This window comes from Sarcophilus harrisii, chromosome 3, assembly GCF_902635505.1.
Source record: "Sarcophilus harrisii chromosome 3, mSarHar1.11, whole genome shotgun sequence".
In the NCBI taxonomy this organism is placed as follows: Eukaryota; Metazoa; Chordata; class Mammalia; order Dasyuromorphia; family Dasyuridae; genus Sarcophilus; species Sarcophilus harrisii.
In genome coordinates this window covers 502034454-502172748 of record NC_045428.1, presented here as the reverse complement: position 1 = coordinate 502172748, position 138295 = coordinate 502034454, and the positions used below count along the sequence as shown (strand labels likewise).

Genomic DNA, 138295 nt, shown 5'->3' with positions numbered 1-138295 from the left:
CCCACACTCCCAATCTAAGAACAACAATCTGTCTGATTTTGAATAGACCACTCCTCAGTTCTTTGCTGACTGTCAGATAACTTCTGACCTCTGATAGTCCCAGGACCAAACTCCTGAGACAATAGTGATAATCTGGAGACCATCCCCTGGCCCTGGCCCTACCTCTGGGCCATAGGATTAGTATGTCAATGATAGAAAGATGGATATAGATATCCTCTCTCTCAGCACTTTACTAATTTCTTTTTCAATTTAGCCCACTGTAATTGGTGTTACAATCACTATGAAACTTTGCTCCTTGGCTAGGAAATGGATTCAAGCCTGCAAATTCTTTTGAGACACCTTGCTACATCAGTCTATGACCCCAAACTTTTGGGGTCTCCTTTCCCAACCTCAACAATGTGACTTAAAAGAGGCACAAAATGTTGAGGTTTAGTTATGTGAAGAATTCACAATGACCATTCTCTTTGGCAAAAGGTTCGTTTATTTAGGAGAAGAGGTTATAGACAAAATGAAGAGATACAGTAGACACCAGGAATGGTAAACATGGAATAGAGCTGGGAGAACATATAGTTAGTAAAGAAAGGTTTGTGTGTGTGTGTTTTTTAAACAATTAGTAATGGAATGGAACTCATAATTAATCAGGAGAAATAATATACTCCTTGCCCTTAACAGGCTGAATATATAGAGGAGTTAGTTAGCTATAAGAAGGAAAAAGACACCATGAGGCCTGATGGGGAGAGATGGGGCAGGCAGAGGAGAGAGGAGAAGAAAGACATCACTTGGTGGCATGGGGGACAAGGAAGGGAAAGACCCCACAATGCAGAGTGCCTTAGTGGGCTATAACCTCAAAGGGATTAACCTCAAGGATTTGACATACCTTGGATTTCGGATTGGAAGACCTCTACAGAGGGTAGAACTATAAGGTTAACAGATCCCCATCAGTGCATTTTCCTGCTTGCCTTAGGGAGTAATTCCATCAATATTTTAGTTACTCAGGACCTCATCAGATAATATATAAAATACATTTTTTTTCCCCCAGAAGCAATTAGGGTTAAGTGACTGGCCCATGGGTCACACAGCCAGGAAGTGTTAAGTGTTTGAGGTCAGATTTGAACTCAGGTCTCCCTGACTTCAAGGCTGATGTTCTATCCCCTGTACCAACTAGTTGCCCCTCATAATATTTTTAAATATATAAAATACATAGTAACAAAGGAAACCAATTCTATTGAAACAGTTGCCAACATCTTTTCAGAAAACAAATTCAGAGACCCCAGATTAGGAATCTCTGCTTCTATTCATCCTAGATATATTACCTAGATATATTAGATTATTAGATATATTAGATTATTATATATTATTAATTATAATTAATAATTATATTATTATTATAGTAATAGTTTCTATTCATCCTAGATATATTACCCACCAGGGAAGTGGTGATATCACATCCAAAAAGCCTTCCAGGCCTGGGCCAAGGCCCATACCTTAAGCTTTTCAACCTTTGTGATTAGTTCTAAAACCTGAATTTGACAAAAATTCACTGATGTAAAAAGCCTGCATTCTAATGACACCCAAACCCACGTGTGCTGACAATTCTGGAAATGTCCCTGCCCCAGAAGTCCCCACTCCTCCACAATGCCAGATAATCATTTTGTCCCTGTCCCTGAATCCCTGACGCCCAAGGATTATAGATAAAGGAGATCATCCTGTGTCTAGAATCCCTTTTTCCTCCTTGGTAATTCTGGATAAATGAATACTCTCTCTCTGATATACTGTATCATGTAAATGAGGGACTCCTTTCCCTAAACCTTCACAGTGCCAGATAGATGAGATCTTTGTGTCCTAGAAACTCCTCCTGCCTTCAGAAGATGCCAAATAATCTGGCACATTAAGGTATGATGGTGAAAAAAATCTCCAAGGGAACTTCTGTCATTTCTTGGGGTTCTTTGCCCTAGGGACAGTTTAGGTAGTATTTAGTTTCTCATTTGGAAGATGAAACTCATGGGTAAAAGCTTCTCTTATTTACCACAAAAGAGGTTGGAAATAAAACTGAGTTGAGGTGAGAGGGAGGAAGACCAAAAAAAATTATGTGAAGAGAATGGGGGTGGATGTGGGTTAGGTGTTAGTATGAAGGGAAATGAAACATCTTGGGCCTTTAGGGAAGCCAGACCACAAAAGCAGCCACAGCTGTGTGAATGAATATTTGTGGTGGTTAGTTATACTGAATTAATCTTTTTTCTTTGTTGTGAGCACAGCTGCTTGGATAAGGGAAGAGGAAAGGACAACATTCATAGGACCATAGGAATCAGAGCTGAAAGGAGCCTTAGCAAATTTGCCTACTCTAATCTAGGTAGCACAGAGGAGAGAATGCGGTACTGAGTCAGGAAGACCAAAGTTCAGATACAGTCTCACACTTACTGTTGTTTGACCTGGACCAGTCATAGAATCTGCTTGCCCCAGTCTTCTCATCAGCAAAATAGGGATAATAATAGCACCTCCCTCCCTCCCAGAGTTGTGGGGATCAAATGAGATAATACTTGTAAGGAGCTTAGCACAAATTTTGTCACAAAAATAATCTACATAAATGTTAATTTATTATTATTACATTTGGAGAAATTAAAATTGCAGAGAAAGGCAGTAAATTGCCTCATCTCACTAAGAGTGATGAGGTCTTCAATGTTAGATGTGGTTAGCAGAGAAATTGATAAAAATGAATCCCTTAGGCAAACAAGAAGAAGGCTCTGATAATGGAAATCAGTTTTAGTTCCTTGGTTCCATCCTCTAAAGATAATCCAGTCAGAAATCCATTTATGTCAAGACCTTGAGGCTAAAATTCCCCTATAAAAACAACTTTTGGTCCATGACTTTGTTGCTGCCTTCCTTTGGGTCAGTCTATCTGGCATTCTGCCTTGTGGTATCTTTCCCCTTCCCCTTTCCCTTGCCCTTCCCCTTCCCCCATTCCATGTGGTAACTCTCTTAACATGTAAATAAAAGAATTTATGCAAGGTTTAAGGTTTACAAAATGGCTTTGAAAATGTTATCTCAATTGATCCTCACAACAACCCTGGGAAGTAAGTGCTATTATTTCCATTTTACAGATCAAGAAACAGGCTGAAAAATCTTAAGTGACTTGTCCAGGGTCACATGTCTGAGGCTGGAATGAACTCGGGACTTCCTAACTCTAGGTCCTGTATTCTATTTATCGTAGCATCTGGCTGCCAGGTTTTCTTGTTTTTAAATGAAAAAAATCTTAGATGGATAAAGAAGTGAATAAGCATTTATTTAAGTCCTATTGAGTGCCAAACATCGTAATAAGTGCTGGGGATATTATTATACATCCTTTGTTCTTGATGATGACTATGACAAACCAGGGCAGGCAACTGAATAGACAGTGAATGTTATTGATGAGGGGGGGACCCCAAAAACTCTAAAACTTCTTGAAGGAGAGATTCTCCTTGAATTCTGGCCTCTGTAAAAGACCCCACCCAAGGGAAACAGGAGAAGTAGCTTCATTCTGTTACTTAGGTGGGGCTAGTTGAGTCAGGAGTTGGAGATTCTAACCCCATTGAATTGGAGATTAGTTCAAGGAACACTCATTCAATTCTAAGATTCTCTATTTTAATTCCATCTCAAGTTGCACCAGCCCCCATCAAGAGCAGACCCCAGCTTGTAGCCAAGCCCTCAATTATAAAATGAGCCAACTTGGGACTCAGTCCTTGTAGAGGACCTAACATGCCAAGGAACTTCTATCTTCTTGGCATAGCAGCAACCTCTGCCTGCTGAAATGATATTCTCTTTCAGTGTTACCCTCTTTTATCTCTTTCTCATCTATTTCTCTAATAAGACTTTATACTTCCTTGTTGGGATTTCTCTGCTAGAAACTTCACTTCTCTGTCAGGACCTTGCCACCAAGGAATTCAATCTTTCTATTCATGCATAGCAAAGGCTGACTTCCCAATGCCAATAATAAACTTCTTTTACCAGACTAGCTTTTTGGATTCATAAATTCCTTTACAAAGGACCTCTGTGCCACCAGAAAAGGGGTTTCTACAACTCTCTACCCTGTGCTGAATCCTAGGGGGATGTAGGGGAACCAAATCTCTTTATTTGGTTCCCTGAACCCCGAACCTGCCACTAACCTCATCATTTAACTCCCTGGCCACCAGGAACCCTAACCTCATCATCATTTTGGTTCCCTGACCAGGAACCCCGAAATCTAAACCTTTTCATTATGAGCCTCAGAGAAAGAAGAAAAGAGTAAATGTAACTGGACCAAGTACTTTCCTTTACATTGAGGAAATGACCATTCAAAGGGAACTATCTTCCTCTGTCAGGAAGAAGCCCATCTGGCAATTATTAGATATAACAAGTCCCAGTTTATCTTGTTGGTGTAAAGTGATTGTGAGGATGGAACTCTTTTGTCTCTCCCTCAAACCTCTGCATCTTTAAGTGACCTTTGAGATATTGATTAGCAACCCATCTTTAGACAGATCTAGGACCTAGTCTGCCATGTGCATTCCATCTGGCTCCTTGATTCCCACATCTTTGAGCTCCCTGGCATTTCTTCTTCTCCTTAATCCTCCCTTCTATTGAGTTTATTTCTTTACACCTGGGAAACCTCCAAGATTATATTTCCCCCATAAAAGATCTGCATATGATGAAGAGCTTTGCTAAAGTTCTTTTCAGGATTAAGCTCACTATGAGTTATTCTCTCCCTCATAGTGTCTTCCCTTTAAGGATGGCTTTCTCCTTATTCTAGCTAACTCTGGTCAGTCTAACCTGCTTATTCCCATCTTGTGGAGTATTTCCTTTCTCCTAGTTAATTGTGAGCTCTCCTGGGGAATTTGTCTTTTTCCTTGCTAACTCTATGTTCTCTCAACTCTTTCATATTTATCATTCCAGGTATCTATTTTCCTTCTTATTTTTGTCTGTAATCTTCTCCTAAATAAACCTTCCTTTTGACAAAGAGAATGGCCAGTTTATCATATAAATCAGTCTATCGTATGTTTACTTCAAAGTAGGTATTCTTATCCCAACTATATAAGGGAGAACAGAGTGATCTTTCCGGGTATAGAGCACTGAGAGGAATGAAGAAATTTTCTTGTTTTTGGACCATTAAACAAAGTCTTAGATGGATTAAATTTTTTGTTGTTAATTTTAGGGGTGAGCTAGTGTGCATTGCAGGATTTAAAAATTTTTTCATTTGGTGGGAGCCCCAACCTATTTACAGGTTGGTGTATCTCTCTTTGGGGAAGAGAAAACTAGTTAATGTTAGAAATTAATACAGAGGACCAGAAAGACCTATGATATGGTCTGTGCTCTCTGGAAGCTCACAGGGGGACCTTTGGAATCACTTCCTAACAAGTCCTCAGGAGGCTTTTGACTGACAGGCAGTGAGCCTGGGATTGGAGATCCAGCAAGACGAAGATAAATCCCACAAATAAACATGGTATCTATCTATCTATCTATCTATCATCTATCTATCTATCTATCTATGTTCCCAAAGACTTGTTGAGAAACCCTGTTCTAGAGGATTTCTGCAGTGCCTCAAATCAATTAAAGAAAAAAATTTATGAAGAGGAGCAGTCAGTCAGGTGATAAAGTGGGTAGATGGAGCATGATCTCTGGAGTTAGGGGGACCAGAATTCAGGATCTGAATTCAAATTTGACCTTAGACTCTGACTAGCTATATGATCCTAGGCATGTCATTTAATCTAGATTGCCTCCCCCAAAACAAACAAACAAAAACTATGAAGAGATCTCAATTCAGAAAGCATTTATTAAAAGTACCTACTATATGCAAATCATTGTGACTATGCACTGGGACCAATTCTAACTTGCTCTCAATAGCCATTTGTCTATTATTCATTGTTAGAATTCCAACAGATTTGGGATGGAAAATCTCATGCATGTCCAGAGGGAGAATTATGGAAAGTGAATGAGAATGGAAGCATACTATTCACCTTATTGTGTTGTTTGCCTTTTCTTATATTTCTTTTCTCTTTTGTTCTGATTTATCTGGTATATCAGATTGCTTGCTGTCTTAGGGAGGGAGGAAGGAAGGGAGAGAGGGAGAAAAAATTTGGAATTCAAAATCTTACAAAAATTAATGTTGAAAATTACTCTACGTGTAATTGGAAGAGTAAAACACTACTAAAAAATATTCATTGTTAGGATTTAAATGTCCAAACCCAGCAATTCTTATAAATCAGAGATTGTTTATTGTTTTGCTGATTGTCTAGACTTAAGAGAGTGTTAATAACGTAGATTAAATTTTAAAATATGTTTATTCTACCCTCAACTTTCAAGCTGGTTGTTAAACATTTATCATTAAACATTTATAAAGCAATGCTCTAAAAATATTTCTTGAGCTCAGCATGAGTGCAGTAGAAGGCTTGGGGAATGAAGTCATTGTCACACTGGAGGCCTGGAGACTACAGGTCAGTATGTACTCACTCTACATTTCATTTGCAGCTCAGCTTGGTCTGAATTCTCTTCCCTGAGTACCCCATGGTGTCCCTTTAACTTTCCAGATTTTTTTTTGTTTACTGTTTTTTCTCCCATTAAATTATAAGGTCCTTCTAACATTAACTAGTTTTCTCTTCCCCAAAGAGAGAAAGGAGATTTCCTTTTTCTTTTTTGTGTGCTTTACCCTTAACACACTGGGTGGCACATAGTAGGCACTTAATAATATTTATTGAATTGAATAACAGTAATAACTACCATTTATATGGTTCAGTTGTATCCAAGTCTTGGTGACCCCATTTGGGGTTTTTATGGCAAGGATACTGGAGTGGTTTGCCCTTTGCTTCTCCACTTGTTTTAAAGATAGGGAAACTGAGGCAACAAAACTGAGGTAAATGGATGACTTCCTCAACTTGCAAGTGTTAGAGGCCAGATTTGAACTCTTGAAGATGTGGTTATTGTCCTTTCTTCTAAAAGAGAACCAAAATGACATCCCTATGTTAGGATCAAGGGTACAGTGTGTCTGATTGGGGCTGAGCCGACCAATATAACCTCAGACACAAACAGCCCCTGAGAACATTTAGGGTGAATTCTCTAACCTGCACATCTCAGGTTTCTTTGGAGCTACTTTAAGGCATGCCAGGAAGATGAATCTTCCAGGTCCAGCATTCACCACCTAGCTGCCCCTAAGAGCACTTTTAAACATCTATTGACTCATTTGAACTTTACCACACATGTGACTAAGAAGACTAAAAAGAGGAAATGAAGTAGGACATATGCTCTGTTGTGCCACAGTTCTCTTTTATTGTCCTACCTCAGTTTCCCTAAATTCATCCAGTCTCAGTTTCCCTAATTGTTCTGAGTTTCCCTAAATTTGTCCTGTCTCAGTTTCCCTAATTGTTCTGCTTCAGTTTCCCTAAATTGTTCTGCCTTAGTTTCCCTAATTGGTCCTGCCTCAGTTTTCTTAATTGTTCTGCCTCAATCCCCTTAGTTGCAAACCCACCCCATCCCCTCTGATTCATTAAGACTGGTGTAACTCAGAAGTTATAAATTGTCAATGTATAAACTCAGAAAGGGGGAGTCCAGACATTCTGAGAGCCAGACACTTTCTTACCTCCCAGTTAGTTAGAATTTGGTCCCAGTAAATCTCTCCCTTTCAAATAAAATATTAAATACTCTCTAATCTCTATCTTGCCACAGTTTCTCTGGCATTACAGCTCAAGCAGCAGGCTTTGTCCAGAGGGGAGGGAGATTAACAAAGAAGAGAGGAATGGACCCCTAGGCTGGTGTGGTGTGTAGAGAGCTGAGCTTAGAGGCAGAAGGATGTGAACTAACTTACTCCCTGTGGGACTGGACATGCCCTTCAATCTTTCTGACTTGGTCAGAATCAGAATCAGAGCCTCCTCTTGATTGATATACCTGCAGTATAGAGTTTTTGCAAGAAAAAAATGAAATAAAGTGCTTCAGAAACCTAAACCATTGTGATTGTTGATTGCTGATTTCATTCTCAAAAAGGACAAAATGATATCACTATGTTACAGTTGAATTACAGGGTGTCCGATTGTTGCTGGTCAGACCAATATGAGCTTGAAATGTTCTTCCACGGGTCATACACAAATAGATGCTGTGAATATTTGGAGTGGCTTAAAAGGACTGCCACAAACATTTTTGTGCATGTGGATCCTTTCTGTTTTTTTTTAATGATCTCTTTGGAAAACTAGGAATTCTCTAAGGTGGAAGTGAGAACTTTCCAGAGACAGGGAACCACTTGTGCAAAGACAGATAGGTGGGAGATGGAATAATATGTGCAAGGAATAACTAATGCCATGCTGGGCAGTTCTGTGTCACTGTCTCCCATATGATACAATCAATTCTAAAGTTCTTAAGAGAGATCTTGAGAATATGCTTGTATCACTTTTTCTGACTATCTTGTGAGCACTTGCCCTAGGTGAGCTCTCCATAAACTAGCCTTTTTGTCAAGCCCCTAAGAGCACTTTTAAGCTTGCCAAATTCTTTACATCTGTTGACTCATTTGAACTTTACCACACCTGTGGCTAAGACTATAAATAGAAAATTAAGTAGAACCTATGCTCAAGCAGCATTTTCTAAGGGAGAGGGGTTGGCATTCAAACAGTTGTAGTAACCCAAAGGAGTTGCTTGCCCTCTGCAGTAGAGTTGGAATGCTTGGGAGTTTAGTTTGAGAAAGAACCTCAGGGTCTGGTATTTTTTCCTGCCAGATGATCTTTGGAATCTTCCTAAAACAATTCAGATGGAAATAATTCACTTTCCTAGCACGGCGCTGGCGTACCAGTCAGATTTCTCAGGTATGCATCAATGAGATCAGACAACAGCTCTGTATTGGTAGTCTAATACGTCTCCTCTCCCATACTATGGGAGCCTCCCAAACATTGAGCTACTCCAAGAAGATGAAGCAAATCATTATACAAATTATTACTATGTGCATAGATAAATATCTAGAAATCATATTTAGAGCAGTGGGTAATAATTAAAGTAATTTCAAGAAGAGGGTTTTGAGTAGTGATGAGATATAGTTGATCATTAAAGAGAGTTACTGCAGACCAAAAAAAAAGGGGGTGTGTGTGAAAATCAAGTTGTCTTGGTGATCCAGTATTCCCAGGCTAGCTTGTCAATCATTATAGAGGGAAGTGTCACTCAAAAAGAGACATTTGTCATGTAGCCAACTCACTCCCATCTAGGATCTTTGTACCACTGCCTGCAAAGTGTCATTCTTGATACCTTGGGGAGGCACTAAGATGGTTATGGTTCAATCTCTTTTGCTGATGTGGACCTATCTGAATTGTCTTAAAGTTGCCTATAGAAGCTGGCCCCACCTTGAATTTACTGCTGATCTCCAGTGATCAGCCTGTCCAGGTGTGGCTACCTTAACCTACTTATAATAAATTTCTTTCTCTTTGTCCTTAGTTTGCCTTGTTGGTCACTGTGAAAGTCCAAACAAAGAATTTTCCTTTCAATGAGGGGATGAGGGAAAGGTTCCTGTAAGAGGTAGAACCTTTGAAGGAAGCTAAGAATTCTCTCTCCCTCTTTCATAATAATAATAACTTTTTCCCCAAGATACACGTAAAGATAGTTTAACACTGACCCTTATAGTGCACTTTTTCTAAACATATTTCTACATTTATCATGATGCAAATCAAAAGGGAAAAAAATGAGGAAAAAAATAAGCAAGTAAACAACAATTTTCAAAAAAGGTGAAAATACTATCCACATTTAGTCTCCATAGTTCTCTCTCTGGATGGCTCTCTACCTCTCAAGTCTTTTTAAATTGGCTGAATCACCTCATCGTTGAAAAGAGTCAAGTTCATCACAGTTGTTCATCACATAATCTGTGATGTGCTGTGTTCTCTTGGTTCTACTTGTGTGGGACAATAGTGTTGAGATTGGGAAGGGACCCCAAAAGATTGGGATCACAGACCAATGCTTCGAGGTGTCTCAAACGAATTTACAGGCTTGAATCCATTTCCAACTCAAGGGAGCAAAGTTTATTGTAATTGTAACACCAATTTAGGCGATCTAAATTCCAAGAGAATTTGGCAAAGAAACAAGCAAGGAGACACATTTACCTAGTTCTTCATGTTATAGATATGCTAATTTTATGGTCCAGAGGTAGAACCAAGGAATGGTCTCTGAAATTTGCTTATCACTGACCAACAGACAATGTTTATTGACAGACATACTGTTAGAACAACAGTATTCTTAGTGACCTTAGTGACTTTAGAATCTCTGACAGATTATTAGAAAAGAAGCCCCTAAGGTCAGGGGACCTTAATATTATTGCTGTCTCCCCTAGAAGCTATATTACATCAGTAGCAACCACTAAAATAATCAGAAGTCCGAGTATGAATGTAGGAAAACATTTATTTTTTCTCATGGGAGAGTGTGCAGCTTCTGACACACAAAGAATGGTTTTGGATAGAGATACACATCCAGGTTTAGGGCATTCCCTTTTTTATTCCCTAATGTGAGCTCCTTTCCACAACCTCCTGGCTTCTTTCTTCATTGTCTAGGATTTCTAAAGCACAGTTTCTAAAAAAAAATAACCTAAAAAAGTCTGAGGCTATAAAATGCTTAACAGAGTAAGAGTAGGGTGTTTCCCACTCAATTCAGTCCCTATCCCCAAGGAGCTTCCATTCTTAGAAAGGGAAGATCACAATGGAAAGTTAAGGGCAATGAAGAAAAGAATTCTTTTCAAATCTCAGGTCACCAGCCCTGATTACAAAGCCCAATCCCTGCTTCTAAGGACCTTAAATTCTTACATTCTTTTGGACAAGATAATTTTTAGCTCCCCACTGTCCTGTGGATTTCAATTTTCTAATTTAAGTTGCATTTCTCTAATTTAATTTTTAAACTGTGGAAACCAATTATCCATTTCTCACATACTCACTTCACTCAGCATCATTTCATGTAAGTCTCTCCAGGCCTTTCTGAAATCATCTTGCTCATCATTTCTTATAGAACAAACATATTTTATGACATTCATATACCATAATTTATGCAGCCATTCCCCAGCTGATGGGCATCCACTTAATTAAAAAGATATCTGGGGGCAGCTAGGTGGTGCAGTGGATAGGGAACTATCCCTGAAGTCAGAAAGACCCGAGTTCAAATCTGGTTTCAGACACTTAATATTTCCTAGCTGTGTTACCCTGGGCAAGTCACTTAAATGAACTCAATTTAATTTTAGAACTCAATTGCTTCAGGAAAAAAAATCCTTACCACCACCTTGTATGTGTGTCTTTTCCCTTTTTTGTGATCTCTTTGGAAGGCTAGGAATTCTCTGGAAGAGAATACTTTTCAGAGACAGGAGAGCCACCTGTGCAAAGTGTTGGTGAGAGGTGGAATAACATGTACAAGGAATAGCTAATGTTCTAATTAAACTGAAACGGAGTGTGTGTGAAACAAGGTGGAGAAAATCTGAAACAAAAAACTATGCAAGGGTCATTGTTGTCAAAGTATCTGTGCATATGTTTTGAAAACAAAAGGCTTTATTTAAAAAATACAAAGTAAAATCAAATATGATTGGAAAGGCAAGTGTGAGCCATACATTTTAATGACTTTAAACAGTAAGCAATATTGATGTTTTTTCCTAGAATCAAAAGGGAATCACTTAAGATTTTTGAGGAGGAGAATTATAGTCAGATTTAAATTTAGAAGTATCAATTTGGCAGCCCTTGGATGATAGATTGGAGAAGGAATTTGCTTTTATTCAAGACCAAGTGGCTCTAAGTATTGGAGCCAGGAGTCAAAACATCATAGCCCAGAATCTCAGAGTTGAAAGCATTCTTGGGCCCCTCAAATCTGCCATCTTCTAAATTCATCATTGTTTATGCTACACTTAAGCTGCCTCTCAAATTTGTGGGGGGGGGGGAATGGAGGGATTGTGGCAAGGGGGGAGACTCCACTGCTTGGAAGAACTTGGACTCCTATTCCAAGGAAGAAGGTGGATGAGTCCAATGCGGGAAAGAGAGCTTCCTTTCAGGAACCACAGAGGGTTTCTGCCCAAACACCAGTACCAGTCCAATGTCCTAGCCACTTATCTACTTATCAGCTAAAATCTAGGGACCCTAATGAGGACGAGCAAAGCAGGATAAAAATCTGCAGCCTTGGATCTCTGAGTCTCAAATCTAGGCCAGGGTTGGGGGTGGAGAGCCAAGGTGATTGTGGGGGCAGGAAATGTATTGTGCTATGTACAGTAGCTCCCTATTGTGCCCCAGGACCCTGGCACTTCATGGATGAGTCATAGCTGCCCAACCCTATTCCCCCTATGAGGCGGGAGCCGGAAGCTCTGATGGCTCAGCAGGGATAGGAGCTGATCTGGAAGTGGGGGCAGGGCTGGAAGGACTAGGCAAAAATTCACCAGGGCAACTCAGGACATGGCCAAGGAGTCTCCCTGCTGAATTCTGACACCCATTTAGAACATGCTCTTAGTGTGGTGTCTCAGATTAGGAATCGGACAAACTAAATTAAAGTCCTGATTCTGATGTGGAACAGGAACCTTTAATCAGTAACTTTAATTCATCTATCCTATCTCTATTAAAGTTACTGATTAAAGTTTCCTATTTCACATCAGTTCTAACATAGCCTCACTTTTGGAAAAGTCACTTTCTCTCTCTGGATCTCAGTTTCCTTCTCTGAAAAAATGAGGATAATTTTGATTTTTTAAAAAAAATTTTCCTGGCCAGATTCTCCCAGAAGGCTAGCATAGTAAGATCAGAGATGGGTGGAGGAGTGCTTAGGAAAGTAAGAAATACTGCAGAACAGAAGGATTATTATTATTATTATTGGGAGGAACCTGGGAACAAAGAATGTCAGATCTGGAAAGGACCTTAGAATCTGGCCTGGCAGGATAGGAAGGGCCCTTTGAAAAAAGACTATCAGAGCTGGAAGGGGCTTTAGAACATAGGGTGTCAAAGCTTATAGAAAGCTTTGTCATACATCGTACATAATAATAACAATAATATCAATTAATTTTTATATAGTGACATATCTGTGAAGACATTATTTCTAAACATTCATTTTTTCCCTGCTACTTGTCATCCTTTGTTCACAGGATTGTTGTGAGGATCAAATAAGGTCATTCATGTGAAATGTTCTGTAAATATTAGCATCGTTATGGTCCTCCATGAATGACCTTTTGCTTTTTCCTAGTAACTGGTTTGGGCTTGATAATTAAGCTGTATTTGAAAATCACTTCATTATCAGTTCAATGGGAAAAATACTGCCTATCAATGAGATAGAACACCCAAGAGCTGGATAAATTTGCCTCCTCGCTCCTGGTTCTTTGCTAAATTCTTTTAGAACTTAGTTCTCTTCAATTGACATTACAATTACAATAAACTTTGCCCCTTAACCAGAGATGAGTACAAGCCTACAAGTTCTTTTGAGGGACCTCACAACAGCATGTGACCCCAATTTTGGGGGGTCTCCTGCACCTCAACATTTGGTGGCTCATGCAGGGCCCTGGTTTGATTCCTTCCTTGTCAAGGTATGCCCCCCATTTTTCTCCCTCAATCCTATAGCTGGAACACCCCAGCAACTAGGAGAAGGCTTATCTGGATCATTTTGAGCTCCATGCTCAGCAAATTTTCCTTGGTTAGGGACACTTATACTTGGAAATTCTTGCAATTTTGGCAAAGTCCTAGGGAAAGTTTGCTTTTGAGATAGCACACCAGAAGGTATTAAGGGACCCTTTCTACTCCACTCCTCAGAGACCTGATGTATTTCAGTTGTGGAGATTGCTAACAAGATCAATATAGCCCACATCCTTCTGTTTGCTAACTGCTCTCATCTCAGATCAGATTAAGAAAAGAGAATGCTAAAGAACTGTAGGGAAACTCAAATTTTGCCTCATCTGTAGACAAAGGAGAAACACCAATAGCTATGGGGACCCCACACAACCTTGTCCAATCACTTTCCTAACACAGTTTGGGGAATGGAGGGGGGATCTGGCTCCATAGTCAGGGAATGCTGACATTCCCTGGCACCTGAAACTACCATTAAAGGGAAATTCTGGCATCAGTCACCCCAGTCTTCAACAGGTTCTATCCAGTAACTTCTGGCAGCAGCCAGCATAGCACTGTGAGGTGAGAAAGCCAGTCAGCTTCTGCATTTGGTAAGCCCACCATTCTCTGTTTCAGTTGCAGAAATGTATTTACTATGTAATTTATGACAAATTATTTTATCTCTGCCCAGTTTTATGATTTATAAAGAGAAATAATAATTGCTGTTGTAAAGATCACGATTGCAAAAGTGCTTAGCATAAAATAAATGCTATATGAATGTTAACTGCTTTATTGGATATAATTGCTTCATATTTGATAACTTTTTCAGTTTTTAGATGTGACCAACAATAATATATAATATGTGATAAATGATTTCTGTGTGTGTGTGTGTGTGTGTGTGTGTGTGTATAAAGTAATTTAGAAGCAAAGTCAATTAAATTAAGACCTCCCCAGGTTAGGAGGATAGTGCATAGAGAAAAGAGAGTTTCTCTTTCTTTCTTCTTCCCTCCTTCCTTGACTGCAACAGAGATAAAGGAATGAGAGGGAGAGAAAGCAAATATACTGACTCAATTCAGTGAAATTTGTTAGTTGACATATGAGATATGACAGTAAAAGCAATTTTGAAGGAGCTCTACTCAAAGTCCATTAAAGAGATATGTAAATTATAATCTATTTGCACTGATAGTGTTAACAGAAGATTTAAGAGTTTGGGAATTTTAGGAAAACAGAAAAGCAATTTGCTACTACTTTAAAAACTGGCAACAAACAGCCTGTTTTTGAGTTATAGAAAGTCAAACTTCTGAAGGCCCTGTCAGTAAAAAATTGGCACTTTAATCCTTTCCTTGCTCACAAAGGAGAAATGATTTGTGTGAATTGGAAAATAACCAGTCCTGAGAAATGAGCCTGTTTAGGATGTATGGTTCCTAAACAAGGAATGTGTTTACTAAGAATCTATAAGCTTGTGGGGTTTTGGATCTTGTTCTCTCACCCTGTCTTCTCACTTTATCTCTATGTCAACTGAGCTTTCAGATGCCATCATTCTCTGTTTCAGTTGCAGAAAGGTTTTGCAAGGATCAGTGTTGAAAAATTGCCCATGCATATGTTTTGTAAATAAAAAGTTTTAATTTAAAAAATGAATCATTTATTTTGACTTTGTTTTTTTAATCTTTTCTAATAGAACAATAATATTCCATAACACTCATATACCATATCTTATTCAGCCATTCTCCAGTTGATGGGCATCCATTCAATTTCCACTTTCTTGCCACTACAAAAAGGGCTGCCACAAATATTTTTGCACATGTGGGTCCCTTTCCCTCCTTTAAGATCTCTTTGGTATATAAGCCCAGTAGAAACACTGCTGGATCAAAAGGTATGTACAATTTGATAACTTTTTGAGCATAGTTCCAAATTGCTCTTTAGAATGGCTATATCAGCTCACAATTCCACCAACAATGTATCAGTGTTCCACTTTTCCCCGCATCCCCTCCAACATTCATCATTATCTTTTCCTGTCATCTTAGCCAATCTGAGAGGTATGAAATGGTACCTCAGAATTGTCTTAATTTTCATTACTTTGATCAATAGTGATTTAGAACACCTTTTCATTTGACTAGAAATAGTTTTAATTTCTTCACAGGATGAGTTTAAACATATAAAATATGTTAAACAAAATCTTCTATCATGTGGGTCCTGGTAAACTTTTAAAAATAATGTATCTAGCCTTGAGTTGCAATTAGTAGAATTTGCTATTAGAGATAAAATCTCTTGGGACTATAACTAACATTCTCTTGAGTTTTGAATTTGGATATGATTACCTAATGAATCATTAAGTCAGTAACCCAACATTTCAGAGAAATGCCATAACTTACTCCTGAACTATCATAGACGTCTTATCTGAACAAGAGGTGGACAATCTTAGTCTCTGCTCAAGGTTGGATCCTTCTGACTCAGTTTTCAGTTCTGTTTCTTTATTTCCTACCTGATTATCCCTGAGTCTGGCTATGAAGTCTAATTGTTAATTGATTGTCAAATAGGTTCACAGCATTTTTGCTCTCACCAAAGCTTTAGAATTGGATAAAGGAATGACAGTGAACATTTATTCTGACTCCAAATATGCCTTTCATGTTTTGCATGCTCATTAGGCTATGGAGAAAGTAAGGGGACTTTTGACAGCAAAAATAAATAAATAGTTCCCCCATTAAATATGCCAGGGAAATTCTACAATTATTGCAAGCTGTCCATAGACCTATAGAGGTTTCTGTTATGTTTTGTAAAGGACAACACAAGGGGGATTCACTCCAGGCGAAGGGAAACAGGCTTGCAGATTCAGCTACCTGTGCTGCTGCCTATTTGTCTCTAACAATGGCACCTTTAATTCCCCAACTTCTACACTCTCATATATTTCCCAGGAACAAGCCCTTGCTAAAGAAAGGGGGTGCACCCTTGTTCCTTCTGGGTAGTTTCAAACACCTTCAGACCAATTTTTAATCTCAGAGGCCAGCCAGTGGAAACTTCTCTTTGACCTACACCAAGTTATTCACTAGGGAAAAAAATGCTCTCCAATCTCTTGTGAAACCTATTTTCACAGGTCACAAGTTAGGAGACGCAATTAAACAGATCTATCAGGTCTGTCATGTTTGTGCCCAGGCAAATTCTGAAAGGGCTGTTAAAGCCCCCATCCTGAAGCTTATCTGGAGGAGGGGTACATACTCAGGGAAGGACTGGCATTTTACACATATGCTCCCTCTCAGGCTTCAAACGGCTTTTAGTATTTGGTGACACATTTACTAATTGGCTAAAACCCTTCTCTTGTAAGATTGAAAAGGCTCAGAAATTTTTGCTAAAGGAGATCAAACCCATTTAAAATTAATTATTATCCTTCAACAATGAGATGAACGAAATCAGTTCCATTTGTCCAATAATGAAGAGAACCAGCTACACCTAACGAAGGAATTCTGGGAAATGAGTGTGAACCACTACAGCATTTTTACTTTTTCTGTTGTTGTTTGCTTGCATTTTTGTTTTCCTTCTCAGGTTTGTTTGTTTTTTTTTCTAGATCCGATTTTTCTTGTGCAGCAAAATAACTGTTTGGATATGTTATGGTTTGGATATGTATTGGTTTACCTGCCATCTAGGGGAGAGGGTGGGGGGAAGAAGGGGAAAAATTGGAACAAAAGATTTGTCAATTGTCAATGCTATAAAATTACCCATACATATAACTTGTAAATAAAAAGCTATTAAAAAATGAAAAAAAAAGTATATTATCGACTTTATATTACTATATAAATGCCAGTTATTAATCTTATAAATCCTGTATTTTTCATGTGTCTCTTGAGAGGACACTGTGATAGCATATCTTTTTTTTTATTTTTTTTTTATTTTATTTTTTTTTATTTAATAGCCTTTTATTTACAGGATATATACATGGGTAACTTTACAGCATTAACAATTGCCAAACCTCTTGTTCCAATTTTTCACCTCTTACCCCCCACCCCCACCCCCTCCCTTAAATGGCAGGATGACCAGTAGATGTTAAATATATTAAAATATAACTTAGATACACAATAAGTATACATGACCAAAACATTATTTTGGATAGCATATCTTTTGAAAAGCATATTATTTTAAAATATTTTATTATTTGCTTCATTAAATATTTTCCAATTACATTTATAAAAAATTTTAATATTCACTTTAAACAATTTTGAATTCTAAATTCTCCTTCCCTCATTCCTATCCCTACCCCCATTCGTTGTTTGACAACATATTTTAAGGAGGACTGACTGAAACAATTTGATCTCCCACTTCTGCCTTAAAAAAGGAAAAACTCTTCAGGAATGCTTCAAGGGGAAGTGAAATTCCAAGTATATTAGGTGTAAATATCTATGAAATCATCAAAGCAAGACAATAAACTGGTTTGGCATGTGGGATACACCCTAGATTTGGAAGTGGAAAAACTGAGAGTGAATCCTGATTTTGCCACTTAAAATTGGCATGACTTTGAGCAACTTGGTGGACCAGAACTTCCTCCTTTTTTTGTTTTTGTTTTTGTTTTGGCAAGGCAAAATTGGGGTTAAATGACTTTCCCAGGGTCACACAACTAGGAAGTTTAAAAGTACAAGAGATCAGATTTGAATTCAGGTCTTGCTGACTCCAGGACCAGTGCTCTATCCACTGTACCATCTAGCTGCCTCTAACTTTCTGCTTTGTAAAATGAGTGGTTTGAACCAAATCATCTCTAAGGTCTCTTTTAGAGTGATGAAGCTGGTGAGGGTTAAAGCCAAGAATTGTACTGGGCTTCTTTGGGATGTTCTGATGTCTAATGTTCTTTCTGCATGTATAGAACGCAGCCTTTGATAGATCAGAGCTGGAAGGTGCCTTAGAATACCTAAAATCCAGGTATCTGACTCCCCAGCCATATACCCTTCCAACACATTCCTTTGTGCCAGATCTTTATCCCTTTGAGTGTAGGACAGGGAGTGACAGGTGGGATTCAGATACTGTTTCTCATATAAGAAAATTGAGCCTGCACGGATTTCTCAAGGACTCCCGGGACAAAAGCTGGAGCCAGCCTTCCTTTCTCCTTCCCTTGAGATCAATGGAAATGTCTTTGCAATCTCACAGAACCAGAGAATGTCAAAACTGAAGATTATTTTGAAGATTAACTAGTTTAAGTTTCTCATTTTGTAAAATGAGCAAACTGAGGCCCAGAGAAAAGGGATTAGTGTAGCCAATGGTAAGTGGCTCAGGCAATCCTAGAACTCAGGATTACAGATTGTCAATACAATGCCTCTTAACCATTAGAGGAGGTTCTCAGAGAAATTCTCTCTCTTCCTCCACCCATTGAGAAGACAAACAATGTGATATCAATTATACATGTGAAATTGCGCAAAATATATTTCTATATTAGCCATGTTGCAACAAAGAAAAGCAAGAAAAATTAAGTGAAAAAATTATGCTCCAATCTGCACTTGGATTATTAGTTTTCTCTCTGGAGATGGATGAAATTTTTCATCACTACTCCTTCATATTGTTTTGTATCACTGTATTGATCAGAGTGGTTAAATTTTTCACATCTGATCACTGTTAAAATCTTGCTGTTACTATATACAGTGTTGTAATTCTATTTACTTACCTTTCTATCAGCTCATATAAGTCTTCCTAGGTTTTTTTCTGAAACAATCCTTTTCATAATTTCTTATGGTATATTAATGTAATTGAATATTATTGTTCTCTAAGAAATGATGAGCAAGCAGGATGATTTTAGAAAAGCTTGGAAGGATTTACATGAACTGATGCTAAGTGAAGTGAGTAGAATCAAGAGAACATAATATACAGCAACAAGATTATATGATGATCAACTGTGATGGACTGACCCTTCAACAGTGAGGTGATTCAAGGCAATTCCAATAAACTTATGATGGAAAAAGTCATTTGCATCCAGAGACAGAACTATGGAGACCGAATGTGGATCAAAGCAAAGCATTTTCACTTTTACTGTTGTTGTTTGTTTGCTGGGGTTTTTTTCTTTCACCTTTTGATATGATTTTTCTTATGCAGCATGGAAATATATTTAGAAGAATTACACGTTTAACCTATATTGAATTGCTTGCTGTCTATGAGAGGAGGTGGGAGAGGGCAAGAGAAAAATTTGGAGCACAAGGTTTTGCAAAGGTAAATATTGAAAACCATCTTTGCATGTTTTGGAAAAATAAAAAAAAAAACTATTAAAAGAAAAAAAGAAAGAAATTCAGTTCGCAACATGGGATACCCATGATAAAACATCCACCACAAATTACAAAATTTTGCTGTTATGTGAATTAATAAGGCAAAAGATGAGTTCCCTAGTGGAACTCATAATTAACCAGAAGGGAGGAGCCATTACAGGGAAAATATTATGAGGTGGAGAGGTACCTCATAGCAGGCTTAGCCCTGGAAAGGATTCAGCAAAAATCATCATAAGCACATCTTTTATAGGAGAAATATAACCTTGTGTTTCTCAGGAGAAGAATGGAAATAAAGGCAGGAACAGGGATATATACTGTGATTTTGAGATTGCCCTGAAGATACTAATAAAGACAGTCTGGAAAAGCCTAGGTTCCCATCAAAGATATCTTAAAGGTGCTATTCAAGGAAGTCTATGTACATTATGATTGTCTTAACTATGGTAATACGACAGTTTGGGAAACTAAGTTCCCAGGATTAGTGTTTTAGCATTTCCTGACAGGGGAAAGAATAATCTGGTTTCAGAATTCACATCAGAAGGCTCTTTGACATCATGTTCCAAAGGAAACAGCATCATAATTTTTTTAGTTTATTTATTTTTAATATCCATTGTTTTATGAATTATGTTGGGAGAGAAAAATCAGAGCAAAAGGGAAAAACCATGGGAGATAAAAAAAAAACAAAACAGAAAAAAGAAGTGAACATAGTGATTCAAAATCTATTGTGATTGCTTTGGATCACTGAACTGCTGGGAAGAATCTAGCCTCTCATAGTTGATCACTGCACATTCTTGCTGTTATTGTGTACAATGGATTCCTGGTTCTGCTTGTTCTAGCTCAGGATCAGTTCATGTAAATCTTTCCAGGCCTTTCTATAATCAGCTTGTTCATCATTTTTTATAGAACAAAAATATTCCATTACTTTCATATACCACAACTTGTTCAATCATTCCCCAACTGATGGGCCATCCGATCCTGGAAACAACATTATTTTAGGAATAAAAAAAGACTTGCATTCAAATCCTGATGTCACTGCTCACTGCCTGTGGGACGTAGAGGCTTGAACTTCAATTTTTTCATTTGTAAAATGAAGGGATTTGACTAGATGACCTTTAAAGCATAGTACAGCTTCAAGTCAATCATCCTATAATCTTGGAGCATAAGATTTAGAACAAGAAGTATCTTTGGAATTCTATCTGAATACTACCTGAAACACCTCATTTAGAGATGAAACTAAGAGCCAGAGAAGTAATTTTTCCATGTCCAGAGAACAAAAAGAAGAGCCAGAATTTTGACCTGGGTCTTATGATTGCACCTCCACCCTCACCCCAAACCAGCATTACACTAAATTGTCATAGGTTAGAGTACTGAAAGGGATCTCAAAGACCATCTAGGCCAAATCTCATTTTAGAAGTCCCAGAAAGGGAAAGGGACTTCTCATATTATTGTTGTCATTTTCAAAGGACACCAATGACATCACAGGATGATGTTTTGACTGGAGAATCAATGGGATTTAAGTAAAGCAGAGTTACATAAAGTCATCAGCCTCTTCCTCTTCCAAAGCAAAAGTCAAAGTAACTAGTGGTGTTCCAGGATACAGTGGATGACCTTGATTTCTTTGAAGTTTGACCAAGCTCTAAGACCTCCATAGTGTCTTCTTCATACTATTGGAATGAATAGTTCTCATCCAGTCCTTCCACCAGGGAAGTCTTCACATGCTTGGGGTAGATGCCCTCCTAACACATCAAAGGATGAGAAGCCTGTTGGTTACCCTCAGCCTAGTTTAGCCCTTTGCCAACCAAGATGGTTTTCCTGTGTGGGTTGCTGCACTACTGCAGCCACTTGGAGCCACAGGTGAGAGTTGGGTGGTAGGACATCACCGAGTTTATCAGTGGCTGAATTGGTCCTTGAATTCATGTCTTGCTTTTTCTCCACTAGTCCTATGCACAAACATTTACTCACCCCTCTTTTGTGCAGGGCTTTAGATTTAACTATACTGTGAGAATATAGTTCTCAGGGAGCTCAAGTGAATGGGGAATCAGACAGGGACACATATAAGTAGGGGTGATCAGGAGCATGGAAATAGGGGCCACAGGGCAAAGAGGAATTGGAAGAAGGAAGACTCGAGAAGGCTGGAGGGAATGACATCAGGGATCATGTAGCATCATAGATCTAGAAGCAGAAGCATCCTTAGAGGTATTCTAGTCTAGTCTCTCATTTTATAGATAAGGAAACTGAGCCCAGAGAACTTGAGTCCCTTATCTAAGGTCCCATTAGTAATATGACAGTATTTGAATTCAGGTCCTCCAACTCTAGTCTATTCATTACAATCTCATCATGTCTTCCAGGGAAGACTGCTTAGAAAAGACATCTTTGGATCTGCACCTTAAAGAGCAGGGAAGATTTCACCAGCATTAAGTCACAGATCCAATTCCATAGTCAAAGGAACTGGAGGGCTACTTGCTTAGAGTGTTATAGGGGAGATTCTTGTTCAGACACTGGTTTGCCTAGTTCCTTGGTGGAGCTGGGAGGTGGACACAAGAGTGGATGTGCTTGGGATATAGAGAAGCTTAGAGCCCTGTAGCTGGCAGGCAGGAGATGCCCTGTATGGACTCACTTTGGAACAATCTCTCCTCCTAGCTCACCCGTTTGCTCTAGAGCCTCCTAACCAAGGCTTTGCTACCAAAGCCTTTCTTGGCCCAAATCAATGACCTGGCTGTAGGCCATGCCTGACTAGGCCTTCCTCCCTGCCCATTCAGGATACTGGACTCTCCTCTGATCCTAGAAGCCAGAGGCTCCAACAGGCAACAAAAGCTAAGAGGAAGGCTGAATCCATGGGGTGGAGTCAGTGGAGAGTGACAATGGCCTCCCAGTGTCCTGAATCCTTCCACAGAAATGAAAGGGTCATAGGAATTAGAGCAGGAAGAAAGCTTAGGGACAGTTGAGTATAAATGTCTCATTCTTAAAAAAATACCAGTCAGTCAGCAACATTTATTAAGACCTTACTCCATGCCAGGGATTATGCAAAGCTGTTAAAAATATAAAGAAAGGCAAATGACAGACTTAGCTCTTCTCAGCAATACAATGATCCAAGACAATTCCAAGGGACTTCTGATGGAAAACACTATCCAAATCCAGAAAAAGAATATGGAATCTGAAAGCAGTTTGAAGCAGACTATTTTCTTTCTTTTCTTAAATTTTTCTTTCTTATGGCTTTTCCTTTTTATTCTGTTTCTTTTTTCACAATTTAACTAATATAGAAATATGTTTATATGATTGCACATGTATAACCCATATAATATTGCTTGCTGTCTTGGGGAAAAGGGAGGAAGGAAAGGAGGAAAAAAGGAGGAAAATTTGGAGCTCAAAATTTTACATAGATGAATGTTGAAAATTATCTTTATATGTAATTGGGAAAAATGCTATTAAGTAATTAAAAAAAAAAAAAGAAAGAAAGAAAGAAAAAGAAAGGCAAAAACATGGTCTCCACGCTCAAGGAGCTCAAATTTTAATGGGAGAGGCAATATGCCGACAACTATGTATATGCAAGATGTATTTTTCCCAAGTCACACTGACAGCAAATAGCACTATGCAAAACTTGATTGTTCTCAGCTCCTTTCCAGTCTATGGTTCTGGAGTCAGCCTTCCCAAATTGGGAAAGATCTCATACTTTGGTTGGGCATATACAAAATCATTGGCTCATAGATGGTCCTCAAAGGCCATCTAGCTCAACCCCTTCATTTTACAAATTAGAAAACTGAAGCTCATTGTGGTTATGCAATTTAGGCCTAAGTTCACATAACTAGCAAGTATCAGAAACAGGATTTGAACCCAAGTCCTCTGCCTTCGTGACAAAATTAGAACTATGGGATTAGGAAAGTAGACAGATAAAAAATAAATTTTGTCCATTTTACACATGAGGTATCAGAAGCTCAAAGATTTAATGTGAATTGCTCAAGGTCAGATGATATAGGACTTGCCTAGATGGTTAAAATAGCCTCCTTTTTAGCCTCCTTTTTGGCCTCCCCATCTCCAATCTTTTCTCCTCCATTTCTTCCGTGTATGAGACAAGAATGAGCTTCCCACACTATAATTCTATTTCCTCTTTCCTTCTCCCTCCCAACTCTTGCTTAGGAACCTATTAGTTTCACTACTTCTGGAAAAGAATACAATTTCCCTATCCTGGCATTCAAGGCTTCCATAGTCAAACAACAGTCTATATAACTATCTCTTGGCTTCTAGATCCAATTTTGCTATCAATATGCTCTGTGATCTTGAGCAAAGTAATAATTTTTCTGAGCCTATGTTAGATTGTCTGTGAAGTAAAAAATTGCAAAATCTGGCTTAAAGTTTCACCAGGGTTATTAAGAGAATCCCATGAAATAATCAATGGCACAGTCTATCTGGGAAATATCATGTCATTTACAAATGCCAGAAATGCCATCTGGCTGACAACCTTAATTTTTAGTCTGGACTGAAATGGCTTTTGGGGCATGATGCACATTGGAGTGTCCGATTCTCTGGGATGGTGGATCCTGTCTTATTCTTATTGGTTTTAATCTAGAAACGTGCACAAACTACTATATCTCATTTTCTATGCTATACTGAGACAAAATGAGAGAAACAGACCTGGCTCCCATCCTTAGAGGGTTCACAGTTGGAAAAAGCAGAGGGAAAGACTATACCTGTCATTTGCTAGCTTTTTGAGTCTTTCAAAGATACTTAACTTCTGTTGCCCTTAATTTCCTCAACTATAAAATGGAAGCAATAATAGCACCTACCTGCCAAGAAAATAAGTGAAAAACAAATGAGATAATAATCAGCTCCTGAGTTGACAGAAAGGGCTTGGAATATTGATGGAATTGCTCCTTGTGGCAGGTAAAGAAGGTCACTGATGGAGATCAGTTAAACCTCATAGTGATCATGAGGCAGAGGTCATGGGCAGCTCCACCTAGCTATGTATGTCGGGTCAGAAATCTGAGTTATGCAATGAGTTGATTCAGACCAGTTCCAATAATCTTGTGATGGAGAGAACTATCTGCACCCAGAGAGAGGACTGTGGGAACTGAGTGTGAATCACAACACAGTATTTTCACTCTTTTTGTTGTGATTTGCTTGAATTTTCTTTTTTTTTTTTTAAAAAACTTTTTGATCTAATTTTTCTTGTGCAGCAAGATAATTGTATAAATATGTATGCTTATTTAGGATTTAATGTATATTTTTGCCATGTTAATACATATTGGATTACATGCCATCTAGGGGAGAGGGTAAGGGAAATGGGGAGGGGGGAATTGGAACACAAGGTTTTTCAAGGGTCGGTATTGAAAAATTATCCTTACATATGCTTTAAAAATAAAAAAAAACTTCAATTAAAAAAGAAATCTGAGTTATGTCAAATCCCTGAGGTTAAATAAATCTGTCCATGGTTCATGCCATGAATTAAGTCTTCCAGGGCACTCTGCCTTGTGGTGTCTTCCTTTTCCCCCCTCTCCCATGCCACATGGTGTCCCTCCTCTTATCTCTCACCATGTCTCTATTGTTTCTCCTTCTTATAGCTAACGGACTCTTTCTAGGTGCTAAACTCCTTTGTAGATTTAGCCTGCCAGCTAAGAGCATACTCCAATCTCATGGGATGTTCTCTTTCTCTTGGTTAATTTTAAGTTCCACTAGGGAACTTGTCTTTTCCATCATTGTTAAAATCTCTTTCCTTGCTATCTATATTCTCTCCCAACTTTATTTCATATTTACCAATGCAATTGTTTCTCTTCATTTTGTCTGCAAGACTGGATTAAAAACCAGAATCCTACAATATGTTGTTTACAAGAAACACATTTAAAGCATAGTGATACATACAGGGTAAAGGTAAAAGGCTGGAGTAAAATCTGAAAAGCAGGGGGTAGCAATCCTGATCTCAGATTACGCAAAAGCAAAAACAGATCTAATTAAAAGAGATAAGGAAGGAAATTATATCTTGCTAAAAGGTACCATAGATAATGAAGCAATATCAATACTAAACATAAATGCACCAAGTGGTGTAGCATCTAACTTCCTAAAGCATAAGTTAAGAGAGCTGCAAGAAGAAAAAGACTTCAAAACTATACTAGTGGGGGACCTTAACCTTGCTCTCTCAGAACTAGATAAATTGAGCCAAAAAATAAATAAGAAAGAAATTAAGGAGGTAAATAGAATTTTATAAAAGTTAGATATGATAGATCTTTGGAGAAAATCACTTTGTCTGCAACCTTTTCTTCTAAATAAACCTGCCTTTTGCCAAAGAGAATGACCATTGTTAATTCTTCACAATACTGAACTCCAACATTTGATGCCTCTCAACATTTGGTGCTAAACTTCAAATCTATCATTTGGAACTAGAAATTACTCTCCTAAAAATATCAATAATATTTGTCAAGTACTCAGCACAGTGCCTGGCACATAGTAAGTGCTGTATAAATATTAGCTATTGTTATTAGTATTATTACATATCATATCTCCCAATAGAATGTAAGCTATTTGAGGATCATTTATTTTTTGCCCTTGTATTTCTAGTGTCCAGCACAATAGCTTGAAAGTAAAAAGCACTTAATACATATTTGTTAGAGTGATCAGAATAGGAAGAAGTAGACAAAGATTTCAAAAAACAGGTCACAGATCTATCATGGAGGCATGATAGAGTAGTAATGAGAAAATTCAATTCCCCAGAGATCTGCTAGAGCCCTATATTTCTAATGAAAGTAGTGCATTTGATAAAGCCTTGAAGGGCCTTAACATTAATTTTGTTCCTCAAAGGATGGAGGTACCAATGAGGGAATTTTCAATTCTAGAACTGATTCTGATTAACCAAGAGGGACTTATTGTCAGAGAAAAAATTATGGGAACTTAGGAAGGAAGTAAAGACTTCATCTTAGAATCTATGATGTAAAAGAGAAAAAAAACCTAAGATGGCCTAGCTTGTAGCCTGGATTTGGCAGGAGCTGATTTTCAAGCATTCAAAGTAAGATGAAGTAGGGTCTCATGACCCAAGACTCTAACAAAAGTGGATCCAAGAGGGAATGGAAGCGCTCAAGAATGAAATTATAGGGAGACAAACACAAATTATTCTGATGAAGGACAAAAGAGGCATTTATCTAGAAATTGATGCAGAAAAGCAGGGGCCTCTCCTGCCAACTGGGATTTTTAAAAAGCCATGCATAGAAAGTGGAAGAAAAAGCAAATAATGGAGGATGAGTGCAAAAGAATGCTATGGTTGTCTCAGACTAGAGGACCTGTCCATCATAGGTCTCTATGACCTATGAAATATGCTTCTAACAGACTGTCCTTGTTTAAGAACTTAACATACCCCTACTCATGGATATCTGCCCTCCTACTTTCTGGAATTGCTCCTTCCTTATGCTTGCATTTCCCAGCTAGTCCTGTTAAACTAAGCCTTGACTAGCTTGTGGAGACTGGTATTTTTCTCCCAAGGGTTTCAAAATTGGAGGGTGTAAATAGCACCTAACTTCAATACCTAATTAAGGGATGTATAATGGAGAGGATTGGGGAGCTGAAGTTAAGAAGACGAGTTCAAAACTTCTTTCAATCTCTGTAAAATGTCATCTGTAAAATGAGAGTAATCATAATTCCTACTCACTGGATTGTGAGTATTAAATAAAATGATATGTAAAGCACACTGAAAACATGAAGATGCTATATAAATGCAAGTTATTATATTTATAACAGGAACTTATCAGGTATCTGCACCCTCTTAACACAGCCCTATCTTGTGCTCTCCTTCTAGCAGCAGCCTCATGGTGTTTCTATTCTGTAACTCTTTCTGTAACATAGTTGAGTAAAAACTACATAAAATATGTACTCAATCATCTTCCTGCGTCGCCATCCCTTGAACAGTGAGTTCCCAAGACCAGAGAAATATCCCTAAAAAGCCACAGACAACATACAATTGTGACAATGCCCAAACTGCCATCACTTTTGAGTACTATAAAATTGTCTGAAATTACACAGTTCAGTATGTTTAGGAATCTGGGGGTCTTCTCCAACGTGGATAAAGATACATATTTCTCTTGGGCATCTTTCTTTACAAAGTTGATCATCTAGGTTGCACGTCTCAATTCTCCATTCTAAGTGAAATAGTTGACATTGACATGGGTGAAAAAGTGGAAAGGACTTTGGCCAGTTTGTATGATAATCTTGCAGGAAAAGTGTCAGGAACTATAAAATTCAGAACAAGCTAAGGCTGGTAATGATGCTACAGACAATAAAATGAACCCTTTACACTATTTTGGGAAAAAGAGAAAGATTAGAGAAGAAATAAGAAAGCCCCTCAGTGTGAGTATGGTAATAATGGATAATGGAAAAAAGGTAGAACTACTCAATTCGTTATTTGGCTTTTTTTTCTCTGTGAAGAAAAATGAACTTCAGACTGGATAGAATAGAATGAAAATGTTCAACAGGGAATTGAAATACAAGGCAGTTGAGAAGATGGTAATAGGATTCCTAACTGTCCTTAATGAGGTTTTAGCTACCAGGTCTATACTAATAATATCCCTAGGACCAAAAGAATTAGCACATGGGTTTGGTGAGTCACTATCTTTGGAAATCTTTGAAATCTTTGAAAAACTGTGAAGAATTAGGAATGATGCCTCAGGACTGAAAGAAGATAAATGTTGTTCCCTCCATCAGAAAAGGAAAGAGGGAAGAATCTACAAACTACAGGGCAAGGAGCTTAATTCCTAAGGAAATTCTAAAAAGCTCTTAATTCTCTAGACTTCTGATTCTCTCATGATCCAGCAGTCTTCTCACCTAGCAAGGTCCCTCTGCATTGGGGCTCTACTCTCACATTGGTTAGTGCCTCCATTTTAAGTCAAAGGCCCAAGTGCTTGTTTACTATTTCATTCCTTTCTTGCCTCTAAGCCCATATCTCCTGCCTCCCCCTTTCTTAGCTTCCTTTTATGTGCCCCTTTTCCTCTATTAGCATGTAAGCTCCTAGAGGGCAGGGACTGTCCTTTCTGCATTTATTTGCATTTCCAGAATTCAGCACACAGCCAGGTATATACTAAGTACTTAATAAATGCTTGTTGACATTATCTAGAAATAGGTTAGTAAACACTCAGAAAGTGAGGCAGAGATCATTTAAAGCAGGAACCGGTTGTTCCAGTCCACTCCCATTTCCTTTTTGATAGAGTTATCAATATTATAGGTTGGGGAACTTTATAGACATAATATACCAGGATCTCAGTTAACTTTGGTAAAGTCGTTCATGCTATTTTTGTAAAAAAAAAAAAAAAAAAAAAAAAAAAGATTGAGAATGGTTTAGAATGTTGCTTCTTAACTTATGGTTTGCAATCTATGTGGGGTCTCACAACTGAATGTGGGGAGTATGACATTATGATGTTATCAGTAAATGTTTGATTTGCTAGATAGGTCACATAGAATTTTCTTGGTCAAAAAGTGGTCTTCAATGGAAAGAATTTAAGAAGCCCTAGTAGCTGATAAAATACTCAAAAACAGCAGTTAGCAAGGAAAGGGGTTTTTGACAATTAACTAGGGGAAAGATAAGTTCCCTAGTGGAACTCACAATTAATCAGGAGGAAGGTGCCATTAAAGGGAAAACACCAGGAGGTGGGAGTCAACATAAGAGAAATAATCTTGAAGTTACCTGAGGTTTTTCTTCCTCTTTTCCCAGCCCCTGGGCAGGCAAGCCAAAGAAAGTGTTCCCAGGAATGATTCATATCTGGAAAACCATTAGACTCTCAGAGGGAAACTCCTTCTTCTGGCAGTGGGTCACTTCCAAGTCTTCTGGGAGGAAACAGGCCTGATAGGTGTGTGTGTGTGTGTGTGTCTTGGCACAGAGTTCAGGGATGGGCATTCCTGGCAGAAAATGGCAGGAGGGAAAGTTGTGAGGAGCTCACAGCCCTACTGATGAGATACAGCTCTAGGACAAATGTGGGAGACAGAGAGTCACAGAATTGGAAGGCTAGTTAGATATCCTATCTACCTCAACCTTTCATTTTATAGATGGAGGAACTAAGGCTGTTGCCTGGGTACTTTTGTAAGATTTAGTTCAAAGCAATCTTAGATTTGGAAGAAAAATCAGAAAAAAAAATCTAATTCAACTATTAACTAAACCAAGAATCCCTTATATGACAATTTCAATTGGGGATCACACAGGGTCTACCTCATTAGCCCCTGGATCAGTTCCTTCTTACATAGAGTTGAAATCTGCCTCCCTTCAACTTCTTCCCATTGCCCCTACATCTTCTTTTATCTAGTAGGGCATGTCTACTTTGCATGGCTGTCCTTGGAATACTTCGAGTAATCCTGCTTTCTTTCCCTCCCCCTTGATGTCTTCTCTTCTTCGGAATCATTATATCCAATCTCCATGTGGATGGGCCCAAGGCTCTTTGCCATTTTGGTTGCCTCTTTCTGGGTCCTCTCCAATTTGTCACTGTCCTTTTAAAATGTAGCTCTTAAAATGAGACCCAATGACTTAAGTGTCAGCCCTTGATTTGTCAAATAATGCTCTGAAACTTACAATGACTTTCTTTCTCCTCCCTCTTCCTCTACCTTCCCTTCTTCCTCTGTGTCACTATCTCTCTGTTTCTCCTCTGTCTGCCTGTCTGTCTAGCTTTCTCTATAGAATATTTATAGCTTCTATTTCTCCTTTTATTCATTGCCACTTCCATTTTAATCTACTCTACAAATATGTATTAAGTTATTTTTTATAATGCCAGAGCTCTCTCTCCATTCCCCATACTTATTCCATCTTTCTCCATCTCTGCAACTACCTGTCTATTACTTTCATCTCCTGGCTATTTTTTTCAATAGCTATTTTTCGTTTCTTTGTTTCTTTCTTTCTTTCTCTGAGGCAATTGGGGTTAAGTGACTTGTCCAGGGTCATGCAGCCAGGAAGTGTTAATGGTCTAAGGCCAGATTTCAACTCAGATTCTCCTGACTTCAGGGCTGGTGCTCTAACCACTATACCACTTAGCTGCCCCTATTTTTTCTTTCCCACAAACTCTTCCAGCCCTGGCATAAAATGTTGGACTCACTGCCAAGAAAAGATAGGTTCACATCTTGCCTCGGGTACTTACTATATGAGTCTCGGTAAATCACTGTTTCCTCGTGTGTAAAATGGCGATAATAATAAGTCATACTTCATGGGGTTTTTGTGAGGATAATATGAGATAATATGTGCGAATAACTGCAAAATCTTAAAAATGCTATCTTCATCGTCATTATAGTACTCCTTACTCCTAGGGATCAAGATGGGGGACTGCTTTGTAGGATTTGTTTTTTAGCTAGTTTTATGACCTATAAGAGGTGAAAAACAAAACCAAAAAACTGCCCCCCAAACAAAAAAAAACACAGAATAATCTTTTTTTTTTTTTTTTTTTTTTTAATATATACAAAGAATATATCCACACCCAAGCTTTCCCTGAAATCAGGAAACGGTTTCACCATTTCTGAGGAATCCTCTCTGGGTTTTCCCACCAAACCTCTTATCTTGACTGGAGAGTTTTGGATACTTCAGATATGAATGTTTCAAAATAACTGCCAGGAAACTTGGCCGTATCATGTGACCTCAGACACTTACTAGCTGCCAGAACCTAGATGAATGATTTTGCCTCAGTTTCCTTATCTGTAAAATGGAGTTTATTATAGCATCTGCCTAGCTAGGTTGTTATAAGGATCAAATGAGACAATATTTATAAAGTTCTTAACACAGTGCCTGGTTCATAGTTGTTTGTCCTTCGGTCTAGAAGAGGAACATGAGAATGGGAAAGTGATATCATGACTTGCAAGTGAACTGAATTTAAGTGGTCACCAGCCTCACCCATTCCTCTGGCAGCATCTGGGGTCCAGTGGCAAGATACAAATCAGCACGACTGAAACTGACCCCAAATATAGTGGGATACCTTGGTCTTTTTATACTAAGGCTTTTCCCAGGTTTCAATTTGTCTGAGGTAATGTCCATTTGGTGATTAAGGCTGGGTAAAAAATGAGGCAAAAAAAGTTTCATAGTAAATGATTAATAAATGCTAATTGGCCAACTGACTGATGGGAGGTGATCACAGAAAGAAGTTATTTAATTAATATTGAGGATAATTGTAAAAGGTTTGCTCTGAAAGATAAAATTTTAAGCTCAGTTGTATTGGAAAAGGAACAGTTTAGATAGTGCAGTGGATAGAGTGTTGGAGCTTGGAATTAGGAAGACCTGAGTTCAAATGATTGTGTGATCCTGGGGAAGCCATTTAGCCCCTTTTTAGCCTCAGTTTCTTTATCTGTAAAATGATGTGGAAAAAGAAATGTCAAACCACTCCAAGTATCTTTGCCAAGAAAATCTTGAAAATGGTTATGAGAGTCAGACATGACTGAAATGATTGAACAACAATAAAAGTGGTAGTAATTATCCCCTTTGCTGAATTTCAGGGTGTGGATGCAAGGAACAGCAAGAAAGCAGAGTCACTAAATTGTAGGGTGTATGGAGAGGTAGAAAGAGGCCATGCTGGGACCACTTTAAAAACAACCGTCAGAGTTGGAAGGGTCCTTCACCATCATCCCAGCAAATGCCCTCATTTTACTGAGAAAAGAGCCCTAGAGAGGAAGATCCTTAATCAGAGTGCACATGGGTCAGAGCCAGGGCTGGGACATTGCCCAGCTCTCCTTATTTCCATCCCTCAAGTCTCCTAACTACACTGTGTCCTCTCCTTTGGGCACTCAGGGCCAACATGGGGAAGAGCCAGGCATTTCATTGGGAATTTGGCAACAGAACCCAAAGTGGCTGCCTGCAGAAACCCTAGTAGCCTAAAGCGAGAGTGAGGAGCCTGACCCCATTATGGCAGAGGATGTCAGCCCCACCTGGAGCACAGCCCCAAACGCCTAACCCTGAGCAGGGTCTCCAGGCTCCAAGGGAAAATGTTCTTTCTCCTTCCTGACTGACCAGAGCCTGCTAGCATCTCAGAACTGATAGGGAGCTTAGGGGAATTCTGGTCCTCCTTCCCTCCCATAGTTAAGAATCTCTTTTTCACTCTCCCCCCAGGAACTTATTTTTCTCAACTCACCCACCTCCAGTGAGGTGAAGATTTTCTCTCTGTCTCTGTCTCTTTTTCTCCATCTGTCTCTGTATCTCTTTCTTTCACTCTTTCTCTGTCTGTCTCACCCTTTGTCTGTCTTTCTGTCTCTGTCTTTATCTCTTTATAATTCTGTCTCCCTCTGTCTGTCTGTCTCTGCCTCTCTGAGCAAGCTGTTCCACTGTGGAACGGTCCTAACTGTTAAGATCTTTTTTACATTAAACTCTCTACACCCTCTCTCTTGGCAACCTCATCAGCTTCATAGGTTCAATGATCATATCTATGCAGGATGACTGCAAGATCCCCAGGCTACCTTCTGGGCTACAGGCCCACATTATCACTGTTTTATCAGACATTGCAAACCAGATGTCCTGTAGGTATCTCAAACTTAATATACTCAGAGCAGAATTAATTCATTGCTCTTCAGTTTATACCCACCCCTATTCCAGACTTTCCTATATTTCCAAACTAATTCTATTTCTGTTGAGGGCATGATTATTCTACACAAGTTTGCAATCTCAGAGTCATCCCTGATCCCTTGCTTTCACTCCGTCACATACTCAGTTGCCAAGTCCTATCAATTCTACCTCCAAATCAACTTTCAAATCTGTTCTTCCTTATCTGCAGTCCATGGGGACATCACCTGAGATCAGGCCATCATCGTGTCATCCCTGGATTATTTCAATTTATATTTTTGAATAGGGTAAAACTTTGTTTTAAAACATAAAAACTATTCTTAGCTTCAGATAAGATTTAACCCAATAATTTGCCAATACCGTGATCTAAGATTCTAATATTCAATTCTAAACATGTATCGAGCGTCTCCTATGTGCTTGGCATTGTGCTAGCTATTGGAGATAGAAACCAACAGTCCCTGCCCTCAAAAATCTTATAGCCTCCTTGGGAGGGAAGTTACATGTGTGTTCATATATATGTGTATGTATGTATTTATATTTATATAATATATATGTTGTTTCCTTCCCAAGCAGACTACAGTATACAAATAGTATAGAATAATATGTGTGTGTGTATGTGTAAGTATATGTGTATAGTATATAAACATACAAACATGTGTATGTGAATTAGTTTTATCCTGTCAATGAACAAACATTGATTAATCACTTAACAACTGTCAGATACTATGCTAAGCACTGGGATACAAGGAAAGGCAAAAACATAGTCCCTGCCTCGAGCCCCAACTGGTAAACATTGCCTGACTCACATAGGTTAAAGGAGGTTCCCTCTATCATCAGTGAAATCACAAGTGCAGAAAAAAAAAATTTTTTTAATTGAAAATTATCTCTCTTATCTACTTCACCTGGCTGTAGTGAGAAAAGTGCTCTATACATTTTGAAGAACTGCAGAAAAAGGAGCTGTTATTACATATAAAGTCTTTTGATTTCATGTTGTTGTATTGGTCCCCAAGAACAAAGTTAGAAGGGATGGATGAACATTTCTAACAAACAGATATCAGGTGAAAAGAGGAAAACCAACCAATCCAAACACTTGTTAGCAGTTCCGGAGGGTCACCTTGGGGAGGGGCTTGCCTTGGTGAGTGGCGAGCTAGGAAACTGGAGACTCCAATGTCTCACTGGATATGACCTGTCAGTAATGTTGGGGAGGGGATTGATTCCCTTCTCTAGGTATAAGTTGGCCTGGCGTCCCTCTGCAGCCCCTCTCCCTTCTGGGGTTCTGGGATTCTCAGAGGTTACACAGCTCAAGAGTCTGGGTATGGAGGAGGGAGGGAAGGATTGACTGCTCTTGGATCTTTGTCTGCATTTGATGAACAATGGCCCTGGAATCCCCAGACAACAACTTGTCTGTACTTCCCTGGCCTCCACCAGGCTCCCGGAGGCTTCTGGGACAAGAGGCCAGGGCACAGAGACACTCTTGTCTTCCTCTTCCCTCCCCTGTCTCTCCAACGAACCCCTCCCCCCACGTGTTTGACCTGGAATCGGGAGCCAGTGGAGGAGGCTTGACCCAGTGTCCACTTACAGCAGTGTTGGGCAGCAGTCCATAGGGACTAGCTTCTTTACAAATAGGAAGACTTCAGTACATTTACACAAAGCTGTAATCTTCCTTACTGAGTTCTAGGAGTCAGGCAAGACAGTAAATAATCTTTATCCCCATTTTACAGATGGGGAAATTGAGGCCAAGTGAAGTTAATAACTTGCCCACAGTGAGTTATCACTAAGAGTTCCAACTGCACCCCATCTCCAAATTACTCCTAGTATCGGATTGATAATCCTATTTTTAGTGTAAATATTTATTTCTAGGCACATCAAGGATTACATAATTGATCCTAGTAAAGAACAGATGTCCCCTGCCGATTGAGCCACAGTTCCACATTGAATCTGACCTTGAGACAGGTCCGAGACTTACCACTGTCTCCCCATGACATCCTCACTGAGTGAGGGAGAGTAGCTGGCTTTATTTAGCTCCTCCCCTCTGCTGACAGTGTACTACAGAGGACAAGTCCTTCAGCACTGGGTCAGGAGTACCATCTTCCCCCAATGAGGGTCTGGGAACCTTTGTAAAGGGCTGGAGCATTGGGACTTATAATAGTAGCAAGACTTATAACAATTTCCTCCACAGGTTTTCTTTTAGCCTCTGCTCGGATGGCTTTGGTGGGGAAATTCACTCTTAAGGGAGCAACCCAATCTATCCAGTTGATTCTAATCCTAACCCTACCTCTACCAAATGTTTAGCTATCACTTTATTTTATCTACTGGATATGTAAATGATTCTAATGATTTAGTTTGTTCATTTTTTAAAATGGTTAATTAAAAAATGTGTTTTAAATTTTAAAAAATTCAATAGGATTTCAATTCAAGTCTTCTCAAATAAGTGGCACAGTGGATAGAGCACTGAGCCTGAAATAAGGAGACCTGAATTCCAATCCTGCCTGAGTCACTTACTAGCTAGGTGACCCTGGATGTGTCACTCAAACTCTGCCCAGTCTCCTAATTTGTAAAGTGGGAATGATAGCCCTATCTTCCAGAGTTGGTATGAGGATAAAATGAAATATTTGTAAAGTGCTTTATAAACTTTAAAATGCTACCTAAGTGTTAGCTATTATTATCATTACGTGTGATTACATTGCATTGCACATGTAGAAATGTGCACGTATACATTGTATGTATACATGTGGATGTGCATATAAACATATAAATGTGTTTTGTGTCTGTATGTATGGTATTATGACAAACAAACAGAAGGTGAAAACCTAGAATTGTAGAGTCTATCACAACAGGGTCAATTATAAAAATAAAGATAGAGAGAAAAATAAGGATAGAGATAAAGATAAAGATGCTGATGAGGGAGATTTTTAGCCTGTGTCTATTGGCACTTGACCAGAAATGGGGGACCATCATGCCCTAGGTAGTGCCAGCAGGCCAACAGGAACGGGGTACATTCCTGAGACAGGCAGCCGTGGGAAAAGAAGTCCAATCCCTGTGGATTCTGCTCTTTTACCCTTGCCCAGGAGGGTGGCACTAAGTTGGCACCAACTTCAAAATGCCTGAAGCCTCCTTGGAGTTTGGGGCCTGAGAGGGGCCCTCAGGGGATGATGTCAGTCTTTCTTACTTGCTGTGAGGACCCTGACTCCTTCCTGCTCTCTGAATTCCAGACCTTTGACAGTTACTCAAAAGGGCCTTGAAGTCCTCTGGAAGGGAGGGGGAAAATTGGCAGCTTCAGGCTGGAGGCTGGGAATGAAATCACCCAGCCCACAGGATCAGCTCTGAGATGCTAAATCTTTCTATTTCCATTGACATAACATCTGAGAATCTCAGAATCGAAGATGCCCTACAATCATAGACTCTGAGACATAAAGGATCTTAGAATCATAGTCATGGAATCTCAGATTGACAATATGAGAATCTTAGAATCACAAGTGAAGATTTTTTAATGAGGCATTTCAGGTCCTACATAAATCTAGTTCCAATTCACCTTCCCAGATAAACTTCACATTACCCAATATTCAATTTTAAAAAAGACATTTATTTTTTCCCACTTAATAGTATTCTATTTTTTCAATTACATGTAAAGATAGTTTTTAGCATTTATTTTTGAAAAATTTTGAGTTCCAATTTTTTTCTCCTTCCTTGCCTTCCCTCCACCCCCAAGGGAGTAAGCAACCTGATATAGATTGTACGTGTACAATAATTTTAAACATATTTTGTTGCAATCTTTATAAACTGTTAAGCCATTGGAGTTGATTTGATCTTAGAAAGAGATATTTTGGGCCAGAACTTGAAACAAAGTACTAAGTACAACTGATGGAAATGATGTTTGTGTTCATACCTTTAGAGAGCTCATAAGTATCTAAATACTCAATGGAGTTCACACGTTTGGGAGAATTCAGGGCTGGCTTAGTGTGAATTCACACCTCCCTTTACATTCACACCTCCCTTGAAGTTCTTAGGACCAGAGAGCACTCTGGGAGATAACCCATAATCCCTGCCTCAAGAAGGAATTAACCTTTGGGAGATGATATATATGGAGGAAGCTCTTAGAGCTAGGGGGTCGGAGGCAGAGACTCTAGATCTCTGGAAGAAAGCCTACAAGCCCTATCTTCGAGGCAAGAGATTCATTGCATCTTCTACCTTGGTGCTGGCTGGAGGCTGAAGAAAGCAGAGGCAGAAGCCAAGGACAAAGCTGCAAGATCTCTTGGAACAAGGCAGAGAGATAGGCCTCAACTAACCGGGCTAATTTGGAAGGAGAAATAAATGTTTGCATTTTTACCAGTTGGCTGCGATTTTGGAGTAATTATTTATTTCAACTGAGTCTGCCTCCAGAAAACCACCACAATATTTCTATCTTAGTCATTCAGCAACACTTATTAAACACCTATTATAACCCCTGCATTATGCAACATATTAAAAATATAAAGAAAGAGAAAAGAGCCGATCTTGAAAGTTATATTCTATGGCGAGGTAGGATACAAAATGTATACAGCTAAGTAAGGAATAAATTCATATAAGTGAGAAAAGGTCCACTTGAAAATGTAGTGGAAAGTGACAAAGAAAGTTTAATGGGAAAAGAAGCCCCTGTGCTGGGCCTTGAAAAGAAATAAATATTCTAAAAGGCCAAGAGGAAGGACTTCATTTCAGCCCGGGTAATCCTTTTTACAGTATATAAAGGCAGTGATAGAATGTCAACTTCAAGGCATCTAGAAGGCCAATATGATTGGAATATAAGAAACTAACTTGAAGTTAAAGTAGGTAGAAGCTAGGTGGTGGGGGTCCTGAAGTGCCAGATGGAGAGTTTGTATTTTATCTCAGAAGTGATAGAGAGCTCTGTAAGTTTGTAGCGCTAGTGATATGATCATACTTATGCCTTGGGAAAATAGTTGTGGGAGTTGTGCAAAGGATACATTGAAGAAAGGAGGAAGAAAGGAGGGCCTGGAGTCAAGGAGACCAACACATTCTTTCCTTCCTTCCTTCCTTCCTTCCTTCTTTCCTTCCTTCCTTCCTTCCTTCCTTCCTTCCTTCCTTCCTTCCTTCCTTCCTTCCTTCCTTTCTTTTTTTTTTTGATAAAAGCTTTTTATTCTTTTTATTTTCAAAACACATGTAAAGAGTTCTAAAATTCACCCTTGCAAAACCCTGAGTTCCAGATTCCTCTCCCTCCCATCCTCCTCCTCCCTCCTCTAGACAGCAAACAATCCAATATAAGTTAAACATGTGCAATTCTTCTGTCATATTTCCACATTTATCATGCTGCACAAGAAAAATCAGATGAAAAAGAAAAAAACTAGAAAGAAAAATAAAGGAAGCAAACAACAACAAAAAAGGTGAAAATATTATGTTATGATCAATGTATTCAGTCCTCATAATCCTCTCTCTGGATGCAACTGACTCTCTTCATCACAAGTCTATTGGAATTTACCTGAATCATCTCATTTTGAAAAGAACCATATCCATTAGAGTTGATCATCACACAGTCTTCTTATTGCTATGTACAGTATTCTCTTGGTTCTACTCATTTTATTTAGCATCAGTTCATGTAAGTCTCTCCAGGCCTTTTTGAAATCATCCTGCTGATCATTTCTTACAGAACAATAATATTCCATTACATTCATACACCATAACTTATTCAGCTATTCTTCAATTGATGGGTACCCACTCAGCTTACAGTTTCTTGTCACTACAAAAAGGGTTGCTACAAATATTTTTGCACATGTGGATCCTTCTCCTTTTTGTGAAATACAGACTCAGTAGACACACTGTTGGGTCAAAGGTATTCACAGATTTATAGCCCTTTGGGCATTGTCCCAAATTGCTCTTCAGAATGGTTGGATCAGTTCACAACTCCACCAACAATGTATTAATGTCCTAATTAAGAAGGTTGTTTCAATAGTCTAGATAAACAAACGCCTCAGCTAAGGAGGATGGTTGGTGATACCTCTGAAAAAGGAAAAATGGGGCTGTATGTGAGGATAGATGTATATGTGCAGGTAGTTTTTTTCAAAGTTTCATTCCTCTTGTAGAAGGTTTTTCCCTGATTCTCCTCCTGACTCCAGGTTGTTATTGCTTTTCTTGCCCCTGAAATTATTTTGACCCCATCAGAATATAAACTTGTTGAGGGAAGGCCAGTGTTTTTGCCTTTCTTTTTATCTCTATGCTTAGCATAGTGCCTGGCATCTAGTAAATGCTTAATCAATGTTTGTTGACTGATAGGATTGACTATATATATATATATATATATACACACACACACACACACACACACACTTATACACATATACATGTATATTATAGATAGCAGTCTATAATCTAGTTGGGAGGGAAACAATATGCATACACACACCACACATATATAAAATTATGTGTATGTGTGCATGTGTATGTACATATACATTCTGTTTCTTTCCCAAGTAGACTATAAGATCCTTGAGGGCATGGGCTTTTTAGTTTATGTCTTTGTTTTTTCAACAGCTAGTGTGGTACCTGGCACATAGCAGATGTTTAATACGTGTTGGTAGAATTGAGCATTAGATTTCTCGATCATGGCATTAGCAACCAAACATCATCCCAACCTACTTTTGTATTACCTGAAGCTAAGAATAGTTTTTGCATTTAAAATAAAGCTTTACTGGATTCAGAAATATAAAAAATTTTTTTTTGATTTCATGAAAAACATAAAAATCAGGTTGGGCTAGAATAGATTTTTACCCTTGTAATAGATCATAGAGTTTTAGAGATAGAAGGGGCCTAATCAGAAGTTGTCTAAAACTTTATCCAATCTAAAGACTCCCAATAATGTTTTAATGCTCTCCACTGTTCCCCAAGGAAGACCACTAGCCAAGCTAACCAAGATACTTCATTTCAGCCACTGACCTTGAGGAAAACCACTTTCCTTCTTTGGGGCTCAATTTTTTGATCAGTTGGATGGGACAACTGACCCTGCCTTCCTCCCTTCCTCTCAGAGTTGTTTTGACATTCCAGTGAGATAATAGCCATGCATCAAAGGACTCTGAATACCCCACAAACAATAATTATCTTACTATTGCTTTAGTCCTTTACAGAAAACCTAATAGAATCGGGATTTTTCCTAGAGGTCTTCTGTTGACAAAGAAACATCTAGCCTCTATACTTGAAGACCTCCATCGTTTGGGGAGCTCATTACCTCTTGAGGTACACTATTTCATTTTGTCTCTAATTATAGGAATGTTAATCTACTGAACCCTAAATCTGCCTTCTTGTCATTTCCTTCTATTCTTCCCTGTCCCAGGATTTCTTGCCAAATGCTTGAAGACAGGAATCATGTTCCTCTGGAGTGTTTTCAGATTCACAGAATCCCAGAGCTGTCAGCAGTAATGTAGCCTAATATATAACTGAACAGGAATCGTTGTCTTCAAAGTTTTGAAGGGATGTCACATGGAAGAGAGATAAGGTTTGTTCTGCTTGGCCCTGGGAAGGCAGAACTGGGAGGAACCAGAGGAAGTGGAGGAAGAACATTCCTGATGAGTGACCATCCAGGCTTTGCTTGGAGCTCTCCAGAGATGAGAATTTTATGACAAACTTACATTTTTAAGAGATTGCTCAAATTAACCAGACGTTTTTCTTTCCATTGAGTTAAAATCTTTTCCTCTATCACTTCCTCCTCACTCTGCCTTCTAGTGTTAGGTATAAGTTTATTATTACCTCTTCCATATGACAGCCCTTCAACTCTTTAAAGACAATGACGCTATTCCCCAAATGACATCTTTCTAGCCTTAGCACTCCTTGTTTCTTTAGCAGATCCTCCTAAAAGGTAGTGTATGTATTGGATAAAATGGTGTCCTTGGAGCCAGGAAGACTTCAAACACATATTTGCTGTGTGATCTTGAGCAAGTCACTTCACTTCTATGAACCTCAGTTTCCTCCTCTGCAAAATGAAGTGATTGCATTCAATGATCTTTGATGTCTCTTCCAGCTCTAAGTCTATAATCCTATGATGGTTTTCAGTCCAATAAACCTCTTCTGAACACTCTTCAATTTGTTTTTGTCCCTCCTATAATGTGGTGTCAGGGACTGAACAAAGTCCTACTATTCTCTGCCCTCTTAAAACATATCTGTAACTATCACCTTCCACACTATTATACTTACCAGCTGTGTGACACTGTGTAGACATTGAGAAAATCACTTCACTGTTCTCTGCCTCAGTTTTCTCAAATGAAAAATGGGACTAATAATAGACCCTAATTCTCAGTTGGTCTTGAAGGCAAAAGAGATAGCAGTTTAAAGCCCTCTGCTAACTTTCAAATATTATAAAACCACCAGTTTTGATGATGAGGATAAGGATATTAGTTTTGTTGTCTTCAACATCATATTATAGCATCTCATCAAATTTGCATCCACTAAAACATTGAGATCTTCTTCAGACAAACTACTGTCCAGATTTTTTTTTTGGGGGGGGGAGAGTACATTTATCTGTTTCATCTTGTTAGATTCTGCCCATCATCATCAACTTTATGGATTCTAGTTTCTCCTCCATGGCTAAAATTCTAACACTTTTCCCATGACCCAAGGAAAAGACTCATGATTTTCTTTCTTACTCTTTTCTTGGGATTCCTCTCTCTTCCTCCATATATCCTACAGGGAAGTCTAGGGCAGTTACAGAGTATAGTACAGGGCTGAGGGGGTGGCGGGGAGCGGGGAGGCATTCTTTGAGTAAACCAAAGGCTATAGTCTTCCATTACTAGACTGATATCTTTCCCAAGCTCTCTCAGCTGCTATCATAAAATCATCATATTTAGAGTTAAAAGGGACTGTGGATATTTTTCAGTTCAATCCCTTGATTTTCAGAGCATAAAACCAAAGCCTAGCATAGGGAAGGGACTTTTCCAATGTCATCAAATCACTGAGTAAGAGAATGGAGATTTAAAGCCAAGATCTCTGACTCCAAATCTAGAATACTTCCCATATTGCTTTTGTCTCTGAGCCTCTTCTCTTTTCCTGGCTCTTGTTATAACCATTCTTTCCCCGCCAAACCCAGGTTAAATTGCATCTCTCACCTCACATCACTGGAAATAGAAAGTCCTTTTTAGTTTGTTCATCCCCATTAACTTCAGGTGATAAAGCCTCTATTTAAAAACTCTACCTTGTAGGCATCCACTGGACTCTGCCTGTAGAAATTACCTCTCTAGCTCCTTTGTGTCTAGGCAGACACAAAGCTGCCTCAGGTCTCTTAAATTAAATAGGTAGGGTCATTTGGAGACAGAGAAACCATCAAAGTTTGAATAAGTTGGATAGATTCTAAAGATTCTAAGAGAGCAAAGAGACCTGGATGACTTGGAGAAGTCAAGCAAATCTTCCTAGAAGAAATGAGCTCTGAAGAATGACTAAAATAGTAGTTTAAATCTATAGTGTGTATGTTAACATACACACTATGTTATTTTCTCTTTGAACCAATTATAATGAGAATAAGATTCACTCACTCACCCTTTCTCTTTTCCCCCTTCACTGTAAAAGCTTTTTCTTGCTTTTATGGTAGATAATTTACACTATTCCACATCTCCATTTCCCTTTCTCTTTCACTCCTTCATTTTATTTTTCAGGTATTATCCCTTCATATTCAACTCATCCCCATGTCTCCTGAGTACCTACTCCTTTTAACTGCTCTAATAATGAGAAAGTTTCTATAAGTTACAAGCATCATTCTTCTCTGTGGGAATGTAAACAGATTAACCTTATTAAATACCTTATGATTTCCCTTTCTTGATTACCTCTCTTATGTGTCTCCTTAGATCTGTATTTAAAAGTCATATTTTCTATTCAGCTCTGGTCTTCTCATCACAAATGCTTGAAAGAACTTTATTTCATTGAATGATCACCTTTCCCCCTGAAGGATTACACTCAGTTTTGCTGGGTAGGTGGTTCCTGGTTATAATCCTAGGTCTTTGTTCTCCAGAATATCATAGTCCTCTGATTCTTTAATGTAGAAGCTGCTAAATCTTGTATTATCCTGACTGGCTTCACTATATCTGAATTGTTTCTTTCTGGATGCTTGTGATAATTTCTTCTTGACCTGGGAATTTCAGAATTTGGCTATAATATTTCTGGGAATTTTCATTTTAGGATCTCTTTCAGGAGGTCATCAAAGGAGTCTTTCAATTTCTATTTTACCCTCTGGTTCTAGAATATCAGGACAGTTTTCCTTGATAATTTCTTGAAAGATGGTGTCTAAGCTTTGGTGTCTACGGGCTGAGAGGTCTGGAAATTGCTGCTGCCGCCACTGATTCAGAGTTCCCAAGGCCTGCTCCTGCTGACTTTTTAAGTTGTCATCATCTTGAAAATTATTTTGCTTCATCTTTTTGTGGGTTGTGATGCTCTAAAATTTGTTTAAAATTATTATTTAAAGTTATTATTAAATTTAAAATTATTAAAATTAAAATTTGAAAAATTATTTAAAAATAATTAAAACTATTAAAATAATTATTAATTAAAATTAAATTTGGAGGGGTTTGGGGAAAAGTTTGGGTGAGTCCCTGCCTTTACTCTGCCATCTTGCAACAGTACTAATTATTTCTCTATAAACTCTAAGAATCATAAAATTCAGAAGAGGGAAATATCAGTTTCGGCTCAGCCCTCAATGTATCTAGAAAGGAAGTTACTCAAGAATGACTTCAACCTTTAGGAATCTTTCCTTCCTAGATCCAGGACTGGAAGATGGAGCAGGTGAAGGGATTTCAAAATAGGAGAAATTTGCAGGGGTTGGAGAAGCTAGGTTCCACAGAATCACAAAACTGGAAAGTACCAAAGTGGGTACTTTCATCTATACCTCTAATAAGTGATTGATATTTACACGATGCTTCAAAGTTTGCAAAGCTTTTACATGATCTTATTTGAGTCTCACAAGTCTGTGAAGTAGGTATCTTCCTTTTCCAGTGGATTAGGTAAACAGGTTAAGTGATTCCACTAAAGTCACACAGTCAAATCTGAGGTGGAATTTGAATTCAAGGGCTCTATCCCCTGAGCAATCTAACTTCCAGGTATATATCTGTATCCTCATCTGAGGAATCCAAGACTTACAGAAGCTGTTCCTTTCTTTTGGTCACTCATCTAGAGAGTGTCAGAATCAGTATTGGAACCCAGATTTTGATTCCTGGTTTTAAGCCTCTACAACATTCTGGTAATATTTTTCTCTTTGCCATATCTCTATCCATCTTCGACTTCAACACCACAAGTATGGGGAACTCAGCACCCAAAACTCAGCTCATTAGCTTGGAGTTGGTAAACTCATAGCATTCTTGCCAGCTCTAAATCTGTGACCTTCCTAATATTCTTTTGAAAGATTCATTGTAGCCCAGACTTTCTCTTTATTGAGTCAAAATCCGCCTCTGTGATTTATTCGCTGTATTTTCAATTCTGCCCTCGGTAGCTGAAAAAATCTTATCTTTCCTGTCCCTGACATATCTTCAGATACTTAGATACAAGTATCAGTTCCTCCCAGGCATCATCCATCATCTTATAAATCTTCTTCCTGAGCTATCAAGTCCTTCACTGATTCACTTATACTTGGATCTGCACTCCTGTCCCCAAGCCTCAAAATATAACAGTCCCATTTGTCAAGTGGCTCTCCTAAAGCCTTTTGCACTGAACTAAATTCCCCCTCTGGGACCCTCTCCCTCCATATCAGCACATCACAGAAAACCCCTCTCTATAAAACTCAGTTTTTGCTCTCTCCTTCAATCAATCAATCAACAAGAAATTATTAAACGCTCACTAGGATTTCCTCCAAATGTTAGTGGTCACTCGATTCTTCTTTCTATTACCTTAATTTTTTTATTTACTTGTCTGCTTAGGTGTTAGTTCTCCTTGAAGTCATCGACTTCATTTTGTTTTTAATTAATTACGTGGAATAGAGTGGAATGGAGTTGGGTTGAAAAGGCTGGAGGGGAGCAGAGTGAAAATTAAGAAAAGAAAAGGCTGTTGGAGATAGGAATCTGGACTGGGGAGAGGTTATGGGTGGGGGTCTTTCCTCGTGTACTTACGTCCTTACTTTCCCTCCCAAGGGCGGGACAGAGGAAGAGCCGGGCCCTAGGACCGACGGACAGAGGGGGCGCCCTGAGCTGCGGGATCCCGGGCGGGCTGGGCCAGGTCAGGGGCGGGGCTGGGGCTGAGACCAGCGCGCGGGACCCAAGACTGAGCCTGGGAGCAGGAAGCTGCCGGGGCGGCTACAGGAGCAGCTGAAGCCGCAGTAGCTGCAGTAGCAGAGAAAGGAGGGACGCGAGAAAAACTCAAAGCAGGCTCCGTGCGGGGTGAGCTGGAGATCCTGGGGCAAGTGACCAGTCTCCTGGGATAAAAGAAGGAGAGGCTGGGTGTGCGTGGGCTTGCGCGCGCGCCTGTGTGTGTGTTCCCGACCAACTTTGTTAGTGTGTTTGTGTGTGCGACCGTGTCAATGTATTGGTGAAATGTGATTATTTGTAATTGCGATTGTGCGTTCACCAATGTCTGTGTGTGATTGTGTCTCGTGGGGAGTCTGTGCGACTTTCCAAGTGCGTCTGCAGTTTTATCTGCATGTGAATGAGTGGGTTTGGAAGATGGTTGTGTGAAGTGATTGTAGCTCATTTTGTGAGTGTGTTGTGTGAGCGTGTTCGTTTGTGTCCGTGCGGTTATATTTGTGTGACTGTCATTGTCACTTTGTGGTTGTTTTCTCTTCCTTCCCTTCGTCCCCAAGAATCCATCTGTAAAGGGTGTGTAAATTGTGTGCGTTTGGGCTGTGCTATCCCAGTCTGCATGGGTTTGGCCTATTTCAGAGAGAGAGAAAATAACTTGGGGGTAGGGGTGGCGGTGGGGGGCGAGAGGGTAGGTACTAGCGCTCCCTGGACTGGGGGGCAGATATATTGAGTGGACGGGCCCTGAAGACTGATCTACTCCCGGTATCTGGGCTCCCTTGACTACCTCCACTTCACGTGCGCCCAGTGTTTGGTGCGGGCTGTTTTGTGGGGCAAGAAGGTAGGGTCGGGCTTCCTTACTCCCGGTCTCTGCCCTTCCAGCCCCTCCCCACAGCGAGTTTAGTCCTGCCCTACCCCCCAAGGGAATTTAAGTTCATATCACACACATTATGCACATGTGTCCACATGCCCCCCTTGGGACACTACAGACATGATCGTTCAGCTCAGAGGAAAGGACTCCTGTAACAGGAATTAGGAGATCAGGGTGCGAGTGAGTTCTGATACCTATGGAGCCATGTGGCCTTAGCAAGTCTCTTTGCCTTCTGGGGCCCTCCTCCCGAAGCGGGGGAAGGAATAATGTTTTATATGTCTGGTGGTACCACAGCAGGTGTCTGCATAAATATTTCAGGAATTGGCTAGAGACACACAAACTCTGCATTATATAATCATAGGTTTTAGAGCAGCTAGGGACTCTAGAACTTATATAGTTAGAGAGAAACTGAGGCACAATCGAGGAGATATATCAGCCAGCACCAGGTCTTCTGCCACTTTTCCAATTATTTTCTCTAAGTTCCCTACATATCCCCAGAGTCTTTGGGTGCTTTGAGTGGAGAGACCCAGAACGGAGGAGAATTAAAACCTTTCTATCCTTCCTCTGGTTGCTGGGGACCCTCTGATCCTCATAAGGGTCCTCAAACTATGGCCCCGTGGGCCGGATGCGGCAGCTGAGGACGTTTATCCCCCTCACCCAGGGCTATAAAGTTTCTTTATTTAAAGGCCCACAAAACAAAGTTTTTGTTTTTACTATAGTCTGGCCCTCCAACAGTCTGAGGGACAGTGAACTGGCCCCCTATTTAAAAGTTTAAGGACCTCTGCTAGGGATTGGCCTATGTCAGTTTCCCTGTAAGTCAATTCCAGAGCTAGCAAACAGGTAGCATCCACCAGGTCTCTCTGTTCAAGAAATTATCTGTTGTCTTGGTTTATTAGTTGTTTATGTTTAGACATTAACCGTTTTGGAATTAACCAATATTAAAAATTTGTTATTTTTGCATAAGCTGCTTTTAAATATTTCCCTCTTTAAATTATTTGCTTGTTTTGAATTATTCATTATTTTAGGTTATTTGTTACTTTTTTTCTTTGTATCTTTATTATCTAGTATAGGGCCTGACATACAGTGGGAATTTAATAAATGTTTGTTGAATGGAATAAAATTACTCATTTTTTTTATTTTTATTGCTTTTTGATTCTTTGCTCTTTTGAATTATCCAATGATTCTTGGTTTTAGATTAATGATTGTTTTTTTCTAATTTTTTTTTTGCTTTGGATTATCTGATGTTTGAGATTATGCTTTCTTGTATATTTGGATTTTAAATTTTTTCCTGCTCTTTGGGAATTATTGCTTTTGGAATCCCCTACTTAGATATTATTTGGGTTGGGGAGGGGTTCATCTATTGTCTTTAGGTCACTGACTTTTATTGCCCAAATGCTAGAGGAAACTCTAAGGCAGGTGGGTGCACCTTGTGGACCCTCATTAGCTGCTTCAGAAGGGAAAAAAGGCAGGGAGGAAAAGGAGTCCTTTCTTGTAAGACCCTGTAAGTATCCTCTGAGTATGGTAGGCCCTGGAGGAGGAGTGGAACTTGTAATGAGCCTGTGTCCTGGGAGTTGAAGATGTTTGGAAGTTTAGGAAGTGAGGGTAGGGAATACTACCGTTGGGTAAAGCAGACTCTTGTTCACTTCCAATAGACATGTATAGACTGGCTGCCTCCCAAGGAGCCAGCCCAGGGATGTACTGTGGGGGAGGAAAAGGCCCTGCCTTGTCAGAGCTCCCTCTGATGGGAAAGATTGGACTACTTACTGGATTTGTGGAGGGCAAAGCATGTAGCACTTTAAATCCAAAGGCCTGGGTTTAAATATTGCCTGTGGTTCTTAATAACTGTGATCATAGCTGATTTACTTAAATATCCTGAGCCTCAGTTCCCTCACATGTGAAATGAGGATACCATTAATGTCCGACTTAACAGTTTCTGTGAAGCTTAAATTAGTTGAAGTAATTTAAATGAGGGGAAGTGATTTAAATGTAGTGATATGATAAGATAAAGTGCTTAGCAAGCAGTAAGGGCTGTAGGAATGTCACTTATTGTCCAATCTTTGTTCTGCTTCTGAGGCTGTGTGGCATTCAGTCCCTTTTCTTCTCTGGCTCATAGCTTTCCCACTGGTAGGTTTGAAGGTGGGGGTAAAATGGAGCAGGTAGGTGGCACAGTGGATGGAGTGTTGGGCTTGGAGTCAGGAAATCTTACACTTAACTCTTTGCCTCAGTTTCCCCATCTGTTAAATGAACTGGAGAAGGAAATGACAAATCAGTGCATTTATCAAGAAAACTCCAAATGAGATCACAAAGGACCAAACATAACTAAAATGACTGAAAAACATCCATTCAAAGAGCTTGGAAGACATGGGATCCAAGTTCTCTTCCAGTTCTGACATTCTAAATTAATTCTAAAATTAATCAATGAACAAGTATTTATGAAGCATCTACCATGTTCCAGCCTATGTGCTGGGCATAAAAGGGCAAAAATGAAATGGCCCTGCCCTCAGAGAATTTCTGCAAAGAGTGTCCCAAAAGTCTCAGTGGCATTTTAAAATTTAGTTTAAAACATCAGAGATTTTGGGAGCACTGTATCAATAAATATAAAATATGTGCAGAGTTTCCAGAAAATAAAATGTTACTGAGATTTTGGGAACATTGTATCAATAAATACAAAAATATGTGCAGAGTTTCTAGAAGTAACTAACTGATAATAAGAAGCCTCTAAAAAGTGGATCTTGACAAGAAGAGGTAGAAAAGTAAGCAAATCACTTCTGGATGGACCTCAATTTCCTCATCTGTAAACTGAGGAGATTGGATTAAGTGGGATCTCTCTGAACTTCAGCAGTAGGAGACTATGATCCATGCCTGGATCTTGTCTTTGCACTCTGCAAAGAACAAGGGGAGATTTCTATAGGCTGGAGTGGTCAGGGAGAGCTTCCTGGAAGAGACAGCATTTGAACAGCAGCCTCATAAAGTAATGAGTTTCCCATCACTGGAGATCTTCAAGTGAAGGTCAGATGACCTTGTAGCAGAAAACCCAGAGATGGAATTCTTTTCTAGGTGTGGGTTAGATTAGATGTCCTCCAATACTCCTTCTGGTTCTGAGATTCTAGAATCCTGATATGTGGGAAAGAAAGGTTGAAGGTGGAGAAGACAGAGAGGGAAATTGGTGAAGAAGCTCTAAGGAGAAAGGGTACTCTAGAAGGGAAGCATGGCCAGGAAGTGCAGGAAGTTTGCCCAGCAGGTGGGCTGGAGATGAGGAGATCTCTGCAGGTTAGATAGGTTATCCAGAAGCAGGTGTCAGGGATGGGGTAGGGGTGTGTGAGGTTGAGGTTGGAAGTGCCAGAAGAGCTTTGGGGTAGGTGGCTTGGAGCCATGAGCTGGGTATGGGGAAAGCTGGGACAGGAAGAACTGGCACTTCTGAATAAGAAATCTGTAAGTATAGTAGAACGTTCTGGGCTGGGAGCCCTCAGTTCTACTCCTCTGCTACTTCCCAGCTGTGTGACCTTGAGAAAATCAGATCTCCAGGAACCTTAGTGTCTTTATCTATAAAGTCAAAGTAACAAACACCATTTTGCCTGGAATGTTGTGGGGAAATCACCTTAAAAACAACATAGAAATGGGAGATTTTTCTATCCCCAGAATCTCATAGCCAGGAGAGAATCTTGGATAAATCACTATGTTCTGGATTTAGATTACTCATCTGCCAAATGGATTGGACTAGATGATTTAAGGAAGATTAAGCCCTTTCAAGTTTGACATCTATGATTCTATGGTCCTATAACCTCAGATAGCAAATTGTCCAATCTCTTTGCCTTCTACAGCCTCTCCAACAATTAGCAAGTTGATAAACAGGGCACTGGGCTAGGCCCTGGGAATACAAGTACAAAGGATCAAACCATTTCTGCTCATAAGAAGCTTACACTGTAATGGAGAAGACCACAAGTTCATAGGAAAACTTTTATTTTTTTTTTTATCTCTGTGGATATGTCTCTTCCATTTATTTACATACATCTATATCTTAATGCATACACAAGTATATATTTATTTTTCAGTTCAGTCTATTTTTCAGTTGTGTCCAACTTTTCATGACCCTTTTTGGGATTTTCTTGGCAGAGATACTGGAATAATTTGCCATTTCCTTCTCCATCTCATTTTACAGATGAGGAAACTGAGGCAAATAAGGTTAAGTGATTTGCCCAGAGTCACACAGCTGTTGTCTGAGACTGGATTAGAGCTAAGGAAGAGGAGGAGTCTTTCTGGTTTCAGACCCAAGGATTTTTCCATTGCTGTACTAACTATATGTGTGTGCATGTATGCATATATGCATGATAGGGATATCTGTATCCATGTATATATGCATAGGTGTGTATGTATGTATATATGCACATAGATTCTTTAGGGATTTGACTGTTTTCCTTTTATTTTTGTATTTTCAATATCTAGCAAGATACCTACCGTATAGTAGATTCTTGAAAAAATACTTGATGTGTTACAAGTGTCATTCCCATTTTATTGGGAAGAACATTGAGATTAGACTATTAGGGAAAATTTACTTCTCTAATGGCACACAACCACTAGCATCAGACAGAATTTGAATTTAGAGCTTTTGCCTCCAAATCTAGATATATTCTGCTCCACAACAGCTCCTACCATATCGGATCCTGCTTCAGGTGCAGGTTAGACTATGTCCTCTGAAGTTTTTTCTTCTGGGAGAGTTTAGAATTAGCTGTGATTTTTTTTTTTTTTTTTTTTTTTTTTTTTGCTAGGGGTTGGAGTGGGAGGATAGGGTGAGATGGGAGCTTTAACTGCCATTTTTGGATTGTAATTATAATAATATTACTACTCTGCAGTGCAGTGGAAAGAATGATGCATCTTGAAGTCTCAGGACACAGGAGTTAGCAAACCTGGACTCAGATTCTTATATTGCTACTTACTACTTATATAGAATTCATTTTCTTATTTTTTTTCTCATTTTTTTAAGTTAACCTCAACCTCCCAAGTCCTGGGTTCCTATGGCTTAGGCCTGGGGATTACCCCCAAATAGTATATCTTGAGCTCATTGCATCCATGGTTACTCTAGGGAATTTCTGAATATAATTTATTTCTGAATCTCCACAAATGCGGAAAAAAACATACTGTACGTGGAGTTACCTTCAGGTAACTAATACATTTATTGGATACAACCTTTTTGTTTTCACTGGACAGAAAATGAAGACAAAAGACTTATGTGAACCAATAAAGTTTTCATAATAGCTCATCACCAATCAGTACAGTTCCTCTACTTTGGGAGAGGGAATCTTAAAGTCATCCAGACTTAGTACCACTCCAAGGATTTCACTCTCCTTTGTAGGGAACTGACCTTGGGAGTGCCAGATAAAAAGTATCCCAAGTAGCATCCCAGCCTTCTGATTAGTCCCTTTTTCACCCTAATGAATCCCTCTGAAAGTCTGAATATGATTGTCTCTGCTACAAGGAATCCGTTAATATCTTTTAGAAAGGTCATTCTCTCCATCCCCTCACCTCCTAATTCTCATGCTCCCAGGATCTCTCTAGAAGAAAAACAAAAGTAGGGGGAAGAATGAAAGATATAAAAATGGTTTGTCCACCCTGTTTACTAGGTAGAGCAACACAAAATGCTGCTGATTCTTCTCACAGCAGTCTGTCCTCCCAGATTTGTTGACATTTTTCAGCATGTCTGACTCTGTTATCCCATTTTAGGTTTTCATGGCAAAGATACTAGAGTGATTCATCATTTCCTTCTCCAGATAATTTTACAGATGAGGAAACTCAAACAAATAGGGTTAAGTGATTTGCCTAGAGTCACATAGCTAGTAAATATTTGAGGCAGGATTTGAACTTAGGTCCTTCTTACTCCAAGCCCTGCAATAATATGTCACATAACTGTTTATGTCCTCCCAGAGGTCCAGGCCAAAATAATTTATCTGGGGACATCCCCATCTACTGAGACTTAAGATATTATTTTTGTCCTTTCCATAAGGTGATACTTTCAGAAATCCCTAATAAAGACTTTGAAACTCATTAATGCATTAGGGGATTCTCCTGAGAAATGTGTGTGTGTGTGTGTGTGTGTGTATTTGTATAGATAGTAATATATATTACTTCTAAGGTCTTTTCCAGCTATAATTTATGATCTCATTAATAAAATTTTAATAAGGTAGTTAACTAAAATACAAAAATAATTACATGAAATGAATGATAATGTGAAATCTTAAATAATTCACTAAAGAAGATATTTTAAGTAAAACTAGAAAAACATTAAAATCATAAAGACTTCTAAAAAAATTGGATTTGATAGGTAGAGAGAAGTGAATCAGAAAATTAAGAAATATTTCTTTTTTTTTTCTTTTTAAAAATTTACTTAATAGTATTTTATTTTTTCCAATTACATGAAAAATAGTTTTCTTTTTTTCCTTTTTTTTTTCTTTCTTAGGCAATTGGGTTAAGTGACCCAGGGTCACACAGCTAGGAAGTGTTAAGAGTCTGAGATCACATGTGACCTCAGGTCATCCTGACTTCAAGACTGGTGCTCTATCCACTGCACCACCTAGATGCCCCTTTTCCTTTTTTTTTTTTTTTCTTTAAATGGTCAAGTCTGGATTTGCTTTACTTTATAAGGCTTATTTGTTACAGGGTTCTGTTTTTGATTTCCTTTCTTTTGTTTGGGAGCAGAAGAACATCTCTGTAACTAGATCTGATCAAGGTAATGAATTCATATCCAAGAAACCAGTTGATAAGTTTTTGCATTCTTACATAGATTCTATTTTAGCATAAAGCCAAAGAATTAAAACTAAAGGAACCTTCACTTATTCATGCGGTAGCATAACAAGATGATTCTCAGTTTTGCTGGCACATGTAGTTTCATTAAAGTTGTAGTAAAGAAGCAGAGAGGCTGTACTTCTGGGTTGAGTCTTTTTTGTGTGTGTGCTATTTTGATGGAAATGTGCTCTTTGGGGGAGCAGGGAGATAGGAACTGTGATTGAGTATAGACTCAGGAAGATGGAGTTGTGGGAAAAAAAAGTAGACTGAAACAGTTCTTTGGAGAGGCTAGACTGGACATGAATCCTGGTCATTCCCAGTCCCCTCTAGGGAAAGAAGCTTGAAAGCAAAAACTCCACTGACTCATTGATGAATACAGGAAATATTTATTTTTATATTCTTGCAAGAATGGTGCCTAGGTGAGTAGACACCGTAAAGACAGTTTTTACCATTCATTTTAAAGATTTTCCTTTCCCCTTCCCTCCCTTCTCTTTCTCCTTCCCAAGATAGCAAGCAATCTGATATAGGTCATACATGTACAATCATTTTAAACTTATTTCCATCTTAGTCATGTTATAAAAGAAAAATCAGAACTAAAAGGAAAAACCACAAGAAAGAAAAAGCAAAAAAAAGGTAAAAATAGTATGCTACAATCTGCATTCAAGCTTCATAATTTCTTAATACATCTCCCAGTTTCCTTTCCTACCCAAGCATCAGCTCAGGCAAAGGGGACACATCCTATCTCCAATTTCCCAGATCAGAGCCTATGAACCTTGACTACTGGGAAGGAAGGGGGGAGGAAAACTTGCAAGGATGTGTCTTCCTCCCCTGCCCCACTGAGGTTGGTGATAGGAGGGAATCCAGGCTTGGTAAGGGAGAGGTGAGGGCTTAACCACTTGCTTCTGAGAGGTAGGGAGCAGTTGGGATAAATCTTTGGTTAGTGGCTTCTTTCCAGGAAGGAGCAGGAAATGTGATTAAAAGCAAAAGAAATAAGCTAGAGTAAGTGGAGCTGGAAGCTACTGGAGTCTTTCTCTCTAAAGAATCTTCCACTGGGATTCTAAATGGTCACCCTGGGAATCCTCTTGAAAGATTCTAAATGTTCCTCTCAGAAATCATTGGCAGAGGTGGAGATGGGGAGGGTAATGGAACAGGAGGAGATAAGTTTACCTGCTCTCTCCAGAGTTCTTTTGAAGGAATCTAAATGATCTCCTCTGGAATCCCAGAAATATATTCCAAATGTGTCTTATTCAGGGCTGGGAAAGGTCAGGAGAGGCTTATTTGGAGGAGGAAAAACTTATTTCATTTTACTACTATGTTCGTTCACAGCTAATTTATCCATCTTCCTTCTTCAACTCTCAAAATAAGATTATAAGATAATAGAGAGAACCCTAGATTTAGGATCAGCTTGAGTCCCAGGCTGGTCTTGCACCATTTTGTACTATTAGGTAAGGCGCTTTATTTCTTCATATGTAAAATAAACGGAATAAACTTTTCTCACAAATCATTTCTTTGCCCTGAGTCTCAGTTCCTCATGTGTAAAATGGGAAAAAATGATTCCTTCTTAGGAGTGCTGTGAGAGACAGATGAAAGAATGGCTAAGTTCTTTTGAGCCTTGTGATTGGCTGGTTTGTACAGTGAATGGAGGCTCTTTCCCCTTCTCTATAGAGCTTCATCCTCCCAATCAATTTGGCAATTTGAAGAGTGCTTGACACATAGGAAATGGTTGGGGAGGGGAGAGATAAATAAAAAAAGAGAGAACATTAGAAGTAGAAGGATCCTTGCAGCATAGAGTATTTGTGTTTAGACCTGGAAGGAAACTGAGGATAGACTACAGAGTTCAAAACCCTATGATTTAGCATGGGGTTCTTTTGTTTGATGGACTGTCAGAGTTGAGGAGGGAAAAAGACCAAAGGTCATACTAATAATCCTGATCCTCCAGTATCCTAGTCTGCTTCTAAGTGTTTGAGTAAAACATTCTGTGCAAGCACAGATAATGAAGGGACTGGAGAGCAAGGGATTCAATGCTTCTGAGAACAAGATAAACTGTCATATCTGCTATTCGCTTGATGGGTAGAATTTTACCGATTTTCTCTCCCTGTGAACTGATGTTCCCAAGTACCACCAGAAGGCCAGCTTCCCTGCTCCTTATCAGGTGTAGCTGTGAGAGGGGGTGTGGGAGAGGGGGAGGGGGGCTGGGAAAGTGGGTTGGTGAGTTAGGGTTCCTGGGTTCTAGTCCTACCTTACTTTGAAAATTTAGAGAAGTCCCTTTCCTTTTTTGGGCTTAGTTTTCCTCTATGTGAACCAAAAAGGTTAATCTAGATGAAAAGTATAGAGAAAGGTTTGGTTTTATCATCCTGTCTAAGTCTGTGATCCTTTGGAGTTTTATCTTGGCAAAGATATGGACTAGTTTTCCATTTCACTCCTCAGCTCATTTTACAGATGAGGGAACTGAGGCAAACAGAACTAAGTGACTTGCCCAGGGTCACATGGCTAATAAGTGTTTGAGACCTGTTTTGAACTCAGGAAAATGAGTCATTCTCAGTCCAGGTTGGGTATTCCATTTAGCTGCCCCTAGGGAGAGGAGGTAGCATTTGAATGGGGATGGGGCTTGAAAGATATTTAAATCATCCCTGCTGTTTGGTTGAGACCCGGGAGAGCAATGTGTGAAATGGGTGGAAACTGAAATGGAAATCAGTTTGTAGAAGGTTGCCAGGATCAGAAATTCAAACTTTTTTCCTGAAGTCAGTGGGAGCAAATAAGATAATTTATGTGAAAGTCAAGTTAAAAAACATTTATTAAGTGCCTATTGTGTGTCAAGCCATGGTAAACCCTGGTGTTAAAGACCTCTAATGGAGAGACTTTGAAAAGGGTAAAATGCTATACAAATGAAAATAATTATGATTAATAATTGAAGGGACTTCTAGATATGGGTTCCAGTGCTGGCTGTCACTAACATTCTGTGTGAGTGGGCAAAATAACTTCATATCCCTAAATTTTTTTTTTTATTTTTTTTGTGATTTTGACCACAGGTAAAGATAGTTTACTTTCAGGTAAAGATAGTCACTTTTTCCTCTCCTCTCCTATCCTCCCCTCTCCTTTCCCCTCTCCTTTCCCCTCTCCTCTCCTCTCCTCCTCTCTCCTTTCCCCTCTCCTTTTCCCTCTCCTTTCCTTTTTCTTTCTCTTTCTTTCCTTTTTTTTTTTTTTCCTGAGGCTATTGGGGTCAAGTGACTTGCCAGGATCACATAGCTAGGAAGTGTTAAGTGAATGAGACCACATTTGAACTCAGATCCTCCTGATGCTCTATCCACTGCGCCACCTAGCTGTCCCAATCATCCTCATTTTACGGTTGAAAAAACTAAGGCAAACTGTTAAGTGATTTATCCAGAATTACCCAGCTAGTGAATATTAGAGGCTAAATTTGAATTCAGGACTTTCTTTACTTAAGATCTAGCTCCTTATTCACTGAGCTACTTAGTTAACTAATAGTTTGAATTGTTGTTTGCTGTTTCTTGAAGAAGACCAGATCTGAAAGGTAATGTCTTGACTTGCAAGTGAATTGCAAAGACGTCGGTCTTAGTCTGTTCAGCAAAGTTTTCAGAGTCCAGAGGTAAGACCTAAATCAAGAGACTGGCTATTGGTTTAAACTATAATCCCGGATGAGGTTGAATGAGAAGAATCTGGTGAGAGTTTAGAGTTCCAATACTGCCTAAAGGGATTTCCACCCTCTACCCAAAATCTTCTTCAGGCTTGTTAATAAGATAATGATGGTTCATCTTGGTGAGAGAAGGGTGGGGCTCAGTTTTCTGCATATTTCCTGAGCCTATGTTGGAGGGGCAGCCTGTGAGGAGTTTGGTTTCTCCCCTTGTCTATACATATCCATTCCTCTCTTTCTTCCACTCCTTTCCCTACCCACCTATATTCCCTTCCTTATATATTCTTTCTTCTCTAGATCTCCTTGAGATCGAGATCTCAAGCTCCCAGCCCAAACCATATCTGGAGTCTGGTGTCTGCAGGATAGAAGTCTAATGGTTTTAGAAAGCCAGTGAGGATTTGGGCTTATTTGTGCCCTTCCTGATGCCCATTATAGTTCTCCAGCTCATTTTATAGATAAGGAAACTGAAGCAAACAGGGTGAAGTAACTTGCCCACGTTCATGTAGGGCCAGATTTGAACTCACGAAGATCATTTTTTCTGATTCCAAATCCAAGGTTTTAGCCAATGCACCATCTAGCTTCCCATGGTATAGAGGAGCCTGGTAAATGCTTGTTGATTGAATGATTGCATGATCATGTCCCTTCTGAAAAGAAAAAACCCTTGGCTAAGTCCCCACTGCCAACCAATAAGACTTTTCAACCTGCCATTTAATGTCCTCCACTCCTTGCTTCAACAGCTGTGCGACTATATTCACTATAAATTCATGTTATATAATGTGTGGGACAGTATCGACCACAAAAAACAGACTCTCTGAGTAAGAAAAAGCAAAGGGGGGGGGGGGCAGTATTAGGACTTCAGAAGAAAGGGCATCTCCCATCTGACAAGGTGTTTGTTAGTAAAAGCAAAGTAAAAATTACAAAACACAAGTTTAAAGCCTGAATGCAGAAGCCCCCACCCCTCCCAGCCTGGCCTTTTCTCCCATTGTTTGGGGGAGTCCAGGCTTACATTCTACTCAAATCTAACCCAGAAACAAAAGAATAAATTGCCTTTAAAAGCGGTATTTAAATATTAATTAATAACCAGTGGTGGGAAACCGGATGGGACAAACACCTGCAACTTTTTTAGCTATAGCTCTATTTGCTGGTATAAAATCTCAAGTCACAATTAAGGTATAGTTTAAGGCTATATTCCCATGAAAGTGTCTTCACTCAGTTAGTCCCACACAATAACCTCAATCTTTCCCTGAAGCAAGGCCATGCTTTTGGATTCCTCCCCAATTGAGTCCCTGTGTCATTATCTACAGACGCTATTCCAAACCTCATCTCTCTGTAAGCCTCCCACATTTCTCCCCAACTTTTCTCTAAGTTCAGCTCTGATTTTTCTGAGAAAATTGAGGTCATTCACTTCTTCTCCCCTTCTCTTGGACTCCAAAGCCTTTGACATCACTCCAAGTCTCCTCCCTCTGACAAAGACATGACCCTTCTTGCCAAGGCCAATCCTTCTGCATGTGCTCTTGATTCCAGCCCCTTCTAAATTATCCATCAGATTACATTTTCAAACAGTCTTTCTTTCTAAAAATCTCTTGAATTCCCTCTTTATTTCCCTAGGGTCTGCATATAAACCCAAGTTCCCTCATTCTAAAACAAATATCCCCTCAAGTTATACTGTATCTGACTATACCCTCTGACCATTCTCTGTCAAATTCCTAGAAAAATCTAGCTACCCCCTGTTTTTCCATTTCCTGTCCTCAATCATTCTTCAACCTTTGCAATCAAGCTTCTGACTTCACTCAATCAAAACTACTCTCTCTAAAATTGCTAACAATCTTATAACTGCCAGATCTGATGGTCATTTCTCAGTCCAGCAGATAATCTTGCACAATTCTCCCTGACTTAAATCCAATACAGTTGCATATCATGGTATCACCTCCCTGACCTCATGATCTTCTTCGAGAACAAAGGACAAGCAACAACCTGTTGTATTTGACATTGCTGATCCCCTCCTTCCTGGTTGCTTTCTCCTCTCTGGGTTTTTATGACACTCTTCTTCGTGGATTCCTCTTACCTGTCTGACCAGTCCTTCTCAGTTTCCTTGGATGGAGCTTTACTCATATTATGTCCCTTAACTATAGATGCTTCTTTCTGTATCTCAATGTTAACCTTCCCTTATTTATTCTTACCTCACCTCAGCCTCAAAGAATTTCTCTCTTCTGTCAAGACTGCTCAATTACCATCTTCTGTACAAAACCTTTCCTGACCTATATTTCTTCTTGCTAATGCTTATTCTTTAATTACCTGATGTTTGGTATTATCATATAGTAATTTATTCCATATATTTACCTATGTATAATATATACAGATAGAGAAAATTATGTGTAATAGAGTGTAAGAGACAGCATAGCTTGTTCCCTTTTTTGGAGTTTGCATCAGAAGAGCCTGGCACATAATGGTGCTTAAAAAATGCAAGGTGATCTTTTGAAGGACTGATTCCTACCTAATCATATATTCCAGCCATTCTATTTTTCCCAAGTTTTAATCACACTATTCCCTAGACTTAGAATATAGATTCCTACCTTACCCCACCACTCATCCCTCATTTTCAAGTCCTTTCAGTTATGCGCCAGAACTCTGAACTTGAAACAAAGAATTCTTACAAGGTACTAAGTCAGTGGAATTGATAGAGACAGTGGTTATCTAGTTTAGCATGGTTCAGTATGATTGATTTAATCCTACAAGGAGATGTTATGGGCCAGAACTTGAAACAAGGTACTAAGTGGAATTGAGAAGACAATGGTTAAATCTAGTTTAGCATTGATTTGATCCTACAACAAATAATGGTTTCCTAGTGATATAATGATTGGTTTATACTTGGTATGGAGCATATAAGCGAGAAGCCTCCACCAGGGAGATTCAGAGATTCAGAGACAAGCAGACAGAAGGCTGGAGCACAAACCCTTAGACAGATTCATCCCATCTCACACCATCTTGGTGGGAGGCTCTCCTCCTTCGCTTCCCCACTAAACCAAGACTCCGGAACGCCTTCAGAAAACTAGCTGAACCCCAAATGAAGGAGATAGGACTTAGAAAGAGATAATAAAGGATTTGGACTTTAACCCCTGGCTGCACTTATGGTGATTACTGAACTGAAATGAAGGCTGCTTCCCAGAGACCCCAAGAAAACCTCAACAGAGAACATTACACCTTTCCTTCTTCAGAACTGTCCAGGTATCTCTCCCTGAAAGAATTTTCCTAGAGCCCTTGAACTGGAACTTTGCCATCCCCAAACTCTTATCTTCCAAACTAGTTAACGTATTTATGTATCCATTGTACTTCTCTTTTGGGCTGTTGTTGTTCATCTCTCCTTTTCCAAAGAAGAGGACCAGTGACATCATGGAGTGATGTCTTGATTTGTAAATGAATTGGATTTAAGAGAGGCAGAGTTACACAGAATCATCAGTCTCATTTTTTCAAAGTCATTTAAGTCCAGTGATAGGACAAAAACCAGGATGACTGGTGATGGATGGCTCAGATTCAATGGATGATCTTTGCTTCTATGAAGTCTGACCACACTCTAAGCACCTTCATGGCCATTGGAACAAATTGTTCTCATCCATCCATCCATCCATCCATCCATCTTTACATGTTTGTGGTAGACATTCCCCTAACTCATGACCCCTTGATTATCATCAGACTAGTTTAGTTCTTCTCTAGATGGTTTACTGGGGTGTGACCACCCATGCATATTACAGCTTCTAGAAATAGGTGAAGATAAACACCAAAAATAGATGAACAGCCCTCAAAAGGATTTGGCAAACCCTCACACTAGAGCTGCTACTTCTTCTGAACATTCCAAATAATTCTGAAACTTTTCTAGGCTAGGTTTATTGAGGGAGGGCAGGAATTATATGATTTTTCATTTTTTACCCAGTCACTCTGAGCATGGAGCCTCAGTACATGGTAGGCACTTAATCTGTTTGATGAAGTGAGTAATTCATAATAATAATTCTCATTTCTAGAGTTTCCAAAACATTTTCTCCACAACAGTCCTATGAGACAGATAGTGCAGTTCCATTTTCTTGAAGGGTAAACTAAGGTCTTCTGACTTGAAACCGAAAACTCTGGATTGAGTTTTCTATGTTCATAGCTATTATGTATCAGACCTGATGTTACATTACAACAAGTTTCTTCTTATAAATATGGCCCTCAGGATATACTCTCCTTGTATCTACTGGTCCTCTTCTAGTCTAAGGGCCATTTGGAGGAAAGATACAGCCACAAATTAAACTACTATTTTCTGAGGTCAATCAATCAATCAGCAAGCCTTTATTACACCTATTAATCACCTGACAGTGCGTATTAGGCACAGGGCAGAAAAGTTTTGAATTTAGGTTTCCGGTCTCTTAAGTCAACAAGCTTTTAATTAAACATTTAGTACATGCCAATAGGTCCTCTTCCCTTTTTTTTTTTTTTTTTTTAATCTCTTTGGGATATAAGCCCAGGTGTGGTACTGTTGAGTGAAATCAGGGTATGGTCTGCACAATTTTATTAGCTCTTTGAGCATAGTCCCAGATTGCTCTACAGAATTGTTGGACTAGTTCACAACTTCACCAACAATGTCTTGGTATCTGCCTTTCCCCCCTTCCCTTTCCATCCACCCCCTTTTCTGTCTTATTAGCCAATCTAATAGGTAGTACCTCAGAGTTGTTTTAATTTGTATTTCTCTAATCAATGACTTAAAACATTTTTTCATATGACTATAGATAGCTTTGATTTCTTCTGAAAACTCCCCATTCATATCCTTTGAGCATTTATCAACTGGGGAATGGCTCTTATTTTTTATAAATTTGTCTCATAGATTAGCTGATTGTCCCTTCCAGCTCTGAATTTGAGATCCTTTTCTTGACTCAGACTGAATTTCCTCATTTGTAAAATTAGGAGTTTTTGAAGCAGACATTGTCTGAGCTTTTTCTTTAGCACTGACATTTTGTGATTCTGTAGATCATAAGGGGACAAGGTGAGGACCTTATATCCATCCATCCACCTGAGTTTTGGTGGCCAGTCTTTTTTTTTTTATATATATATATATTCAGTCAGTTGTCTAAGGTTTATTGTATATATGTGCATACCTACTCATCCAAGAAGCATCTGAGTTCTGTGACCCAGAAAACAAAGTCTTATTCTAACAATCATTCAAAATCTGTGTACTTTCCTCTTCTGAGCTCAGCTTCAGTTTTCTTCTTAGATGGTTAGACCTGTTTCCATTTTCAAATGCTTTGATCCTAATAGCCCTGGAATGGTCGGGGAAGACTTTCTGAAGGATGTAAGACTTGAGCTGGGGCCTTGAAGACCTTTATTTCAGAGGTTAGGGCAAATCCTTGAATCTGGTGAATTGGGTAGAAAGCTTAGGGCTTTACTGGAGCCAGAACCTCATTCCTTACCCATCCCCCTGCCCAGTGTCTGATCAAGGCCATCACCTGTGGGCCCTACTGGGTGGGTAGGCGACTGCCCTGGCTCCCTGTAGTGGTAGCAGCTGCTGGCCTTCTCTATTTCTTTACCCTCCCTTATCTTCAGATTTTTCCAGTGGGGAGTAATGGCATCTGAAGCTAGGGACAGATGGGGCCCCTGAGGGAAGACTGTCCACCCACATTGAAACTCAGGACCTAGGCTAGGCAGCCAATTTCCTTACTGCAGAAGGCGAGATGCCCTAAACTCATGAGTCGTGCCTAGAAAGAAGGGATATAAAGGAAAGCATGGGAAGCAAAGTCCCACATTGTGTTTGTTAGGCAGCAGGGGATGATAGAAGCATGCATGGATTTGGAATCAGGACTCAGCTACTTGCCACTTGAGGAAATATGGTCAAGTTCTTTAAACATTTTGGAGTCTGTTGACAGCCTACAAAGCGTATATTCTCTTAATATGCCCATTTTACAGCTGAAGAAGCAGAGGCACAATTAAACTTGTAGGGATGAGTAGGTTTGTTCCCTAAATGTTGACTTGACTGGCCCTTTTAGCCAGGTAATTCCATTTTACCCCTAATCCTTTTGTTTTTTATAAAGTTACTTAGAGGCAATTTGATACAATTACTGATTTGGAATAAAGAGACATGAGATGTTTAACATATATTGGATTACTTGCCATCTAAGGGAAGGGCTGGGAGGAGAAAGGGGAAAAATTGGAACAAGGTTTTGCAAAGGTTAATATTGAAAAATTATCCATGTGTATGTTTTGAAAATTAAAAAGCTTTAATATAAAAGATTTTAAAAGAGACATGAAATCAAATCCTTTCTTTGCCATTTATTCCCTGTGAGAAATTATTAAAAACAACAACAACAACAACAACAAAAAAAACTCAACTCCTTAAAGGCAGATACTATGTCTTATTCATCTTTGTTTCCCCACAGTACCCTGTAATGGATTTGCATTTCATATATAACGCTTGCTAGGTGGTGGAGTGGGTAGAGCACTGGTCTGGAATCATGAAAACCTGAGTTCAACTTTAACCTCAGACATTTATTATCTGTGTGATCCTGGTCAAGTCATTTAACACTGTTTGTCTCAGTTTCCTCATCTGTAAAATGAGCTGGAAAAGTAAATGGCAAATCACTTCCTACCTCTGCTAAGAAAACCCCAAATGAGATTACAAAGAATTGGACACGACTAAAAACAACTAGACAGGAGCAGCAGCAGCTATTTGAGCAAACCATTTTCTTCTCTTTGTGGCTCATTTTCTTCCTCTTGGGAAATGAAAATAAACTTAATGATACTACCAACCTGCTGGGGGTATAGTGAGGGAAATGCTTTGTAAATGATGGAGTGTTATAGCACAGGAAATCTTCCTGACCTGGATTTAATAATGGCTCTATTCAATCCAGATTTTAGGTCTCAAAGGGAAGACAGCCCCTGTCCTACCGGGTCTGGGGGGGGGGGGTAAGAGATATGGTCCCTGACATCAGGAAGACCCTAGTCCTGGCCTCAGAGAACCCTTGGTTTAAGAGGAGCACCCACATGTTCCCAAGCAACAGATAATTAGAGAACAAGGCAGGATGTTGCCCGAATGAGTTCATTAAGATGTATTTCAGACTCGGAAGGGCTATGGAAACTTGCTTGGGCTTGGATGTTCCACAAGAACTTCCTGGGAGAGGCGGGGTTTGAATCAGGTCAGTTCAGCAGCCTGTGGACCCCTCCCTTCCTATCTCCCTCCCTCCTTCCATCCGCTTGACTGTTCAGCCCACAATACTCTTGTGTTTTGCAAAAATCTTGATAACATCTATCTCAGCTTTTGCCAGCACCAAGGCCAGACCACAGGCTAGGGCCAAGGATGGGGGATGGGATCAGATCTACTGCCCTGAAGTCAGGCTCTCAGGAGCTGAGCCTCCCCCAGAGTGGGAGTCAAAGTAAGGGCTGGGACACTTCTAAGCTGAGAAACAAGTTGCATGCTGGGTCTCAAAATACACTAGATTTAAGAACTTGGGTGCTCTTCCTGATTCTACCACTTACTAGCTGTGTAACCTTGGAACAGCCCATTTATCTTTCTGTGCCTCAGTTTCCTCATCTATGAAAGAAAGTAATAGTTCAGTGATTTATCTTTTTATTCTTTTTTGCAAGGTAGCTGAGGTTAAATGACTTCCTTAGGGTCACATAGCTAGTAAGTATCAAGTGTCTGAGGCTGAATTTCTCCTGACTTCAGGACTAGTGCTCCTAACTTCCTCCAGTGAATTTTTTTAAAATGATAGCTTTTTATTTTCAAAATGTATGCAGAGATAGTTTTCAAGAGTCACCCTTAATAAATCTTGTGTTCTCCCCAGTGATTTTTTAAATGGGAAGATTATGTCAGATAATTTCAAAGATTCCAATAAGATATAAATACAATGGTTTGGACACATGTTTTCCCACTAACTTCAGAATTTCCATGAGCCATTTCCATATGGCATACTTATTCTCAATTTCCCTCAAAGCTCTTTTTCCTGTCCTATTGACTCTGGAGATCTAAGGTAAAGAGGGGCTGGGTAAGTAAGGTTCATAAGCTTTGGGGGTGTGTGTGTGTGAGTGTAAGTAAGTAAATGTAAAGGAATAGGCCACTCTAAGAAATAGTGCTAGGAATCTTGAACCCATACAGCCATTACATTTTTGAATTTTAGGAGGGTGAACTTTTAGAATCATTAAATTCTTCTTAGTTTTTGAGATGACTGAAAGCCCAACAGACAATTTCTGGGTAATTAATAATCATTTTATTAATTAGACTAACTGATCATCAATAAATCAGTGAATTTTCTTGGTAACTAGACAAAACCATGGGGATCCCTGAATGTTTTAATACCTTTGGAAAAAGAGGTACCCCCGACAGGTGAAAATCAACCCTTACTGGTGAACAATTAATGAGAAGTTAGATATATTAATGAGGAGGTAGGCTAAAAGTCTAGTTCCTGCTGAGAATTTGACTTGATTGTGAGACTAGGTTGCCTCCAAGCAATCTGGCCAAAGGAATTCATCTCTGTCCAGACTACCCTAGTTGATTTTCTCCTTCCTGAGCTGAGTTCCCCTGTATTGCAATGGAAAGGTAGAAGGGCATGATTCATTGCTTTACACCTGGAGTGTACCTAGATTAGATTCCATATTATCACTCTAATTTCTAGTTGGGTGGGATCTCCCAATATCCACAAAGTATTTCTGGTTCCTTCTATTGAATCCCCGGAGGATTTCATTTTATCTTTAACAAGTGTCCTTTATCTCAAATCACTTCCTCCTCTGACTCCCCCAGAAGACAAAATAACCCTGGTTATCTTCTCCAGTAACAGACACTTTCTCTTATTTCATTGCTGTTTCTAGACCCAGTCTCCTCTCAACCTGCAGAATTATACTCTTGTCCTGTTAAGGACCATACCTAAATGTGAAGGGGTGGGTCAGTTCTCCGTAAGCCCCCACAGCTGTGAATCATAACACATTTGAAAGAATTGCAAATCAGCTTTTATTGGTGCAGAAGTTGCTAGTGAATTGGGAGTGAAATAAATCAGATGCAAGAAGTCAGTCTCCTTGTATCATTATCATCCTCTCACATGAAGGGATCTATTCTGCTGATCAGAATTAGATCTCCAGCAGCCACTAGCAGGTGGCTCCCCTAATATTGTCCTATCTAGGATCTCAATGCATTTGATTTCTGGCCTCAAGGTCATTTTCCTTCTCTAGTGCTTCCTTAACTTTTTCCTTTATCAACAGATTCAGAATTTTGCTCACGACTTCCTCTTTTCCCTAACTCCTGCATCAATACATACATGCAATACATAGATGTTGAGATTTCCTCGAATACCCTTGGCACCCATGACCCAGACTTTTACTCCCGATCAGCCACATCACAGAGATGACCATGCCCCTGACCTTACTACACACAGTTTCCCCTTTCATATCTGATCATTGCCTCCCATCACCATTTCCATCTCTGAAATCTGTTCTTTGATCTCACTTGACCTCTTTAGTTCCTCCAGTCTCAGTGCTTTCCCAGGCCATGGCTCGCTCCAGTTTAGGCTTCCCTTTCCTCCTTTCTTCCTTCTCAAATTTTACCTAAGAATTTACCAGTTGAATGTCATACTGCTCTGTTCTCTTGCCACTCGTGTCTCCATTATCTCCCCCAATCTGCCTCCTTGACTCTCACTGAATACATGAAAAGATAGTGTGCTGGAGAAAATCACAAAACCTAGTTGACTGAGTCTACTACAAGCTATATTATCTCATCTCAATAGCCCTCTTTCTACTGTAAGGTAATTCTTTTACTCTTTTTATAATTTTAAAATGTTTACTATTTTGTTTTTATATCACCTTCATTTCTTTCTTTCTTTTTTTTTTTTTTATTTAATAGCCTTTTATTTACAGGTTATATGTATGGGTAACTTTACAGCATTAATAATTGCCAAACCTCTTGTTCCAATTTTTCACTCTTACCCCCCACCCCCTCCCCTAGATGGCAAGATGACCAGTAGATGTTAAGTACATTAAAATATAAATTAGATACACAATAAGTATACATGACCAAAACGTTATTTTGCTGTACAAAAAGAATCAGACTCTGAAATATTGTACACTTAGCTTGTGAAGGAAATCAAAAATGCATGTGGGCATAAATATAGAGATTGGGAATTCAATGTAATGGTTTTTAGTCATCTCCCAGAGTTCCTTCTTTGGGCATAGTTGGTTCAATTCATTACTGCTCCATTAGAAATGATTTGGTTGATCTCGTTGCTGAGGATGGCCAGGTCCATCAGAACTGGTCATCATATAGTATTGTTGTTGAAGTATATAATGATCTCCTGGTCCTGCTCATTTCACTCAGCATCAGTTCGTGTAAGTCTCTCCAGGCCTTTCTGAAATCATCCTGTTGGTCATTTCTTACAGAACAGTAATATTCCATAATATTCATATACCACAATTTATTCAGCCATTCTCCAACTGATGGGCATCCATTCAGTTTCCAGTTTCTAGCCACTACAAAAAGGGCTGCCACAAACATTCGTGCACATACAGGTCCCTTTCCCTTCTTTATGATCTCTTTGGGATATGATCCCAGTAGTAACACTGCTGGATCAAAGGGTATGCACAGTTTGATAACATTTTGAGCATAGTTCCAAACTACTCTCCAGAATGGTTGGATTCATTCACAACTCCACCAACAATGCATCAATGTCCCAGTTTTCCCGCATCCCCTCCAACAATCATCATTATTTTTTCCTGTCATCTTAGCCAATCTGACAGGTATCACCTTCATTTCTGAATATGATTTCCCTTCCATTATCTAGGAAGACTTCCCTTGTAACAATTTTTTAAAAGATAGGAAAAAATAAACAATTCATGAAAACTAATCAACAACCACCACCTCCATGGAGTTATGTTTTAGAAAGAATTAATAAATAAAACAACAAAAGTAAAATGAGCAGAACCAAAAGATCATTGTACACAGCAACAAGATTATATGATGATCAACTCTGATGGACATGGCTCTCTTCAACAATGAGATTTTTCAGACCAGTTCCAATAATCTTGTGATGAAGAAAGCCATCCACACACAGAGAGAGGACTGCGGGAAATGAGTGTGATTCACAATATAACATTTTCACTCTTTTTGTTGTTGTTTGCTTGCATTTTGTTTTCTTTCTCATTTTTTTCCTCTTTGATTTGATTTTTCTTGTACAGTAAGATAATTGTATAAATATGTATGCAAATATTGGATTTAACATATAATTCTACCATTTTTAACATTTAAAAAAGACAGCAAAACTAGCCAATATATCAAATGAAGCTGGTAGTATTTAGTATTCCACACCTTTAGTCTCTCACTTCTGTAAAAAATACAGGGACATAGATTTCTGGGATACACGTGACCTAATTGATTTCCTATAGCATTCCTCAAAACAGGTGTTCCAAATCTTCTTTTCTTTCCTCAAGCCTGCCATACCACCTTCTGTTTCCTGCCTTCTCTCCCAAAATAACAAAAACAGAACTAAAAGTGTACTGGAACCAGCTCTGACCCCCTTGTGCTTAGTGTGTGTAATTTTCAGTGTATGCATTTGCTCCTCAGAGATCTCCTTTAAATCGAGTGTTGATCTCTTGTTTTGTTGATAGTCTAAATTTTAGAAAGTGTTAACAATGCAGATTAAACTTAAAAATGTCTGTGCATACATTCACCCTCTTCTCAGGGGGATTGTTAAATATTATTAAATTGTTACATATGGTTAAATATTTATCAGCTTGAGCTACACAAGAAAGCAAATAAAAGAAAAGGGGAAGGAGCCATCAGTGGACTGGAGTCCTGTTGATGGTAGGAAAACTAAGAACTGATATTTATATAGTCTTTTAAGGTTTGAAAAGTGCTTTACATTCTTTATCTCATTTGAGCTTCACAACACTCCTGCTTCCCTCTCAGTAATGGATCATAGAATCACAGATTTAGAGCTAGAAGATATGTTATGATAATCATTATTGCCAGTACTGTTGCTGTTGTTAACTCTATGTTCTTGACTAAGTCCCTTCCTTTCTAGGTCTCAATTTCCTATTAGAAGGAAAGTTTTCTTAGTAAGGAAAGTGCCTACCTCACCTTGCCCTTATGGCAAAGGAGGATAGATGTGAAAGTGTTCTATAAACTGTGAACCCAGTATGATAATTACTAGTGAGTTGTTATTAACCTGTAAAAATGTTCTCTTCTGATGTTTCATTATTTTTGGGTGTTTCCTTGGATTCTGGTGGGTCTTAATAGGGAGATTCTATAAGATCCTGTTAGGTCACACAGTCTAATAAAATGGAATTTAATAAGAATAAATGTAAAATCTGACAGTTGGAGTATTCTCAGCACCTAACAAAATGCCTGGAACATAGAAGACACTAAATCCTTTCTTGCTGGCTGATTAGGATGGAGGAAGGTAGGTGAGAGGCCCTAAAACAACTGGAGACCAATGAAGTAAACATGGCTGAAGACAGGTCGAGCTGCAGTACTCAGCTCAGGAACTTTGCATAGAGAGTTTCCCTTCTCCATGTCTTTGCCCAGGCTATCCCTCCTCCTTAGTATGTCCTCTCTTCTTATTTCTGCCACTTTAATTCCTGGATCCCTTCAAAGTTCAGCTCAGGTACTCTTCTCCAAAATGCCTTTCCCAGTTTCCCCCAGTTCATAGTATGATAAATTATAGTAAATAGCATTTATATAGCACTTTTAGATTTGTCAAGTGTTTTACGTATATCATCTTGTTTATTTTTATAACAACTCTGTGAAGAAGGAGGCACTGATGATGAAACAGGCTGAAAGAAGCTAGGTGACTTTACTAGGTTCACATTCACACAGAAGTCTCTGAGGCAGAACATTTAAACTCAATCCTTCCTGAGTCCTAGTCTTTGTCTCAGTGACCTCAAACTCCATCCCTTTGATGGGAACTCAAGCCAGCTTGCCTTCTCCCTAAGACCAAAAAATGGCCTTAAGATCTTAAGCCACTTTGAGACCATCTCCTTAAATCTCCCCTGATTTTGTTTCTCCAACTCTCTCCTGACTTTGTCCTTATTCATGAAGTATCTCTCCAGCTCCTCCTGATTTTATCCTTCAAGCATCTCCCCATTTTATTCTTCAAATATCTCCCCAACTATTCCCAGATTCCTTATCTCCCCAACTCTCTCCTGGTTTCTTCTCCTTCTGTCTATAAAATCGCCCCTTTCAAAAGTATGGCACAAAATCCTATTTGGATTTGTCTAAGGCCTTTACTCACTAGTTAAGGTATCTTTTGTCTAGGAGAATGCCTCATTGTGATTTTCCTCAATATTTGCACCTCACCTTTGCATTCTCACCTTCACTTTTATAGCTAGGCCCAGGAGGTAAAACAACTTTCCCAAAGTCATACAGGTAGAATTTGGACCCAAGCCATCCTATTCTTAAGGCAGTGTTCTTCCCTATCCCTTTCCTCTTTTCTAAACATTCTTTAGTTTTTCCTTTGTACACATATTTTGCATTTGATTGTGTATGTTTTGTTTCTATAAAAAGAATATAAGCTCCTCCAGGGCAGGGAATGTTTCATTTTTGTCTTTATTAGCCCAGTTCTTAGCACAATACTTGGCCCACAGTAATCAGACAGACATTTCTTAGACACCTACTATGTCCCAGAAACTGAGGAAGCAAAAAAAGATAAAAGGGTCCTCTGCTCTCAAGACACTCACAGTCTGAAAGGAGAGCCAACACACAAACAACTAGATATAAACAAACTTCAGACATGGTTGATTGGAGGTTTAATCAGCAGAGGAAATGCACTAGAATTAAGAGGGATCAGGAAAAGTTTCCTGTAGAAGGTGGGATTGCTTAATAAATGTTTGTTGGATTAAATTGGTTTAATTTACGTGAAGAAAATAAGGAAGCTTTATTGAATTGCGCCCTTGTTGTGCTTCAGAGAAGAAACTCAATTTTAGACTGTATTAGTCTTGGGAGAGTTTTCCATACTCCTCCTGGGACAGACCAACTCCAGAACCTTGTGTTCAGGTCCAGACTAGAGATCCTAGGAAGGTGGTTGACAGGCTGGAGCATGTTTGACAGATGTGGAGGAGATTCATGAATATCGGGAGGGCTGACAGCCCCAATCAGAGAGGAAGGAACTGTCATAGAATGATCCTTGGCTTCCATATCTGAAGTTGGGCTATCCTGGAAAGAAGAGAATAGACTGTCCTGCATGACCCTAGAGGGCAGAATAAAGAACAAAGTTGAGAAGGAGCTTGAGCCTGGCTGAGGCTCTGTATGATGAACAACACTTCTTAATAATTCTGGTTGTTTCAAAGACAGGGCAGGGAGAAGGGGAGTGAGCTCCCTGACACTGTTGGTCTTTCAGCAAATGGTTGGATGACAGACCACTTGTTGGAGGCTTCAGGTATCCTTTTCATGAGATCAGGGTAGCAATCCCTAGTTCACAATAAACATGTGACAAATTCACAATAGCCATTCTCTTTGCCAAAAGGTAGGCTTATTTAGGAGAAAAGGTTACAGATAAAATAAGAGGTAAAAGAGGCCCCAGGAGTGACAAATATGAAATAGAGTTGGGAGAGCAATAGAGTCATCATTATTAAGGAAAAGAGTTTGGAAGAATACATTAAAGAAATATGCCATGAAGTCTGAATGTACCATTGATTAGGAAGTTAGATCCATAGAGGACTTTAACAGATTAATCAGAGTTAGTTATAGTAAGGAGAAAAATGCCATTAAAGGGAAGAGACTATGAAGAGGGAGAGAGAGAATATCGCACCGGGGGCTTAGTTCTGAAAAGTGGTCAGCTAAGATCTTCATCATGAGTGAATTTTTTAAAGGGGAAATAAAAAGTCTCAGGGGCTTCTCAGGATCAGGGAAGAATTTAGTAGCTCAGAGTGAGGGATGAAGAAGTCATATAGAATACCTGGCTGACCAGGTCGCAGACCTGTCTAAAGACACTAATCAGTCTCAAAGATTGTTTAAAGAAGCCTGAAGATTTGAGGAATAGAAAATGAGTTCCATCCTCACAATGACAGTATACAAACAGGATAGTCTGGGAATTGGTTATGTCTGATAAAACCTGATTGTGCTTCTTCCTGACAGGGGAAGAGAGAAGTCCACATCACTTTGAGGTCCTGTGACTGAGATTCTGCAATTCTTTGTTAGGAAGTTCTTGGGCTGAGACAAGACTTGTTTCCCTTGTGACTTCCTTGTTATGGTCCCAGAACCACATTAGACTTGGCTTCTGGGCCATTTGCCTCTGGATAGCCCTGGGGACTTTGGAAAGCATTGTGACCTTATAGCATCCTCTTACCTCTTTCCTTTGCCCCTCAGTAATAATCTAGGTTGGAGTCAGGAAGACCTGAGTTTGATTCTGTCTCAGACACATGCTAGTTGTGGAATTTTGAGCAAGTCACTTACTTTCTTTTTGCCTCAGTTTCTTCATCTGTAAAATGAGGTGAAGAATGAACTCAGTGTCTTCTGAGATCCCTTCCAGCTTTAACTCCATGATTCTTGATTCTTGATTCTGCAAGCTGGACTAAATAACCCCTGATCTTTGTTTTCTCCTGTGACACAATACTTGCCCATTTCTAACAAAAGCTCTCATTTCTATATTGTTTTCAAGTTTACAAAGTGACTTCCCCACAATCTTGTAACAAAGGGCAGTGTGAGGATTATTACTATTCATGCTTGATGTAAAAGTAAGTTGATTAGGGAAGGGAAAAGTTTTGCTCGTTGGTGGGACAGCAGTGTTTGGAACATGATTTCTCAGTGGGACATAAACTCTATGAGAGCAAAGTCTGTTTTGTCTTTGTAAACTTCAGGACCTAGCAGAGTGCTTAGTACACAGTGAGCAATCGATGTTTGTTGCATTAAATTGTCAAGTTTTGTATTCCAAGGAGCTAGGGATTAGAAAAATTGGAGCCAGAAGAGACCTTAGAGATGAATCTAACAATCAATCCCCCCATTTTTCAGATGAAGAAACTGAGACCCAAAGAGGATTCATATTGGTAGTAAATAGTAGAGCCAAGATTGGAACCCAGGACTCTTAACTTCAAACCTAGTGTTCCTTCCACTATAGGTTCTTGTTATGTGTGTGTGATCCCATGGGTGTAGAAAAATCCTTTCACGAATTCACTTCTACAGGTTGCCTGGGGGCCCCAAGAGGTTATGGGACCTACCTAGAGCCATAGAGCCAGTCAGTGTAAGTCAGAGATGAGTCAGGAACCAGGTCTTTCCTGACTCCAGGGCCAGATCTGTCAAATCAGTTGTTATGCTTCTTGTTCACCATGATTTAATTTCTATGGACTCCCTCCTTGCCCTACTCCTCCCTCTTTCTCCTATCCCTGTATACCTTTGTTTGAACCTTGGCAGACTCTTGCTGGGTTTCTCATTCTAATGTGCCTTCAATTTCGACCTCTCATCCAGCCCAATTCAGTCCTTATAAATGCTTGGGTCAGGCTTCCCCATCCTAATTGATGAGGCCTGACACATTCCTGAGCCAGCTGATGCTAGTCTCCACCTCGAAGCCTAGCAGCCCAGGCCAGCGCTCTCCTGGGCTGGGGCCAGTGTATCAGGTGACTGCCCTAAATTCTGTGGGGCCCAGGTAGGGAGCACCCTCACCCTTTGTTTCTGCCCCTGAATGTGGAAGGACTGAAGTAGATGGAAAGACCACTTAGGCAGTGGCCAGGAGGACAGGATGGGGTAATAGGAAGAGCTGTTGGCTGGAAGCCTAGAGACCTGGGAATCGGTGCCAGCCCTGCTACTGGCATTCTCTACCTTGCTTCCAAGATAATCTTTGTAATGCACAAGTCTGCCCGTTAAAGACAATATGATGGGGGAAAGAGCCTTGGATCTGGGGGTCATTTCTTTTACCAGCCACATGGCTGATTAATCATCATTTAACCAAAAAGGGTTTCTGATGTGCCTGTTATGTGGCAGGCACTGTGCTAGGTACTGGAGAGGCAAAGACAAAAATGAACTAGTTCTCAGCCTTGAGGAGATTATAGTCTAACCAGGGAAGACAACATGTACATGCATGTATTAAGTAGATCCACACTGGCTTCAAAATGAATACAAAATAGTTTGGGGGATGGAGGGTCCTAAGAGAGGATAAGGATAGAAGTGAGATCAGGAAACGCTTCATGTAGAAGGTAGTTCTTGAATTGAGTGTGTGTGTGTGTGTGTGTGTGTGTGTGTGTGTGTGTGTGAATGTTTTTAATCTCCCCATAGCATTTTATTTTTTCCAGTTACATGTAATAATAATTTCCAACATTCACTTTTTTTGGGAAACATTATTTATTTTTCTCCTTTTTAAATTTTTATTAAAGCTTTTGATTTTCAAAACATACGCATGGATAATTTTCAACATTCATTCTTGCAAAATCTTGTGTTCCAAATTTTTTCCCCTCACTCCCCTTCCCCTCACTCCCTCCTTTAGATGGGAATAATTCAATATATGTTAATCTTGTGCAAAATTCTTCTATACATGTTTCCATACTTATCATGCTGCATAAGAAATATCAGATCAAAAAGGGGAAAAATGAAAAAGAAGACAAAATACAAGCAAATAACAAAAAAGTGAAAATATTATGTTGTAGTATACTCTCAGGAGTCCTCTCTCTGGGTATAGATGGCTCTCTTCATCATAAGATCATTGGAACTGGCCTCAATCATCTCATTGTTGAAGAGAGACATGTCCATCAGAAGTGATTATCATATAATCTTCTTGTTGCCATGTACAATGATCTCCAGGTTCTGCTCATTTCACTCAGCATCAATTCATGCAAGTCTCTCCAGGACTCTCGGAAATCATCCTGCTGGTCATTTCTTACAGAACAATAATATTCTATAACTTCATATACCATAATTTATTCAGCCATTCTCCAGCTGATGGGCATCCACTCAGTTTCCAGTTCCTTGCCACTACAAAAAGGGGTGTCACAAACATTTTTACACATGTGTGTCCCTTTCCCTCTTTTATGATCTCTTTGGGATATAAACCCAGTAAAAACACTTGCTGCTGGGGGAAGATGGCAAATAATCTGATATATATTAAACATTCCAATTCTGTTATACATATTTTCACATTTATCATGCTTCACAAGAAAAATCAGATCAAAAAACAAAAAAAAATGAGAGAAAAAATAAGCAAATGACAACAAAAATGGTGAAAATACTATGTTGTGATCCACATTGTCCCCATAGTCCTCTCTTTGGATGAAGATGGCTTTCTCCATCACAAGTTAATTCAAATTGGTCTGAATCACTTCATTATTGAAAAGAACTAAGTTCACCACAAGTTGATCATCACATAATCTTCTTGATGCTGTGTACAGTATTCTCTTGGTTCTACTCACTTCATTTAGCATAAGTTCATGTAGATCTCTCTAGACCTTTCTTTTTTAAATCATTCTGCTGGTTGTTTCTTATAGAATAGTAATATTATGTAACATTCATATACTATAATTTATAATGGAATGATTCCATTCCTCAACTGGACATGCACTCAGTTGCAGTTCCTTGCCACTACTAAAAAGACTGCTACAAACATTTTGCCATGTACTTACTTTTCTCTTCTTTTTAATGAAACACTGTTGGATCAAAAGATATGTCCAGTTTGAATAGCTTTTTGGGCATAGTTCCAAATTGTTCTCCAGAATGGTTGGATCAATTCACAACTGAACCAGCAATGTATTAGTGTCCCAATTTTCCAACATCCCCTCCAGCATTTATCATTTTATTTTTCTGTCATCTTAGCCAATCTGAGAGGTATGTGGTGGTACCTCAGAGTTGTCTTAATTTGCATTTCTCCAATCAATAGTGATTTAAAGCATTTTTCATATGACTGGAAATGGTTTTAATTTCTTTGTCTCAAAATTGTCAGTTCAAATCCTTTGACCATTTATCAATTGGAGAATAATTTCAATATTCATTTTTGTAAGATTTTGTGCTTCAAATTTTTCTCCCCTTACCTTACTCCTTCCCAAGACAGCAAGTTATTTGATATAGGTTAAATATGTGCCATTCTTTTAAACATATTTCCAGATTTATCATGTTGTATAAGAAAAATGAGACTAAAGGGGGAAAAAACTATGAGGAAAAAAAAAAGAAAGTGAAAGTACTATGCTTTGATCTATACTCAGTCTCCATACTTCTCTCTCTGGATGCATTTTCCAACCTAAGTCTATTGGAATTGCTTGGAATCATCATATTGTTCAGAGGAGTCAGGTTCATCACATTTGATTATCACATATTCTTGTTACTGTGCACAGTGTTCTCTTGGGTTTGCTCATTTCATTCAGCATCAGTTCATGTAAGTCTTTTCAAGCTTTTCTGAAATCAGACTGCTTATCATTTCTTATGGGACAGTGATGTTCCATTACATTCACACACCATAGTTTATTAAACCATTTCCCAACTATAGGCATCTATTCAATTTCCATTTTCTTGCCACCACAAAAAGAGCTGCTGCATTTTTGCACATGTGAGTTCTTTCCCCTCTTTTATGATTTCTTTGGGATACAGACCCAGTAGTAACACTGCTGGATCAATACTTATTTAAACAGTTTTTTTTATTTGTTTGCTTTTTCTTTCTCATGTTTTTTTTCTCCTTTTATTCTGATTTTTCTTTTATAACATGATCAATATGAGAATGTATAAAATGATTGTACATGTATAATGCTTGTCTTAGGGAGAGGGGAGATAAAAGAGGGAGGGAGAAAAATTGGACCTTGAGTTGAATACCAGGTAAAGAATGCCAGGAAATCCAAGAGTTAGGACAAGGAAGGAACGCATACCAGGAATGGGGTATGGTGTGTACAAAGATATAGAGACTAGACATGGGAACATCATGCTAGAAGAATAACAGTGGGTTCAGTATAGTACTTTAGAGCAGAGGTGTCAACACCCCCACAAGTCAGTATTAGCCACCTTATGTGTGGATTAGAATTCCCTGCTTGCATTTGAGTTTGATACTACTGCTGTAGAGTGTATGGAGGAGGAATAATGTATAAAAAAGATGAGAAAGTTGGGAATGAGCCAGATTGTAAAGGAGTTTGAATGCCAAGCAGAGGAATTGGCATTTGATCCTGGAGGTAAGAAGGTCTATTTGAGTTTTTTGAGTAGAAGAATGAGATGGCTAGATTGCTTGAGAAAAAAATCCTTAGCAGATGTGAAGAGGATATATTGAAGTAGGGAGAGATTGAGGCAGGGAGACCAATCTAGAGGTCATTGCAATAGTCTAGGTGAAAGGAAGGCCTGAACCAATACGGCAGCTGTGTGAATAGAATGAAATTACAACCTCCCAGTCCTGTAAATTAGATTTAATAATGTTTAGGTACCTACGATATTGAAGTAGCAAGGTTGTTGGGAGGTTCAAAATATATGGAAAGCACTTAGTGCCTTTAAAAAGTTTGTCTAGTAGAACATAAGCTCCCTGAGAGCAGGAATTATTTTAGTTTCCCTCCCTGTATCCTTAGGGGGTGGTTAGCATAAGGTATTGTGTACAGAAAGTGATCACTGGATATATTTTGGACTAATTGTTATTCTTTGCTTAAAAAGCTTCAGTAGCTTCTTATTACATCAGATAAAATATAAATGTCTCAACCTGGAGTCAGTTATCCTGGGTTCAAATCCCCCCTTTGCTATTAACTACTTTGGTGGTTTTGAACAAGTCATTAAATCCCTCTAAGTCTCACCTTTTCTCATTTATAAAATAAAAGGATTAAATTATATGTACTCTAAACTCTAAATCTGTATTTCTATAATCTGACTCATTTGGTGTTTCAAGAGTATTTCATATTTTTGCTTTCCCTTTCTCATACTCTGAGAAATTGTATAAGCTATTCAGGCCTGGAATGCATCCCTTCATTTTTGCTTCAGAATTTTTATCTTCCTCTAAGAAGCAATCTGGGTGCCATCTCTTTGAAGTCTTTCTTGATACTTTGTCTTCAGTTACTTTCTATCCTGATTTATTTCTTCACATGTTGGATTTCTCAGTGGAACATAAACTCTGAGAGCAAAGTCTGTTTTGTTTTTGTAAGCCTCAGGACCTTAGCATACAATTTTGTTCTAAGGTCCTTTCAGACTCTAGTTTCCTGTGATTTTATTCGTACAAGTTCCTCTAGCAGGACCTAAACTTCATCAGTAAAATAGATAAGACATGTGACATTTGTCTACCTTCACAGATGACTCTTTTATTTTATTTTTAAATAATGTTTTATTTTCCCCCAGTTACATGCAAAGACAGTTTTAAACATTCATTTAAAACATTTTTTGAGTTTTGAATTCTCTCTCCTTCCCTTATCTCCCCCTTCCCTGAGACAGTAAGCAATTTGTTATAGGCTGTATGTATTCAATCATGCAAAACATATTTCCATATTAGCCATGTTACAGAAGAAAATGCAGACAAAAAAAAAATAAAGTAAAAAAATATATGTTCTGATCTGGATCCAGACTCCATCAATTCTTCTTCTGGAGATGAATATATTTTTTCATCATAAATCCTTTGGAAATATCTTAGATCATTGTATTGTTGAAAATAGCCATCATTCACAGTTGATCATTGTACAGTATTGCTGTTCCAATGTACAATGTTCTCTTGGTTCTGACCATTTCATTTTGCATCGGTTCATATAAGTCTTCTCTAGGTTTTTGTGAAACCATCCTGATCATCATTTCTTAAAGCATAATAGTTTTCCCTCCTTGTGGATGATTCTAATGCCAAATGAGATAATGGATGTGAATGGGTGCCAGGGAAATTAAGCCAGAGACATAAATCAGTAGTGCTAAATCTTGTGAAGTCTTGAATGCCAGGTTTTTTGAGTTAATGGAGACCTTAGCTAGTGCAGACTCCTGAGCTGAGAAAGGGCTTGGTGGGGCTGGGCTGTATTGGTGACTGTGGTCCTATGGTAGGAGGGAAAATCAGGAAGATACTGGAAGTGGGAAGGCTTGGGAGAGGCTGCTGCAATCATGGCTTGGATGATAGGCTTCATGAAGCTGGAGAGGGGATGAGGAATGCTGGAATTTGGGGAAAGAAGAAGGAATTAGGACTTGTGGTAGGACAGCAAACAGAAAGGAGGAGTCAGAGGCAATCTGGAGAGAGAGAGGAAGGTCAAGCTAGGGACAGAAAGAGGCAAGATTGGCAAGAATCAGAACGGGTTTAGGGAAAAAAGATGAGTTGAATCCCTCCCTAAGGGCAAAAGTGGAAAGCTGGGTTAAACCAAGACCAAAAGAGACAAATGGGAGGTAGAAAAGAATTAGAGACAATGTAGATTATCATCCACTGTGGAATGCCTAAACAAACTGTGGTACTTGAATGGAATAATAGTGTCCTGTAAAAAAAGAACTGATATAGTGAAATGGACAGACACAAGATAGACAGCTCAGACCAGATTATTTAATTTAAAGCATCCTTTAATAGCTGGCCGGCCAGGACTGACTTCCACTAGACAGGCTAGAAGAGATCAGCCCCGAACCTTTAACGAGGTACACTTTTAAGCACGTTTCCCACATCGGGGTACAGCCTTGCGGTTACAAATTTCGGAAAGCACTGACACAGTTTCTCGTTTACAGTGGGGATAGGTCTGGATGTGAGTGAGCACACAACGGAACCTGTTGACATGTTTTGCCATGTTGTCCTGACTCTGTTAGGTACACACTTCTCAGAAAGTCTGGGACTCAACTGCTTCTTGGAAAGTCTAGAGTCTCATGAACCAGGGGATGGGGCCCAGTCTGAACATAACACTTCCCTTAATTTAGTTTGAGCAAAGTCTGCCTATAAGCCTGAGGCCCCTTGACCCAGGGATGAGGGGGCCAGTCTTTTGTCCATTTCACTAGCAAATACTAGAATTGTAGAAAGACTCAAATGAACTGATACAAAGTAAAGTAAGCAGAACCAGAAAAACAATAGACACAGTAACCAACAATGGAAATGGAAACAACAGTAACCACAAAGTAGTTGAAACAAAATATTACAAAATTATAAAAAAGGTCAAGTATGGCCCCAAAAGAAAAGGTGTAAAACGATATTCCCTGCACTTCTTTGGCTAGGTGAGAATCTTTGGGTATGAAATATAATTAGTTAGGGTTTTTTTGATGCATTTATTGGTTTTTTCTCTTCCTCTTTTTTTTTTTAATCTTTGTTATGAGAGATGGTTCTCTGTGAAAATTGAAGGAAATGTTGTTGATTTGGTTTTTTAGTCATGTCTGACTCTTTGTGACCTTGTTTGGGGTTTTCTCGGCAAAGATATTGGAGTCGTTGACCATTTCCCTCTCCAGCTCATTTTAGAGAACACTGATGCAAATAGAGTGAAATGACTTGTCCAGAGTCACTTAGCTAGTGTCTGAGGCCAGATTGGAACTGAGGAAGATGAGTCTTCTTGACTCTAGGTCTGGTACTCTATCCACTGAACCACCTAGCTGCCCTAAGGGGAAATGTTAGGTAATACAAAAAAAAAAATATCACTAAAAAAATTTTTTTAAAGAAATAAATGTAAGGTTTTTCTAGATCCCAAGGAATGATCCGTTCTATTAACTCTGAATTCACTTCTTAACCCAGAAGTACAATTTCCTTTTAGGCTCATGCTGGACTCCCATTATCCCCAAGAGGCCATTTCAGTTATCCCTGGCAGCCCATTATATTTGAACTCCAGCACCTCCCTTCCATTAGTTCAGCTACCTAATATTTCCATTAGCCTCATTGCCTGATTGCCTATGAGACCTCTAGCCTGATTTCCATTAGTCTTGCTGCACAATTCCTTTTAACTGCCACCCCCCCTCCCCATCTCTGCCCCAGCTCCCTCATGGATGTCCACTGATTTTCCAGAAGTTCTTCAATTGGATTCCTTCTTCAAGGCTTGCGTCCAGAGTTCTATTAATTCTCCCACCCTATTTTCTTTTTTTCTCAGTGCCTGACTTCATCCAGGTCATTGGGCACCTAGTATGAGAGGTTCCATTTGGGGCATTTCACTAATTCAGAAGAGAGGCTGTCCTGCCAGAAGACCTAAAGATTTTGGGGCTCAAAGTGACTCAAGCTTTCACCCAGCTTTTCCTACCAGTTATTCTTGTCTTCTCAGGACATGCATTCTCTAGCCCTGTGCCAAGTCCTAGAGTACCCTGACTGGGGAAGAATCTATCAGCTCCTGTCAGGAGTAGGGAGAAGAGGCCTACCATAAAGGGTGGAGAAAATTTGAGATGGCCCAAGAGGAAAAAGAGGGAAGGGAAGGATTCTCTCCCTCCCTCCCTCAGATTACTTAGTCCTGAGAGCAAAGACCTAGGGAGACTTGATTATTGTATTTACATACCTGAAGGACTGGCATTTGGAAAAGAGAGTAGACTTGTGGTTAGGGCATTGAAATAGGGAACTGTAGTTAATATTAGAATTGAAATTTCAGTGTCTATATTTGACAGATGGGGCAACTGAGGTTCAGAAGGGTTAAATGATTTGAAAAGGTTACATAAATCAGAAGAAGAAAAGCTGGGGTTTCTTCTGATTAAGTCCCAGTTGATCATGAGAAACTGCGGAGAGAGATTTCAATTCCGTGTAAGAAATAAATAGGGGCAGCTAGCTAGGTGGCACAGTGAATGGAACACTAGGTCTGAAGTCAGGAACATCTGAGTTCAAATCTGGCCTCAAATACTGGACAAATCACTTAGCCCCATTGCCTCTTTCCCTGGCCCCAAGAGAAAGAAACAAATGCCCTAAAGAAAACAAAATATTTTGGGAGGAGGTCATAGATTCCTTATTGTTGGAAGTGGTTGAATAGAGACTAAATGATCAAGCTTTGTTGGGGATATTGTGGAGGTCTACAAGCCTGGGGGGTGTGGCTCAAGGTTGGTATAGTTTATAGGTACACCGGGTTGGCCTGGGATTATGAAGACCATCAGGAGGAAGTGTTGCCCTCTCTCCAGAAGCAGCACCCTTAGACATAGCCTCTGTTGTCCCACTCTAGTTGTCTTCCAGTAAGTACCCCGTTATTTGCCTAGTCGCAGTGGCAGAGGACTCCTGCCATAATTATTGTTGACCTCCCTGAATCAGAACAGATTAAGATTAGGTCTCTGTTATACATAAGCCTGTTCAGATAAAGGTTGTACTGGGCGCTTTCCCAAGTTCTCTTCCAACCCTGAGATGCTATGACGGTGCCTGAGAATGAGGTTTGGCAAATTTCCCACATGCCCCCACTCCCCTGCCACCCAGGGGGATCAGGCACTGCTCCACCATCTGTTCTCTGGGCAGCGCCAGGCCTCCTGCTGCCCCTGATCTGGGCTTGGAGCCCAGGGGCCGAGACTGGGCAAAGACAGGGATTGAACTGGTGATAGTGGAGAGAGAGATTTGCGTGAGGGATGAGGGAAGCAGCTTTGGCAAATGTCTATTGAGGCACGAGATCAAATCCTGTCTCTGCTAATTTTTTTACCTGTGAGAAATTTTAAAAATTCCTTGAAGGTAGGGACTATGTCTTCACTCATTTTTGTTTTCCTTTAAGGCCCTATGGTAGAGCCGAGTTGCAGAAATAACCTATACTGGATGGTGTAATGGATAGAGTGCTGAGCCTGGAATCAGGAAGACTCATCTTCCTAAGTTTAAATCTGGCCTCAGTCACTTAAGTAGCTGTGTGACCCTGAAAAAGTCACTCCACCCTGTTTGCCTCTGTCTCCTCATCTGTCAAATAGCTGGAGAAGGAAATGGCCAACCACTGAGTATCTTTGTCACGAAAACCCCAAATTGAGTCATGGAGAGTCAGACAAGACTGAATAATAGCAAGTTCTCATTAAAACTATTGGCAGCAGCTGCTATCTTCCTACCACACAGGAGACCTAGGTCTCATCCTCAGAGAGCAGGAGAAGCAGATCCAAGCCTGCCTTCAAGGAGTTCTACGTGTGAGGGACACATGGAGAGAGGAGACCAAAGCCATTTGGGGAGCTTTTGGCCCACCACATGGCCTTCTGGCCCAAGGCTCTTTGATTCACTGATATGGTCCTGGAAGCTCTGAGTGGCTTTAGGACCTTTCATGTGCCTTTCTTACTCCTTTCTTTTTTTAATTTTATTTTTGGTGAGGCAGTTGGGATTAAGTGACTTGCCCAAGATCACACAGCTAGTAAGTCAGAACAGAGACACACATACTCACAAGATTAGGGTGTGCTTGGGTTAAAGGTTCCACAAAATTGAGCTATGGATATTGTGAAAAGAAGGCTGGGGGTGGGAGTAGAGTTGCGCTGAGCCTCAGTAATAGTTTTCTTTATTCTATAGGATCTACCTCTGAGATGGACAGTGCAAAGATAATCACATGAATCAGAGAAAACGGAGGAATGGGGTGGGCCTTAACCTACTCTATATGATCTTGAAGGATGAATGGAATTGCTATTGACAGCAGTGAAAGAGGAGGCTATTGAGTAGGTAAAAGAGAATCCTGGATTATGTTATGAACCAAAGCTTGGGGGAGATGGAGGAAATGCTGGAGGAAGAACAGCACTTTCTTCTGATGGTCTTCATAAGCACCTTTCTATCCAGGACACCTGGCACAGTACCTGGCACATAATAGGTGCTTAATAAATGATTGTTTATTGAGTCTTGGAGAATGAATTTATGAGGTTTTTGAGAAATCCCTAAACCTTGGAGTCCTTTAGTTAATTCATCTCAAACCAATTTTTCTCTCATATTTTTCACTGTCCTCATCTGCACCTATCTTTACCAAGTGTCAAAGTGCACCGATTTACTATAAAGGATCCTGACAAGTTAGAATTTCTTCCTAACCCTCTCTTTTTTCTTTCTGAATCTTAAAAAAAAAAAAAATTATACTTAACTATATGCAATAGAACAGGAAAAGAGGATTGTAGTAAATAAAACTGAGTGTATTGTGTACAGCTTGCTTTTGTATTTAATAAATAAATTTCCCATATAACTTTCATTGTTTTCCTATTCTTTTCTGATTCTTTTTTTCCTGTTTGCTTCTGTGCATTAGGGGGAGGGAAATGCTTCAATGATCCTATTTTCTTCCTTTTCTTTATTTTTCTTTTGGACACACTCCCTTTCTACCCACCTTATAAACTTTCCCCAAAATGGGGGGGGGAAATGAAAATAATACCTTTGTAATAAATATTCATAGTCAAGCAAAGTAAATATGCACATTGGTCATATCTGAAAATGTTTACTTCATTCTTTGTCTTGTATCAGTCACCTTCTTGATGAGAGAAGGGGCGGAAGTTTCATCATCAGTCATCTGTGATTGTGCCAACTTCATTAAAATGAACCACATTTTAATAAATAGCAAAGGAAACTAAGTTCTAGAAGGGGAATTACTTAGCCAAAGACTTACAGAGTTGACAGACCTAGGATTGGAGCCCAGGTTTTCTCCATTCTGGCCCAAAGCTCTTTGAATCACTGATATGGTTGTGGAAGCTCTGAGTGAGTTTAGGACAGTCCCCGTGCTTCTTTTGTTCCTTTAAAAAAAAAATTAATTTTGGTGAGGTAGTGTGGGGTTAAGTGACTTGCCTAGGATCCCACAGCTAGTAAGTGTTACCACACTTAGTCCTGATGCCTTCCATGTGTTTGTAAGGAGCCGGGGACTTCAGAGACAGGGTTAGGTCCTGGCTCCTTAGAATGCTAGTGGAGCAACCAGAAGTAGCAGCCGCCCATCAAGTAGGGGAACCTGTTTTTCTGGTTTCCAACCAATTCCCTGAAGCCCTGGTCAGGACTTGTGTATTCATGAGAGGGGACGCCTGAACAGGCCCCTGAATGTCAGCATCAAAATCTAGCCTGGTGGACAGGTAAGTGAGAGAAGGCTGGTTTGATCAGTAGCTAACACTTGATCACTAGCTCTGAATCTCACAAACCAGAAGGTATGTTATCTGAGAAGCCTATAGCTCCAGGCTTAGCCAGGATTCTTTAACCCTAACTCTGACCCCAGATGGAAGCCTTCAAAATTATCAGCCAAAAAAAGGTAGAATTTGTAATTTAATAGTGATGATAATAATAATGATCACAGGATCATAGAATTAAGAAAACCTTTCATTTGTATGGTACTTTTAAAAGTTTGCAAACCATTTTTTTTTAAAGTGGGGGTATTTTTTAATTGTGATTTTTAAAAAATAGTATTTTATTTTCAAAATACAGGCAAAGATTTTTTTTCAACATTCACCCTTGCAAAACCTTATTTTCCAAATTTTTCTTCCTCCCTTCTCCCACTCCCTCCCCTAGATACCAGGTAATCAAATATATATTAAACATGTACAATTCTTCTATACATATTTCCATATTCATTGTACTGCACTTAATTATGATTTTTAAAAATTTATTTATTAGTTTTGGACATTTCCTTTTATAAGAGTTTGATTTCCATCTTTTTTCCCTTCCCTTTCTTCTCCCCTCCCCAAGATGGCAATAAATCTGATAAGGGTCGTCTCCCTACTCTACATGTACAATCATATTAAACATATTTCCAAATTCGTCGTGTTGTGAAAGAAGAATCATAAGAAAAGGAAAAAACCACAAGAAAGAAAAAAACAAAAAAAAGTGAAAAAAGTTTGCTTCAAACTGCATTCAGACTCTGTAGTTCTTTCTTTGGATGTGGATAGCATTATGGACATAAATGAGGAAAGGGAGACAGAGTTGTATAGCACTCAAATAAGTGACAGACAGTGCTGAGTGCTTTATGATTATTTGATTCTCACAATAACTTTGGTAGGAAGGTGCTATTATCCCCATTTTTACAGATGAGGAAACTGAGGCAGATAGAGTTTAGTTACTGACCCAGGTTCAGCCACCTAGGAAATATCTCAGTTTATATTTGAATTTGGGTTTTTCTGACTCAAACTGGACTTTCTAAATACCACTTGAGCTACAAATAGCAAATGAGATAATATTTGTAAAGTATATAGACCATGCCTGGTATGTAGTAGATGTTATACAAATGCTTATCTCTCCCCTTCTTCAATTTCATATCATTCTCATAGCAATCCAGGGAGTTAATGCTCTTATTATTACCATTTTACAGATGAGGGAACTGAGGCAGAGAAACATTAAATGACTTGCCCAGAATCATGCAAATAGCATGTATATAAGGCTGGATCTGAACTCAGATTTTCCTGACTGTGGTTTAGTGCTTTATCCTCTGAACCTCCTTACCTTAAAGCTAAAAGGAACCTGATAGGTCTTAAAACTTAAAGGTCTTCAGGTTGTTGAACCTACTATGTACCAGGAATTGTGTTAGGTACTGCAGATACAACCAGAAAGAGGCAATCTCTACTCTGGAGATCTTCAAGCAGAAGGTAAGTGGCCACTTGGCAGGGGATTTTGTAGAAGGGGTACCTACAAAGAGACAGGTTGGATGGGACTGTGTGCCCTCTGACGTTGCTTGCAAGTATAAGATTCTGTAATTCTGATCTTACCTAGAAAAATTATGCCTAACAGGTTGTTGCATTTTCTGGGAGATTCCCTCAGCTGACCCTGTAGCTCTTAATGGCCCCAAGTTACTTTGCTGGGACCTCCAGGTTTTGCCAGGAAAAACTAGTGATAGCTTTTTCCCCACAGGTCTGACGAGGCCTGGAGTTCCCTGTAGGAATAAACATCAAGGAGGGGTCCCCCTGTCCCAAGAGGACTGGGCTGTTTTAGACGATGACAGATGGACTAAAGTTAGGGGAAGACTGTAACAAAAGGAGTGAATAATAGTCACTTCCTTAGGATTCTCTCTTCCAGGGAAACCTCTGGCTAAGGAGAGAAAGAGGAAAGTACTCTTGAAGGTGGGACAATTGCCTGCTTAATGTCCTTCACAGCTGGACTTCCTGAGAGGGTGAAAGCTGGGCCAGACAATAATAGAGAAGAATTTAGAGGCCCTTGTGCTTTGGGAACAACACAGGGCTAAGGTTCAGGATGCTTGGTTCTGTCCCTTGCCCTATCCCCAGACTTGCTTTGTGTCCATGGACATAAATGAGGAAAGGGAGGCAGAATTAAGTGACTTGTCCAGAGTCACACAGCTAGTTCATTTCTGAGGCCAGATATGAATCCAGGTCTCCAAGATGCCAGGAGTGGTTCTCTATCCACTGCACTACCCAGTTTATTTGTATGAATGGTTTATTTGTATTCATAATAATACTAAGATGTTATTTGCCTACTAAACACTAATCAATTTTCCAACTTCATATTTGTGTGAAGTCCAGATTTTCTTCATACACTTCAATCAAAAATATTGATTGCAGAATGCAGATCACATGTGAGAATCTAACGGTCTTTGATTAAGCCAGATAGTAGGAGATTTGTAAAAATATGTAAAACAACTCCACTTACAAAATTGTTTTTAGAAAAGTTATTTTTGCAAAAATATGTTATGTTCATAGGAAGAAGATTTATTATTGCCATTTTAAAATGAATAAATATTTTAATGAGATAAGCATTAAGTTTCTAATGGCAAATATCAGTTGATATAACCTATCTCTTTCAGAGTCTCAATAATTTTTAAGAGTATAAAGGAATTCTGAGCCAGAGAAGCCTGAAAGCTGTTGGAATGGGTGACTTCACAGTCCCTCCCCAACCTTCAGGTCTTTTGATTCCATGATTGATGTGTTTTGTAATGAGCAGGGAAGCCTTTCTGGAAGAGGTGGAACTTCTTTCTATTGATCTTGAAGAGCCATTGATGCTTATTCAAACCAAGAAGTGATTTGGCAAAAAAAAAAAAAAAAAAAAATCTTGTCTAAGGAAACTTAGCTTGGATTTGTGTAACCTGAGGCTCCCATCCTTTTGTCATGATGTAAGGGAAAATCTTTGGGCTAGGGTTAGGAAATCTTGATTTTTCCATTCCATCAACCCCAGATCCAATAGAAAATCCTATTTGGCTTTTAAAGCCCTTCATAAGTTAGGCCTTCCTTGACTCTCCAATTCTTCTCTACTTTCCCTTCTTCCTCATATTCTTTGATTTGGTGACACTGCCCTGCTTATACTGCTTTTCACACATGACACTCCAACTCCTAGGTCAGAGCATTTTCCCTGGATGTCCTCATGTCTGCAATGGTCATCCTTTTCATCTCCTCCTCCTAGTTTCTCTTGGCTTCCTTCAGATCTCAGCTAAAATGCCACCTTCTGCAAGCAGTCTTTTCTGTTCCCCTTAATGCTAATGCCTTCCCCCTCATGATTATCTCCAATCTAGTCTGTCCATATCTTGTATGTACATAGTTGTTTGTACATCGTATCCCTCTTCCCCTATTTGATTGTAAGTTTCTCAAGGGCAGGGACCATCTTTTGCCTTTCTTTGTATCTCCAGTTCTTAGCACAGATCCTGGCTTGTAGTAAATACACTTGACTAACTGACTTGGTTCTATCCTGGCTGTGTGACTGATGCTATGTGGAGGCATGAGCCTTCAGGGAGCTTCCATTCTCTTGCAGTGTTGAGGAAGTTGGTTCACCATAAAAAAAAATACATTTTTAATACTTATGAACAGGGAGGTACTACCCTGGACCTCTAACCTTGTTGATCTGAATCAGCTTTTTTGGATACCTCTTTTCTTCCTTTGGCCTATCCTAGGTCCTTCTGACCTTGCTCTTGCTTTCAATGTTTGTATCTTTCTTTCTTTCTTTTTTTATTGTTATAACTTTTTATTTATTTTATTGACAGAGGCCATGCTTGGGTAATTTTTTTACAACATTATCCCTTGCACTCACTTCTGTTCCAACTTTTCTCCTCCCTCCCTTGACCCCCTCCCCTAGATGGCAAGCAGTCCTATACAAGTTAAATATGTCACAATATATCTTAGATACAATATATGTGTGCAGAACTGAACAGTTCTGTTGTTGCACAGGGAGAATTGGATTCAGAAGGTAAAAATAACCCGGGAAGAGAGACAAAAATGCAAGCAATTTACATTCATTTCCCAATGTTCTTTCTTTGGGTGTAGCTGCTTCTGTCCATCCTTGATCAATTGAAACTGAGTTAGATCTTCTCTTTGTCGAGGAAATCCACTTCCATCAGAATACATCCTCATACAGTATTGTTGTTGAGGTATATAATGATCTCCTGGTTCTGCTCATTTCACTCAGCATCAGTTCATGTCAGTCTCTCCAAGCCTCTCTGTATTCATCCTGCTGGTCATTTCTTACAGAACAATAATATTCCATAACATTCATATACCACAATTTACCCAACCATTCTCCAATTGAAGGGCATCCATTCATTTTCCAGCTTCTGGCCACTACAAACAGGGCTGCCACAAACATTTTGGCACATACAGGTCCCTTTCCTTTCTTTAGTATCTCTATGGGGTATAAGCCCAGGAGTAACATTGCTGGATCAAAGGGTATGCACAGTTTGATAACTTTTTGAGCAGAGTTCCAAATTGCTCTCCAGAATGGCTGGATGTATTCACAATTCCACCAACAATGTTGTGTCTTTCTTTCTTTTCAGTAACTCGATCCTGAGGCTCAGCCAGGGTCCCCTGGGCCTTCCCAGCCCCTAGGCCTGCCTGATTCCTAAAATCCAGAGATGGGATATTCATTTTTTTGTGAATATGATATATGTTTAATAGGTTTTTTGTGAACCTGTTATCTCCATGCATTCATTGCCCTCCCTATTAGGTTGTAAGCTCCTTTGACAGCAGAGCCAGTGTAAGATTAAACAGGTTCGTAAATAACTTTTATAGCAGGGAAAAATAGGGTCAAGGGAGAGAGTGCTAGCCTAAGCTTATGAAAAAGGGATGAGGCTGATGACTTTACACAGCTCTTTCTCACATAAATCTAATTCATTTGCAAGTTAAGACATCACCCTTCTGATGTTATTAGCCCTCTGAAAAGGAGGAAAATGAAAAAGGGAGAGGAAGAAGGAGAAATAGCATGGCCCTAATAACTAGAGAGTTGCTCCTGCAGTCTGGAAGACCTTAGTTCCCATCACATCTTTAAAGTGTACAGATTGTGTGACCCTGGACCACTCACTTAACTTATGATCAGTACTCTGGAAGGTAACTCTGGAAGATAATAAGTAATAAATGGGACTATATGATAATACTTAGTAAAACCTAAAGTTTATAAATTATTATAAATTGCAGACTAGATGCTGATCTGCATTGAGAAATGGAGTTTCTTTCCACCAGGAGTAGCTTGTACTAATGAGGGCCAATTTAAAAAAAGAAATAGAGAGATCTCTTACATTTGAGTCAAGACTTCCTGGAGGAGGTGGTGACTGATTAAGCCTTGTAAGTTAGGAGGACCTTCAAAAGATTCTTAATTACTTTCTCCATAGTCCATGGTCTGTTGCCACTGATAAGGATAACAACTTATTTCTAAGTATTTTAAGGTTGAGAATAGATTTAGATCTGAAAGGATTCTTGAAGGTCATCTAGTCCAACATTTATTTCCCAGAATGACTAAACCACAGTATAATACAGGGAGAAAAGGTAAAATGAGGCTTCAAGCCTAGGTCTTTAAATCCGGAATTCTAATTCCAAATCTAGAATTTTCTGTGATGCCATTGACTTGACTGAACCAAATAAAATCATTAGCAATCTAACCATTTTACAGCTGAGGGAACTGAGGCTTAGAGATGGGAAATGACATGTCCAGGAACATAGGACTGCTAAATATTAGAGCTGAGATACAAACCCAAGTTTCCAGACAAAGTCCCACAGGACACTAGGGTGTTGCTCAAGAAGGAAGGTGTGTTTTGGGAAGCAGTCAACCAGGAATGGGGTGTTAGGGAATAAATGGAACCTGATTTTCAGCCAGGGCTATCCTAATATTCTTCGGTCCAACTATAGTGGACTGGTGTGCTCATTATAAGAGTCATATGTCTGTATGTATATATATCCAAGAAAGGAAGAAAGAATGGAAGGAGGGAACAAGGGAGGAAGAGAAAAAGGGAGGGAAGGAAATAAGCATTAAGTGCTTACTTTGTGGGAAGCACTATGTTCAGTGCTTCACAACTTATGGATATTTATAACATTGCTGAAGGTAGGTGCTATTATTAGCCCCATTTTACAGTTAAGATAACTGGGGCAGACAGGTTAAATGACTTGTCTAGGATCACACAGCTACTAAGTGTCTCTGGCCAGTTTTGAATAAAAATCTTTCTGATTTTAGGCCCAATATTCAATTCACTAGGCCTCCTAGCTGTAAGTCACAGAATGACAGAGCTAAAAGGGAGCTTATAGAGATCCATCCTTTACATTTTGCAGAAAAGGAAACTGAGCACCTAAACGAGGATGGCCACTTACTCAAGGCCATGCAACTATTAAGTGGAAGGTCTTCTGACTATAAATTGAGTGTTCTTCCTAGTAAAAGGATTTTCAATTCGTATCTGAGCCACTTCATACCTGAAGTTATTCTCAACAGCCCTGATGAAAATGGTTATTGACAACTACCTTTGAATATCACCAGTAATGCAAAACTTGTTACCCTACAGGGCAATACATTCTATTCTTGAACCAAGGCAATAATTAGAACATTTTTTCTTACATTGCTAAGGAATCTACTTTTTCTTGTTTATCCCTGCTGTTCATTGTTCTGATCTGGGGGAGGGGAGAGGCCAAACAAAGTCTAATCCTTTTGCCCAATAATGGCCTTCCTTATTTTTGAAGACAATTATCTTGCCCCTGCTAAGTCTTCTCTTGAGCTGGCTAAACATCTTCAGTTCTTTCAGAAGTACTTAGCCCAGAATCTGGCCCCCTTCCTATCCTCTCTGTGAGTTCTAGTTTGTCATGTTCTTCCTAAAGTGTATTTAGTCCCAGATCTAAACATGGCATGCCAGGTGTGGTTTGAGCAGAACAGAGACGACATCTGGCCAGCTGTGTCACATTCAACCAAATGGCTTCTCCTGTCTGAGGGAGCCTTGTAGAAAACACTATAACAGTCATCAGTATCACTTTTCATAGAATTTCACTGCTTGTAAATTAACTCAAACATTTATTATTCACTTATTGTGTATAGCATTAAGGCCAGCTCTTGTGCAGTAGATAGAATGCCAGGTCTGGAGTCAGGAAGACTCATTTTCTCCAATTCAAATCTGGTCCCAGTAACTTAGTAGTTGTGTGATCCTGGACAAGTCACTTAATCCTATTTACCTTGTTTGCTCATCTGTAAAATGATCTGGAGAAGTAAATGGCAAGCCATTTCAATATCTTTGCCAAGAGAACCCAAATGGGGTTCAAAATGGACATTAGACTATTGGTCTGTGAGATCCTGAGCAAGTCACTTAACCCTATTTACCTCGATTTTCTCATCTGTAAATGAGCTGAAAAAAATGGCAAACCACTCCAGTCAGTATCTTTGCCAAGAAAACTCCCTGTGGATAATGAAAAGTTGGACATGACTGAAAATGATTTAACAAGTACCCAAGGTATTTTTTAAGGTCTGGACACTGTGCTTAACTTAGAAATGATGGAATGATTAGACTTGAAGAGCATTCATTAATAGTCTGAAGTCACTGTAGAAGTTGGTCTCCACTCCTATGGCCCAGAGAACTGTCCTGACCTCTGTGCCATTTAACGTTTTTCAGTGACTCGTATGGGTATATAGATAGTCTGCTAATGAATTTTGCAGATGACAGAAAGGTAAAAGAAATAGCAAACATTTTGTGACAGAGGTAATATTCAAAAGCATGCCTAGAGGCCAGAACTTTGGACCAAAATTAATAGTAGATAAATTAAAAAACAGTAATAGACATAGTAGAGAGACTAGATGACTCTCAATCTGACAAAGATTCAGGGATTTCAATAGACCATGTCTGGTAGGAATCAGTGGTGAAGTGTGACCATGAATATTGCTAATGTGATCTTGAGGTAAATTAAGAACTATGTAGCATCCAGAATGAGGAAAGAGATAATCCCAAAATGCTTTGCCCTGGTTACATTGGTTCATATTTTCATTTCAAAAATTTAGAACTGGTTTTTAATTATAACTTTTACATTACAAAGATGAGGAATCTGAGATCCTAGTTGTGTTCTGGTCTGAATACCACATTTCAGGAAGGACCTTGATAAGCTAAACAACTTCTAAAGGAGAATGAACAGCATGGTGAGGGCTTTGAGACCATGTCTAATAATAATAATGATGATGATAACAACTAATACTTATATAGCACTTGACGGGGTATAAAGTGTTTTCTATGTTTCATTTCATTCTTATGATGACTTTGGCAATAGTACTATTCTTATCCCCATTTTACAGATGTGAAACTCAGTCTTAGAAACTGTATCAAGATCATACAACTAGTAAATATCTACGGCAAGATTTGAATTAGGGAATCCAAGTCTAATGCTCCATGGCTGTCTTTGAGGAACAGTTGAAGGAAGTGAGGATGTTTATTCTGTGAGAAGAAAAGTAGGGATGAGGGAGATGCAAGAGAGTATTTGAAAGGCTGTCATAGGGAGGGATTAAGCTTAGTCTGCATGGCCCCAGAACCAAAAACAATTGATAGAAACAGTAGAGAAGACAAGTTTGGCTTCATGTAAGGATGAAACATTCCCTCAAATAGAATGAAAAGTGGTGGATTCCTGTTCCTGGAGCTCTTTGGACAGAGCTTGAATGGCAATTTGATGTCAAGGTTGGAACAGGGAACAGGGATTCTTGTTTAGATACGAGTGAGATTAGATAGCCCCTGAGGTACCCTTCCCATCTCCGAGCATTCCTGGAGGGAGCTAATTCAAGGATTGTTATCTCATTTTACAAATACCATCATCTTAGATTGAGGTTATATCTAGTCAATCTGCATTTATTGGTCTGTTAGAAATAGCCCCTCAGATCTCTATGACCTCTATTATTTGAAAATATATTCCCCAACTAGTCTATTTAAAATTAAAGTTATGAGGATTATTATACATTTAACAAACAAAAAGACTGAGATCCAAAAAGTCAAAATGTCATGTCAAAAATGTCAAGGAATGGAAGAGTGGAACTGGGTATTAGAAAACCTGACCTTCATTTTCAGCACTGACACATGACCTGTATAAGTTCCTTGCCCTTTTAGGGCCTCTGTTATATGAAGGGTCACCTAGCATTGAAGGTACTGTGGGAATTAAAATTATCCCACCTACAATAACAGAGACTGAGGCAGAGATCTGAGCCATTTATTAAAGCATCCATCGTACCCTCTAGTGAAGTGAACCTCAGATCTTCCTCACAATCTGAGATGCTACCTCCTCTTAGGGATATACTTTTATAGGGTTACATTATGCTAAATATGGAACAGCAGTATCATTGATTAACATATAATACATAGACAAAATTATGAATACCAACAGCGTCACAAGTTGGTTGAAATTCTCAGTCAGTGACTTAAGTGATCATAAGATGATCAGTGATCACAAGATGGTCACCAACTCTTACTGGACAAGTGATTGCTCCGGAGGTATAAAAATATTTTGGGAGACTTTCCATGTAGTTGTGATCTCTGCCATGCTGGGCTTGGTCACTATCACAAGGCAAAACAAGAGTGGAGGACCTTTAGTTAACTTCCTATAGTTAAGCAAGTGAATTTAGAATCTGCAGCTTACAGCTCTGGGACCTTATATATAGAACTTTGATATGATTCTATCCAATTGATTAATACTGGTTGGAAAGAGTAGGGGTCCAAATGAAGTATTTCTCTCAGTACTTGTCAGGGCCCAATGATGGATGATTCTTTGAGTCTCCAAAAGTAAATGGATATAAGAAGGAAGATTCTTCTTGATTGATAGAAGATCTAGTTCATCTTTGTACCTAATAGAAAATATTTGTTGACTCAATGAATGAATGAATGAATGAATGAGGGGCAGCTAATTGGTGCAGTGGATAGAGCACCAGCCCTGAAGTCAGGAGGACCCGAGTTCAAATTTGAGCTCAGTCCTAGCTGTGTGACCCTGAGAAAGTCACTTAACCACAATTAAGTTTAAAAAAATGAATGAATGAATGAATGAATGCTATAATTGATGGGGTTGGGCTAGAAAAGAAATGGCTTCTTCAATCTTTGTGTGTGAAATACCCTTCTTGCTCATCTTTCTTACCAGCTGTTTCTCCGATTTTCTTCTACTATCAGAGGCTTTCACCTCTCACCTACTGAACTGGCCATCTCCACCTCCCCCACATTGCAACTTGGTCATGGGATGTTCCAAAAGAAACATCTTTGGTAGTGGAACATCCATTTTTTTTAATTATATTTTTGCTAACAAAGGAGAGACTGGAAGAATTCAGGGTCATGGGGAAGGGTGGGGAAGTAGGAAAGTCAAGTGGTCAAACTTATGGCATTGTTTTTGTTGGCTCTGAGCTCTAACTGCAGAATAACTGACTTCCATAGTCTCTTACTTAATAGAAATCTAGTGGCCCATGGTGGAGGTGGGATAAATAAATTAATGGACTCTTAAACTCTTCAAGACCTAAAGCTAGGGGATATAGTAGATAGAGCACTGGTCTGGAGTTGGGAAGATCTGAGTTCAAATCCAGCCTCAGTTACTAAATAACTGTGTGGCTGTTTACTTAACTTCCCTTTGCTTCAGTTTCCTCAGTTGTAAAAATGGGACTAGGACCTATCTCACAGGGTTGTTGCAAGTACCAAATGAGATTATTTTTTTAAAGCATTCAACACAGTGCCTAGGGCATTCTAGGTGCTCTACAGAGATACTTATGCCCTTCTAGCTCATTACCTATAAGACCCAGAGAGAGTAAGTTTCAAGTTAGTGACAGAGTAAAAACTAGGCCAGGGCCTGGGTCTGTGATCTTGTTGACCACAGACCATCTAACTGAGGAGTTCTTGACCTTTTTGTTTCATGTACCCCTTAGGCAAAGTAGTAAAGCCAATAGGTGGACCTTCTTTCCAAATCACATGTTTAAATGCATAGAATGAAATACTAGGGATGGTCAAGGAAAACAATTATATTACAAGATATTTTTTGAAGACCAAGTAGATCTAGCATATCAAAGCTGAAAGGATTCTCCCTTTTTATGTGAACTTATTCTTCAGGCCAAACATCTATAGTTCCACCAAGCAGTCCTTATATGGGAGTGGGGTGGGGACTGGAGTGTCATTTTAGTCAAGGACATCTGGACATATAGCTGCTTACTGATGCTCAGGCTTCCTGATCTGCCTGGGAAGCATGAATTCAGTTAGTTTAATTCACTAAGCATATATTAAGCAGATAATATCAGATATTAGGCTAAGTGCTGAAACACAGATAACAGTGGAATGATTTCTGTCCCTGAGTAAGTTACCTTCTTTGGGGGGTAGGGATGGGGAGAAGGGGGACATAGCATATACACAATTAATAAATACCAAATATGTAGATAGTAAATACAAAATATTTGGTCAGAGGCACAAGTAATTGGGTAGGCACAGCTGTGTAAGTGGAGGCAGCTAGATGGCCAGCAAATACAGAGCTGAGCCAGGAGTCAGGAAGATTTGAGTTTGAATTTCATCTCAGACCCTTCCTTATTAGCTGTGTGACCTCTTTACTTCTGTTCAGTTTTCTCACCATAAAAAGGGGATAGCAACAGTGCCCACTTTACAGGGTTGTTATGAGTATCTACTGAGGGAATAGTTGTAAAGTACCTGGTACATAGTAGGTGCCATATACATTCTTATTCTCTTCCTTCTGCTTTCATTCTCCTGAATGGAGTCAGAGATTCCAAAAGCTGGATATGAGAAGGGAGAACATGCCAGCTCACGGAAAGCAGGGCTGAGGTGGGAGAAGCCTGAATGTACTTCAGAAACATTTAGCTGGCTCAGTTTGACTGGAATGTAGAGCATGGGGAGGGGTAGTATCCAGTAATATCCAGACACAATCTAGATAGGTAAATTCAAGTCACATGTAAGACTTTATAAGCAAAACATGGGCATTTGTATTTTATCTTTGAATGGAGCAATAAGGAGCCCTAAAGGTTTTTGAGCAAAGGATTAATGTGATTAGATCTGTGCTTTGGAAATACCATTTTTGGCAGCTGTGTGAAAGAATTGGAAAAGGGAGAGATTGGAGATAAGACAACAATTTAGAAGGCAAATGATAAATCCAAGAAAAATTATGTGGACCTGAAATAGGAAGGGTAGTGGTAGTATAAGTACAAAGAGTGCAGATTAGAGAGATATTGCTAAAATTTCATAACTGATTAAATGGAAGATGATAACTATAGTTGAAAACTTGAAAAGATAATTGTTTTCTCAAGTTCAGAACACAGTATTTTCACCTCTTTTATGGTTGTTTATTTGCTTGTTTTTTTTTTTTTTATTTCTTGTGTTTTTTTTTTTTTTTGCACAGAATGCACAAATATGTTTGGACGAGTCATACATATTTAATCTATATCAGATTGCTTGCTGTTAAGGGTTGGAGGGAGGAAAGGGAGAAAAATTTGGAATACAATGTTTTGCAGAGGTCCATGTTGAAAACTATCTTTGAAGATATTTGGAAAAATAAAATACTTCAATATGCCTCTTTGTGACTTCTACCTATTACCCCTAGTCTGGTTACTCTGGGATCCAATAGTATAAGGTTTTTCTTCCTTTCATGTAACAGTCCTTCAAATACTCCATGATAAGAGATTCACCTTCTTTTTCCCCAAGTTTCTTCTCAAAGCCAAAATCCACAGTTCTTTTGAGCAATTTCTATATGGTGGGAATTTAGTCCTTTCACAGTCTTAGAGCTCTCTGGCCACTTTTCAGATTGCTAATATCCTTCTTAAAGGATAGTGAACAGATCTGAACAAAATACTAGTGAAGTGATCTGACTAGGATTCCAGGTGATAGATACAAAGAATAGATAGAGTGTAGGGCTTTGTATCGAGAAGACCCGAGTTCAAATCCACCTCAGGCATTCATTATTTTGTGATTCTAGGGAAGTAATTGAATCTTTCTCAGCTTTTGTTTTATAATCTATAAAATGAGGGTAATAATAGTATCTATTTCAGAATTTTCTGTGAGAATCAAATAAGTTAATATATGTACATTTTGTTCAGTTGTTTTCAGTTATGTCTGATTTTTTTTGTGGCTCCATTTGGAGTTTACTTAGCAAAGGATATTGGAGTGGCTTGCTGTTTCCTTCTCCAGATCATTTTACAGATGAGGAAACTGAAGCAAACATGGTTAAGTCGCTTGCCCAGTGTCACTCAGCTACCATGTGTCTGAGGCCAGATGTATGTTGCTGACTTCAGGCCTAGCACTCTATGCTAGATCCCCAATATATGTGTAAAGTGCTTTGCAAACCTATATGCTAGTTTTTATTATTAGTGTAACCCAAGATCTCATTAGCTTTCTTGGGATAACATTTTTTATATTCACCCATCTCCTATAGAATTGGGCAAAATATCTCCTAATTATTTCTTTAATTTCTTTTTCATTGCTGGTTAAGTTCCCCCTTTCATTTTTGATACTGGTGATTTCATTTTTTTCTCTCCTTTTTCTGATCAAATTAACCAAAGGTTTATCTATTTTGTTAGTTTTTTCATAGCTCCAACTCCTAGTTTTGCTTATTAGTTCAATAGTTTTCTTAGTTTCTATTTTATTAATTTCTCCTTTTGAGTTTCAAAATCTTTAATTTGGTACTTAATTGGGAGTTTTTAATTTGTTCTTTTTCTAACTTTTTTAGTTGTATGCCTAATTCATTGATCTTCTCTTTCTCTATTTTATTTATATAGCTATTTAGAGAGAGAAAATTTCCCCGAAGAACTGCAGGTTTTAGTATATTGTCTCATTATTACCATTTTCTTGGATGCAATTATGGATTGTTTCAGTGATTGTTGTTTGACCCACTCATTCTTTTGAATTAGATTATTTAATTTCCAATTGTTTTTAGTCTATCTTTTCCTGACCCTTTATTGAATATAATTTTTATTGCATTGTAGTCTAAAAAGGAAGCATTTACTATTTCTGCTTTTTGCATTTGATTGTGAGGTTTTTTTGCCCTAATACATGGTCAGTTTTTGTATAGGTACCATGTACTCTAGAGAAAAAGGTATCCCTATTCAATTTTCTCCAGAGGTCTATCATATCTAGGTTTTCTAGGATCCTATTAACCTTCCTGGTTCCTTCTTGTTTATTATGTGATTAGATTTGTCTGATTCTGAGAGAGAGAGGTTGAGATCCTCCACTAAAATAGTTTTGCTGTCTATTGGTCTAACATTTCAAATAACTTATAGAGCTTGCAGTCCACTAAAATGCCCAAACCCACCCTTCCCCACCCCCATATAAACTATTGTTTAAATATATATGTGTATATATATATATATATATATATATATATCCCATCTTATATTTAGGAAATTGATTTTTGGGGTACCAGAGTATAAAAGTTTACAGTTATCTCTATTAAATTCCCTCTTATTAAATTTGGACTAGTATTCTAGCTTCTCAAGAGCTTCTTGGAGTTTTTCCAATTTGCCAGAGTTTGTGATCTCTTCTGAGAATCTCAGGGTTATCTTCATAATAGCATGAGGCATTGAGTACTTTTATTAGAAATTCAAATGTTTGTATACTACCCTACACCATTCTCCTTTGTTATTTACAGTGGTCCTACAGGAAGGTTAAAAAAAAAAAAGTATGATACAGTCAGTGCTCAAACATAGTCTCCTGACTTTCAGTCCTTTCCTTTTATTTTGACTTGAAATCTGCCTGCCTGTGAGATTCTGCTCAAACAGCCCCATAGAATTTCTGCTTTCTCTGTATCAAAACTTCCCTGAAGAAACTCCAGTTTATTGAGATCAGCTAATGTATTTTGCCATATCTTTTTAGATAACCAAATACCATATATGTATATGTATGTGTGTGTGTGTATAAATATATTCCATGCCTTCTTTAGTTTTGAACCATAGGACTCTCTTGTAGGACTTAGAGACTTATCCTGTCACTTAATAGAAAAAGAAACATACAGTTTAAATCCATACAGTTTAAATGGCTTATCCAATATCACTTAGTAAGTAGTAGAAATAGAATTAAGACCTAGATCCCCTGAATTCTAAATAGAATGCCATTAAATCTGTGATAGGAAGAGGAGTAATGATGGTTTCCTACAGTTTTATAGATGGAGAAAATTGAGTTCTACCCAGTGTGGGGAAGTGGCTTTCCTTTAGTAACACAGTCAGGGAATGAATGAAGTAAGATTAGAATCTGGGTCTTTTAATTCCCTCCTGAGAATTCTGACGAATCAAATTATCACATTTATCAAATAATTTCAGTCTTTGAGGTCCCAGTCTTTGGGTTGACCATGCTTCCCAGGAGTTGAACTCTTAGTTTAGGGCTGCAAGGGACCTTCAAGATCATCTAGTCTAACATTCTTATTATACTGATGAAGAAAATGAGACACAGGCTGTGACTTCCTTCAAGTCTCACAGGTCGATGAATCAGAATTTGATCAGTTGATTCTAAACCCATCGCTCTTGGTATTAAATCGTGATGCCTCTCAAATCTTAAGAGTTTTGAAGGTTAGTCTTTTAACTATAGCCCAACCCATAAAAAAGAAAATTGTAACAAGTAGTTACTGTATGTTTTGCTATGTCTTAATAACATAAAAACAGTGTTAAAAGTAGCAAAGAAGTAAAAATCAAAAACAGAGAACAAAATTGGTAATAAATAATCAGTAACTTTGGAAAGAGCAGTTTCAGTGGAGTGATGGAATCAGAAGGTAGGCTCAAAGGGTTAAGGAATGAGTGGAAGGAGAGAGAGTACGGACAGTGAGTATAGATAGCTTTTTCTGGGAGTTTGTTGAGAAAGTACAAGGATAAAAGACGATATCTTGAGGGGATGGTAGGGTCTTAGTGAAGTTTTGAATTTTTTTTTATTATTATAGCTTTTTATTTACAAGATATATGCATGGGTAATTTTTCAGTATTGACAACTGCAAAACCTTTTGTTCCAATTTTTTCCCTCCTTCTCCCCACCCCCCCTTCAGGTGGCAGGTTGACCAACACATGTTAAATATGTTAAAGTAGAAATTAAATACAATATATGTATACATATCCAAACAGTTATTTAGCTGCACAAGAAAAATCAGACTTAGAAATAAGGTAAAAATAACCTGAGAAGGAAAACAAAAATGCAGGCAGACAAAAACAGAGGGGATTGGGAATTCTATGAAGTGGTTCATACTCATTTCCCAGAATTCTTTCCCTGGGCACAGCTGGTTCAGTTCATTACTGCTCCATTGGAACTGATTTGGTTCATTTCATTGTTGAAGATGGCCATTTCCATCAGAAATGATCCTCATATAGTATTGTTGTTGAAGTATATAATGATCTCCTACTCCTGCTCATTTCACTCAGCATCAGTTGATGTAAGTCTCTCCAGGCCTTTCTAAAATCATCCTGCTAGTCATTTCTTACAGAACAATAATATTCCATAACATTCATATACCACAATTTGTTCAGCCATTCCCTAACTGATGGGCATCCACTCAGTTTCCAGTTTCTGGCCACTACAAAGAGGGCTGCCACAAACATTTGTGCACATACAGGTCCCTTTCCCTCCTTTAAGATCTCTTTGGGATATAAGCCCAGTAGTAACACTGCTGGAACAAAGGGTATGCACAGTTTGATAACTTTTTGAGCATAGTTCCAAATCGCTCTTCAGAATGGCCGGATGTATTCACATGAATTTTTTTTTTTTTTAAATGATTGGAAAACCTGAACATATTTGAAGATAACAGGGAAGGAATCAGAAGGTAAAGAGAGATTGAAGATTAGAGAATTAGTGAGAGAATACTTCTCTTGCAGGGTGAGCTGTTGGAGAAGAGAAGTGATGAAAACAAGAACCCAGGTGGAAAGGCTGGCCTTGACAAAGCAAAGGGCTCTTGTTATGAGAGATTGGGAAATAAAATGAGAAAATGGGAATGATAGAGAGCTGGACTTGAAGTCAGGAAGAATTGTATCTAAATTCTGCCTCAGAAATTTACTAGCTGTGTGATCCTGAGAGCAAGTCACCCTAACTTCTCTAAGTTTCAGTTTCCTTCTCTAAAAAAAGAATAAAAATTGAATAATTACCTAAGAGGATTATTTTGAGGGTCAAATGAGAAATATGTAAATCACTTTGCAAACCTATATAGCATTATATAAATGCCAATGATAATGACGTTGATAAAATAAAGAGAGGGAAATAATAGGGCACTCATGCCAAATGGCCTCAATTTTATTAGTAAAATAAGATTTGAGAGGGGAAGAATAGAAGTGTGTTTAGGAAGCTTGAGAAAAGAAGGTTTAGAAGAACATTTGTTATAGAGCATAAGATAATCAATTAGGAGGCAAGGGATCTTAGAGTAGAAGACAATGTGGAGTTGAATTGGTTAACTATGAGGTCAAGATTGGGAATGTAGGAAACTGAAATTGGAGCAGGGTCAGTGGCCTGGGAAAGTACAGAGTAATACTGAAAAGATACCATAATCATTAGATGTGGGAGGGAAAATCTTGAATCAACCACATTGAAACCAAAAGTGTTTTCATTTTTTAACTTTGAAAAAAAAAATTGGCATAGTGAGCAAAGTTGTTCCTGAATAAGAGATATGAGAATTCAATCCCTTCCTTTTTCTGAATAAAGCAGAAGCTATTGGCATAAAACATACATACATATACATATATATATACATATACATATATATATATATATTCTAAGACTCAGTTGATAGGCTGGTTAGTTTTGGGGAACTGATTATTTTCCTTCTTATTCTTTGTTATAATATAGTTTTTTGTTTGGGGTAACCTTGGGAAATGGAGATGATGGCAAAAAAAAAGAGATAGCAATGGGCATATTTATATATATATATTTAATTTTTATTTAATAGCCTTTTATTTACAGGTTATATGCATGGGTAACTTTACAGCATTAACAATTGCCAAACCTCTTGTTCCAATTTTTCACCTCTTACCTCCCACCCCCTCCCCCAGATGGCAGGATAACCAGTAGATGTTAAATATATTAAAATATAAATTAGATACACAATAAGTATACAATGGGCATATTTTTAATAGGAAAAACAAATGCCAGGTTGAATATAAAACTCCAGAAAAATATAACAGGTAGCCCTAAAATTTTCTCCTTTTTCATCTCTATCTTGGGCCTCCATAGCTTTCTTCATGCTCCAGCTAACATTCCACCTTCTACAGGCAGCCTTTCTTGATTCTCCTTAATTCTACTACCTGCTTTTTGTATTATTTCCAATTTAATCTGTTTATATGTAGCTTTTGATACATAGTTGTTTGCATGTTGCTTTTCTTATTCAGTTCTAATTTCTTTGAAAGACTTTCCTTTGTCTTTCTTTGTAACTAGAATTTAGCACAGTGCTGGTGTGAAGGAAAGTGCTAAATAAATGTTTATTATGATTTAGATGTAGCACTTAATGGAAAACTGGAGAACTTTCCGATTATTTGATTTAATGTCCAAGATCAGGTTTTAGGATTTTGTTAATTGTTTTATTCTGAGTTTAAAAACACTTTAGATTGAGAATATATCCAGTAATCATTTGAGAAAAGTTTTGTTGCTTTTAAAATCTTCAAAGCACTTTGGTAGTCATGAAGAAGTTTTTCTTCTAAGAGTGCTAAAATGGAATTCTACTCTGTTCTTATTTTCAAACTCTAGATACAATAATCTAACTTATGGAGGGCACAAAACAATGAATAAGCAATTCTATCTAAATCCAGGTGTCAGACATCCTTCCAATATACAGAATTTTTTTTTAGAATATAGAAAATACTCAATGAGGTTCCTCCACCCCAAGGCAATTGGAGTTAAGTGACTTGCTTAGGGTCACACAGCTAGAAAATATTAAGTGTCTAAGACCAGATTTGAACGCAGGTCCTCCTGACTTCAGGGATGGTACTCTATCTACTGCACCATCTAGCTGCTCCACTCAATGAGATTTTAATGCAGACTTTTTCTAAATTTAGAGGACCTCCATTCATCTATGCTGCTGGGAGGATGGTAAGAACCCCTCCAAAAAAAAAGCCCTAATTTAAAAAAAATTTTTACTGAGGGAGTAGATGGTTGTAGATATACCTTATCAGTCAATCATCTATAAGCATTTATTAAGTATTGACTGCATTACAGGTACTATACTAGGTTCTGGGCACACAAACTAAAAAATGAAAGAGTCCATTTTCTCAGGAAAGAAAAATATTAGCATTTATTAAGCACCTACTATATGCCAGGCACTGTCCTAAGTGCTATACACATGTTATCTCATTTAGTCCTCATAACATTCCTATTATTAGCCCCATTATAGTTGAGGAAACTGAAGCAGAGGGAGGTTAAATGACTTGTCCATGATCATATATAATGTCTGAGGTTGGATTGGAACTCAGGTCTCCCTGACTCTAGGCCCAAGACTCTATCCACTGTGCTACTCAGCTTTTGTGATGGTAACAAAGAGAGAAAGGATTCTAATTATTATGTAGCAATGCAAGTCTGCAGGACTTGGTAACTGATCCAGTGTGAGAGTTAAGAGTGGAGGAGAGGGATGAACCAGAGAGGAGAGGACTCCAAGGCAAATCTTAAGTACCATGTTTTATATGTCAGAAAAATTAGACCCAGTTGTGAAGTTATTTTGCTCAACTTTATGCCAATAAATTTGATAACCTAAGTGAAATGGATGACTACCTCCAAAAATATAGACAGGTATATAAGCAGAAGAACTAGAATCCATTGAATGCAATTGGAGATAGAAGAGAAGGCTTTAAAGATAAAAAGAGATAGTGAAGATGGGAGAGAAAGTGTAAGTCCAACAACCACTGAGCCTCTGATGGATTGACCAATTTTCCAAAAGGTACACAACAATGAAAAGCTGAACTGAGATTTGAACTCTTTTATTAGTGTAATTTAACCCAAATCCTATGCTTTTATCACTTTAGTAGGTTGCTTCCTGAACTCAAAAGTTCTGATTTAAAGCCTAGTAATTTTTTTTTTAATTTTAGCTTTTTATTTACAAAACATATGCGGTAATTTTTCAACACTGACCCTTGCAAAATCTTGTGTTCCAACATTTCCCCTCCTTCCCCCCACCTCCTCCTCTAGATGACAGGTAGTCCAATCCATGTTAAATATGTTAAAGTATATGTTAAATCCAATATATATATACATAATTATACGGTTATCTTGTTGCATAAGGAAAATTGGATCTAGAAAGAAAGAAAAAAACCTGAGAAGGAAAAAAAATGCAAGCAAACAATAACAGGAGTGGAAATGCTATGTTGTGGTCCACACTCATTTCCCATAGTTTTCTCTCTGGGTGTAGCTGATTCTCTTCTTTACTGAACAAATGGAACTAGTTTTAATCATCTCATTGTTGAAGAGGGCCACGTCCATCAGAGTTGATAATCGTTTAATCTTGTTGCCTTGGATAATGATCTGGTTTTACTCATTTACTCAGCATCAGTTCATGTAGATCTCTCCAGGCCTCCCTGAACTCATCCTGCTGGTCATTTCTTACAGAACAATAATATTCTATAACATTCATAGACTAAAGCCCAGTATTTCAGAAAAGGGCTTTAAGACCCTGGCTCTGTGACCATCTATGTAACTTAGTGAGTTAGTTAACCCAGGTAGACTTAGTTTCCTTATCTGTAAAATGAGAGGGTTGTACTTGATAATCCTCAGGCTGTAAATCAAACTTTGTAGTTCCAATAATCTAATCAATAATTGGATAATTGATTAAATAATCAACAATGAAATTTTGAATGTCAGGAGGGAAGGTTTGGAGGGGATTCCCATCATGGATCTGTGATAGAAATGGTTCTTGATGGTCTCTTACCTGTCATTTCAGGGCAATGGAGAGTGCCACCATCCCCTGGAACCAAAGTGTTAACGTCACTCTGAACGGGAATGAGGTGGGCTACAAGTGCAAGTTCGATGAAGACTTTAAGTACGTGCTTCTGCCAGTGTCCTACGGCGTGGTTTGTGTGCTAGGGCTCTGTCTCAATGCCCTGGCCCTCTACATTTTCCTCTGCCGGATTAAGACGTGGAATTCCGCCACCACCTTTATGTTCAACCTTGCCATATCCGACACTCTCTATGTGATCTCCTTGCCCCTCCTCATCTACTACTATTCCCACGGGGACCACTGGCCCTTCAGCATAACCCTCTGCAAGCTGGTGAGGTTCCTCTTCTACACCAATCTCTATGGCAGCATCCTCTTCCTGCTGTGCATCAGCATGCACCGCTTCCTGGGAGTCTGCTTCCCCCTGCAGTCGCTGCGCTGGGGCAGCGTGCGCTACGCCCGCCGCATGGCAGCCGTCGTGTGGGTCATCGTGATTAGCTGTCAGTCGCCCATGCTGTACTTCGTCACCACCAGCAGCCGGCCTGATGGGGTCACTTGCCACGACACATCAGCCCGTCACTTGTTCGACGACTTTATAGCCTACAACTCGATCATCCTTGTGCTGCTCTTTGTTGTGCCCTTTCTAATCATCCTGGTGTGCTACACGCTGATGGTCCGGCAACTTCTGCGACCCACGATGGGGCAGTCCCGGCTCTCTCGGTCCAAGCGCAAATCGCTCAGGATGATCATTCTGGTCTTGGTCGTCTTTTCTCTGTGCTTCCTCCCTTTCCACGTCACCCGTACGCTCTACTACACCTTCCGATCTTTGGATGTGAACTGTTATTCCCTTAATGCCATCAACATAGCCTATAAGGTCACTCGCCCACTTGCCAGTGCCAACAGCTTCCTGGACCCTGTGCTCTACTTCCTGGCTGGCCAGCGGTTCGTCAGGTTTGCTCGCCACGTCCTGCCCCCACCAGAGGATGGCCACAAGATGGTGATTCAGAACCCCAACACTCTGGACAGTGGGCGGACTCGAAGCAGCCCAGGCACAAGTGAGGACCGCAAAGATGCTCAGCTGTAGGGTCAGAAGGACTTGTGTGTCTTCGTCCAGGCCCCGCATATCCCCCATCCTCCATTTGGGTGAGAATGGGGAGCAGTCAGGAGAGGGGCTGGAGCTGCTTAGTCACACAATACGTGAAAGTCTCCACTCGATAGAGGAGCGTTTGTCCTTGGAGACCAACCACAGGAAGACAAGAGGGAGGTAGACATTTGTCATCACCACCTGCAGGGCGCCAGGAGAGACCCATGACTGTGACTGAACTGGACGTCTACCGTTTAGTATCAGCAAGTAGTGAGGTGCTGACTGGGAAATAAGTGCCCTGGGATCTCTCACTGCCTGGATGGATGACCCAGGATAGGCCAGTACATTCCCTCCCAGCCTCAGTTTCCTCTGACTAAAAAGTAACCTATTTGTGTATTTAAGACTGGTAAAAGATGGGGGAAAAGTCCTTCTGTATTAAAAGCATTAAGTACTGTGTATGTTTAACTAGGGGAAGATTTGGGGTAGGAGGGAAAAATACTCATTGCCTTCAAAAAATCTAAAGAGCTGTTATGGGGCAGGGGAAGGATTACGCTAGTCTTTGGTGCTTGGGAGAGTAGAACTTGGACAATGGTGGGACAAGGAGTAACATAAAGGCAAATGTGGGTTCCAAAAAAAGCCTAATAATAATTTCTTATGACTAGAGCTGTCCCAGAGTGGAAGGTACTGCCTCAGGAGAGAATGAGTAGGAAGGCTCTTTGTCTAGGGACAGGTGGCACTAGGTGCCTTGTCAAGTGGCAGTCAGTTTCAATAAATCTATGAAGGGATTGGACTCAATGGCCTTTCAGGCCCCTTCCAGTTCTGGTTTCATGCTTCCATACCTCCCTCTTCCCAATTCTCTTCCTCATGAATAGTAAGCCCATGTTTTTTTTTTTTTTTTTTTCCTTTCTCCTTTTAAAATTCAGGCACATGGGACAAATCACAAAACTCTAGAGCCAAAGATTGACATTCTCCCCTCCCAAGCCCTGGGAACAGGAGCAGGGCTTAAAGCAGCACAGGGCCCTTGGATTGACTTGACCTCTTGTGTCTGGTTGAGGAAAAAAATATTGAGTGGGAAGCTTGGTCCCATTTTACGGGTAGAGATAACAGGGACTTAGAAGAAGGGACCCTAAAACACAGAGTAGAATGTCAGAGCTGGAAGGCTCCTTTGAATATAAAATATTAGAGCTGGAAGGGATTTTAGAGTTAAAAAATCAAATCCAACAAAAATTTAGGTGCTTAACTATGTTTAGGGTTCTGGGCTCAGTATTAATGCTACAAAAAAGAAGAGCAAAGGGACTTTCCAGAGGAGAGAGTGCTTTCAGGAGGCTGGGGTGAGGTGGGTGGCAGAGATGGATTAGAGCAAGTCAGAGAAAGCGTCATGGAAGTAAAACTTGTAGAGAACCACAAGGCAGACTGTGGTGGTTTTCCTGGGAAGCAGCCTTAGTCTAAGTTACAATCAATAATTGATCCAAAATCGCAGCCAGCTGCTAAAATGCAAACGTTTATTTCTCCTTACAAATTAGCCCGGTTAGTTGATGCCTATCTCTCTGCCTGGCTCCAAGAGATCTTGCCGCTTTGTCCTTGGCTTCTGCCTCTGCTTTCTTCAGCCTACAGCCAGCTCTGACTCGTGGCTTCTCAAACTCCAGTCTGAGGAGAGTAGTCTTTTCTTCCAGAGTGTTCTGTCTCAGATCCCTGTTGATGTTCCGGAGAAATTCTCCTTTCGCTCCAAGTGCTTCCTTCATTTATGTGATCTCCCAAAGTTTAACTCCGCCTTCTAGAGGGAGAGGGATTCTGAGTTATCTCCCAGAGTACTCTTTGGTCCTGAGAGAGGTATGAATTCAGACTAAGCCAGCCCTGAATTCTCGTGTGAACTCCATTGAGTACTTAGATACTTGAGCTCTCTTTAGTAAAGATTCCAACAGCAGACCATCAAAACTATCAGGGACCTTAGAATATGTTCTAAAGTCCTGAAGCTGGACTTTAGAAGCCATCAGTTCAAGTCTTTGGGGAAAACTGAGGGCCAGAAAAGAAAATCAAGTTTTTCGAAGTCACATAGGGTGTGACAGAACCAGGATTAAGACAGAAGACTCATGCCTCTCAATCCAAGTTATTAAAGCATGTTCCTTTTCTCTTAAACCCTTTACCTCTCCTTGTCTTAGAATTGAAAGTTCCCCTCTCTTCTGCTGCTTCATCTCCCTAGGCCCAGTCCCATGACATGTCTGAGAGAGACCCTTTTTGTTAAAGAGTTTCCTGCTGAGGCAACCCCAGTTGTCCTGTTCCCAGCTCCTGGTCTACCTATGAGGGAGGGGAAAAGAAAAACCCAGTGGCCCTCAGGGATGTGGGGAAGTTGGGGTCCTAGGAGAATTTGTGTATGTTTTTGGAAACTAACTCATAATTTATAAAGAATGAATGACTTTGTAATCATTGATGTGTCTCTTTATTTGAGGACACCTGAGCGGTGTCCCCAATGAAGGTTCAACATTACCAATTGCCTCCATTTCCCCATCTGCCTTCCCAACTTTTCCTTTTCCTCTTGACAATAATACTACCAACTTCTTCCAAAAATTTAGGCAGCTTTCCAGGTCTTTGTTTTGACATTCCAAAGTTTATCAAGTAGGAATGAAGAAGATTATTATTTCCATCCTTCAAAGACTCAAGATCTCATCTATATGACTATTCCCTTCACCTTTGCAGATTATAACCCTTTCCCATATTCCCAAATATCATCATGAGTTGCTGTGGCTGGTAAAAGCCATCCTCTGGAAGCCAACCATCACATTTATCAAGGCATGAAACATGCCATTACTCACAACATCCTTATAGGCTAAAGTTCCAGTATGGTAGGTCTTGTCTAAACTGGTAGAGTGAATATGGATGAACTCGCCCATAAAATAGAATCAGAGAGCAAAATGGATGAGAAACCAGAATTCAACAATGTATTGTTTACAAGAAGTACTTGAAACAGAACAGTTAAAGAGCTACAGCACAATCTGTTATCTTTTAGCTAAAGTGAAAAGGGCAAGGGTAGCAATCATGGTCTTCAGACAAAGCAAAACCAAACAGAATTAATCAAAAGAGATGAGCAGGAAAATTTTATTCTGCAAAAAGGTACCAGAGGCAATGAAGTAATATCAATATTAAACATATGTGTAGCAAATGGCATAGCATCAAATCCTTTTTTTTTTTTAACCATTTGACTAATTTTAATTTTTAAGGAATTATTTTTTTCACTTTGCTTTTGGATCTCCTTTTCCATTTGATCAGTTCTAATTTTTTTTATTAAAGCTTTTTTATATTCAAAATATATACATGGATAATTTTCAACATTTACCTTTGCAAAACCTTGTGTTCCAATTTTTTTTCCTTTTCCCCCTCCCCTAGACAGCAAGCAATCCAAGATATGTTAAACATATGCAGTTCTTCTATACATATTTCTACAAATGTCATGCATAAGAAAAATCAGATCAAAAAGGAAAAAAAGGAGAAAGAAAACAAAATACAAGCAAACAACAAGAGTGAAAATACTATGTTGTGATCCATATTCAGTCCCCATAGTCCTCTCTCTGGGTGCAGATGGCTCTCTGTATCACAAGACCATTGGAACTGATCTGAATCATCTCATTGTTGAGAAGAGCTATATCTATCAGATTTGATCTTCGTATAACCTTGCTATTGCCATATACAATGATCTCCTGGTTCTGCTCATTTCACTTAGCGTCAGTTCATGTAAATCTCTCCAGGCTTTCTCTGAAATCATCCTGCTGATCATTTCTTATAGAACAATAATATTCCATAACATTTATATACCATAACTCATTCAGCCATTCTCCAATTGATGGGCATCCACTCAATGTCCAGTTTCTTGTCACTACAAAAAGGGCTGCCACAAACATTTTTGCACATGGCATCAAATTCTTAAAGGAAAAATTAAATGAGTTGAAGTATCCTCAATATACTCCTCTCAGAAGTACATAAATATATAATATAAGAAGTTAAGGCGATGAGTAGAATTTAGAAAATGTACATATGAGAGGCCACTGGAGAAACTGAATGGAAGTAGAAAAAAAGTATACCTTTTTCTCAGCTATACAAAAATAGCTTTACAAAAATTGACTGTATATTTGGGCATTAATACCTCACAAATAAATGTAGAAAAGCAGAAATATTAAATGCAGCCTTTTCAGACCATAATGAAATAAAAATCACATTCAATAAAGGATCTTGGAAACATATATTAAAAATTGGAAACTAAGGGGAATGTGATATTGAGGAGCAACTAACTTCTTCACTATGTAGCTTTTATTTCACCTCCCTGGCTCTTAATTTCTTTCTCTGTAAAAAGTGGAGAAGTCGACCCAGAAGAGACAGTAAGCTTGAAATCTGGAATCCCTCTGCTGGAAGTATAGAATTTATGAAAATGATCCCTTCTCTCCTCCTTCCATAGTAGTCTTGTCATCTTGACAACCCCATGAGGTAAGTAAGCTCTCAGTCAACAAGCATTTATTAAGTATTTACTAAGCATCAAACACTGTGTGAGACCCTGGGAATATAAACATAAAAAGAAATAGTTCCTGCTCTGAAACTTATGTTCTGTTCTGGAAAACAAGCAAATCTGGTTTTTATAAGTGATGGAGATATACTAATTTTACATTGAAAGAAACTGAAGACCAAAGGAAGAATTGATTTGCTCCAGGTCATACAAGAAATGACCTGTGACTGCTTTAGGTCAGCTTATAACTGGAAGATTCAGGATTTAAACCTAGGTCTTCTGACTCCAAATCCAGTACTCAATTTACAAAACAAGTGAGTAAATAAAAGTTTGGGCAGTCCATGAAACCATACCAGTCATGCAATGACAGACAGAGCCTGTTACATGAGATAGCAGTTAAAGACAAGTAAAGCAATTGGGTTTATTATGTTGCTTTTGCTTAAAAGAGATGCATTGATTTAATAGTGTCACAATCCAAAAGGATCTCGAAAGACTAAGGCATTGGGCCTCCTGACACAGATTTATCCCAACAAAGTTCTTTTGGGCTATGGGCTACATGTTTGAGATTGCTTAGTACCAAGCCCTGAATGGAAAAATATTCATGATTGCAGTTGTTTAACCTATATCAGATTGCTTGCTGTCTTGGTCTAGGCAGTGGCAGGGTTGGGGGAGAACAATTTGGAACACAAAGTTTTGCAAAAGTGAGTGTTGAACATGTATTTGGAAAAATAAAATATGATTAATTTTTTTAAACGGCAGAGAGGAAACACAGATATAATGTGACCCTCATAGCTTTGCTACAAAGAAGATCTAGTTGTTGAAATAGTACTGGATTGGACTCCAAGATGCTGAGTTGGAACTCTAGACTGTCTGGGATACTGTCTGGGTGATAGTGGACAAGCCATTTGAACACTAGAAATCTTCAGTTTTCTCATATGCAAAAAGAAGATATTTAAAACTCCTCACTTCTAAGTTTACTAGGAGGGAAACACTTTGCAAACATGACATCCTCCATGGCAGCCCACTCTACTTTCAGACAGTTCCTGGGAAGTTTTTCCCTATGTCTAGCTGAAATCTAGGGTAGAATTGCCTGTAGATCCATTTCAGGATTTTGAGCTCCACCTGGTGGCCCAGGTTTTCCCTATTGTCCTTCTAAAGTTATTCCCTGCTCCCACATTCTGTTCGAAGGTCTTTTGCTACTCGGATGCTCTCTGTTCCCAGGGTCTTCCCAGCTCTGACATTTTGTGTTCTGAAGTGATTTCTGTTGAGGTTGGGAAGGGGACCCCAAAAGTTTGAGGTCACAGACCGGTATTGTGAGGTATCTCAAAAGAATTTACAGGCTTGAACCCATTTCCTGGTCAAGGAGCAAAGTTTTAGTATAATCATAATGCCAATTGGAGCGGGCTAAGTTCCAAAAGAAATGACCAACATGCTAAGAGAGAAAGGACACCTTTATCCAGCTTTGTATCATTGACACGCTAATCCTATGGCCCAGAGGTCGGGCCAGGGCCAGGCAGTGGTCTCTGGAATGTGGTTCTCACTGACCAGATATCAGCCAGCAATGAATTGAGGCGTGTTCTATTCAGAATCAGACAGATTGTTGTGAGATTGGGAGTGTGGGAAATCCCTGAAGCAGACTCCAAAGCCAGAAGATTGAGGATTACTGGCTTATTATTAGAACAGAAGCCTCTCCTAAAATCAGGGGTCCTCAAAATCATTGATTTATTATGTCATTTTCCCCTCTCAAGCAGTTTATGCCCAAAATTCATTTAAGACAAAGGGATGGAAGTCTCATTTTCTGAAGCTGCTTCATGCTGATAAGGGGCTTAGAGCTGTCCCTATTTAGTGGGGGGAGGGGGAAAGGGGATCCAGACTAAGGAGGGGAGACATGTGACTTGAAGATAGCAGCAGCAACATTCAAAAGGGTGCTGGGTGTCAGAATCAGTTAGCCATTGGTTTTCAGGGCAAACAAATAGGTGGAAGTTCATAGCTTGGAAACTGGAGGAAACAAATCTACCAATAGGAGTGTTAGTTATGAAGAAATTGCCAGGAAAGTGGTGTAAAAGCATTATGAATGAGTTTGCCAGAATAATTTTGGAATGGATGTTCTACAATTATGTGGATAAGAGATCCTTCCTGGCAAGAAAACAGGGGATAGTCAAGTGAAAGTAATTCCCTTATGGGGTAGCTAGTACAAATGGGATGTCATCCAGGGTAGGGAATGGAGCTTTTGCAAATAATGCATCAGGTCATATATGTGGGCTGCCTTAAGGATGCTGATGGGGGCACACCCAATAATTCCAAATGTCCCTACTGTCCACAGAGGTCCCTAACCTGACTAAAGACTAAGGAGTTATCTCCCCACTGGCAGGGGCCCACAGAGTGACACAAAGAGAGCTGGAGAGAAAATACTAAGAGTAAAGCTCTCATCTTCTGATGTGTTGTTAAAGATACACCTGAAAAAGTAGAAAATAACTACAAAGAAAGCAAGTTAATCTTAAGTGCCTCAGGCACCCTTTTTTTCTCAATGAGAAGTGAAGGCAAAGAAATGGGCAGTCCAAAAGAAGTTCCCACTGACTTGCCTCTGGGATTAGAAGCTGGCCTGAGTATGTTTGAACCCACCCAGGAGAAACAGTGGATACCTGTATTGGGCTCATGGCTTCTACTGACTATTTGTTCTGATTATAGAAATTTGCTGTAAGAGGAAAAAGCAGGAACATGATTATAACAGCATCAAAATAGGTTCTTCAGGCCTCAGCCTGAGAGCACATACATGACAGGATAAAACATCCTTAGATCTGACAGCTGATCATTCAGTAATAATTAGCCAGACTCAGAAATAATCAGATGGGAAACCAAAACAGAACTGGGAAAATGAGTCAGAAGGATCCCACCTTAAGCAGAGGCTAAGATTGTCCTCCCAACTCTTGCCCAGATAAGATGTCCATCTGAAAACTTATGGCATTTCTCTCTCAAAGGGTGGGCTACTGACTAAATGATAAGGCAATCAAATTCAGAACTCAAAAGAATATCAGTTATAGTCCAAGAGATTTTATCTCTAACAGCAAATTCTACTAATCACAGCTTAGGACTAGATACTTTATTTTTAAAGTTTACCAGGACTTAACACACAGGAGATTTGGTTATTTTCCAGTTTATACAAATCATTCAGGAAAAGGGTTATGGTGCCAGTTTTTACTGATGGGCCCCTCGAAACTTTGATTCTAGATAACTAGAGTTTTTAAAGTAGTCCCAAACTCTTCTGTTAACACTATCAGTAAAAATAGATCCCTGTTTACATATCCCTTTAGTGGGCTTTAATTAGAGCTCCTTTAAAATTGTTTCTATTATCATATCTTAGACAAATTTCCAAATTACTTTACAAACATGGAAATCATCTGTTGGTCACATCAGAAAAAAATCCATAAAGTTATAAAATATGAAGTAATTATATCCAATAAAGCAGTTAACATTCATATAACACATTTTATGCTAAGCAATTTTGTAATCATGGGGTCTTCATAACAATTATTATTTCTCTTTGACAAATCAGAAAACAAGGTAGAAATAAAATAATTTGCCATAGATTACATAGCTAATACGCATCCACAAGTGAAAAAGAGAATGGTGGGCTTACCAAATGCAGAGCCTGACTGGCTTTCTCACCTCACAATGCTGTGGTGGATGCTGCCAGGGGTACAGAATTCCCAGACAGTTCTTGGACAGAACCTGTTGAAAGCTGAGGTAACTGGTGCCAGGATATCCCTTTGATGGTAGTTTCAGGTGCCAGGACTCGGGGAATGCTGACCATAGATCTTGACCCCCCCACTCCCATAAAACTGGGTTGGGGAGATGTTGGGCAACGTTGTGTGGGTCCCTAGGGTTTTGCTTTCCCTATTTCTACAGGTGAAGGAGAAGTTGAGTTTTAATCTGATCTGAGATGAAGTACTTGGGCTATATTGATCTTATTAGCAACTCCCCACAACTGAGATACACTCAGGACTCTAGGGAGTGGAGTGAAGAAGGTCCCTTAATACCTTCTGAGGTGCTATCCCAAAGGAGCAGAAGGGGAACTCTGGACAAGACAGGAATCAAGGAAAGAGTAGCAAAAGATTGCTATTTACCTAGTTTGTTTTTCCTTTTTCTTTTCTTCCATAATGGGGTAAATTCCTGGAATTATCCCCAATTTTTCAGGAATTTTTGTTGCAATCTTAAAATGACTAATTGACAAACTTCTTAACCATTGCTCTCAAAATTTTGAGAATCTGTCAAGATGTTATTTTAATTTTAATTGGTTAACTTTTTTGTGTGGCCCCCAGTTTGGCCACAGCTGAAGTCCACAGAAAAAAGTTAGGCTTTTTAAAAAAATTTCCCAGACATTGATGCATTGTTGGTGGAGTTGTGAACGAATCCAACCATTCTGGAGAGCAATCTGGAATTATGCTCAAAAAGTTATCAAACTGTGCATACCCTTTGATCCAGCAGTGTTTCTACTGGGCTTATACTCCAAAGAGATACTAAAGAAGGGAAAGGGACCTGCATGTGCCAAAATGTTTGTGGCAGCCCTGTTTGTAGTGGCTAGAAACTGGAAAATGAATGGATGTCCATCAGTTGGAGAATGGCTGAATAAGTTGTGGTATATGAATGTTATGGAATATTATTGTTCTGTAAGAAATGATCAGTAGGATGAATACAGAGAGGCTTGGAGAGACTTACATGAAGTGATACTAAGAGAGCAGAACCAGGAGATCATTATATACCTCAATAACGATACTGTATGAAGATGTATTCTAATGGAAGTGGATTTCTTTGACAAAGAGAAGATCTAACTCAGTTTCAATTGATCAAGGATGGACAGAAGCAGCTACACCCAAAGAAAGAACACTGGGAAATGAATATAAACTGTTTGCATTTTTGTTTTACTGCCCGGGTTATTTTTACCTTCTGAATCCAATTCTTCCTATGCAACAAGAGAACTGTTCGGTTCTGCACACATATATTGTATCTAGGATATACTGTGACATATTTAACATGTATAGAACTGCTTGCCATCTAGGGGAAGGGGTGGAGGGAGGGAAGGGAAAAGTCAGAACAGAAGTGAGTACAAGGGATATGCTGTAAAAAATTATCCATGCATATGTTCTGTCAATAAAAAGTTATAATAAAAAAAAAAGAAAGAAAGAAATTTTCCCAGCATTCTAACTATAGGATAGAGGTTTTTTTCTTGCTCGTTGCATTTTAAATCTTTCTAGGTAACAAAATCTACCTCATAAAACAAACATGACACAGATATTCTGCACAGAGATGCAGACACAGACAAAACCAGAAGATTTAAGATTACTGACTTATTGTTAGAACAGAAGTCCCCCCCTAAAGTCAGAGGAGCTCAAAATCATTGCTATATTACATTAACTTCCAATTTAAATATGCTAAATTTTAAGGTCTCTTTCTCCAATATTCTGTGTTCTGAGGCCCCTTCTAACTCTGATATATTATATCTTCTAAAATTCCTTCCATTGCTGGTAATCTGTCTTCTGAGATTTCTTTCTCTAAGATAATTGTTCTAAGGTATTTTCCAACACTCGTTCCATGTTATAAGGTCCCTTTGAGCCCTGATATTCCATATTCTAAGATATCTTTCAGCTATGATCTATAATCTACCATCACTTCTATTGCTGACATATTGTGTTCTAAGGTTTCTATCTTTTGATATTCCATGCTCTGAGATTCCTTCCAATCCCTGATATTCCATGGTCTAAGATCTCTCTGTTCTAATATTACATGTTCATAAGTTCTGCTCTTGACATTGATTCTTCCAATTTCAATTTCTCAGTTGCCCAGCAGAAGGACAATACCCACCCACCCAAACCCACCCCAAAAACCTTCAATTCAAACACCAGGTGTGTATATCTTGGATAACGGCTGTTTAGGGACAGATATTTTTAGTTCCCTCTCAAACTCTGGGCCCTCTGCTCAGACAGGAAACGTAGGTCCAATTACACACTCTTTCCACAGTCCAGGCCATGAAACATCACAGCCCCAATATCAGGTGGCTGCTTCTTTAGGATTATTCTCCCAAACCCCTCAATCCCTTTGGGGGTCAGGAAAGTTATTCTTCATTGCCAATCCCTGTTCTATTTCTTTTTTATTTTTTTTACAGGCTACAAAGTTTTCCTATTTATTTAATGTGAATAACTTCACAGGATCAAGCAGACAATCCAGTCATATTTAATGAGCAATTAGCATTTCAAGGTATATATAACTTTTAAAGTCTCAGGGGAGTGGGGAGGCAGAATCTACAGAGTAAGGGGGAGGAATCCAAGAGGCAGGTGCAATCCATCTGACTCACTAGATCCCAGAATTGTCTAAGGATATGCTAATCAAGGTTTCAAAGGTTGTTGTGATTGTCTTAAAGATGCTAACTAGGTAGTCTCAGAGGTTGAATGATTTAAGAGTTTTGTCTCACATGATGGAGACAATAGAGGCTGAATGATAAAAGTTTTGGCTTCTCATTATTTTATACAAACTAGACAGTAGGAGAGAATTGATCTGATTATGATTCTTGTTTTAATAATTCCTGGAAACAAAGTTGTTATGTGTTCATATCATGGAAAATGAGGTAGAAAGTATGGCTGGGATTTATTATGGAATTAAAGTTGCAGGAAGACTTTATGTTCCCTAGTCACTGAGTTGCTGTCAGAATGGTCATAAAATAAGCCAGCTTGGTGATTTCCTCTATTTTGTTGTTGTGAGAAATTATCTTTTGTGAACATGTTTCAGGATTGGTCCATTTCATAGTTTGGCTGAAAAGTAACAGGTTTCAAATTGGAATTGGAATAAATGGGAACAGCAGTTGCTTGGTGATAATGACCATTTGGTAATTTGGCTGTCTTCTGTTATGTATGCAAATGAGATGAGTAATTCCAGGATTGATTTTCCATTTTAGTTCCATGAATGGTATTGTTGAGGTTGGGAAAGAGGTCCCCAAAAGTATGGGGTCATAGACCAGCATCACAAGGTGTCAAAAGAATTTGCAGGCTCCAACCCATTTCCTAGTCAAGGGGCAAATTTTATTTGTAATTGTAATGCCATTACAAATGGACTGAATTCCAAAAGAAATTAGCAAAGTCCTAAGAGAGAGGAGACCCTTTTATCTAGCTTTCTATCATTGACATGCTAATGCTATGGCCCAAGAGTAGTCTCCAGAATTTGGTTATCACTGATAACCTGATAGTCATTGCTGATAGTCAGCAATAGACTGAAGAGTGACTTGTTCATTATGGTCTCAGTAGCTTGACCTGTGGCACTATTCTGAGGCCAGAAGCTATCTGACTGAGGAGTGGTCTATTCAGAATCAGACAGATTGGGCATGGGAGTTTCCTGAGACAGCCTCCAAAGCCAGATTTAGGACTACTGATTTTTTGTTAGAACAGAAGGCCTCCCCAAACCCAAAATCAGGGCACCTCAAATACTATATAATATCAGTATTATTTGTTCAAGAGTCTTGCTGCAAGGTAACAGAGGGCTGCATAACCCCTTGAGTCCTAGTAGAATTCATTGTATGTAGGTCACACATCTTTGGCAGGTGAGATTTCTGGTCTGAAATGTTCATGCTTTTTCCTCTTCATTCCCATATTCTGGAAACATTTCTTTTTTAACCTGTCTATGGGTGATCCTCAGTTTCCTAGATATCTGTTTCATTTGTGGGGAATTAAGATATGCATTCTGATTGAAATAAGTATGCAGTTCCTGAAATTGTGTTTTGCTTTAGGCCATTGTCTTCCTGACTTTATTTTCCTTGTTGGAAATGTCATTCAAGGATTTGGACTTGGATTTCACTGTTGAGTTTTCCATGAGCCTGTTGGTATAATTATATATTGATGGACATGAATTTGAAAGTGAGATCCCAGAGCAGTCTATGGTTTCCACAGGGTATTACAATCTTTATCTTGCTCTGAGGTTGAGCCAGGAGGTGGGTTTAGCCACACCAAAGAGAAAAGGCAAATGACCCTCTGTTCTATTTCTAGGCACAAAATAGACTTTCCACTTTAGTTGGAAACAATGGATACTCTTGACCTATTGTTGGGGTGTAATGGGAGGGACAGCATTAAAACCCCACCTGTCCCCAAAATATCTGGCCCTTAAAGGCCAGTCTTGTCCCAGATACCCTGAAATCACTCCCCAGGGGTAGTCCACAAAGGTTAGGGCATCTGAGAAAGGACATGTGTGTTTACTAGGAGAGCAGAGAAAACCATGTGGAGGGAGGGTGGCGGCTCAGTCATAGATTCACAGAATGTTTCATTTGGAAAGAACTTGGAATATAAAATGTCAGAGTTTGAAGAGAGACTTTAGAACAAAGAGAATGGAATGTGAGAGCTGGGAGGGATCTTAAAACACAATGGCAGAACTAAAAGGAACTTTAGAATATACAATGTCAAACTATGAGGGTCTCATAGAAACCCTCTAGCCCAACCCCCTCATTTGCAGAAGTGGAAACTGACAGTCAGAGAAGCAGGGACTTGCCTAAGATCCCAGCCAATCCTCTCAACTAAATTTCAGGGGTCCTTAAACTATGGCTTGCAGGCCAGATGCAGCAACTGAGGATGATTCCTCTTACTCAGGGCTATGAAGTTTCTTTATTTAAAGTCCCACAAAACAAAGTTTTTGTTTTTACTATAATCCAGCCCTGCAACAGTCTCAGGGAGAGTGAACTGGCCTCCTATTTAAAAAGTTTGAGAACCCCTGTGACTAAACCATGTTCTTTTTATCCTTTGGTCCAGGGCCAAAGGAAAGGGGAAACCCAGGTATTTGGGCCCAGGCAAGTTTTTTGTTTGTTTTTTTTTTTTGCTTGTTTATTTTTTTTGGGGGGGGGGTTGTTTTTGCATTTATTCTCTGAATTTCTGCAGCTGCTATAGTTATAACTAAAGTTTAGCCCTAATCATGATATTCCTTACCTCAAGAAGCTTTAATGGCTCTCTCTTGCCTTTAGGATCAAATATAGTATCTCATATTTGATGTTTAAAGCCTGAACAATTTGGTTCCTGCCTGTGTTTCTAAATTGATTACTAATTACTTTTCTTCTTTTGAAAGAAGAAATACTCTCCTGTAAAATGTAACTCTTTGAGGACAGGAACCACTTCATTTTTGTATTAGTGATGAAATCCTGGCTTACTAGATGGGGTTGGCAGAGAAAACTGATAAATTTGTTCCCTGAGGCAAGTGGGGAAAGACACTAATGGGAATCAGCTCAACCTTATAGTCCCACCCCTGTGGAAATCTTGGATAACCCCACATTACTGGATCCAAGCAGATCTCAAACCCCCCAAGGTTAAATTTCACTTTTAAATCTGTCCATGGTTCACACCAACTTTGCTGAATCTTCTTTTGGCTTAGACTACCACAGTGTTCTGCTGTGAATCCCACATTAGCACCCTGGATACTTTAGAATCAGCCAGAGTCAGGATCAGCAAAAGTCCTTGATCTTTATTCTTTGTGGAGGTGGACGGAATGGCAATACAAAATGAGAGGAATCTCAACATGAATCCGCCAGGAATGACTGGCTTTCTCACTCCACTCTCTAAATCCTCCACCCAATCTCCTATACAACAGATAGAGACCTCACAGAATGGTGGGTCAGGCCATTTTCCAAGCAAATGCTAATAGAGTAATATCCAATTGGTAATTAGCCTTAAGTGCTGGGATCTCAGTGCATCAACTTAGTTTCAATCCATTACGTTCTGCCTCTTGGATCTTTCTCCTTACTCCATCTCTCTCCCTTAACTCATGGTGTCTTTCTCCTTCCTATAACTAACTATTTTAGGGTACTAAAATCCACTATGGTTTCAGTCTGCCAGTTATATGAATATGCCAGCATATTCTTATTTCATGGTGACTTCCCTTTCCCCTGGCTAATTCTGAGTTCTCCTAGGGAACTTGTCTTTTCCATTGTTAATTGTTAAAACCCCTGTCCTTGCTAACTAAATACTCTCCTAAATTTATCCTATTTACTTCTTCTATTGTCTATTTTACCTCTTCATTTTGTCTGTAACCTTTCCTCATAAATAAATCTACGTTGTTTTTTTTTGCCTGAGAGAAAGGCCATTCTGAATTCATCACATGACTGAATTCCAACATTTGGTGCCAATTGCTTTCCTCAATCTCATCATTTGGTGCCTACATCAATTTCATCATTTGGTGTGTTCACCTCATCATTAGTGTCTCTAGAATCTAGTATAACTTTTTATGCATAGCAGGCTTTTAATATGTTTCTTGATTAGGCACTGACACTCCTAAGTTAATTCAGTTCCTATTTTCATGGAGCTTACAAGTTAGAACATGGTCACATAACTATAATGCAGAGTAGAGAAGGGTGGGTGAAAAGTGGACATACAAAGAACTTTAGAAAAATTGGGAGAGTTGGGAAAAGTTGGGAGAGAATCCCAACAAGTTGGGAGAGGATCTAAAGCTAGGAGGATCAGGGGGCTGATTGATCCTAAGCTGAATCTTGGAGGAAAAATGTATTTGGGTAGGCTTGAGATGGAGAAGGAGTGAGTCCATTCAGAGCGTGCAAATACAATACATGCAAATATACATGCAAATATATTTAACCAAAATTTTACAATAAGGTACTGTAAACAGTCCATAAAAGAAAAAGAAAAAAAAAAAATCAAACCTTCTCTGGTAGGAAAGGAGGGCAGAAAAATTTTACATGGATTTTCCAGATTGTGGGGGTATGGTATTCCTAGTCCCTGAGAAGTGGAAAGGATAATCTGTAGTGATACACAATTTCAAATAAAATAATGAAATAGCTCCACCCAAAAAAACATATAAGAAGCAGTAAAAATTGTGACAAGAAATATTGAAGTTGAATGGGACAAGTAAAGATTTTTCAGAGATTGTAGAGCAAGTTTTAGATTGCTTATGCCAAAAAAGGAAAAACTGTTGTACATTGGCCAATAGCCCCCTTCTGTATTTCTAAAGAATTCGGTTCAATCAAACATCAACATGATAAGGGAGGACTTGGGATTTTCGGCTATCTCTGCAGATTTTATCTCTGCACTGGGCCACATTTTACTATACTGTCTAGTGACTGTATTGACTGACTTCTTGCAAGAACAGAATAAAGGCTTTCTATTTGTATCTGGAGATGCCTCTAAATAGTCAATGTGGGTAAAAGGGGAAGTCTAGCATCCCTGTCCTCCCATACAGTTTATGGGGGCTCATCCGGGATAATGTGACTTCTCAGCAAGCCAATTGGGGCTCTGATTTGAGAACAGTAGCTGGGTTGAGAGATTTTTTTTCCAACCATGCTCAGGATCAGACTCTTGGCCTCTCTCCATGAAGTATAAGCCTGGTAAGGAGGCACTTAAAACAGAAAGGAAAAGTAAAGTCTCTAAAGAAGCCCAGTCAGATAATTTATGAGTGGGATAATCCAGAGGTAAGCACTTTGTGTGAGCATTGTCTGTGCTCTTGGGCTGTCCTTAGGCTGAACTGGGATCCTGAGATCATCTTAATGATCCAAGGAAAGGGATGGCACCTAGTAAGCTAGAAGGAAGTGCTGATAAACAACATAAAGCAGGGTGTTCTGAATGACTGCTTGGTGGAGACAACTCCACCCAACTTATTGATCCAAATTGAGAAGGTAGCTCTGTGTTCTTTAGGATCACAAGTCATTAAATCGGAACTGCTCTCCCCAGAAAGGAAGCCTTCAGCAAAAATGAGGAAGAAGCAGTCCAAACCCAAATCTTCAAGGCAAAAATCTAAAATACCATCAGATAGTGCACTCGATGAGATATTGCTGTTTTGTGTGGAGATGGGACACCTCTTTCATGTCATTTTTGTCTGTGTCTATATCTTTATGTAGAATATTTCATGTTTGTTCTGTGAGCAAGATTTTGGTACCTGGAAAGATTTAAAATGCAGCCAGCAAAAAAAAAAAAAAAAAAAAAATCACTTTTATTTTGTAGTTAGAACACTGGAAAAGATTTCTTAACACTCTTGATTCTACCCTAAAAGGGGAAAAAGCCTGACTTTTTCTGTGGACACCAGCTCTGTCCAAGCTAGGGCATACACAAATAAAGTTAGCTAATTAAAATTATAGAACTGCTAAAATGACATTTTAGCAAATTCTCAAAGTTTTGAGAGCAATGATTAAGGAGTTTGGCAATTAGTCATTTTAAGATTGCATGTCACTGGGGATAGTTATAAGAATTTGTCCCATTCTGAAAAAAGGAAGTGAAAAAAAGAAAAAGAAAAATTAGGTAAATAGCAACTTTTTGCTAACCCTTCCTTGACTCCTGTCTCGTCTGGAGTCTCCTTCTGCTCCATTGGGAAAGCACCCCAGAAGGTATTAAGGGATTCTCCACAACCCTAATCACTCAGCATGCTGGACTCCCTGGAGTCCTGAGTGTATCTCAATTGTGGGGATTACTAACAAGATTGATATAACCCAAGTCCCTCTGTTTGCTAATTCCTCATCTCAGATTGGATTAAGAATGCTAAAGTACTGTAGGGAAACTCAAATTCTGCCTCACCTGTAGACTCAGGAAAAGCAGCAACAGCTGTGGAGACCCCACACTACCTTGTTCAAAATCTCCTTAACCCAGCTTGAGGAACTGGGGATGGATTGGGGTGAGGGTCCATGATCAGCATTCCCTGATCTTTAGCACCTGAAACTACCATCAAAGGGAGATCCTGGGACCAGTCACCCCAGTCTTCAGCAGGTTCTGTCCAGCAACTGCCTGGCAAGAATTTGGGTGTCCCTGGAAGCACCTAGCATGGCAGTGTGAAGTGAGAAAGCCAGTCAGCCTCTGCATTTGGTAAGCCTCCCATTCTCTATTTCAGTTGTAAATATGTATTAGCTATGTAATTTACAACAACAAATTATTTTATCTCTGCCCAATTTTTTGATTTGTAAAAAGAACTAATAATGATTGTTGTTCTGAAGATCACAAAGCAAAAGTGCTTAGCATAAAACAAAAGTTATATGAATGTTATTTGCTTTATTGGATATAATTGCTTCATATTTGATAATTTTAAATGGGTTTTTAGATATGACCAACATACAATTTGCCAATGTTGAGATAAATGATTTATGTGTTTAAAGTAATTGGAAGCAAATTCAACTAAATTAAGACCTTCCCAGTACTAGGAGGAGAGTGTATAGAGGAAAGAGAGTCTCTTTCTCTTTACTCCCTTTTCCTTCCTTCATTGACTGCAGCAGGGATACATGGACAAAGGAATGAGAGAGAAAGAAAATATATTCACTCAATTCAGTGAAATTTGTTAGTTGAGATATGGTAGTAAAAGCAGTTTTAAAGGCGCTCTAATCAAAGCCCACTAAAGGGATATGTAAATTGTACTCTTTGCACTGACTGTAGATTTAAAAGTTTGGGAACTTTAGAAAGACAGAAAAGCAGCTCACTCCTACCTTTAAAACACTGGCAACTATAACAAAGTTCATATGGAAAAACAAAAGGTCAAGAATTTCAAGGGAACTAATCGAAAAACAAAAAAAAATCAAATGAAGGTGACCTAGCTGTACCAGATCTAAAATCAATTTATAAAGCAATGGTTACCAAAACCATTTGATATTGGCTAAGAAATAGACTAGTTGATCACTGGAATAGGTTAAGTTCAAAGGACAAACTAGTCAATAACTTTAATAATCTAGTGTTTGACAAACCCAAAGACCCCAGTTTTTGGGGAAAGAATTCACTGTTTGACAAAAACTGCCGGGAAAATTGGAAATTAGTTATTGACCCAGACTTAACACCATACACCAAGATAAGGTCAAAATGGGTTTGTGACCTATGCATAAAGAATGAGATAATAAATAAATTAGAACATAGAATAGTTTACCTCTCAGATATGTGGAGGAGGAAGGAATTTATGACCAAAGAAGAACTAGAGATCATTATTGATCACAAAATAGAAATTTTTGATTATATCAAATTGAAAAGTTTTTAGTACAAACAAAACTAATGCAGACAAGATTAGAAGGGAAGCAATAAACTGGGAAAATATTTTTACAGTAAAAGATTCTGATAAAGGCCGCATTTCCAAAATATATACAGAATTGACTCTAATTTATAAGAAATCAAGCCACTCTCCAATTGATAAATTTGGTCAAAGGATGTGAACAGATAATTCTCAGATGAAGAAATTGAAACTATTTCTAGCCATATAAAAAGATGCTCCAAGTCATTATTAATCAGAGAAATGCAAAGTAAGACAATTCTGAGATACCACTACACACCTATCAGATTGGCTAGAATGATTAGAATGTTAGATGTGCAATTCTTCTATACATATTTCCACAAATGTCATGTTGTACCAGAAAAATCTGATCAAAAAAGGGAAAAAATGAGAGAAAACAAAATGCAAGCAAAAAACAACAAAAACTGAAAATTCTATATTACAATCCATATTCAATTCCCACTGTCCTCTCTCTGAGTGCAAATGATTTTTTTCATCACAAGACCATGGTAACTGGCCTGAATCATCTCATTGTTGATGAGAGCCATGGCCATCAGAATTGATTATCACATAATTTTGCTGTTCCTGTGTATAATAATGATCTCCTGGTTCTGCTTACTTCACTAAGCATCGGTTCATGTAAGTCTCTCCAGACTTCTCTGAAATCATCTTCCTGATCATTTTTTATAGAACAATAATATTTCATAACATTCGTATACCATAACTCATTCAGCCATTCCCCAGCTGATAGGCATCCCTTCAGTTTCCAGTCCTTTGTCACTACAAAAAGAGTGCTACAAACATTTTTGCATGTGTGGGTTATTTTCCCTTTTTTATGATCTTTTTGGGATATAGACTCAGTAGTGAGACTGCTGGATCAAAGGGTATGCACAGATGATAGCATAGTTTTGGCATAGTTCCAAATTACTCTCCAGAATGGTTGGACCAGTTTACAACTCCACCAACAATGTATTAGTGTCCCTGTTTTCCCACATCCCCTCCAACATTTATCATTATCTTTTCCTGTTATCTTAGCTAATCTGAGAGGTGTGTAGTGGTACCTCCAGAGTTGTCTTAATTTGTATTTCTCTGATCAGTAGTGATATAGAACATCTTTTCATATGACTAGAAATTGTTTCAATTTCTTTATCTGAAAATTGTCTGTTAATATCCTTTGGCCATTTATTATTTGGAGAATGCTTGCCAGTTTTCTTGAAATCATCAGTGTAAGCAAGCCTGTTTAGGATGTATAGTTCCTAAACAAGGAATGTGTTTACTAAGAATGTATGAGCTTGTTTAATGATTGATGCTTTTTTTTTTGTTTTTTTTTATTTAATAGCCTTTTATTTACAGGTTATATGCATGGGTAACTTTACAGCATTAACAATTGCCAAACCTTTTGTTCCAATTTTTCACCTCTTACCCCCTATCCCCTTCCCCAGATGGCAGGATGACCAGTAGATGTTAAATATATTAAAATATAAATTAGATACAAAATAAGTATACATGACCAAACCGTTATTTTGCTGTACAAAAAAAATCAGACTCTGAAATATTGTGCAATTAGCTTGTGAAGGAAATCAAAAATGCAGGTGGGCATAAATATAGGGATTGGGAATTCAATGTAATGGTTTTTAGTCATCTCTCAGAGTTCTTTCTCTGGGCGTAGCTGGTTCAGTTCATTGCTGCTCCATTGGAAATGATTTGGTTGATCTCATTGCTGAGGATGGCCAGGTCCATCAGAACTGGTCATCATATAGTATTGTTGTTGAAGTATATAATGATCTCCTGGTCCTGCTCATTTCACTCAGCATCAGTTCGTGTAAGTCTCTCCAGGCCTTTCTGAAATCATCCTGCTGGTCATTTCTTACAGAACAATAATATTCCATAATATTCATATACCACAATTTATTCAGCCATTCTCCAACTGATGGGCATCCATTCAGTTTCCAGTTTCTAGCCACTACAAAAAGGGCTGCCACAAACATTCGTGCACATACAGGTCCCTTTCCCTTCTTTATAATCTCTTTGGGATATAATCCCGGTAGTAACACTGCTGGATCAAAGGGTATGCACAGTTTGATAACTTTTTGAGCATAGTTCCAAACTACTCTCCAGAATGGTTGGATTCGTTCACAACTCCACCAACAATGCATCAGTGTCCCATTTTTCCCGCAATGATTGATCCTTTGTAACAGAATGCATTTAAACAAAATCTCCCATGTGTGTAAGTTCTGGTAAACATTTAAAATAATGTATCTAGCCCAATGCTGTGATTAGTAGAATTTATTATTAGAGATAAAAATCTCATGGGATTATAATTTATATTATTTTGAGTTTTTAATTTGGATATGATTATTTGATGGATAATTAAGTCAGTAACCTACCAATTGAGAGAAATTCTATAGTTACTGAGAACCTTCCTGAATTGTCACAGATTGATGTCTTTCTTATCTGAGCAAGAGCTGGGAGGACAACCTTATTCTCTGCCCAAGGTCGGACTCTTTTGATTCAGTTTCCTAGTTCTGTTTCTTTGTTTCTCACCTGATTATTCCTGAGTCTGGTTAAGAGGTGGAATTGTTACTGCACGATTAGTTGTCAAACAGAGTTGGATGCTTTATCCTGTCAGATATGTGCTCTCAGGCTGAAACCTGAAGGATCAATTTTTGATTATAATTATGTCCCTACTTTTTCCTCTTATAGCAAATTTCTATAATCAGAGCAAGTGGTCAGTAGAAACCGTGAGCATGATACAAGTATATAGATGATATCTTGATCTGCATCCCAACCCTGGAGACTTCTCTGGCAGCTGACATAAACACCCTGGAGGAGGGAGGGGAGAGAGGAGGTTCACATCCAGACAGCTTTTCCTAGGGTAAATATCAAAGAATATTTTCCCCAAATCCCTGGTTTTGTCTCCTCAAAGGAGCAGGGGCAATGGGTAGAATAGTGGCATTATACACAGTGCTCAGGTGGCCTAGGGTGCAAGCACCATAATGTTTAAAAGACATTAAGCATTGGGTAGAGAGGATGGCAATGAGAGTGGAGATAATTAATTTTATATGGATTTGATCTCCTTTAGCAAAACCTCTGAACCTTTTTAATCTTATAAGGGAAGATTTTTACCCAATTAGTAAAGCTGTCAACAAAAAGCAAAAGCAGTTTGAAGCACTTTAGGTAGGGCTAAGGCCAAGAGAGAGGTCAGTTTAGCTTTCAGGTCTTAAAAAAATGTTCTTTGGTATTTATCCTAGGAAAAGCTGAGTGGATGTGAGACATTCATAATAGTCTCATCTTCCCCCTTCCTCCCAGTCTTCCTCTGGGTGGGGATCCTGGTTCCTGTCCCTAGTAAACCCTAGTAACCCCCATATTAACTCCACTTTTGTTTTTATTTATTTATTTATTGCTCATATTTGGCCCTTGCATTTTTAATCTACTTGTGAGAGTTGTTTCTTTCAGATTCCAAGCCATGAAATTTCAACCATTTAGTCAACCTGAAATCACCTGGTAACTGATTCTAACACTCAGCACCGGATGCTGCTGACGCCACCTACAAGTCACTTGTCTCCCCTCCTTAGTCTGGACCCCACTGGGCAGAGCCAGCTCTATACCCCTAATCAGCCTGAAGCAGCTCCAGAAGATGAGCTTCTTCCCTTTGTCCCAAATTAATCTGGGTCTGGACTGCTTGAGGTGGGAATGATGGGATAATAGCCCTGAGACCACAGGCCTTGACAGTACTATAGTTCCACAGATAACTGGCTGCCAGATACCAATTTATGGGTCTATCATGATAGGGTTTCCAAAACAGATAGTGGGAATTGGTGGAAGCAGAATCTCTGGTTCCTGCTCATTGTTTTTAGCAGTATTATCCTTTTACTGCTTGCTTGCCTTGCATGATGCATTTAATCACTAGAACAGTTCAATAGTTCCTTAGCTAAAATGGTCTCAGTAAAAGCTTCCACTCATGTGTTGGCTCTGGTAGAGGGTGGGTTACAATTGATACTGAAGAGAAGGACAAGCCTGAAGGCCTAAATATCATGGATGTCTTAGTGGAAGAAATGTATCACGTTTGATGTGAGAAATCTTCAAAGGTATGAAATAAAGAGGAGGGACCAAATGGGACAAGTTGAGATTTCTCAGAGACTGTAGGGTAAAGTAGATCAGACTCTAGGCCTAAGTTTTAGGTTTTGCTCATGTAAAAAAAAAAGTAGACATGTTGTACATTGGCCAACAATCCCCTCCCGTGTTCCTGAAGAATTCAGTTCAATCATTGAATTTAAAAGTCAACAGGATAAGGGAGGACTTGCAGTTTTCAGTTATATAACCCAGCTTCTGCCTATGTATTGGACGACATCCTATTAGACTGCTAGTGAAGGTGCTGGCCCACTTGCAAGAATTGAATAAAGTCTTTTTGTTTGTATCTGGAGATGCCTCTGAATAGTCAATTTGGTTAAAGGGGGAGGTCTAGTACCTCATCCCACATAAAGTGATAATAAAGGTATCAGGAGAACCTTTATAATCACCAAAAGTGGTAATATGGAATATGAAATAGATTTGGGAGAACATAATTGTAAAAGAATTTTATAAAAATAGAATTATAGGGATTTGGTTCATGACCTGGAGCAATCATGACAAGTAAATCCTAGATAACAGAGATTTGTTATTTTATTATGGGAATAGCACATGGGCTCAAACAAATAGGAATAGACAAGGCAGAGTCATAAATGAATGAGCAATTTGCTTTTGGGGGACACGATTTTTAAGGTGTCGGGTAAGGAGGAGGGGCAGGATCTAGAGAGTAACAAGGATGTGTATTGAAATGTTGATCTGGGGAAAGTGAGTTTCCATCAAAGCTGTTCCAAATATGCTAATCGAAGCAGTGAGAATAAGCTGGTCTAGGGTCCCTATGAGTATAGGTTGGTGAACAGAGAACTGGTGTTAGATCCAAGGAGACCTGGATTCAGTTTCTTCCTTTGGCACATACAGGCTACCTGATTGGGAAAGCAAAAGTCCTCATTGTTCTAGGAAACTCAGTGGAACTCACAGCTTTACTCCCTCTCCTAAAAGTGATGACTATGATTAATATGAACATTTACATTGACTTTTTACTATTATTGATTATGATCTTGTATATAGTTCTGATGAGAACTCTAAACTAGCTTGTGAATTCTAAAACAGCTTATTCTCAGGAACTGTTGAAACAAGCCCATCCTATTCCTATTACAAACCTTATAATCAGTTCTGTTCTCCCAGACTGCTCTGTTTGTGTAGAATGATGTGAAGCTGGAGTCCATTGTTAATTCATCCATCCAGTCTTTAGCCTCTTAGACTGTCTTGGTTAGCATATCTTTAGACAACCAAATTCCTTCCTGGTTCCTCCCTTTACTCCCTAGATCCTGCCTCCCTAGTATTCCTCTACTTCCCTGAGACTTTAAAAAACATGTCCCCCGCAAAAGTTAGTTGCTTAATCACCTGACTGTTTTACCTGTTGTGGTTTATTTAAGTTCATGAGCTATTTCACCTAAATAAATGTCAAATCTCAATGTTATGGTTTGTTCCCCATTTTGCTAACCACTAGGCTCTCCCAAATGTGTCATATTTCTATTTCATATTATCATTTCTGATTCTTTATTTTCACATCCGTTCAAGAAAGTAGCTAAAAAAAATTCACATACTTGGTTGGCCACCTAAGTCAGATTAACTGAATAATTAATTGCTAAAATAATTATATGTCTATCTTATCTGCCAGAATGTGCACAGCTTCTTCTTTTTTTTTTTTTTTTTTTTTTTTTAATTTAATAGCCTTTTATTTACAGGATATATACATGGGTAACTTTACAGCACTAACAATTGCCAAACCTCTTGTTCCAATTTTTCACCTCTTACCCGCCCCCCAGATGGCAGGATGACCAGTAGATGTTAAATATATTAAAATATAACTTAGATACACAATAAGTATACATGACCAAAACATTATTTTGCTGTACAAAAAGAATCAGACTCTGAATTATTGTACAATTAGCTTGTGAAGGAAATCAAAAATGCATGTGTGCATAAATATAGGGATTGGGAATTCAATGTAATGGTTTTTAGTCATCTCCCAGAGTTCTTTTTCTGGATATAGCTAGTTCAGTTCATTACTGCTCCATTAGAAATGATTTGGTTGATCTCGTTGCTGAGGATGGCCTGATCCATCAGAACTGGTCATCATCTAGTATTGTTGTTGAAGTATATAATGATCTCCTGGTCCTGCTCATTTCACTCAGCATCAGTTCGTGTAAGTCTCTCCAGGCCTTTCTGAAATCATTCTGTTGGTCATTTCTTACAGAACAGTAATATTCCATAATTTTCATATACCACAATTTATTCAGCCATTCTCCAGCTGATGGACATCCATTCAGTTTCCAGTTTCTAGCCACTACAAAAAGGGCTGCCACAAACATTCGTGTGCACAGCTTCTTACATAATAAAGCATATTTAATTACATTATGCTTACTAAAAATATTTTAATTAGAATAAGATGGCTTTTGTACCATTAATTATAAATTAATAAGAAAATCAGAAATTAACTTTTTAAGAAAATGTTTGTTTTACATTTATATACTTTTTGATATTTATTTTTGTGTTTCATAATGACATTAGTATAGTAGTACATGCATGCAATTTACAAATAGATTCTTTAAATTTTTTTTTTTTTTTTAGTATAGGGCATATTGTCAAAAAGAATGCTGTCAGCGAAAGGGGACTATATGTGCAAGAATTTTCATGGCAGCCCTCTTTGTAGTGGCCAGAAATTGGAAACTGAGTGGATGCCCATCAGTTGGAGAATGGCTGAATAAATTGTGGTATGTGAATATTATGGAATATTAATGTTCTGTAAGAAATGACCAGCAGGATGATTTTAGAAAGGCCTGGAGAGACTTACACGAACTGATGCTGAGTGAAACGATCAGGACCCAGGAGATCATTATATACTTCAACAATACTATATGATCAATTCTGATGGACGTGGCCATTTTCAACAATGAGATGAACCAAATCGGTTCCAATAGAGCAGTAATGAACTGAACTAGCTACGCCCAGCGAAAGAACTCTGGGAGATGATTATGAACCATTACATAGAATTCCCAATCCCTCTATTTTTGTCCGCCTGCATTTTTTATTTCCTTCACAGACTAATTGTACACTATTTTAAAGTCCAATTCTTCTTGTGCAGCAAAATAACTGTTTGGACATGTCTACATATATTGTATTTAACTTATACGTTAACATATTTAACATGTATAAGTCAACCTGCCATCTGGGAGAAGTGGGGGAAAGAGGGGAAAAAGTTGGAACAAAAGAATATGCAATTGTCAATGCTGAAAAATTACCTACACATATATCTTGCAAATAAAAAGCTATTAAAAAAAAAAAAAAGAATGCTGTCCCAGAGCAAAGCTTCTTAAACTCTTGTGTAACTGAATGTAGGGGTTACAAAATTATGATTTATTTTGGTAAATTTTTAATTTACCAAATATACCTATTTACCTGAGGTCATGTAAAAATTTCTCAGGCAAAAAAGGGTCATGAGTGGAAAAAATTTTTAAAGTCCTGTCCTAGACTACTGAGTTGAACAACTTGTCCAATGGGATCACTCAGCTAGCATATGTCAGGAGCTGGCTTTTTTTTTACATTAAACTGCCTTGAAATGTAATGCCAAAGGTCACTTTTAATGGGGTGACCAATTCCTCCATTTGTCCTATTTCTTAATTCTGCCTTAAGGTTATGACCATCCCCTCTTAATGGTTGAGATAAAGGTGTTATAGACATTCCTTAATGTCATTAGAATATCAGTAACATCCATCTATGAGGTTATCACCACCTAGGTCTCTGCATTATGTCATTATTCTTATTATTCCATAAAAAGCTCCCTGCCCCAATACTCGGGGCTAGACTCTTTGAGATAATAGTCTAGTCTAGCCCTGGGATCTATTGGTCCCAGTATTTCTCTCCATTTAATAAACTATTGAATTGGTCTCTAATCTCTGTCCTGCTCAGTTTCTTTTGGCATTACAGAAACATCTTACATTTAGCTTAAATATGCTTTCTTACAGACTAAACCCATTACTTCTTTTCCTTTCACTTTGAAACAAGAGAGAATGAAAAAGTATTTCAAAATCAAAATATACAATCCCCAAAGTTTCAAATACAGTGAATGAGATGTCTAGTCTACGTGGCATGATAGAGAAATTGCTGGACTTGGGGGAAACAAGATGTATGTTTAAATCCTTCCTCAGACAGCTTAACCTTTGTTCTCGGTTTCCTCACTTATAAAATGAGAAATGTAAAATAATAGTGCCTTCCTCCCTGGAGGACACTGATCTGATTAGGTATTCTAGAGCAGCTCTCTCCCCACCTCTCACTCCTATCTCTTAATAATTTTTTGTGTCTATTTAATTTTACTCCTTCAAAGTGAGGATAGGGAGTGGTTTCCCAGTTCTAAGATGGTTCTACTCAGGAATAATGGATCATAATCGTCATCCTAGAAGAAACTAAGAGCCCCTTAAGGACATGAGATAGATGGAACAGATATAAAAGTAGGGGATTTGAGGATCAACACAGAGTCCTGAATATGTCGTGCCCACCCCCTGGATCTCAAGACAGGAAGATATATTTTATTATCTGCATCTTTTTTTCACTGAACTCCAATTTCTAAAGCACTTCCCTGACCACGAGCTTCCAATTATTCTGGATTCCCAAGAAAGGAGAAATGTGAGGGAAGTAGAACATAACAGTTGATTGAGGTTCAGAGGAAAAAATGAACCCTGCCTCTGAAAATAAAAACCTTGTTCTCAAATCTTGCTGTAAAGTTACTTAACTAGCTTTGTGACCTCAGACAATTTTTCCTCTCCATAAAATGCGTTAGTAATACTTGCAATACTTATATAGTAGGAATTTGCCAAATAAACATGAATAATTATTTTGCCAAGGTTGATGACCATTGAAGAATCCAAGACAAAGGATTTCTTTCAATAATGGAACTTTTGGGATATTCCACTATGCTGATTCCCTCAAGTTCTGAAATAAGACACTGACTTTGCATCAATATAGAAGAGATCATCTGAACCATCCACACAAGGAAAACCCAAATGGATGAACAATGTTGCCCAGACCTTAGAATGTAGTTAGATGGAATTAGTTTATCAGGATGGAATTAGCCATTAGTACCTATACTTTGGGCAGATATTGCAAGCAGTTAGTAAGCCTTGTCCCTGAATACCATTAGAGAAATTATATATACTGTTCTCTTAGATGTTCCAAGCTAACATAAAATCCCATCTTTTCACTAGCAATACTTTCCTAAGGATCCTGCATAGCCACAAATCACAGACTGTCTAAATCTCAATAGAATCTTGATTGCAGGGTTCGTAATGAAGGGACCCCGAAACTCTAAAACTCCTTGAAGGACAAATTCTCCTTGAATCCTGCCACAGTGGGGACCCCACCTGAGGACAAGCAGCTTCATTCTGTTGTCTGGGTGGAGCTGGTTGAGTGTGAAGCTGGAGATACCAATCCTATTGAATTAGAGATTCATTCAATTCTATTCAAATTCAGCTCAAGTTGAAGTCCAGCCTGTAGATAAAAATCACCAACTTGGAACTCCACCCACTTCCCCAGCCCCCTTGGAGCAGGCTTGACTCATAGCCAAACACTTCCTTACAAAAATGGCAATTAAAACTCATTTCTTTGCAGAAGTCCTGACATGCCAGGCTATGCCAAAGAAACTTCTGCCCATTGGAATAATATTCTCTTCCAATGTTGCCCTCTCTTTATCCTCACCTATTTCTCTAACAAGACTTATGCCCCTCTGTCAGAATTGTTCTACCAGAAACTTTACTTCTCTGTCAGACTTTGCCTCTAAAAAATTCAGCCTTTCTATTCATGCATAGTAAAGGCTGACTTCCCAATGCCAATAATAAACCTCTTTTATTAGTCTAGTCTTTTCAAGTCTGTAAATTCCTTTACAGAGAATCTCTGTGCTGTCAGAAGGGGGTTCCCCAAAACAACTACCCTTGTGCCGAATCCCAAGGGGGTGTAGGGGAGCCAAACCTCTCCATTTGGTTCTCTGAACCCCGACCCTGCCACTAGACCTCATTTAACTCCCTGACTGACAGGAACCCTAATCTTATTTTGGTTCCTTAAATCTAGACCTCATCATTTGGTTTCCTGACAAAAGGGAACCCCAAAACCTAAACCTCATCAGTAAGGAGAGGCGAAAGGTTTTCAATTGGACAAGCAGGTTGCTGTTTATTATTATTATTACCTATAATAACTGAAAGGGTAGAAAATGATATAACTGACATTAATTGGCAGAGAGACTGCCTGATTTAATGTTGTACCAAAGTTCCTCTTTAATGTCGTGACCTGATTGTCCTATTTAGTTATTCTGCCTCAGGTTATAACCTTTCCCTCTTAATGTTTGATGAGATAAAGGTCTATCTCAGTTGCTCTGCCCCAAAACCCTAGGCTATAATCATTCCCTCTTAAATGGTTGATGAGATGAAGGTTTTATATCTTTGGATTATAGACATTCCTTCTTAATGTTTGACAGGATAAAGGTTTATTCTTTTTAGATGTCATTAGAATATCAGTAACCTCCCTCCATTGTGTCATCATAGGGGCCTCCCCCACCATTAGGCTATCCCCATCTACTTATCTCCCCCATTATGTCATTGTTCTTGTTATCCTATAAAAAAGTTTGCTGTCCCAATACTCAGGGCTGGACTCTTTGAGATGATAGTCTCGTCCAATCCATGGGACTAAGATCCATTTGGCATTACATTAGTAGTCTAATTTTGTTTTCTGCTTCCAGGGAAGGCACCACTCTAGACCTACTAAGGGTTGAGGAGGGCAGTTCCAGTAACCTTGATGACCCCTGAGGGAAGCTGCAGTAGCCAGGGAGATAGAACTCTTTCAAAAATGACCTCTTAGACAGTAAGTGAAATCAGCATCTTTAGCTATCTTAGAAATGAGTTGTGGAGACTCAGACTCACAGAAATTTGGAATGATGAAAACATAGACCTTACCCAATGCCAAGATGTCCTGGGGGCTGAAATATTATTCTTATCCTTTATCAGTTTCCTTCTACCCTCTTCTCATATCATGATAGATCCTTCTAACTAGAAAGAAATATCCTTAGAGTATTGTCTCTCAGAGTAGAATGGGACCTTAGAAATTAGTTAATTCAACCCCTTCAGTTTTACTGAGACTGAACTTAAGGAAAAGAGTGATAGGAGCTTGCTCAAGATCATAGAACTAGCAAGTGACAGATTTGGAATCTAGAACTTCTGATCTTAAGTCCTTGCTCTTTCTACAATCCCACTTCTACCCTGGAGAGCCTTCTTTCCCATCTCATCCAGTGACCACTATGATAGCCTAACCACCAAAACATTTTATAAATGAGTTCGTATTTTTCTTATTATTACTTCTTTTTCTCCTTATCACCAGAGACTCTCCAGACTCCTTTTCCTTTAGTTCTGCTACAATGCTGCTTTGAGAAATTTCTGCCTTGGGATATCTTTTCTCTTTTACCCATCTCTCAACCCTTACAGTTCCCTTTATATGTCTTCTTTCTTCATTAGAATATAAGTTATTTAAGCGTAAGGATTGTCTTGTTTGTATACCAAGCTTGGCCAGATTTGTCTATATTATCCCCACCCCATGGTAATAACTAGTGCTTTTTTTAAAAAAGCTTTTTATTTTCAAAACATAAGCATAGATAACTTTCAAAATTCATCCTTGCAAAACCTTGTGTTCCAAATGTTTTTCTTCCTCCCTTCTTCCACCCCTTCCCTAAGTGGCAAGTAATCTAATATATATTAAACATGTATAATTCTTTTATACATATTTTCACAATTATGCTGTACAAGAAAAATCAGATCAAAATGGGAGAAAAAGGGGAAGAAAACAAAATGCAAGCAACAACAACAAAAAAGTGAAAATACTATGCTGTGATCCATGGTCCTCTCTCAAGTACAGATGGCTCTCTCCATCACAAGTTATTGAAACTGGCCCAAATCACCTCAATAGCTAACATTTATATAGCATTTACTCTGTGCCAGACACTGTGCTAAGTGCTTTATGATTATTATCTCATTAGATCCTCACAACAACCCTGAGAGGTATTATATAATAAATATTAATATAATAATATATTAAATATTCCCATTTTATAGATGAGGAAAGTAAGGCAGCAAAAAATTAAGTGAGGCTGGATTTGAACTCGGGGCTTCCTGATAAAGGAGTATAAGAAATTATGTTTTTACAGATACAAAACAAGATGAAGGGAGGGGTGAAGCATCTTCCTAAAATACCTCCAACCAATCACCGTGTGAGTCAAAGAACTGGCCGAACAACAAAGATCCCGACAAAGGGGCACACGTCTAAACTTGACTCAAATCAGCTAGGGTCAGTGACAGGGCACAAGTTTTAGACATATGGAGTGGGTGAATAAAGAGGATTGTAAATCAACCTAATGGTCATTTAGAATATAAATCCATCTAATTGTAAATCCAACCTAATTGTAATTTAGATTGTAAATCCAATCAAGCGTAACTCTGAATTATAAATTGGAACTAGTTATAATTGGGATTGTAAATTCAACCATTTGTAACAACTCTTTTTGTAAATCTGATCAATCTAAACCTTGAAAGGAGGGGTAAGGAATCAAACTAACAGTATAAAATTTGCTACCAGTTCCATATTCATGCCTCACCCATGAGCAACCTGATTCTCATGAGAATTGCTGAATAAAGCGTTATTTTCTCACTCTAAAAGAGCATTGATTGTAACCCTACTCCTGGACCAGCTTGCAACTGGGGAAGCAGGAAGCAGCAGCAGCTCCTCCAGGGGTTACTTCCCGACCCTGCTGAGTTCCAACACTGACTGCAACCTGACTCTCTAACCACTCAATTCATATAGTTGAGCAGTATGTTGAAAGGGGAGTTTTAATGAAAGAAAACTGTAAGTGTGCTTGACATTTCTGTAGCATTTGTATAAAGTTCTCATCTCCCAATGGCCCTGTGAGATAGATAATGCAAGAATCATTCCCATTTGACAGATGTGAAAATTGAGGCTCAGAATAGTTAAATAAGTTGCCCAGTGTCAGTCTGAGTCAGTTAGGACTTCTTACCTCAGCCCCAGTGTTCTATGCACTGAGCCATCCAGCTGGCCCTACTATATCACACTATCTCTACAAAAAAGTTGGTAACGTATCAATAGGTTTGCACTATTCTCCACATTATCAGTTGAATCTGTGAAGCCCTGGTCTCACAGATCATCCGGGATTCATGAGGTATTTTCTGGGCTTGTAGGGCCTTGGGTTCCAAGTCTCTTCTCAGCACATTACCAGCAGATATGAGACATTATCCAGATT

The 138295-nt window shown here is 38.9% G+C and overlaps 1 protein-coding gene across 2 annotated transcripts; it reads left to right on the top strand.

Annotated features, from left to right (window-relative positions):
• The first annotated feature begins 45386 nt into the window (after window positions 1-45386).
• Window positions 45387-107198, top strand: P2RY2 (purinergic receptor P2Y2). 2 transcript variants are annotated; one of them, XM_031961468.1, is made up of 2 exons: window positions 45387-45541; window positions 105338-107198. In XM_031961468.1, exon 2 carries the CDS (start codon window positions 105342-105344, stop codon window positions 106413-106415), a length of 1074 nt encoding a protein of 357 aa, XP_031817328.1. In that variant the 5' UTR covers window positions 45387-45541; window positions 105338-105341; the 3' UTR covers window positions 106416-107198. The 2 variants fall into 2 exon arrangements, with proteins under 2 accessions (XP_031817328.1, XP_003766978.1); XM_003766930.4 differs by lacking the exon at window positions 45387-45541 and adding an exon at window positions 103959-104341.
• Window positions 107199-138295: the final 31097 nt, after the last annotated feature.

Excerpts from the sequence above, each read along its gene's own strand:
- P2RY2 (XM_031961468.1), top strand. The coding sequence starts at position 105,342 with ATGGAGAGTGCCACCATCCCCTGGAACCAAAGTGTTAACGTCACTCTG.